This window comes from Cyprinus carpio, chromosome B1, assembly GCF_018340385.1.
Source record: "Cyprinus carpio isolate SPL01 chromosome B1, ASM1834038v1, whole genome shotgun sequence".
Classification (NCBI taxonomy): Eukaryota; Metazoa; Chordata; class Actinopteri; order Cypriniformes; family Cyprinidae; genus Cyprinus; species Cyprinus carpio.
In genome coordinates, this window is record NC_056597.1 from 18,604,264 (window position 1) to 18,738,210 (window position 133,947).

Below are 133,947 nucleotides of genomic sequence, written 5' to 3' on the forward strand. Positions count from 1 at the left end.
CTAATAAGTCAATTATGTTTTATTGTGTTGCTGAATGGTTTATAGCTTGTTGTATTGTTGTAATATTAAAATATGCTGCAGACCAAACGCTGAGATTTATTCACTTCCATCTGCCTGCTAATAAAGTGCTTGATTGAAACTGAAATGAGGGCAGATTTAGTCATCATACTCTCCCCTGTAGTTATTTGCTTTTTCTTTGCTTTCAGGGTGGCACACCAAGCAGTGTGTTAAATGTTTTCTTGACCTCATTTCACCCAGCTGTTTCTTGACATGCTTTTCTAGTTTCTTTTGTTGGTTTCCAGTATTTGATATTTGATCACAAACAGGAGCACAAATGGGCAACAGTGTTTGAACATAAACATTTTTTTTATTTTTTTATTTTCTGAAGAAACTGCTGCTTAATGGTCACCACCAGGATGCCCCAAGTACTGTTGTACTGTGTACTGTAAGTCTCAGAGGTGATATCATTTTTTCTTATTCTTTTTGGCACACTTGTTTTGTCCATTTTTAAGCAAAAATCTAATAATAAAAAATAAAAAGTCTTATTACAGGACACCTTTTTTGGAAAAGCAAAGGAGGGGTTGTATGTTTAAAAGACAGGTCTCTTTCTCATCATAACAGTGGAAACCAAAAAAATAAAAATAAAAACCTTCCAGTACATGTAGTTATTTTAACTATTATAGTTTGTATGTTACTATTTTAAATTACATTTTAGTTCTCAATTTTTACATTTTCTGTTTTATTTTTAGTTGAAGTTTTAGTAATCTATATATATATATATATACACATGCATGTATATATATGTGTGTGTGTGTGTTTGTGTGTATACAAATGTATGTGTAAATGCATATGTATTTACATTTATTTGAAAAGAAAGATAGCAGAAAGTCTTTAAAAATATTGCTGTGATGATCTTGTCCGTTCTCCTGTAAGTCTATAGGTATTTAATGGGAGATCTATTGCCCATCAGGTGAAAATCGCGAGCCAAATTGCTTAGAAAAGTAATATCACACCTTTCTTCAAGCTATCTTTCTCAGTCGTTGTACTGTCAGGAACACATTTTCTCTTTCCACTGACAGAGGCTGATCAGCCAAATAATACCCTCCAAGTTTCAGTTACTTAACAGTGGAATCCATTGCTAACCGATTCAGCTAAAGTTGTTTAAAATACACATTTTATCTTAATAACGCTGCCTTTGTGACTAAAACATCACATTATATAACATCTAGTTTTATTCAGCAGCTCCGATCAAATATAAAAGACAAGGTGGTGAATTATGAAGCTATACAAGACAGTTTTATAGAAAGTTAGAGCAAAAGATTGATAGAGAAATGTAAAAAAAAAAAAAAAAAAAAAAAAAAAGTGCTGTGCTATCAGTATTCATATAGCACAGGTATAGCAGTCTCATTTCACCTGATTAATGTCCAATAAAGCAATATGTCAAACCGTAAAGTAGCTGTGCATTATATTTTATAATGAAAGTATGACGCAAATGCACATGAATTGAAAATTATCCGCTGAGCGCAGAGAGCACAGAAAATCTAATATATAGAATCGGTGTCTCCTGTGTCAATATTCTAGCTCACAATGGCCAAAGGTCAAACTATATCATTGCAATGAGGCTAGACAGCTAGATTACAGTGCTCTTGTCCAGATGATTAAGGTCTGCTATAGAAGATGTGACTATAGCTCCCGCTGTTCAACAGATTGGCTTGTGCATGAGCACAGGGGTTGGGAAAGTCCGTCATCATCTGTCACAGGAGGTGGCCTATTTGACGTCTGGCTACATATTGACCTTTGGCGAACAGTATTTCACAGTCATGCAGCAGGTACAAAGTGCCGGTCAGAGCCAAGAACATAAAGCCAAAATGAGAGATACGTTCCCAGCATGCTTATGAAATTCCCAGAAAGGAGAATGGTTATAGGTTTCTCATGTGGCTTTTATAATTAGCCAGACTTATGTGTGGGCAGTTGACTTGCCATGTAATTTTAATCTAAAAGGGGGGGGGGGGGGGTCATCTTTGTTTGTCTTAAATTTTCATAATTTACCTGGAAAGCTTTGTCTATAAAAATATAACAATACATTCAAATTGTGTTTTGTTTTTAAGCAAATTGCTTGTGTCGTGGGAGGATTCATCACGAACTGTAATAAAAGAAAAACATAAGATTTCTGTGGAAATTGAAAGGCTAAATGTAAGCAACAATTTTTCAAAACAGCATAAAAGCTCAAAATGTCCTGCAGTGTGAGAGAAGTGTCTAAAAATGCAGTGTGAGAGAGTAAAATGCTATACTCCATCAAAAACTATATTTATTATGCTCTTTATATGACCTTGTCTTAACTGAAGGACTACACAGAACCTTTATCATTTTAAAGGGGAATGGAGAATCAAAATGTTATTGATATTCACACATGCATTTAACATTATTAAGACACCAAGCATATTGCTTGCGTGTTGCTAATAAAATTTGTACATACACAGATCAGAAACATTTCCTTGAGATAAATATTTAAAAATGGCATAAAATTACCTAAAAGGGATAATTCACCCAAAAATGAAAATTCTGTCATTAAAGGATAAGGTCACTTCCAGAATAAAAATTTCCTGATCATTTACTCACACCCATGTCATCTAAGATGTTCATGTCTTTCTTTCTTCAGTCGCAAAGAAATTAAGTTTTTTGAGCAAAACATTCCAAGATTTTCTGTCCATAGTGGACTTCAATGGTGGCTGACGATTTGAAAGTCCAAAGTGCAGTTTCAATGCAGCTTCAAAGGGCTCGTTTTCTAAACAAAAAATAACAACTTTATTCAACAATTCTTCTATGTCACCCTGGCACCATATTTGAGAGTATCACAACATATGCGCATTCTTGGATCTGCATGTGCGTGGTGCTGCTGATGCAGAACACGCATGCGCTGTGCCTTGTTTACATTCAGAGGAGAGCACCTACGTGCACCGTTATACTCTCCAAAGTGGTGCCAGGGTGGTGAGAAGAAATGTTAAATAAAATTGCCATTTTTGTTTTCTTTGAGCACAAAACATATTCTCATAGCTTCATAAAATTATGGTTGAACCACTGATGTCACATGGACTATTTTAACAATGTCCTTACTATGTTTCTGTGCCTTGATCGTGGTAGTACCCTTGCTGTCTATGGAGGGTCAGAAAGTTCTCAGATTTCATCAAAAATATCTTAATTTGTGTTCCGAAGATGAACGAAGGTCTTACAGGTTTGAAATGACATGAGGGTAATTAATGCGTAATTAATGACAGAATTGTAATTTTTGGGTGAACTATCTCTTTAATTGTGTTGGCTGTTATGTTATCAACAACAGTTTGTATGTCACTATACATTTTGCATCAGACCAGAATATGGAAAAGTGTTCAGCAATTAAGCAAGCAAAAGCAAATATCAGACTGAAACAGGCTGTTGGAATCCATGTGGTTAGTTGTTTCAATTTCTTCTGCCTGACTCAGGCTCAAACATGTACAGCTCTCATAGCCATCTCGAATATCAAAACACACAACATGCTTTACGGGAGACCATGGATACAGTCCAGTGAATTTAGCCAATGCCAGAAGTGGGCGTTTACTTCCGTTTGTGCAAACGGCTGGTTAATATTTGGTTAACATCTACTCTGTGTTTGCAATTTAACATCTTCATACCCCATATTTTACAATGATAATCTCAATATTCTAGAAGTTGCATGACCATATGTCCTCCTCTTTCCATATATGTCCTGGTCGGGATTTATAAATTGCCTAAAATATGCTTTGTTTGCTTTCTACAGTCCCCAAATATTAAATGCATGCATATTTGCATTGCTTTGGCTGCACTCTTCTTGCATGGCGCAATTGATCGATTAACTACAATACTTGAACGCTGTTGGTCAAACTACTTTTCAGTTGTTCTGCATGCCGTCAGTCACAATCCAGGCTTGGATATATTAAGGCTGAGAAAATCCATTCTGGGATCATTTTATCCTGTGGGGGCCACTATTTTATGATAGCCTCATAAGTAACAATGTGTCCCGTGTGTACAGCTTCTATGAGGTTACTTGGAAAAAAGTGGAATTTATTTCATTTTTCCTCTAGTCTTCCTTCTGACATATGGGCTCTGCCACATAAACCCATTCTCACAGCACCTTGAGACTGCTGCTTGACCTCATCTGTCTAACTTATCCATTTTTCATGCACGACAGTGCATGTTTGTGTGTATCTGCCTGTGCTTGTTTTATTGGACTGTATCTATAACACATAACCAAGCACTGAGAGGCCCTCGACTTTATTAATAAGATTTACTCTGAATTTAAACCACATGGAAATTGACTCCTAAAATGATGCATTGCTTTGGGCACTCTCATTCCACAAATAGCTTCATTCCTAACCAGAAAAAGAATCTTTAAAATGTAAGCACTAAGACGCTGCTGAAATATGAAGTGGATGCATATACATTTTTCTTGCATTTACTTGACTTGACAGTATAGAACAGATACCTGACAGACCTGCACAGATCATTTTGTAGGAGGCTAGTCTTTTCTGTTGTAATAGAGGCAGAGGGCAACACATGACCTCTGCCACTCACTTTATGATGAAACCACAAGAAGCAAAGACCTACACAAAGATGCATTCACTAGATAACTACCCAGCTTAACATTCATTCTTAATCACATAAAGTGCACTATGTAATTGGAATCAAAATTATACGATCATGGAGTAAAACATTATATATGTGAAGTACTAAAGAAGAGGGAGTATATTGAACAGATCTCCACATTCATGCACTCAGTGCCGATCCTGGACTTCTGGGGGCCCTGAGAGGGGTATGAGTGGTTATGAATGAATGAATGAATGAATGAATGAATGAATGAATGAATGAAACGCATTTGTCCGTGTTTCACTCCGTCTCAAATGACGCTCATGGAAAGCGTTTGAGAAACAGTGTCTCTTCAGCAGCTCTGGACGCTTTCAACTAATTTTTTTAGTCTCAATCAAGACTGTACAACATTCACGTTACATGATTTGACAGATTTTTACGTAGAAAGGGTGACAGCGCTCCGTATTAAAAGAAATTATCATTCATGTTTTTACAACCGCTGGCCACATTCAAAAACGAAACTAAAATTAAATCATCTTTGAGAGCAACAGGGGCCCCTCTGGTATTTTGGGGACCCTACGCAGCTTGTGCATTTTGCGTATAGGGAGGATCGGCTCTGTATGAACTGCATAAAACCTATTGAACTGAACTGTGGAATTGGACAATTTTGGAGCCACAGTGTTGCACTGCCCCCTAGTGATAAAGATAGTACTTTTATGGTCCCAAGATATGCAGGGAAATATTTCCAGCAAGTAATGTTTTTTTTTTTTTTTTTTTAAATCATGTTCTTTGGGACAAATGTCAATAATTCATTTAGAATGCTCATATTGGGGTTTGTAGCATCTAAGCACTATAAAGCAGTTCATCCTCAAGATTTACTTCAATAGGTCTTCGACAGACATCATATTAGCTAAACCATGATAAGTGGACATAAGTGTAACAGTTTTATCAGAAAAGTCAATACTTAAGAAATACTGAATATTTGTTCAAATAGCAAATGCAATACAATGATAATGTGCTTTTAAAGACATCACCTGCAAGTGACATTTGTATAAGAATATTTGCTGTATGTTTGTATAGGATATTTTTGGCAAAAGACCATTTTTAGTAGACCGTAATAAGTCTTATATACACCATAATTCTCAGTTAATCCTAAACATCTCCTCTCAAGTGCGGGCAAAAATTTCCTTCCAGTAAACTGGTTGCCCTCATCATTTGAGAAGGGATAAAATGGTTTGTTTCTCTAGCAACACAGCTTTTGGTTGTGGTTTCCAAGGTTACTGCAGGCATTCTGAAGACGTCATGTTAAAAAGTCCTCCTTCACTGTTCCCTTCAGTATTTTCAAAGCTGGAGTACTTCCTTTGAAACAAATGAAGTATATGTGATGGAAATGAGTGCCACAGTAATGCCAAACAGGTGAAGTGTCTCACAAAAGAGCTGAAAGCACTTTCCCCAGAGCGGACAGGTTAATTTGCAAAGACAACAGCTGCGAAAAAGTAATCACTAGACCTGGTGTATGACTGTCAGTTTTAGTGCATGTACTCTTGGCCTATTTAAATCACAACTTATGTGAAGCTTCATAATACTTACAGTCCCTGGCACCAGGAGAAAAAAGCACCTATTGCACTGTTACTGTACACCTGATGACAAGAATGATGGCCATCCGAAAAGAAGTAATGATGAAACCAGGTGCTATTTTTGTTAGACAAACCCTGTTCTGTCTTTCCTAAAAAGGAAATAACAAAAATGCTTTAATAAATCAATATTGTCCCAAGTGGACTGAATTTTTTTTTATTTATTTTTTTAAATTGGAAGAGTTGCAGCCACTTGCCTGATTTGAAGTCAAAGACGTCCTCTGAGCTTCTTCAAACATCTGCTTCTCTGGTGCACTTCATGGATGCCAGTCCCCGGCACTTTATGGTCATCAATAAATACATAGGCTGAGGACTCGAACTGTACAACACATTCTCTGTAAGACTAAAGTAAAATCCAATTATAATTAAATATTCCAAGAGCACACTCGACTCAATTCACAATTTCTGCTATGAAGGTTCAGGTTGAGTCCACGCTTCCAGATCCCACCACTCTCCTGTCTCTCTTCACTCTCCTGTATAGTAAATTGATAGAAAAACACACAAACAGTACACTAATGGCTATACTTTGTGAAGAAACATTTAATTTGGTATCCTAAAAACAAACCTTCAACAGCTCCTATTTTAAGAGCATTTTGTGTTTCTCCATATTATCCTCCATACTGGTTAAAATCTCTCACTGCTATGAACATAAACTGCTTTCAATACTTCAGAAATCTCATTAAAAATCACTGGAGTGGTCCTACTACATATGCTTCGGCTCATTCTGTTAACAGCAGCAAGACTGGAGAAAGGCCCAGCACAGCACAACAGACAGCATTTCCATAACCAACTTAAGCTACTTCTTTAAAATTCCTGACTAAGGTGATCTAAAATTGGCGCATAGCAGAGGCTATCCAATTACAAGAAGTGGACAGCACAGAGTCAAGCCAAGAGCTTGTTATACTACAATGTACACAACCTTTATAAGTTATTTACACACGTGGTCAGAATTGTTGGTACCATTGGTAAATATGATCAAAGAAGTCTGTGAAAATAAACCTGAATTATTAATCCTTTTGTTCTTTTATTTAAAAATAAAATCACAAAAATCTAACCTTTCATTGAACTAAAAAATCCCATTATTAAAATTAATACAAAACACAATTATTGGTACCCCTAGAAATTCTTATGAGTAAAATATCTGTGATGTATATTCCCATTCATATTTATAATTTTGAGCACACCAGGGTGATGAACATGAAATTATCCAGGCATGGCTTCCTGTTTCACAGGAATATAAATGGGGGGAAAACAAAGGCCAAATTCCCTTAATCATCCATCACAATGAGAAAAAACAAAGAATATATTTCTAAGGTGCAGCAAAGGATAATTGAGCTTCGCAAATTAGAAAGTGACTAATTTGTGAACAAAAGAGCTAGAGCAGTGAAAATTCCAGAAAAACAGAAAATGTTACAAATATGCCTGGAATAGGACGTGTCTATATCGTCCTAATGCACAGTGAGAAAGAGAGTTTGAGTGGCTAAAGACTCTCCAAGGACCACAGCTGGAGAATTGCAGAAAATAGTTGAGTCTCAGGGACAGAAGATCTTAAAAAATAAATAAATATATATATATATCAAACAGCACCTACACCACATGTTGTTTGGGAGGTTTCAAGAAGATGAAAAAAATCAAGAAAAGAAATTCTCTCATCCAAAAACAATCCCCAGCATATTCAGTTGTCAGACACGACTGGAACTTCAAATGGGACTGATTTAACTAAAAAATTAGCTTTTTAGCAGCTAACACTCAAGTTGAGTTCGGTGACCAGTCATATAAAGTACCCCTTGTGTACAATTAAATATATTGCTGTATTTTTAATGTTTTTAAATATACGGCCTATATTTCTGCTGAAGGTTCCTGGACATCTTGTTTAGATACATGACATCATGGATTCTATCAAATACCAACAGATAAAAAATCAAAAAGTGATTGACTCTGTTAGAAATCTTACAATGGGCCATGTTTGGATCTTCCAACCGGACAATAATCCAAAAAAAATTGTTTTTATAAAGTTTTAAATAAAAAGGGTACTGATAACTGTGTCCAATGTGTATTAAAGAAAATGTGTATTTAATTTGCCCCCATTTTAAATTTTTATTCTCCAATGAAAGGTTAGAATTTTGTTATTTTTTTTAATAAAAGATCAAAAGGATAAACAGTGCAGATTTATTTTCACAGCCTTCTTTGATCATATTTACCATGGGTACCAACACTACTGACCATGTGTGTATATAATTTGCACATTTTAATTTGACTTTTTTTTCCCCTAAATCATTGGATATACTTAGTTGAATGCAAAATATGCAAACACAGCCATATATTGATTTTGCCTGTATCCTAATGTAAGAAATTAATTTTGCATTCTCAAAACCTAATGGCCCTCACAGATTAATAAAGATGTACTTATTATTTTATACTGTTCGAATATTTACTTGGTTAAATTATCATAATTGAATAATATCTGTCATAAATAATTGTTAAATAAAATTAAAATGTCTTGCATAAAAGTGCCTAAAAGTATAACACAATGAAATGTTAAAAAGGTTAAAAATTATAAAAGCCTAATAAAAACTTATCTTACATGGAGGCTTTTGCCTGACACTGTATTCATGTTGCCATCTATCTCAAAATAAACAAATCAAGAGTGCAATTTTAATGTACTAACTTAATGTGATGTTTGACTAAGTGGTTGTGGTAACACTTTATTTTAAGATTTCCTTGTTACACGTTAAATGTATTTACTATAATAATAACAACAATAAATTATGCATAATAACATGCAAGTAACCCTAAAATAAACCCTAATCCTAACCCTAACCATATAAGTATCTGTAGTTAATTAATGTTACTTAAATGTATAACAATGACAATGACATCTTAAAATAAAGTGTAACCGTGGTTATAATATCTGAGCATTGTTACAGCATTACTCAAAATGTCCTTTTTAAATGCATAGAAAATAAACAATCAAACTGAAATTATGAGATTTAATCTGCCAGGGAAATGTAACACAAAGCAACATTACCTACCCACTATTGCATTATTAATTAAGAATATGTTTCCGTTTTAATATATCGTAACAGTTTATGTCTTTTGTTTCTATTCAAACACTGTGTATTTAACACAAGTAAATAACTTACTTCTTAAAAAGGGAAATAAACACCCAAACAGAATACACAAAATACTTAGGTAAAGAAACAACAATAGTAGCTTGAATGTTAAAGTATGTGAATGGAGAAAGAATCCTGCCACTGCTGCTAATCATTCAACTGAAATAGCACTAAACAAAAAGTCAGTGAAACAATAAAAAACTATTCATATGAACATTTAAGAAACACGTTGTAAGAAAAGAAAGTTCACAGATACTGAATGACTTGACTACAGGAAGGATGACTGGTTGGGGATGAAGAGTCTTTGGGCAGAAGAGCAGGAGATGGACAGGGGAGGTGAGATGGAGGACATGGGGTATGCTGGGTAAGGCAGAGACCTACATCCAAAGGACAGGAAACCAGAGCCAGAAGGTGCAGGGGGAGAAACATTCACAGGGGAGCCAGGGGAATTGATAGAGCAATCTGTTACAAGGAAACACACACACACACACACACACACACACACACACACACAGGAAAAAAAGGGTTTACAGTACAATCATACCCAAAGGTCTAAAAGCAGAAATGTGAAGCTTATACTTATATTTCAAGTAGTGATGCACAACATATTGCTATTGAACAATATTAGACTTTTTCAGTAAGACTGTTTAAAGGATGTTTTTAAAGGAAGCCCCTTACACTCACAAAGGCTTCATTTATTCATATTATTTTATACTGTAAAACAGTAATATTGTGAAATATTATTAGAATTTAAAATAATAGTTTTCTATTGTAAGAGAAAAGTGTTATTCCTGTGATTTTTTTTCAGCATCATTACACCAGTCTTTAGTGTCACATGACCTGTCAAACATCTTTATAATATGCTGATTTGGTGCTCAGGAAACATTTGTTATTATTATCATCAATGCTCACAACAGCTGTGCTGCTTAATATTTTCATGGTAACTGTGACATTTTTCAGCATTTATTTAAAATAGAAATCTTTTGTAACACTGAAAATGTCTTTATTGTCAGTTTTGAACAACTTTATTGTTAAATAAAAAAAAATCTGTCATGACAACTCTCTGAGAGATTAGCATGGTAATATACAAGGCAATGTTTAAGTATTAGGTCTTGGTGAACTGGTACAACTTGTCACTGCCAATACATCATCTAACAATCACAAAATTAAAACTTTAAAAGCACTAATTATTTAATAAGACAGTTAAATCCAAATCTTAAAGATTCCTAATTTCAAGTTGTATGTGACCCAATATTCATTTAAATGCTTTACAGAAATGAAAGCTACAGAAACCAGTGAGCAACTGAGATAAACTAACCCAGGTTCCAGAGCGCATTCTGAGCAGCAAGCTCCTTGGCGTCCTCCAGTATGGTGCAGGCTTTATCAGGCATGAAGCTGCTTCTGGTGCTGTTGATGACCACTTTGTAGATCAGCAGCATTTTTCCCTCTTGTCCGGCTAGGGAGTAGAGATGATACTCTGGCAGAGACCAGTCATTCTTGTGGCAGTAGTAATCAAGCAATGACACAGCTGAGCTCAACTGGCTGGGCTTCAGGGTGTTCAGGCTGACCGGGACCAAATGGGATCCGGGTAGGAACGGATACACACAGCGATCTAAGTCTACTGCATACGGGCTGCCCAAATGAGGTGGGAGGTTAACGGGGCGCACGCTAAAACCATCACTTATTGCTCCAGTTCCCAAGCCGATGGTCACATCATCTCTGCTCTGGAACAAGAAGTTGGAATCAACATAATTTCCAGCAGGTGCCACTCCACCATAGCTACTCCGCAACCCGGATCTTTTGTTCCCATCTTTGCTGACAGGCTTGGCAAGAGTCACCTCAATGGGCGAACCATCAATAACTTTTCCATTCATGGACTCAAGAGCATTTAGGGCATCCTCACGGTTATAGAAGTGGATGAAGGCATAATCTGTCAGCTTCTTAACACGTTCCACAGAGCCAAGCTTCAGGCGTGAGAACTCAGAGCGAAGTGTCTCCTCCGTGGTGCTCAGCATGAGATTACGAACATAGAGGACTCGCACTCGCTGCATGGTTTCCTCATCTAATTCCTTTTCTGGTTCGGCCCAGTCAACCTGAATGGTGTGACCCCACAGTTGAAATGTTCCTGAAACATTAAGATGACATTGACACACAGCAAGTCGCATATTTGTGAAAAAAGTTGTAACAAGTGTAATGTTCACAAGTCATTGTCAGGCCCTCGTAGATTTTCTCTTAAAAATAAGTATAAGCAGTGATGCTTGTTTGCTTTCTAGGGATTTCGGTAAATGTGTTATGTGTTCAAAAGAAAAAGGGGTAAAATTAGTGTACGTTAAGTTTAAAAAACCCAGAAAACACCAGGTCTACAATGGAAATGGGTAGCATGTCAAGAGATTAAACTGTCAGGGATTTCCCAGCAAAGATAACTTGTTTTACTTTTATAAACTAGTGTATCTTAAATCAGCTAAGATATGTTTAATAAGAAAAAATAAAGGATGGGCAGGGACTATCTATGTTTATTTAGGCTGACCATTTATTTAATCCAAAATGTAATACTACTAAAATTTAAAATATAGTTCTTTTTTAATATGTTTTAAATTTAATTTATTCCTGTGATGGCAAAGCTGAAATCAGCATCCATTACTCAAATCCTCAGTGTCACGTGATCTTTCTGAAATAATTCTAATATATGTCTATCTAATATAATATATTGATTTAGTGCTCAAAGAGCATTTCTTATCATCATCAATGTTGAAAACAGTTGTGCTGCTTAATATTTTTGTGGAAACTATGGTCCTTTTTTCAGTATGCTTTGATAAAACCCCCTTAAAATATGAGTAATGGAAATAGTGATGCATGGCATATCAAGAAACACAAATAAATCTTTTTAAATATGTATTTCTATCGTGCTTTTGCACCTGGTATGAGTTTTCTGCGAGCCATCGCAGCTGCTTTGTGGGATTCGTACTCAACAAAGGCAAAGCCACGATTCTTCATCCTGTCCACTGCACTGGGATACACGATCACATCCACGACCCCTTCAGTCACCTGTATTTAGAATTGCAATACAAAAACAACTAGACATTAGTTCATAACCGACAGTTTTATTATGGTTTCTGTATTAAAAAAAAAAATCTTGCAAATTTTTGTTAACTAGATGGTGTCACACAATGTCTTTTATATTGTTTTAGTTCTGTGTAATTTCTAATGTATGCAGTTGTGTCATATACTGACCTTCATCATCTCTTCTTGGATCTCCTCCTTTTTCTTGTCTTTTGGGATGGAGCCGATAAAAAGGCGACAGTTGTCCAGACTCACACATACCCCTATGAACTTCCCAGGGCGGATTTCGTAGTTGTCCAGGAGCTGGATAGCTCGTTGGGCTCCCTCTCGGGTGGTGTACATGACGAAGGCATAGCCACGGTTCTCCCCGCTAAACTCCATCATCAGACGGAACTCGTAGATATGACCGGCCCGCTCAAATACAGGGACCAGCTCGTCTTCATACATGTCTCTTGGGATTTTACCCACAAACACCTCACAACCTCTTGGAGGAGGAGGGCCCTCCCAACCTAAGAAATTAATTTAGTTAATTATTATGAACAACACTAACTTGCTTTGTAAAAAATAATGTTTGTACTATATTTAGCATGCTTGCACAAATTTTTATTACAGTATTGTTTTAAAGCTTTGCAAACTTTCAATACTTATAAATCATATACTTATGAATTAATCTAACAGTAAACTGTAAAGTCAACATGAAATGGCATTTGCAGGTCATTACTACCATAATGTAATTGCATTATGCAAGAAAAGGGGCTGAAGTTTGATTCTATCTATTCTATTCTATCTTAAATTGATTGGATTGTGAAAAGGGGGTAAGGCGAAAAAGCTCATTGTGAGTTTGTAGACAACTGTGAGCATTTTGGATTCAGAGATATTAGAAAGTCTAATTTATCTACAAAAGTAACCTAAAATAATGCCTAAATAGCTATGTAGCTACTGGTTGCAGGCAAAGTTTACCCAAAAATGAAAATTGTGTCATCATATCCTCTAATGTCTCAAACTGTCTGAGTAAATGATGACATTTTTTTTTATTTTATTTTATGGTGAACTATCCACTTAACTTTATTTTCCGTGCCCATGTCAGCCAAAATGAAAAACCTTTTTAAAAAACAGTTTATTAGATTTACATACGTGTGTGTACATTATGTTACTTTTATAGACATTTATCCTAGTGTGTGTGTGCGTGTTATTATATACATGTATACAGTTTACTTCACATTTGAACAATGTGATGAAATGTCCAGTAAGATTTCCTAGTTTACCTGGAGGAGGACCACCAAACTTTCTCTGCCCGTTTTCCTGAACCATGCTGTAGCCCGTCCTGTCCATCAGCGCCAGAAGAGCAGCTTCTTTAGAGCTGTCCATCTTATTATTATCAGACGGCTGACTGGTGCTGCCTTCGTCCATAACCACTTCAGAAAACACAGTGCTACCAAAGAAAGCCTTTGTGTCAGGTTCCTCTTAAATGTATCCCACTCGAGGCCTTTCATTTATATGAATACTCTATACGTTACGTTACTTGAAATGACGTAAGTGCAGCTCAGCTAGCAAACACAATTAACTAGCATCATAACTATCGAGCTGTCAAGTAACAAAATATACGGTCTTATGCGAATTTAATGTATATCTATCTGTAAAAATAACAATCATTATTTAAATTAATCACTATTTTTATAAAAACTTCGATAGTCTGACAAAAATCTAAGTCAATAATTTGAATAAAAAAAAAAAAAAAACGTTCGTCATATTCGACGACAACAGAACAGCCAAACCATTTAAAATAGCGGGAACCTGTAAAGTCGACCCAAACAAGGTTTTTTAGTCGAATATATTTTCTATACCAAGCTGCGTGAGACTAATAGTATAGTTTAAGTTATGTGTGAAACGCTTCTCTCAACTCAAAAAAAAAAAAACATTTACATTGGAACCAACGTTAACCTCCAAACTGATATGAATGCATTTAAACAGCTTCTCTTACCTTTTGGACACTCGGTAAAAGAATTAAGAAATGTAAAATATGGAAATAACTTTGTGTGACCCTCGATAATCGACGGTTCGATGTTGTTGACTAACTGTTAAGTCAAACACTATTTACCTGACAGTCGAGTTTCAACCAATGATCTGCGAGAGCGTTTCCGCTGAAGGGCTTCGTTTGATCTGCACTTCACGTTTGCATGTCATCAAAATTATGAGAAAAATCTGGGATTTTTTTTTTTTTCTTTTCTTTTCACTTTTAACTTGTGCATTGACCAGTGGAAAAAAAAAAGAGAACAAAAAAGTTATATGGCATTTTTATTTATTTTTAGACTGACTAACAAACCATGGTTTTACAAAATATACCATGGAATTCTTTAAAGAACCTTCGAGTATTGTATAAATATACACAGTACATGATAATCATTATGTTTCACTGATATACATTAATATTTATTATTTTGCTTCACAACAAACAGTAAGAAAATAAATTATCTGATGCATTTTAACATTACAGTACTGGAAAGATCACATTGTTATATGCGTTTAATCATTTTTTTTTCTTCAATGGCCCAATAGGTGCCCCAGGGTAATAAACCACTATTTTTAATTCATTGATGAACAATGGTAAAAAAATAAAATAAAATAAAATAAAAAAATAGAAATCTAACAAATATCCATTTCAGGATGCCATCCAAATAGTGAAGGGGATTATAAACGTGGGTAAAATTCCAAAGATGGACACAGACCCCGTATAAAGCATGATGAACAAGCATAACAAAAAGCTTAAAAGAGAGCTTGTTTTGCTGCACACAGTCTTGCGCACGACTTTGCAGAACTGTTGAGGAGAAAACAAGAAAGAAAGACAAAGTTAAGAATTCTGCATTTGGATTCCGAAGAATCATTCTAAAAAATTATAAAGATAAAAATGAGAAAGGTCCGTTGGGGAGCTTAAGCCTCTCTTAACAATAGGTGACAGTGAAGTTTCTTTGGTGCTGCATTGGTGGAATTTTCCCAAACGTATAAATGCACAGTTTTTCAAATGTGTACCACAGATTTCATGATTTCCATAGTTAATTTTCATTTAATGGAAAACAGATCATTTGGACACTCAAGAAAAACAAAAACAAAATAGTTGTCCTTTGATGGGCCTGTATTTTAGATTTTTGTGGCAAAATCATGTTTCCACCACAGCTGGAGAGTGGTTAGTTTTATCATGCTGTTGGAATATCATCATCTTTCTTTGGATTGAAAAAAAAGAAAGCAAGATGTGTGTGTGTGTGTGTGTGTGTGTGTGTGTGTGTATGTGTGTGTGTTTGTTGAAAGAGTTTTAAAGAGATTACAGCCTGTTCCCTGGAATCTGCAGATTAACATTCTTGCTCCAAACTAACTGGAGCAACTGAATAAAAATATAAATGAATAAAACACCACAAAGTTCAATGATCAGATAATTTAAACACGTTTGATGTCCTGCCTGTTCTCTTCCTCATGATGGTAATTATAGAGTGACTTTTCCCATATTTATTTCAAAACATTAAACAAACCAATAAACATTGTTTAATTAGCATATATTAACTTAACTACCGATACCAGCTCATAGATGTTTTTTTTTCCTGACCTGTTTGCAAACTGAGCCTTTTGTGGTTTAAATAGCCTTAATATGTCACTTACAGACCTGAGACCTGAGTCTACATTAATATATAAACAGATATATTTTATTTATCCAGACTAATTTATTCCAGTTCACTTTTATTGTACTTCAACCCTGCAGTCATTCACCAGCCTTACATAAAAGCGGTTTATTTCTCAATCGCAGTACATTTCTTAACCTGATTTTTGCGTGTAATCCCATTTGAAATGGAATTAGTGCTATTGCCTCACATCCTTATCCTTGTTCACCAACAATAGCTGGTAAACATTACAATGCAAATTAATATATTTTCATCCTAATATCAAGATAAGTAGTCAATGCAATGGTTGAAAAAGTATCCTTGGTCATGTCACGCATTAACTGATTGAAAGTAGCAAAGAACTATAGATGCTTAATGAATTCTATAAGACTCCTTAGCTCCCTAACTCCTTTAGGCTACTCTGATTACGCAAGTTCATGTTGACATGGACAAATACATCTACAAATGCATTCTTAGCTGTTTTTGTCTAACAAAAGCAACCTAAGAAAGTATAATTTAGTACGGAATATTAAAGTTGTTGATAATATTGAAAGATATTCACAAGTAGGCCTACTAAAAAGCTTCTGATTAATTATTTCAGGAAAATAATTCTGATAACCTCTTTGATTTATTTATTTATTTATTGTTTGTTAGCAGATTTATTTTGGATATAGATGATCACAGACTGCTGATTCTGCTCCCTTTCTCTGCTGAAATATCTCACCTGGTAGGTCTGAAAGCTCATGCAGGTGCCATATCTGCAGTACATGACGTAATGCTCGCAGTTGTACCAAAGCAGACTGTAAACCACGGTGCCCAAGAGCTTCTCGGCTCTCCGAGCCACCTCCTCACCCTCGAACGGAGACCGACTGCACACCTTGTCCATGTGGTTGACCAGAATTTCTGCTCCATATGCAAAGTCCTCCAAGGAGTCCACCCGGACACTTGCTTTTTTTGCTATCACACCCAAAATCAGTCGGTTGTTAGTCACCATTTTCTCAATGGCCTTCTCGTCGGTGGTCAAGACCGGCAGGATATCAGGAATGAGGTGAGCCACGCGGTTGTTCCCCAGATAGATTCCGAAATGTGTGAAGAGAGTTCGAGGGACCTCTAGGAGATCTCCTCTTTTGTACATGGAGGTGTCATGTTGGACCACTTTCTTCTTCTTTTCTTCAAAGTCTGTGACCACAGCGATGGAAAAGAAGTTGTAGAGGAACTGTAGAGGAAACATCCTGGAGATGCGGTGAGCTTCTAGATGGTCTGACACCTGCAGGTTTTATCCCACTGAGGCAGACTGGGGAGGAGCTTGAGGATTACAAACCCAGAGCTATTTTCAGAAAAAACTCCATAATAAGTACATCACATGCCTAATGAAACAAACAATTCACAGTTGCTCAATGACTTTCCCACACTTTGCGGATTAAATTACCTAACGTTTTCTATTTATGTAACAAAGAAAGGCAATGCTCATTGTATAATGAACAAATGTTGCAGTTATGACGATATATAATTCCTTAAAATTAATTATAGAACTGTTCAAGATTCTCATTGGTTAGATAAAATCAACTCTTATGCATGATCATACAAACATTAATTAACATTTTTTTAAGTTAAACTGTACATTTTTAATAATTGAAACAATTGATGTTTGTTTTTGGTAAACAACTGACAACATAAACACAAATATAAATGTAATTTTTTTAATTAATTAATATTATTAAAAACTCTTATTTATGTTCATACTGTATACACTTAAAAATAAAGGTTCCAAATGTAGGTTTCACAGCGGTGCCATAGAAGAACCATTATGGGTTCCCCAAAGAACCTTTGGAGGAACATCAAGAAACTTTTTTTCTTATACCCTGAAGAACATTTTAATAATCTAAAGAACTTTTCCCCACTTCTTTATAAAAATAGGCTCCATTGGTTCTTCATGGAAAAGAAATGAAATTCTATTTTAGCCTGCATTTGTGCAATAATTAGGCCAAAGCATATAAAACGCCATTTTATTATTTGAATTTACATTTATTTACTTACTAAAACTGTACAGTATGTTTTCAAAAAAGGCTGTGATAAAAATTTACAACAAAGTAAAATGTTAATAGGCTATATGAAGGTAAAAACAATAAAAAAAAAGATTAAGTTAGCAATTCTATAATAAAGCCAAAAATACAAACTTTTAATAGGTTAAATAGTTCATAAGCGTTTAGACTTGAAGTGTCTGTTATCCAGCCATCCACAAGATGAAAGGAATGATAAAGGTTGGAAGTGCGGTGCACGGGGCTATTCCAAGAAAAAACATGGAAAGCATTCCGATGAAAGTGGTCAGAAGAACACTCCTCTGGTCCCGGATTACTGATTTTAAACTCTCACAGAACTGTTGAGGGAAAGAGATGGAATAGGTGAGATTCAGAGCGCTAAAACAAACCAAAAACAATCTGTCATTCGCATCTGAGACGGTGCTGCTATGTTTTTCTGGGCGCGCAACTCTCCAAACCCACTTGCCACTGAAAGAAGCCGTTGTTCCTTTCTGCGTTAAAATGACCCAGATTTTCCAAAAAGCTCTCGGTCAGCCAAATGACGTGAAAAAACACGTTGGAGATGGGAGCAAGAAATTAAAGAGAGGTGGAAAGGGGAACACCCAGCACTAAACGCCAGTCTGGCACTTTAAAAGAGCATCTTAGGGAGATTTCAACTTTTAACTTTTAGTAGCCTAATACTTTCTTTTAGTAGCACTTTATACCTATTTGTACAAATAATAGCTGAAAACATTAAAAAAAAAAAAAGTATTTATTATTTTTAATTAAGGTCATTTAGGCATTCTTTTGTACATTTTGTTTGTAAAGCAAACAAATAGTCTTGTGATAAATGTATGTATAATATTAAAAACAAAAATCGTGAAGAAATTTGGTGTCATGTGGCAAGAAACCCTTGGAGAAGACTCCCTTAGATCCTCGCGACTGCCTAAGTTATAGAAATGTAATAATAAAAAAAAAATAATAATAATAATTTAAAAAAGAAAACTTATTTTAACCTTTTACGAAAAGAAGTTTTTTTTATGTCAAATGGAAGATAATAAGAAACCTAATATTTGTAAAATAATAATAATAATAATACATTTAAATAAATAAATAATATAAAATAAGACAATAAGGATGACAATATTTTCGACATTTTTTATTATAATATTTTTTAAAGAGGACAATACATTTTATTTGTCACTAACTCGAGTTTTTAACATAATATACTTAATTGTTTAAACTATATGATCAGCCTATCAACTACATAAAATAATTTAGGCTGGTTACATATTAATCCGTTTAAGCCTTAAATTACGTTTCTGCTTACGTTTTTATTAAAACTTTTTCTAATCGTCCCTGTGCAAACTTCAACAGTATTTTATATCTATATCTATTTTTAAACGAATCTTGCTAGTGTATATCTGTGCGTTACATCCAAAGCAGAAATTCAATGAATTGGTATCATTTAATCATTAACTTCCAATCACACGCTGCTATCTGGAGTATGCGCGGGTCGATTCACGAGCCGACCGCGTTTACCTGCTCTGTCTGCAGACTGACCGCTGTCCCGTAGCGGCAGTACGTGACAAAATGTTCGCAGTTATTCCACAGAAGACTGTACGGAATATGACCGATAAGTTTCTCGGCTCTTCTGGCGACCTCCTCAGCGGCCAGCGGCTGTCTTCTCAGGGTTGTATCCATTGCGTTGAGCAAAACAGGAGATCCAAAGGCAAAATCTTCCACTGTGTCAACCCGGACCAAAGCGTACTTGTAGATCACACCGAGGAGCAATCTCTTGTTCGTCACAACTTTCTGGATTTGAGACTTGTTGCTCGTCAGAGCCGGCAGTATGTCCGGCATAAGGTGCGCGACTTTGTTGTCACCGAGATAAATGCCAAAATGCGTGAACAAAGTGCGAGGCACCTCCAGCAGATCCCCGCGCTGGAAGTGAGCGCTGTCCTCGCGGCGCTTTGCGCATCTTTCGTGCTTAGATGAAGCCGGGGTGAAAAAGTTAAAATGTGCGAGAAGAAATGTTTTCTCCAAGAGCAAAGCAAGGGAATCTAACATTTTGCAGTGCTGCTCGGGATTCACTTCCCCGCTTCTTTTTATTCTAAGGAGCAGCAGCGGGCCGCCGTGACGTCACTGCGCTAGCGGAAAGACTATTGGCCGCTGTTGATGCGCGTTTGAAGAGCCGTAAAAATGTGAACAGGGAACAAAAAGAGCATTATAATGCTACAATAACAGTGTAAGTTACCTAATCATACACAATACAGTGTAACCTATAATTTGGGCACATATAAAAATGTTGTCTTAACTAAGTGTGTTTTGTTTTTTTGTACAGATTACATTTAGGAGTGAAAGTGATGCTTATTATGAAAAAAATGGTAGGTAGAAGGCTCCAGTCTACAGCTTTTCCATCTGATATGTAAATAAAATGTATAGTATTTTTATTTTAAACATATTTTACTTTTATTTAAGAATGTATGAGGACCCAAATAAATCTATGAAATAAATAAAAATACATAGCATTAATTTTCATTTTAATAAGCCATGTAATATGCCATCCTGTAATGCTCATACTGTTTTGATTTTTACACAAAAGCTCTGGTAAATATAGCAGTGGTAGAAAAAAAATAGTAGACGAAACAACTACTACTCCAACAAAATAATTAATACAAACAATATTTTTAAAATATAAATATTTGTCTATTGATTTATCTTTTAATAATATATTTATGAACTCATACTTTGTTCTGTAAATCTATTTATTTTATTCATAGGGCTATTGCTGGAAAACGAACAAATAAACTAGTTAAACCGAAGGTCTCAGAGCTCCAGGGGTGTCTGGACTTTCTCTGATGTAGGTACATGCAGAGTAGATGAATGTGGAAAAAGTGAGAGCAGAACGTTTGGCTAACGGTGGTTTGAGGTTGAGAGCTGGTTCATGGCATGTGGCAATAATCAAAGTCCTCAATACGTTCACCCAAACCGCACCAAACAAGAGCTCCCTTTACAAACAGACCAGTTTGCAGGACGTGCAGACACAGCACATGTCAGCACTTTATTAAAAGTCCCCAGGAATACAGCCATCACGTTTCCAAAACAGAAAAGGATTGAATTCACCACGAGTTCAGCAGCACTACTAATGAATACCAATAGCACTAATGGTCTAAACAAAGAGTGTTCAATGGAATGAAAACAACTGATTGTCTTGTAAATAGTCCAGCTCCATACAATCCTTAATGCAAAGTTTATAAAAACCCACATTTAGCTTTAAAGGACTTTTAAATGGTAAAGTACTAGTGTAATGATGCAAAACAGTCTTAACTCAGAGATAAAGGAAAGGATTAAAGCTGCCCCCAAAAGCCGCCCTCCCTCTGAGGTTCAGTTTAGTTGGAGAGCGATGATGGACAGGAGGAAAAATCAGTGTCACAGTGGTAACAAATGTGTCCAAGTGAGGGCAAAAGCTGAATGTTGAGTGATTAGTGATTCGGTTCTCTCTCGAGGCTGTTGCTTGTTTGAACAGCAGTGGAGCGCTGAAAGATAGTGGGTGATAAATGACAAGCCATTTATCTTCCTTCCCTGTTTTGTCCCCCAGCATCCCAGCGTTTGTATGTGACAGCTGAATGCGCTTGTGATAAATGTGCGAGTTTTGAGAGAGAAAGTGATTTCGGTTTATGTGAGCGTGTATGTGTTTGTTGTGAATGACACTCTGTTGCATTGAGATGAAGCCAAGAAGCTGCGCACAATGAGGAACTGCTGGATCTGTCTGTCGGCCGTTGACAAATGAACTCTTCACATGTCTCGCCTTCCACTTGCCATTGATCACTCTGCGCCACTGAGGTCATGCTGTTAGCGCATGTTAATGCAGGTCAAAACATCCCAGTATGAACGATTTCCCATAAAACCTGATAAAAGAATGTGTTAATGTCATGGTGAATAAAAATGCATGAGGTAGTTGAGTTTGGAACATTTACGACCATCATTCAAAACATTACTTCACTGATCATGAAGTAGTACTTTTGTTCCCTGTAGCATTAAAGCTAATTCTTCTTCTTTCTTAGAATACACACATGTATCCTCAACAGTAAACAGTCATCAGAAGAGGAAAAACCTTTTGCTCTCTGACTTCCTGTGTCGATAGGGGTCAGAGGTAATGAGAGGACGCTGTGCCTCTGGACTTCAAGGGTTTATTGTTTTGCCGTCGCCTGTTAGACGTGGCCAACTCAACACAACTAGTAAAGGATGTCGTTCTCTAATGTCCTCACTGCATATCAAAGTGCATGCATGTTCAACAACAACCCACCAAAACTGACATTCAGCTTCAATTAGCTCTTTATTTTGTTTTCTCTGATAAAATTCTATTTTTTAATGTGCATTCATACTACTAATCTTTCATATGAGTATTAATTGCATAATAAAATGTAAAACTGATAAAAGGCACCATAATATGTTACAAAAGTTCACATTTTGATTCACTGCAATAGCTTGAACAGTTGTAGATGCAAACTGAAATGGAAGACACTGTTTACATCATGCAAAGTTCATAATATTATCCATCTGGGCATTTTCAAACATTACTGACATTATCCATTTATAGCACTTTTTACATCTGAAAAGTCTAGGCACGCACCCTGACATCATTCAGTCCTTGTCCTTTTTAATCGACCAGCGATTTCAAATCAGGTAGGCCTCTCAGTTTGTAGTCAAGCAGCATTTGCCCGTAGGCTTTTCCCTGGAGAAACACACAGTAACACGTTTTTAGTAATACTAGTTAAAACATGAAGTAATATGATATATATAACTGGTAGATTTCAAAGGTCTTTTTCTAAATGTTGATTATAATGCTATCGTTCAAAAGTTTGAGGTTGGTAAAATTTGTAAATGTTTTGTAAGAAGTCTCTTTTACTCACTTCTGCATTTATTTAATCAAAAATACAGAAAAAAAACTTAATAATTTGAAATATTATTACAATTTAAAATATCTTGTTTCTATTTTAATGTTTTAAAATGTCATTCATTTGTGTGATGGCAAAGCTGAATTTTTCATCATTCTTCAGAAATCATTTTAATATTCTGATTTGGTGTTCAAGAAACATTTCTTATTATTAATGTCGTAAGCTAATATGTTGTTTCTGTGGAAAAAAAAATATTTCTGTGGAAACTGTTGTGTCTTTTTTTTTTTTTTTTTTTTTTTTTTTTTTGAATGGTGAATAGAAAGTTTATTTAATAAGAAATCTTTTGTAACATTATAAACTTCTTTACTCTTACCTTTGACCAGTTTAATGCATCCTTGCTGAATAAAATTTTTGAAATTGAATTTTTGGAACCATTTCTTTAAGGAAGTTAATAGCTAGATATTTAAGTAATCTCATACCAAGTGTGAATGGTTTTCATCCTTTAAGTTACCTTTTCCCCAGAGTTTTTTTTAATTGTTTTTTTAACCTTCAAAAAGACCCACAGTGTGTCTGCATCCATTTTGCGAGTTTGTATGAATGAATGTGTGTGTATGTGTGTATTACCTGGGGGTCGCTGCGCAGTGACGCCACCCCTCCCCCTCCAAGTGAGTTTGGAAGAATGAAGTTCAGACCATGAATGCCGGGCAGTTCGTACCTGGAAGCCACCGCAAACATGTGAAATACATTATTTTAATTGAGATCCCCTCCCGGTTTTCACACATCTGTGCATTAGCTCACACCACACTCTCCTAGACATGTCAGTCCTCAGCATGAGGTGGTCCTCATTAGAGTTCTCCCCAACCCATAAAACAAGAGGCTTGCATGCATGGACTCTCTCTCTCTCCCTCAAACACACACGCAGGACTTTAAAAAGCCACACAGGCTACAGATGTGGAGTAGCTCGATATAAAGGTATTACAATGTTTATTTTGTGCGACGTTAACTTCCTTAAAGCTTCAGACTTTCACTAGCAATGATTTTCTTAAAAGTAAGCTACAGTACATGGTATTACATTGTTTTATGATGAAACTTTATTTTTAAGATTGGACATCTTTGCTTTTTTTCATTAAACCATTAACATCTTTCACCACTGTCTACTTGTAAATTTTTAGTTCTTCTTACCGTATGACGCAGGGTAGATCAGTCTGATCCTTTCTGATCAAATGCTGGAAATACTGCTCCACAACTTCAGCAGTTAAACACTTTTTCAGGTAGGGGAAATACAATGGATGTCTTGCAATGACCCCTAAAAACATAAGTTACACATATAGATTTAAAAATATATGGAACAATCGATTTGACCTACTGATACTTCAGTAGTTTAATTTGAAAAACACACAGACTCCCTGTCTACTGTGGACAACACATAACCACCCATCACATCTAAGATGAAGTTAAGACTAGGGCAGGTTGCCACATCACAAGAGAGTGTTGCCTTTTGGGCTGCAGACAGTAGGCTGTGATTTGTGGTTTGTGGTCAGAGAACATGGTCTAGTCCCAGTTTTTTCCAGCATTTATTGCCAGAATGGCTTTTTTGGTATGACACTGACATGCAGTAAGCAAATTGTCTCATCGTTGAAATATTATTCACTGCGTGCGAAAGCACACGGGGAGACGCTTACCGATGTTTGAGGAGTCCCCTTTGTCTCCACTGCGCGTATATGCCAACTCGTCCAGTCTGAAGGTATGCGGGCCGGAGGGCAGATCTGAGAGAGAGAGACAATTTGTGTTCTCAGTGTAATTAAATTCAGCAGTTGGCAGGTAGAACTAACAGTGAACATCTGAACCTATTCAAAGACAGTTTTGCTCTCAGTCAATTTACAGACTGCTTGATCTAACTGATCATTTAAATTGGAATAAGCAAATAAAAATAAGCATTTTCACTATCGTTCAAAGGTTTAGGGTCAGTAAGATTTTTGTTTAATATATAGAAATGTATGCTTTTATTCAGCAAGGATGCATTAAAATGATAAAAAATAAAAATGACAGTAAAAACATTTATAATTAACAAAATAATTTTTTATTTAAAATAAATGCTGTTCTTCAGAACTTTCTATGCATCAAAGAATTCTGAAAAAAAAAATAATTTTGGCATCACAGGAATAAATTACATTTTAAATAAATATATTAAAATAGAAAAAAAGTTTTTTTTTAATTGGAGTGATATTGTGCAACACTGCTATTTTACTGTATTTTTGATCAAATAAATGCAGTCTTGGTGAACATAAGAGACCTCTTTCAAAAACATTAAAAAGTCTTACTGACCCCAAAGTTTTAAACAGTGATTAATGTTTTACTGAAGAAAAAGAAAGATGCTACCATGACACTAGTGTTTTAGGAGTCACCAGGGTGTTGCAATGCAGTTCTTAGGGTGTGTTGAAGGTTGCTAATTTAATCTAATCAATAATAACAGTCTAATTTTTATCTGGTTATCCTTAGCTACATCGCATATAATCAGTTTTTGGGTCTCAGAAAAAGCCCCTGGGCTGTGGAAACATTAGAAGCCTCTCTTACAATCAGCCCTCTGTGATGCTCTAATGACCGTGGCTCCAGGTTCTTCTCTCTGTTTGTGTCTGTGCAGATTTGAGAGGGAAGGAAAGCGAAACAGAGTGTGAAAAGAAAAAGTGCACAGACTATGTTGCTTTGTATTGTGTTCATTTGTATTTAAGACCTCCTGTGTTTGCATGCATGGCCCTTGAATATTTGTGAATGAATGTGAGTGTGTGCGTAACAGTCCACACTTGCATGCGTTCAAACACCAGATCCTATGAAAGGATGTCCCTGATTATTTAAAGGGTTTAGCTGCTTGTTTAGTGCAACGGAGAAGTGGCAGATAGATAAAAAAGACTTGAGAAAACACTGCCAGTACACTACAAAGGTTGTGCCTTTCAGAGAACCTAAAGCAAAGGACTCTGGGAAAACAAGCAGCCCTGGATTCCAATGCAAGGGATCTTATAAAACCACCTCTTGGTAGAACAAGCACATTGGCCCTTAAAACAAGGCTTAAGCCCAGTTCTTTCAGCTGAGTTTGTTGCTCAAACATTCCATCCACCTCCACCTTAAAGTAGGTCATATCAAACACTGAATGATTGTCTCCATGTGGAAAAAATGTTTTGATACACAAAAGCATCTGTCATTCATAAAATCATATTACGTTCTGATCTGGAAAAAATTTAGGAGACAGAAATATTATCCTCATCATATTCTGACTGTTTTTGAATGAATTACTATAGAATTAAGTAAGAAATGTAGGTTACACTTTATTTCAAGGTTCACTTCTCACCATTATCAAACCATTAATTACGAGTTTTGCCTCAAACTCCTAATTTGCTGCTTATTAATAGTTAGTAAGGTATAGTAAGGTAAATTTAGGCATTGGGTAGAACTAGTGATGTAGAATATGGTCATGCAGAATATGTGCTTTATAAGTGCTAATAAACAGCCAATATGTTAATAATAGGCATGCTAATAAGCAAGTTAACAGTGAGAATTGTGACCCTGGACCACAACCAATCTTAAGTGTAATTTTTTTATTTATACATCATCTGAAAGCTGAATAAATAAGCTTTCTATTGATGCTTGGTTTGTTAGGATAGAACAATATTTGGCCGAGATACAACTATTTGAATATCTGGAATCTGAGGGTACATAAGAATCAATCACCTTTAAAGTTGTCCAAATGAAGTTCTTAGCAATGCATATTACTAATCAAAAATTGAGTTTTAATATATTTATGGTAGGAAAGTTACAAAATATCTTCATGGAACATGATCTTTACTTAATATCCTAATGATTTTTGGGATAAAAGAAAAATCGATAATTTTGACCCATACAATGTTTTTTTGGCAATTGCTAAAAATATACCCCAGTGACTTAAGACTGGTTTTGTGGTCCAGGGGCACAACTGGCCCCTGTACTAAAGTGTAAGTTTAATGCATCTTTGCTGAATAAAAGTATTCATTTCTTACCCTACTAAGTTTTCTATTTATGTATTCCATGAACACTTTTTGTACATTCTGTATTTCACATACAGTCGTCAGGGTACCTGTGGGTGCTGGGCTGTTTTCCTCTGAGAGGAGGGAGGGGTCGTGTCCTTCAGTGAATGAAGGCTTTAATACTGCCTCTCTGTGTGTCTCCACAAGCTCCCCATTCACATGAATGTGCACCTGAAATCACCAATTAAGGCTCATTCATTCAACAATCCATGTGAATACTTTAATTGATCCATTTCCATATTCTGTCCAATTCACTTAGAGTGTGACCTGTTAAGCTAATGAACTTTTAGATTTTGTTGTATACAGTGATGGACTTTGATAAAGCGTGAATTCAGGATAATCAGGCCAAAGATGAGATGTCTGCATCAAATTAAATTTATAAAAGTGGCATAGAAAGCATATTAAAAGCAAGTAAAGTATCTTAATCTTAAGTAAAGTATAAATATGTTAATATTTATAAATTATTTAAAACTTGCCGATGATAAATAGGTAAAACCTAGTAGTTTGAAGTATAGTGGCATAGATCTGTAAAGATTTAAAATTACAATTAATTTGATTTTGTGGGCTGATTCTTGAATACTATGATTCTTAAATACAGACTTTTAATGTCGCCATCAATGATTCATGTTCTAAATATGCCTGCCATGTTTTTTGGGGTATATAAACTACTGTTACTGTTACACGAGAAGTCATGGTTAAAATTTATGATCATCATTATTTTTTCCTCAGGAAAAAAAAATTAAACAGGACATATTCTAAAGCATGAAGAAAAAAACAAATCTTTTATTGTTTTGATGCTTGAAAACCCCTTTTCACCTTTGACCGGCATGCATCATTTGTTGGTACACTGTTATGTGAAGTTCTAAACAGTTTTTGTACTTAAAGAACTGCTAACTTACACTTACATTCTTGGTCACCCTCCCACAATAGCTGTGAGTCCTGGAGCTGAAGAAAGAAAGAAATTACATATTGGCCTTTGGCTTTAAATGAATGGGGAGCTTAACTTGAGTGGTTTGGAAACAGAGTAGGACAAAACCGGGTTGAGGTTTTTGCTCACCCATGCCTGTTCCCGCTGGTGCCACCTCTCTGGAGAAAAACTCCAGCGCTTTCTTCTGCTTGTGATGGACAGCCATCCAAACCACAGCCTCACGAGGACACTGCACAGTAAAGGACAGCCTCAAAAAGCTGCAGGATATTTGTTTACTAATTATTAAACACAATTTTCAACATAAAACAGAAACAGACAGCCTACTGTATCGACCGCATGTGGTCCATATGTGTCCTCAGCACCCAGAACTTGAATGTTGACTTCAGCATAGTCCTCCAGACCCAGCTGTTTGAAAATTCGCTGGGTCCTACAGATACAGTATTTCTTAATGTAATTTCCCAATACAGCACAATTTATTAGCCATTAAAGCTCTAGTGGGGTTTAAAAACTTTTTAAACACTGTATTTAACAACCTTTATTTAGGATATTTAATCTTAGTTTAAACTTGTATTGTTGATTCCTAAGGCAAACTACAAATTACATATCAACTATTTTACCTATAAAATCACTCAGAATAAACTCCCAACCTTTTAATAATGCTTTCTGCTGTTCTTCTGGCTTTTTCCACAGCTCTCGGCCCACCAACAGGACAAACCGCCGTCGCCCTGAACCCATCCATATATGTGGCACAAACCTTAAGAAGACAAAATCTAAACAATAACCATTTTCAAAAGCAGCTAATTTATTAATTTTCAATTACTGCATAAAAAAGACAATTAAACTTAAATTGAAATTATTGACTTAAACCAAACAAAGAAAAATGTTGAACCAACCTTGTAGTCAGCTGACGGAGGTGATCCTTTAGCACCCTTTACTTTCACTGCTCCTCCATCCACATCTAAATACATTTAAAGCCCAGTCAGAGAATTTATGAGGTATTAGCTTTGCCTTTTAAATGTTCAACTGTTTTACTTCAGATCAAATCAAGCTAGTGTTCATACATTAACTCACTGATTACACAGACAATGAGATTGAAGTTTTGTGACAAAGAAAATAACATTAGTTAAATCAAAGAGATTGCAAAGGTTTATAGCAGATTATAGCAGATAGCTGGAACCGGCTCTAGGTAGCCAGTCTAGACAACTGGTGTAAAGTCAATGGGCTGTGTCTCTGTGTCAGACATTTAGAGATAATAAACAAGCAACCATCTGATCACTGCATGAGGATTTTCTAGTGGATCAACTAGATATACCACGTGCTGCATGAATATCAGAAACAATCATGCATGTACCATCCAGTAAAAGTCGACTGACCTGGTATCGCAGTAATGGTGACACTGAAAAGTCACATGTGACATCAGGCAGGAGGTAACGCTGTGGGTCTCCGATTTCATACACTAATTGCTCTGCCACTGTACCAAATGAAACCAGCCCACCGGTTTTTGGAGGTTTAGACAGTGTAAATGAACCGTCAGCAGAACATTCCACCACTGGGAAGCCCATGTTATCCCTGAAAATCAAATAAAATAAGGTGAGAACTTATTTTAAGTCAGTTAAGTTTAAATAAATAATAATAAAAGAAGTGATCTTAGACTCAAGGATACAAGACATCTCAAGTGTCAAGGAGTCAAGAACATGTCTGTCATATTTCACCCAAAAATCAAATTAATCAGATGGCTTCAACACAACATTTCAAGAAGGAAGCTTATTTTCAGGACCATTAGGATTTTTTTTTTTTACATTATTTTCATGACAATTAAGCACAGAAGCACAATAATAAATATTGTAATGTATTGTAATGTAAAACAACAAAATATTTTAAAGTATTTATATTTAATGATAGTATGTATAAAAAAAAAAAAAAAAAATTCATCAAAGAAACCTGAAAAAACATCACAATTTAGGCCAAAATATTAAGCAGCACAACTGTATTCAGCATTGATAATAATAAGAAAAGTTTCTTTAGCAGCAAATGATCATAATAGAATGATTTCTGAAGGATCATGTGGCACTGAAGACTGAAGTAATGATGATAATAATTTCAGTTTTGCATCACAGGAATTGTTAAACATTAAAATATCAAAAGACTATATATATATATATATATATATATATATATATATATATATATACAGACACACACACACACACACGCATATATATATATATATATATATATATATATATATATATATATATATATATATATATATATATATATATATATATATATATATATATGTTAGCGGTTGCATGACTTTTGATTAAACCCCTAACTGACTTCAGATTTTTTAAAGTCAACTTTTCTGTGATGAAATGTCATTAATGAACAAATAAGTCTGGAGCTGTGACAAACACCTTGTGCACATCTATGGCATTAGACACAGCGCTGCCCACAGGGCTATTGCTCCTATAACAGCTCATTTTTATCAGTTCTTTTGTCTTTGGGTCATTATATTTCTCAGAGATTTTTGCTCGTCCTAAATCAGATACAGATAAAGCACCACAGTAAAGATTACATTCACAATAATGCACTGGCGTGACTGCAGTATGAATGCATTAGTGACAGCGACTGCGTGTGTGAATTAATTCTACCTGGCATCGTCTCTCTACTAGTAGTGAAGCTGTGGGATTTAATTATTAAGAAATATATGCTTGAACTTTTCAGTTTCTAGGCTATTTTATTGAGAAATCACAGAACAGGTTTGACAATACATTTCCGCACTGAATGATTCTGTGCCGTGATGTAGCCTACGAGCTAACTTACTGTCTGTAGCCTATGTGTGTGTGTTACAGTGCGGCAGCACATAGATTAGAACGGCGATTAATTTACCTGTACAATAAGCTGTTTAAGACGTGCATTCTCCCGTTCAATTTCGAGCATCCAGTAATATAATCACACGTCATATGTTCCTGTGGCTCAGTGGTAGAGCATTGCGTTAGCAGCGCAAAAGGTTGGGGGTTCAATTCCCAGGGAACACATGTTAGGTAAAAAATGTTAGCTTGAATGCACTGTAAGTCGCTTTTAAGCGTCTGCTAAATACAGAAATGTAAATGTCTTGTGGAGCGCTTTCGGAGTATGCATTTATTTGTCATTTAACTGTTTGGAAATGGAGCGTAAATGTGGAAATCCTTAAAAAGATTTATTATCCTGTTGCGCCCTCTATAGGACCAGCGACTAGTCAACCTAAAACCAAAATCGCAAAGCCATAGCAGTGAAGTCGATTAGTTGGTGCAACCCCTAATGCATGTGTGTGTGTGTGTGTGTGTGTGTGAAATGTGCCATGAATATATCAGATTTTAAGTGTTTACCAGTCAGGAACCATATGCCAGTCTGTGAAAATCCCTCCTGTGGCCTGTGCACCACACTGAATCAGATGACCAGCAAGGCTGCAACAACAACAACAAAAAATCAGTTTAATGAAATTTCACAGCAATCAAAACAGAAACAGAACTTGAATAACAACATAAATGTGGTTAACCACAAATATTTTTACGATGAATGGTCTTTCACACCATGTGACAAAAACAAATGAATCATGCATAGCTGTCTGCCCTTAAGTTCACATCAGAGTATAGTGTACATATCTTTGTCCAGCCTCTGCTGATCTGTGTTTTCAGCAGACAAACTTGTCTGATACATTGCAGCTGTGTGTGTGTGCGTGTGTGTGTGTGTGTGTGTGTGTACATACATTTCAAGAGCTCAGAGTTTACAGTACCTTCCAGCGGCCAATAGGCCATAGTTTTTGCAGTCCCATGCAAACTGTCCAAAAAAAGCAAACAAGAATGTTACAATACTTTTTTTCACACTGATTAACATTATATAAATGATTTATACATTCATTATGGGGAAGTCGTGGTCTAGTGGTTAGAGAGTTTGACTCCTAACCCTGAGGTTGTGGGTTCGAGTCTCAAGCCGGCAATACCACGACTGAGGTGCCCTTGAGCAAGACAACCCCCAACTGCTCCCCGGGCGCCGCAGCATAAATGGCATCCCACTGCTCCGGGTGTGTGTTCACAGTGTGTGTGTGTTCACTACTGTGTGTGTGCACCTTGGATGGGTTAAATGCAGAGCACGAATTCTGAGTATGGGTCACCATACTTGGCTGTATGTCACGTCACTTCACTTCATTACGGATTTATTTTGTAAGCAATAAAATGTGTGTAATTTTGTTTACATTTATAAACATACATTTTGCCATTCATTTTAATAATCCAGTGAGATTTTTGTTTGCACAAGGAGTCTGACAACAGCCAGTGCTCCACAGAGATCTGCTCTAATCCGGTCTGTCTGAAATCACATGAAGAAATAACTGAGACAGACTCAATCCAGAAGAACTAGCAATGTCTCCAAGATGTTTCAAGACACCTACCTGCAAAGCTCCAGTACTGTTAAAAGTTTAAGGCACTTGTGTAAAAATGCTGTAAAATGAGGATGCTGTCAAAAATAATGTCATAAATAGATTTTCTTTATCAATGAACTTCTATTAACTAAATTAAATCAACATTTGGTGTGACCATTCTTTGCATTTAAAGCAGCTTTAGCCCTCGGTGCACTTGCGCATAGTTTTTCTGGTAGCTTTGCGGGTAGATCTCTTGAAGCGTCTTGGAGACGTGGCCACCACTGTACACACACACACTTTTTTTTTGAGATATATATATATATATATATATATATATATATATATATATATATATATATATATATATTAGGGCTGGTAATTTAACATGTTAATTAGATTAATTAATTGCGGCGAAAAATAACACGTTCAAATTATTAACACATTTAATACACTTGCCCCGCCCCAGACCTATGTGGGTCATCTGACATTTCATAAAGTTGACTGATGACAAATATAATATATATATATATATATACATATACATACATACATACATATATACATATATATATACATATACATACACACACACACACACACTCACACTCACACATATAAATCAAATATATATGCACAAATGTATACACACACACACACACACAAATATACAAACAGAAATACTATTAAAAACCATCGCAACAACAGAGACTTAACAAGAAAATGAAGGTAACTGATTTGAATTTGAATGTGAATTTCTTCATGGATTAAGTCTAAAAATCTCCCTTTAGATGCTTAAGTAAAATTGTCTCTTTCTTAAAAGACATGCTGCTGGTGTGTTACTTGCTTCTGTTTTTGTTTTGTGCTGATGAAGGAGGTTAAAATTACCAACACATCGTCACAGAGGAGGAATGAGGCACAACAGCTGTTGCACAAGAGAAAGAACGTTCTTGCATGACAAACCGTACCGAATGCATCAGCGGTCCAAGAACCACAGCGCTGTCCACGCAACGTCCCGTCACTACAATATCCGCCCCGAGGTCCAGGCACCGTTTAATAGGGAGGGCGCTGTGACATAAAGACACAAGGAAGCTGAATCTCATATGCACAAACCACAAGTCTGGCTCCAGGCATGAATAACAGACAGAACCAATGACACGCTGTAATTAACTTGTAGTTCATACCCCAAATACGCATTCATGCTTTGGACGGTCTTTGGAAGTGGTTTCTTTCCCTCTGAATCAGTCATCCTGAGTTCAGTCAAAGAGTCTTTCTAGGATACACACCAAACCAGAAGATCACAGGGAAGATTTCAACACTGTCTGAACGTTTCTCAGTAAGGATATACTATAATGAGTACTGTGGCAGTGTATAGAGCTGAATAAGCATAGTAGTACTAATACTTTGTAAAACTCTAGTAACTATCAGTCAATGTACGCTGAATTCAAATGCTAATACAATAAATATACAAAACTTTTTTGTTTGTTGTGCTGTATGTATCTGATAGGATTTTCATCTTGGATAACACTGAGACCTAGTGGCCTAAGATAGCATCATGCAAAATCATCTTACTGAGTAAAAGTGTCCATTGGTGGTTACTGAGATAAAAAGAGTAGTATTCGCCTGGTCATGTGATGTTGACATATCAGCTCCCATGAGACAAATACATGCCTATAATAACATAACATATGCATTAATTAAGTTCAATTACCTGTGGTATCAGGTCATCACCAGTCACCACAGCTACCTTCAAGTCAAGTCCCTCCTTTTGAACTACTTCCTGTAGAGCTTCTCCACAGGCGAGAGGATTGACACCTCCAGCATTACTGACCACACGAATACCTGCAGGACACAAAAGCTCATCTTCAACGTGTCTGAAATGACTGAAGATCAGCATTATTCTAGATATATAAAAAACAAATCTAAATCTAGTTAGTATTTCCATAAAATATAGTGATTAAAAATTAAACGTTTTTGTTTATATTATATTATATTATATTGCAGGATTTCCAAATATACCTAAAATGCTTAGATAAACATTAACAATAGTACTAAGAATGCGATATATAAAGTGTATCTCCATAAAATACTGTAATATGTTATATTATATTAATTATATTATATTATATAGGTTAGGTTAGCTTAGCTTAGATTAGTTCAGACTAGATTCTAACATAAAACAGCCTAGAAAAAACATGACTTAATCTCAATAAAATGCATAAAGGAGTCACAGTCTTATCATAACTTTAAGATTGACCTTTTTTGCTGATATCCTTAATAAATGGAGAAAGGGAAAGAACAAAATCAGGAGCATATCCCATATTCTGAAAGAAAAGAACATTCTTAGAGTCAGTACAAGTGTATATTAAAATAAGCATACAACAAAAGTCAAAAATAGTATTGAATAGCACAGAATCAGGGTTGGCAGGTTTTCACAACAAAGCCCCAATTGCAACTCAAAACTAGCCCAATTGCGTTCCCTTGTATAAAAAATTGCATCACAGGGGCTAAATATCATGTTAAAGTGTTAAAGAAGCCAGATTCCGCGGGAAAACCACATACTTGGCAACAATGCACATAATCACACTGAATTTATTATCATTACAAATATTTATTATTATTACAAAAGCAGTTTTATGGGTCAGATCAGGTATGAATAACACTTTAAGGTAATGTTTATGATGAGGAATAACTTACAGCTGCTTTGGCTTAGGCTGCTGAGAGCAGTGACATTGTGATTTCAGACAGATAATCAAACACAAGGAAATCCAATTTCCCACCATATATGAGCTGAGGAACTGCATGGAAGAGATTTGGCAAGCTTTGATTGTTATTTTTCCATCATTTCATCAAGATATATACTGGGCCAAACAATTGGTCACGCACGCCACACTTAGAAACGTATGACTGAATAAAAAACTAATCATCGAATCAAGTGGCATTTATTGTTGATGAATATCTCATTAGCATACTTTCCCAAGCAAAATATTTCACAATCGGCTTGTTAGGATAAAACAGGGACGTTTAAAAGAAAAATGTTTGGACACTGTGCATGTTAGATAAACATATTTTATGAACATATGTTCACTAAAATGAGCTTGAGAGCAGTTGGGAGAAAATCTTTAGTGTACTTTGTTTATAGATACACAGTTATTTTGAAAGGGTTTTTTTTTTATGTTGTGACCTTCACACAATAAATGTGGTTTTGACGTCAGGGAGGTTAGAAAGAGTGAAAAGGCGTGATATTATGACATCTAGTGGTCACTCAAGGAACTACACACTGAAAGAATTGTAGTTCGCTTGTTCTGTGTCCGTCCTTGTCAAGAACTGTCTATTACGCATAGGAATAATAACTTTTAGAGTCAAAATCATATAAAGTAATTCTATTCAAATACCTGACGTTGAAGTATCACCCCAAAACCCTGACGCGCACCCGATACGAACAGTTTTTATGTGCTGATGAGGCGTAATGTCTGTTACTGCTTCTGTAACATCTGACAGCAGTTGGAGATTCACTGAAACTGTGCGAGTATAAAACACTGTTCCTGCAGAAAGGCAGCGGTGACGCTGAACAAACTCTCTCTGTCAACCGACGCAAACTCCCGGATGTGCGCGCGAGATTCGTCATGCTCGCCAAACGCATTTCTCGTTGAATTTACTTATTTATAGTTTTGTCTTTCTGTGTACATAGAGTTGTGCACTACACTAAGCTACTACAAAACTTGACAGTCAAAAAGTAAGTACAATCTCGTATCACAAACATTTTCATCCGTGTAGGACAAAATCATGTAACCGTGGTTCCTTCCTACTACTAAACTAGGACATCTGCTGCCCCAGCATTTAATGCACCGCAGACCATTCTGTTAAAATAGGCTAATTAAGGGGGATTGGGACATAAGGTCAAATGGCACAGTGAAAATGACATGAGCTTTTGCTAGTTTTCATAATAAGATCCTAAAAATGTCATAGCTACTATATTATACAAACTTTTGATCATAGCATAAACATGATGCACTACTTCTGGAAAATCAGTAAAAAATGTGTTAAGATCATGTTTCTATTTTCAGAATTAGGTTGTTTTATTTTTGTAATAATTTTGGGTGATTGGACAGTCATTAAAGGCATTGCTAAATTAAGAAAATTATTGACCTTTTAATACAGAACCTTTGTATTTGCTCTGTATGCCCTAAATCAGTGGTTTCCATATTATTCCAGATATCCATGAAGTAGCTAGATTTTGCTAAAATAAAAATTCTGAAATAGAAGCATTCTGAAAATAGAAGCATTATAGATTTTTTTATTTTATTTTTGTTTTATTTATTTATTTAACTGATTTTGTTGCAGTAACAAACCATATTAATGTGTCTTTTAAAGGTTTGTGGAGGTTAAAAGTGTTTGTCAAACAGGTAATTGGTGATGGGGCCACCCAACATATTTTATTTTATTTTATTTTATTTTATTTAGGACCTATATCTCTTTTTTACATGTCTATTTGATTATTAAATGTTTTCAATGACTTCTGGACTTCAAGCCTTCTTTTGCCTCAGTTACATGTGTTGTAAGACTTGTGAATGGATTTACAAACTGAGAAATGAAGTTGAACAGAAATAAACAATGACTCTTAATGATGAGAAAAGAAAATATTGCATATAAGATTATATCAAAGTATGAACTATCCTGTGCAATACAGTAAATATTCTTACTCTACCCTAAATCAATGAAAAAAAAAGTACTGTCCCAATCACCTAAACGTTGTGTCCCAATCACCCAAATGTTACCAAAAAAACTTTTGGGCTCAATTTACAGAAAAATGTACTACACACATCCTTTCATTATAATATATATATATATATATATATATATATATATATATATATATATATATATATATATATATATATATATATTTTTTTTTTTTTTTCCTTTCCTTTTCAAATTGGTAATTAACATCTTCAGTATTACAGAATGTATCATGTGTTGGGCTGATGTTTTTAAATTATGGCAATTATTTAAATTATTAAAAAAAACTGTCCCAAGCAGATTTATTTTACTAGCTGAAATAGTTTATTTGAAAAAGAAAAAGAAAAAAGAAACTATATATATATATATATATATATATATATATATATATATATATATATATATATGTGTATGTGTGTGTGTGTGTGTGTGTATGTGTGTGTGTATGGGTAGGTGAAATTTGTAATTTCTACTAAATGAAACTTGTCACCATATTTACCACGTTAAAAGGTTTAATTAGAGATGTTTGCCTGTATTACAAGTGACAGACCAATATCTGAAAAGTATTCATAAGGGTTTGGGACTATAGTTTATAAGGCTAACAAAAAGGAAAATGTCACTATTGCTAAGTAATATGTGTGTGTGTGTGTGTGTGTGTGTGTGTGTGTGTGTGTGTGTGTGTGTGTGTGTGTGTGTAATTTATTAATATTAATTCTATTGGTGGTTTGGATTAAAGTTTGGTGGCCAAAATTGTTATTTTTCCAAAATCATAATTTCTTCATAGTAACCTTGTACACAATGTACACAAAGCATAGTGATGAAAACCATCAGTGCTCAGCTTTCTTTCAAACTTTGCAGGATGTTTTTGTTCACTTAGATCTATGTTACACACTACATGAAAGGTAAATTTCAAAATTCCATTATAGGTGCTCTTTAACAGAAGAGATGTGATCTGATCTGTATTGTGCAATGTGAGTTAAGTGCACATCAAAACAACTTAAAACAAACACTGGTTGTGTAACTGAAAAGACAGTCCCAGAAATGATCTTCATGTGCACAAACTCCCACCTTTTGTTGATCTGAATTTGCAAATCATAGACTATAATGATGATTCAACCTGTTTGCAAAAATGCAATGTAATGAACACAGTCAAATCTATCTGTAAGCAATGATTTATTCACAGGCCTATATGGGCAAAATAAAGTTCAAATGTTAAGCAATCTACTTCGTAAAATGTTTTTGAAAGACATCTCTAATGCTCACCAAGGCTATATTTACCTATTTATTAAACAGAAATACAGTAAAATAAGTAATATTATGAAACATTTTTACAATTTAAAATAGCTATATTCTATTTTCATGTATTTAAAAAACTAATTTACTGAATTTCCAGCATGATCCTTGAATGTCATATGATCCTTCAGAAATCATTTTAACTCGCTCATTTGCTGCTCAAGAAACATTTCTTTTTATTAATAATGTTGAAAACTGTTGTGCTTCTTAATATTTATGTGGAACCCATGATACATTTTAGCATTCTTTGATTAATTTAAAGTTTAAAAGAACCGCATTTATTTAAATATATTGTTTTACTGTTACTTTTAAACAGTTTTAATGCACCCAGAAGTATTAGTTAAAAAAAATCTTTCTCCAATCACCAAACTCCCCAAATATTTTTTTCAATGATACAATAATAAGCTAAGAAAAAATATATTCCACTATTATTTTCTTAGCTTCCTAAGGTTCTTGTACAAGTACATAGTTTGTCATTCCCGTAAACCAGCTGATAACGGTTGAAAATTGTGTAATTTGTATCTCTCTTTCTCCATCTCTGAATTTTTTTTTTTTTTTTTGGTCCAATCACTATACTGTGTTCCAGACTGCGGGGGCTGGGGACTGAGTGTCCATGGTCAATAATGAGTCAGTTTGCTGATCAATAAGAAGGGTTCATATGGGATGTGTGAGCACTGAGAGTCTGTATTCTGCACAGAGAGGCCAGAGATGAAGCTCACACATTCGCTCCTCTGCCTTTTCGTGGTCGTGTCCTCTGCTTTGGTGAGTCTCTTATCACTAATCACTAACAAACAGTCGATAAATTTCCTTTATTCAATCTTTATTTGAACCCATTTAAATTCTTAAATAATTACCACTATTTAAATATTTGTTTATTTAATTTTTCAGTCAGATGACACAGTTGTGAACCCTAGAGGTGCTCGTCCTATTGAACACGGCTACAAGGCACAAGACACCTGTAAGACAAAAGAATGGCAAATGTGTACAGATGACGACTGGGTATGCATTATCATTTCTTTATTAAGTCATAAATACTGAGTCGAGGTTTTCATTAAGTACTGAAAATGTAACAAGTATAAATGTAACCAACCAGTTGGCTAAAGATAGCAAATTTAAATTCTTCAGGGAAACAAATGTCCATCTGGCTGCCGAGTTCAAGGCCTCATGGACAAAGCTGACCATGATATCATCAAGAAGATTGAGAATATTCGTCGTCTTCTGGACGAGGGCCGGAAACTGTATCGCTCCGCCGATCAAGTGTCCAAAAACACTTACAGTTACCTGAGAGAGCGCCTGACCTCTAGCGCTGGTAAGAATTTGCGTCGATCCAATCTTTGATTTTTGGAAATTTTGATCGTTCATGCCAAGCATGAAGTTAATTAGAGGAAGTTCACAGACGCATTTGTAGAAGACACCATAGAAAATCTTTCCTCCTTTCTCTCAGGTAATGATAACAGGTACACCACTTTGGCCGAACAGCTGAGACAGAGGATTACTGATATCAAGATTAAAATTGACCGTCAACTCCGGTTACTGGACGCTCTGAAGTCGCAGGTCAAAGATCAAGTTATTGTAATTCAGCGACTTGAGGTGAGCAAAATATTTAAATAAAAGAATTCAATTTATTAAGATTCAGAAATTTATGATAGCTCTTTCAAAATTAAAATAAAAAAGATAATTATAAGGGAAAGCTGAAAATACTTATCTATTTAAATTATATAAGACTTAATTGCAAAAGTCACAATTATTTTTTTACTACATTGATTTCGTGACATAACTTACTATTGAAGCACATTCTCCCAATATTATCTCTTGGCACAGGTCGACATTGACATCAAACTACGCACATGCAAGGGCTCTTGCGCCAGCTACACTGAGTTCTCGGTGGACAGGGAGAGCTATGCGGCTCTGGACAAGCAAATGGACCATCTCAACACTTTGCGTGTCCAGAACGTGGAGACCGTTAGTTCTCTGGGAATCATGAAGAGCAGGCCGTTGAAGGACTTGGTGTTACCCTCCATATATAAAAGCGGAACAGGCAAAGCCGAGCAGAAGCAGCTCCTCTTCGGAGACGTGGGTCAGATGAAGCTTACTCTGGAGGCGGAGGGTTCCACTGCCGAATCTGCCGCCACTGTTAGCAAGTTCCCCACATCAGGTACGAGCTCAGGTTCTTCCTCTACATCACATTCCTCCTCCTCCACCTCCTCCTCCACCTCCACCGTCAAGCAGTGCACCAAGTCAGTGCGCAAGGTGGTAACACACACCAAAGACGGCCCCATTGAGAGGATTGAGGTTACGACTAGCGGGCCCGGGTGTGAAGATTTAGAAAAAATGGGAATTTCAGATACAGAGTTTATGACGGCAGCCAAAGAAGGGAAAGATCTGAACCGTGACGGAGTCAGAATAACCATGAGCGGTGGCAATGAGAGGTCCACTACTTCTCTCACTCACAGCACAGATGGCCTAGGTGACTTCGGTGACGGTTTCTTCACGGGTCTTGGCACTGATAAGCAAAGGTTCTCCTCATCTTCATCCTCATCCTCATCGTCATCCTCGAAAACAGTCGTGTCAGATGGAAGCAAGAGTTATTCAAAGACCACCCTCTCTAGTGACCCAGCTTTTGGGGATGACCTTGGGGCGTTCATGCGTGGCGACGTGGAAGAGGATCTACCCGACATCCATGCACGAAGCGTGAAATCGCGTGACGAACGCAAGGCTGGCTATGTTGGTGGAGGTACACTTGAGTGAAACTCTTAACTCAAGCAGCATATACAAGTGAACCATTAGCAAATGTAATTCTCTTGATAACACTAGCAAGAGTTTGTTAGATCTTCTTGGAAACATGTGGTGTAATGGACTAAACTAATATCCAAGTAATTTCCAATAACATGTCACGTTTAATTGCTCATCCTGAAACAAATCCAAATAATTAGTCCCGAAATGAATGATATGGATCTCTGGAACGAATGCAGCTTTGCTCTAATCAGCAGGTGTGTAATCTTCTTTCAGATTGCGCTGAAATCCTGCAGAAGCATGCGAATGGCGGTCAGAGCGGCCTGTTCAAAATAAAGCCGGCTGGGTCGGAGGAGATAGTAGAGGTTTACTGTGACCAGGGTACTGGGTTGGGAGGCTGGACTCTGGTTCAGCAGAGGGAGGATGGGTCTGTTAACTTCAATCGCACTTGGAAGGAGTATCGAAATGGTTTTGGCCGGTTAGACCAACAGGGTAAGGGCGAGATCTGGATCGGCAACAAATTCTTACACCTTCTCACTCAGAAAGAGAGTCTTCTAAGAGTGGAGCTGCAGGACTGGGATGGGAATGAGGCCTATGCCGAGTACAGCATTAGAGTTGGCTCGGAGGCCGAGGGCTTTCCGCTGACCGTGTCGGATTACGTGGGTGATGCGGGTGATGCGTTAGTGCAAGGTCAGCCTAACCTCAGATCCTTCCTTTCACACGCTGGCATGAAGTTTAGCACCTCTGATAGGGACAGCGATAAGTGGGAGGAGAACTGTGCAGAGATGTATGGTGGAGGGTGGTGGTACAATAACTGCCAGTCGGCCAACCTTAATGGGATTTACTATAAAGGAGGCCAGTACGACCCTGGCACCAAAGTCCCTTATGAGATTGAGAATGGTGTTGTGTGGCTGCCTTTCAAACCAGCTGATTACTCCCTCAAAGTAGTGAAAATGAAGATCAGACCTGTCCAAAATTAAAAAGAGGGGATGGGGAAAAGGACAGATAGCCATAGTTTTGATTGATCTGCTTGTCATAATGTGAAGATGTCATGTTGCCATGTACACTTTCATACAACCAGCTTACCTCATGTTTCCAATAAAAATGTGTTCACTTCAAGTTTTCGAATGTGTGTTTTTATTTCAAAGTATCTGCTTTCAGAATCATTTTCTGGAAATAGACATCCTACAGCTAATTCATAACCACAAAAAAAGCACAATGTGCTTTTAAATGTGCTTAGATCATTTTGCTTTCTTTAACTTTTCAATAAATAAAACTTATTTTAGTCTGTCTCTGAAAAAAAGTGCAAAATCATACATTTAGGGGTACAACAGCTTGTTTTACCTTATTTAACCCCAAAAGGTTCACCGTTGTACCTTAAGAGTACATATCACTAGACTGAAGTACAAATATGCACCTTTAGAGTAAATAGTATATTGTCCCAATGACAAGCTGTTATGCCTCTAAAAGCACAAATTTCACACATTTTCTTTCTGATAGTGTATCCTAAAGATCATATCATCATTTTGACCATTGGTTAATGATAAAGGCATTTACTTATCCACTAGGTTCAATATGAAACCATAGTCAAGACCTACTCATTTAGATATACAACTCCAGATTGTATATTTATTACTTTATAAAATGATTTCACATTAAGGTTGAGAATAAACAATGAGCCTACAACATTACCACTATATCATTCACAATCATATAATATAACCCTCTCAATATGAATACAGTTTTCAACATTAGCCATCTATGAAGCATAACCATTATTATAAAGTTTAATGTAAGTGTGTGGTTTGTTGCAGTGTGTACGGCCTTGAAATCCAGTCTTAAACAACATAATCACCATGGTTACACCAGATTTGGACACTGTCCAGCACGGCCAACATACCCTTTGTGCTCTGATGAGGAGAGGGTGAGTTATTTTGGAGAATCAGATCACTTGTCTTCCAAAAAGTGGTTTTAAATGAACTAGTAAATTAATAATACAAAATACATTCACTGATAAATATAATCATTATAAGTTATATAAGAAAAGATAATGATTCATTCTAGCACAGGAAAATAAATAAATTATTAAACTTATTCCGCAGTTGTTGGAATCAATTTATTTATTTATTTATTTTTTTGTAGGAGGATAAATGTCCATCTGGGTGTCATCTGGAGGGTCTTATTAATCTTGCAGATGAAGACATTCGGAAACGTCTGAGAAATATTTGTGAAAGGATTCAAGAAAATCAGGACGTCACTTCATCTGTAATGCAAAAGAGTGTACAGTTTTATGGATCACAAAGAAAAGCTATCATCCAGACATATAGTATGTTAAAAGTTATGGTTCATTATTTTATGTGCTTTTATGTCTAATTCTCTATTTATGTGTTTTATAAACAAGGTAAAAATTTAAAGATACCTGAAGCACCTTAGATTAGGTTATTTACAATATTCATTTCAAGAACCTAGTTTTACCTTCATAAATTACTTTATTTACTTGACATTTATAGGAACAAAAGGCTTTTTAGATAAACTACATGAGGTGGCATCATTATATTTTCTCTGTGCAGTGCAGGAGATCAGATATGCTAAGTTTGCTGAAGACCTTCACAGAAACTTAACATTCCTGCACAAGAGGTCTGCAGAGCTTGCAAAAGACTTAAAGAAGCATCATCACTTGATCTGGGATCAAATCAATGAAATCCGTCGAACTGAGGCAAGTGAAATCAGTGCACGTGCCAGAATACTTTTTATTATTAGTTCTTAACCTTCTTTAAAGTCAGTATTCGAAGCCCCCTAAATAACATGAATAAATATCTCTGAAAACTGTATTTTCTTCCTCATTAGAAATTTATTAAAGCCCCTTGGTCGAGTTGGTCCCACTGCTGTTTATTTTGTTGACTGGAAGTTCAGGCTCACATAATCAATATATTTGATCAGATGTTCTGCCAAAACGTTTGAGTCAGGGATTTCATTATTTGCTTGAAAGTTGAAATGTAACTTTTGTCCTGACTCAGACTTGTTTTTGTTTAATTTTTGGAGTGAAGTGGACATTGACATCAAAATCCGTGCGTGCAAAGGATCATGCAAGCAAACCTTTGACCATGCTGTTGATAATGATGCCTTCAAAGCTATGGAGAACAAAATGGAGCAGTTCAACATTATCTCAAAGAGGCGAAAATCATTCTCCAAAAACAAAAAACTAAAACTTCAGTCTGTTGATCGGCCTAGTGTGTCCCCCTCTTACCGGAAAATTCCCATTGTTCGCACTGAGCTGCTTACAAAGTTTGAAGACATTGAGCAGCATCAGGTGATTTTAGATGAACTCTTAGAAGATATTTAATCAGATTTATGCCAAGAGTAATAATATGTGGATTATTTTGTCTGACATTGTGTGTGGTTTATTAATATATGAGTAATATACTGACAAATACTGTACTTATTTCTTGTGATTTTGTTATCTATTTACTACATATTTATTTGACAACTGTGCCATTTATTTTGCCAATATCATGTTTACATTTTCAGTTTCTTTCTTTTTGTTTTTACAGTAGGCTATACATCTAACTTGTGTGCAATATTCCGTGTATAGTGTTAGAAGATACAAATATCACTATTTTTTATATCTACTATGGCTCTGCCTTAGTTGCAATGCAGAATCAAGTTCAGGGGGCAGTCATGGCCTAATGGATAGAGAGTCGGACTTGTAACCCGAAGGTTGCAGGTTCGAGTCTCAGGTGGATAGGTTGTAGGTGGGGGGCAGTGAATAACCAGCTCTCTCTCCACCTTCAATCCCACGACTGAGGTGAGACCCTTGAGCAAGGCACCAAACCCCCAACTGCTCCCCGGACGCTGCAACATTGGCTGCCCACTGCTCTTGGTGTGTGTTCACTACTGTGTGTGTGCACTTGGATGGGTTAAATGCAGAGCACAAATTCCAAATATAGGATGCCACACTCATGTTCTTTTTTTTTTTTCTTCCAAATGTGTATGAGAGACTGTACAAAATCACACAAGCATCAGCCGGTCAAACACAATGTATCAAATACCTCAATAAAATAACTCAAAACTGTGAAAACTTTTACATTTTTGTAAAATTATGTAGTGAGTGTCAAATAAATATGAATCTGAATTTTGGACTGAATATGAATATTTTTTATTTATGTTTAGGTGTATCTTTGGCTACTGTCATGGGATGTTGTTTTGTTTTGTTTTTTAGTTAAAAACTGCATTGTTTCTGCCCCAACAAACTATTTTGCCCTTTTTTTGTCAGTGTACTTGTTTAACAAGAATAATCAAGATAAATATCACCTGTGAGCAGAATATTTTTAATGGTTTCAATTCCAACCAAGATATAATTTTGTAAAATTAAATTATTTAATGTTCTCTGTTTAGGATACATACAATGCTAGCTACAAAAGCCTTATCAACATAAATTAGTTTTATTTATTTATTTTTACAAATGTCATTTTCATGGAAAATGGAAATGTGGTGAAAATTTCCATGACAAAGATGACAGAATTTTTTGGGATGCATGGGGAGTCGTTGCTTCAATTTATAACAATGTTTTCAGGATTTCTCAGAGGGCAGGCTTCAAGTATAACTCATTTGAAGTATTGGTCCTTCATATAACATTATCCAGAGAAACAAATGTTAATGATAAATCCCCTGTGATGTTTGTACAGGCTACTGTATACCGGCCACCAGGGCACCATACAGACTTTATTAAAGAGTTTGCTGATTTTACATCTGAGTTAGTGCTGGCTGCAGATAAAGTTTTAATTGTTGGTGATTTTAATATCCATGTTGATAATGAAAAAGATGCATTGGGATCAGCAATTTATAGACATTTTGAACTCTATTGGGATTAGACAACACATCTCATGACCTACTCATTGTCGAAATCATACTCTAGATTTAATACTGTCACATGGAATTGATGTTGATGGTGTTGAAATTATGCAGCCAAGCGATGATATCTCAGATCATTATTTAGTTTTGTGCAAACTTCATATAGCTAAACCGGAAAATTCTACTTCTTGTTACAAGTATGGTAGAACCATCACTTCTACCACAAAAGACTGCTTTGTAAGTAATCTTCCTGATGTATCCCAATTCCTTAGCATATGCAAAACCTCAGAACAACTTGATGATGTAACAGAAACTGTGGACTCTCTCTTTTCTAACATTTTAAATACAGTTGCTCCTTTACGCTTAAGGAAGGTTAAGGAAAACAGTCTGACACCGTGGTATAATGAGCACACTCGCACCCTAAAGAGAGCAGCCCGGAAAATGGAGTGCAACTGGAGGAAAACAAAACTAGAGGTATTTCGTATTGCTTGGAGGGAAAGTAACCTGTCCTACAGAAAAGCAATAAAACTGCTAGATCTGATTACTTTTAGTCTCTTTTAGAAGAAAACAAACATAACCCCAGGTATTTATTCAATACAGTGGCTAAATTAACGAAAAATAAAGCATCAACAAGTGTTGACATTTCCCAACATCACAGCAGTAATAACTTTATGAACTACTTTACTTCTAAAATCGATACTATTAGAGATAAAATTGTAACCATGCAGCCGTCAGCTACAGTATCACATCAGACTCATTCTCTACTATAAGAGAGGAAGAATTGTATAAACTTGTTAAATCATCTAAACTAACAACATGTATGTTAGACCCTATTCCATCTTAGCTCCTAAAAGAGGTGCTTCCAGAAGTCATAGATCCTCTTCTGACTATTATTAATCCCTCATTGTTATTAGGATATGTCCCCAAAACCTTCAAACTGGCTGTTGTTAAGCCTCTCATCAAAAAACCACAACTTGACCCCAGAGAACTAGTTAATTATAGGTCGATCTTGAATCTCCCTTTTCTTTCCAAGATACTAGAAAAGGTAGTTTCCTCACAATTATATTCCTTCTTAGAGAAAAATGGCATCTGTGAGGATTTCCAAGTCAGGATTTAGACCGTATCATAGTACTGAGACTGCTCTCCTTAGAGTTACAAATGACCTGGTCTTATCATCTGATCGTGGTTGTATCTCTCTATTAGTGCTATTGGATCTTAGTGCTGCGTTCGACACTATTGACCACACCATTCTTTTGCATAGGCTAGAACACTTTGTTGGCATTAATGGAAGTGCATTAGCATGGTTTAAATCATACTTATATGACCGCCAACAATTCGTAGCAGTGAATGAAGAGTTATCATATCGATCACAAGTGCAGTATGGAGTACCTCAAAGCTCAGTACTAGGGCCGTTACTTTTCACGCTTTACATGTTACCCTTGGGAAATATCATCAGGAAACACGGTGTTAGCTTTCACTGTTATGCTGATGATACTCAGCTCTATATTTCTTTGCGGCCCAGCGAAACATGCCAATTTGAAAAACGGAATGCATAGTCGATATAAAAAACTGTACGAGTAATGACGAGTAATTTCTTACTGCTAAATTCTGAAAAAACAGAGGTGTAAATTATAGGACCTAAAAGCTCTGCATGTAATAACCTAGAACGCTGTCTAAGACTTGATGGCTGCTCTGTCAATTCTTCGTCATCAGTTAGGAACCTAGGTGTGCTATTTGATAGCAACCTTTCCTTAGAAAGCCACGTTTCTAGCATTTGTAAAACTGCATTTTTTCCTCTCAAAAATATATCTAAATTATGGCCTATGCTCTCAATGTCAAATGCAGAAATGTTAATCCATGCGTTTATGACCTCAAGGTTAGATTATTGTAATGCTTTATTGGGTGGTTGTTCTGCACACTTAGTAAACAAACTACACTCACCCCAAAATGCAGCAGGCTAGAGTTCTTACTAAAACCAGGAAGTATGAACATATTAGCCCGGTTCTGTTAACTCTACACTCGCTCCCTATCAAACATCATATAGATTTTAAAATCTTGTTTATTACTTATAAAGCCCTGAATGGTTTAGCACCGCAGTATTTGAACGAGCTCTTGTTACATTATAGTCCTCCACGTCCGCTCCGTTCTCAAAACTCTGGCAATTTGATAATACCTAGAATATCAAAGTCAACTGCGGGCAGCAGATCCTTTTCCTATTTAGTGCCAAAACTCTGGAATAACCTACCTAACATTGTTCGAGAGGCAGACACACTCTTGCAGTTTAAATCTAGATTAAAGACCCATCTCTTTAACACACTGCTTTCTTAATTAATGTGGTTCAGTTGCTTTGACGCAATCGTTTTTGTTTAAAGCGCTATATAAATAAAGGTGACATGTAATAAACTTGTGAGAGATGTCAAAAGTGTTTTAAGAAAGTTTATTTACTAGAAGTTGACAAAGTTAAACACAATAACGATGCCCCCAAAAGTGCCAAAATGCTCTAAAATAAGAAAACATTACATAAATACAAAGACACATCATTTTTTATAGGTAAGCTTTAATGAGAATTAGGCAGATTGTGTTACATTCCTTACAATCCTTGTTACAGTCCTTGTGTTACATCTTGTTTTACATTTTATCCTTATGTAAGTCTCAAACTTTTCAAGTTAATTCACTCTTTTTTATACATATATGAACTGTCTCATGGAATGTTTAGGCTCAGGTTTTATTATTCTCCTATTCTCAAAAAAGCCTAAATGAAATGAGTGCTATTGAATGGGAATTTGCTCAAGAATGGACACATCTACTGCATCTCATTTCAATTTACTTATAAGTTTTATTATTGTTTGAAGAAAGGTCTGATCTTCATGCTGATAGATTTGAGCGAATACCATGAGCCCTTCCAGTTCATCCACACGATGCCATCATCTGTCCCATGCTTGGCCATATATTTTGTATAAGATCCTCCCCAGTAGTATCGCCCATTAGGATTACAAGAGTGGCATCGGTTGTACCACCATCCTCCTCCATCTTCTCTTGAACACTGCTTAGAAGAATCTCCAGGTATCCTGTTTGAGATGCAGACAATTGGAAAGAGAAAGAACAAATTAGATACTGCACAGCTTATCCATGCAGATTTCAATTTGGCCACCATTAGGACAGACTCTTAGGACCATACGCACCATTTGTCATTATCTCTGTCGTAGGTGCTGAACATCATGCCGTTATGAATGGTCATGGTACGATTCTCTCCAAACAGTTCTGTTGCACCATCCAAGAATGTGTTTCCAGCTGTTCCTGAGTAACGACCAGCTGCTAGAATGTAGTTGGTAGCTTCGCCCTGCACAGTGAACTGCTCATACTGAGCGTAGACCTTTGAACCGGACCAGTCTTCCATTTCAACCAGAAGCTCAGTGGGACCCATCTTTGTAAGCTGACTAATACGGTCGTTACCCAACCAGTACTCGCCTAAAACAGTCCACAACAAGTACATTAGAGAATGAAATTATATGAAGAGTCAGTAAATGTGACTTAGAAAACCCTGCTGAAAAGACCAGTTTCTATGCTGGTCGAGATTGGATTGTGCTGGTTTGTTTCTAATGGGCTTTTATATATAAGCTGTTCACCAGTTTTTTTTTTTTTTTTTGGTAATACTGGGTTGACCATGGAAGCTTGTTGGTTTAGCTTGTTAAGAAGCTTGGTTGAGGAAATCAGCACACCAGCATCCAAAACACAACATATATTTGTCTTTTCTGCAGGGTTTAACTACATCATTAGCACTGCTGGGCTACATTTGAAGTTCTTGGCTAGATACTTCAGGTACACCCCTAAAACTCCCACATGCAGAATCACAACACATTATTTATTATCCGTAGCTCACCAGGAGTCTGGCAGTGGCCTTTGCCCACATCAGATGCAATGTTTCCAAAGCCTCTTCGGTAGTCATCCCAACGTCTGCCAAAATCAACACTGCCATCCATACGGTTCTGGATGAGCACCCAACCTTTGGAATAGTAGAGAAGTTTATAATGGTGGTTGCGTCATTGGTAAAATATGCTTCTAACACACATTTTTACTCCAAAATTCGAAAAACGTACCTATTAACTGCAGTTTCTGACTGAAGTAAACCCTACTGGCAGTAAAACACCAATAACTTCTATTGCTTTTCACACAAATTATGATTACAAGGCAGATTATCGATTAACAGAGAGTTATTTTCGCAAAGTTCCTTGCATAATACTATGTTATGGCCTCAAAACTCTTGACCTCAAAGCATGACTGATGATTTGTTAGTTAGTTTGCATCACATATGGGTTTTCAGACAAGAAAACTTTCTGTTTACATCAGTAAACTTGCTTGGTAGCTCACCCGGTACACCACTGCACTTGTGGATGTGGAGCACTTGGGTATAAGTCTTGTGAAACATGAGGTACAATAAAAGAGCTCATAGACTTGTAGAATCTAGCTAAAATGGCAATGTTGCTTCGGCAAATTAGCTTTTTATCTTACATTAGTTTTTGATGCCATTTTTGGTTAGGTTTAGGGTAGGTTTTTTGTAGTTGCTCTCTTATTTTTCACTGGACATTTTATGTGTGAACTGCCACACTACATACAACAACTAATGACATAAAATGCTGCCAGATTCACATTAATCTTTTTTGGATACAACTGAATGCACTTTCAGTGACACTCACTAGACATTTCAATTTGAAGGTATTACAAAACGTAATATCACTTTGCAGAAAAGCCTGAATCGGATGTTTCTCATAACTTTCCTCAGCAGGCCTCATGATTTTGAGATCCTGAGTTACATTGGGGTTATGGGTTTGTATGAAGCTGGACATACCTCCTTTTTTACTTGTCTGATCGCAGAAGACCTTGTAAGGCATGCTGAGTGGATCAGGCCGTATGAGGTACATCTGAGATTCCTCTCCTCCTTTGCGAATGATGTCTTCACACTCCTTGCCGGAAACCACAGGAATCGGGCAGCTGACTTTACAAGGCACTTGGCACTTGGCCCTCTGAGAAGTGATGGCTTTCTCTAAACGCTGAATCTTCTCACGGACCTTGTCAAGCACACCCTGTAAGATTTTGATGTTCTGGGGGAAGGTGATGTCCACAGCATCCTTAATAAAAGCATGCTGGGTCTCTAGGCTGTCTGTGTACTGACCAACCACCAAACCATTGCCTATGAATGAACACAAACAGTGTTTTATAAACCAATTCATTTGGCAGATTATGTAGTCCCTGGGAATCAAACCCATGTCCTCAGCATTACCAGTTGAGCTACAGGAACACTAATCTTAATAATTTAACTTATTCTTTTCTGATCACAATAGACTATCACCTGCAGATCTGCAAAAGTTTCTATGCTCTCTTAGGAAGTATAGTTACCCTCGCTGACTCTTTGTCTTTGTGTTACTTCTGCAGTCATATCCAAGACGTAGCCATAGACAGAGTTGGTGGACTGGGTCAGCTCATCCACAGATCTTTTGAGCTGTTCTACAGTTGGCCTCACGTTACGTTCTTGCTTCTGGAGGGTTTTCTTTAGATCACAACCTGTGGGACACAACACACCCTGAATAGAGAGAGAGGAAAAAACAAAAAAAAACAAATTTGAATTGTGTTTTGTTTGTGCGGTATTAACTTGAATTAGGATCTTTAACCACCATAAACACCAATATTCAGATTAATGGTTGACAAAATGGGTTTTCAGTGTGAGGTTATTAATGCTGTACATTTGGTCTCCCCAGTATTGAACATTTAGTTGTCATTGATTTAAAGTTCTATATAGTTATTTAGATCTCCTGCAATACTTGTCATCTTATTCTAAAATATCATACATTTTATGTTGCCCATCTAAACACATATTGCACAAGTATAATCAAAACACTTTGGCACTCTGACCATTTTTTCAGACATGTGGGTACATCCACCAGAATCTGGCTGCTCTTCCTTCTCCTGCATAAGTTTTCCCACAGGTGCTACAGTTGGTCTTCCCCGGTAACGGCTTCCCCCGCTGATGGGAGGTGGGGCAGCCGGGCCTGCGGAGTATGTCTCACGACCTCTACTGACGGGACGATGACCTCTGGGATCTAGGGCTTCTTTAAGCTAAAATCAATACAAAATCCAATTAAAAATGTTACGTTACTGCATTTTTTAAATGTAATTGTTTGCAAATGTTCATATATATATAAAAAGACTTACATCTTTTTTGTCTTCCTAAAGTAAAAAAGTGGGATAGAAAGCAAAGAATAATCACTATATTATCAAAAAGTAACAATATAATTCTAGGCAATATTATAATAAATAATATTTACCGCTCCATCCTCTTCATCGTAGTCGCTCTGTGCAAGAGCTCCTACAATACACAGGCAAAGTAAAAAGCGAAGCTTCATTTTTGTGGAGCTCACACTACAGTTCCAGTGAAAGTGTGAGGTTTTCAGCTGTAGATAATTCAGTGGTGCTCTCCCAGAATTTATACCAGATGAGCCCCCCGCACTAGAACAGGAGGGACTGCAGTGCTGGTTAATCTTTAATTTTTAAGATGTGGCTTTTGGTAATCAGTACAGGGACGGCATCATTTTTGGGAAATGAAGAAATGACATGAGCAAAGCAATGATAAATAATCATGAAGCAATCAATGTATATGTCTATTAAAATGCATATTTCAATATAACAAACAAATTACAGCAATAAACGGTTCTGTATATTATATATCCTATGGCTGTTAATACGGAATGTAATTTTTTTTTTTTTTTATGATGGCAGATTTTGGAATAGAGATCCTGACTTCAGGCAGCATTTACATTGAATTGCCACTGCTGCTGCTTACAGAAGAATAAATAAATGTATGAATAAATAAAGAATTCCAGTGTTCTGGTGCAAACTGTTTAAAAACAAAATAGCATTTTTAGTATAATGATTAATACCCAGTTCTATGAAAACACAGTTAAGGTTTTGATGTGGCGAAAAACATTAAGCACAAAAGGTGTTCAGTTGAGAAACACTCTGTCGATGTGCGTTCTGTTAAATTTGCATTACTCAGCAAGTAAACTATTGCTGTTTGTTTGTCCAGTGTGATCTGTTGTGCCATATCTTCAACCACCCACATCTCTGACTTTGACTCAGAGTTAACAGTCATGACTATGACAAACAGACACTTTGTACTCAGTGTGTAGTGAAATATTTATATTAAAAACACTAATGCTCTCGATGACCTATCATTGTAAAATTATAGCTTTGTATTTACCCTGTAAAACCTACCGTATCATATTTAATATATAAAATTCTAAAGCCTCTAAATTATCAACATTATCAAAATGGTCATAAAAACCCTGTTACATAATCTACTACATGCATTTTGTTATCTGACTGATTTGTTTTTTTAACCCCTTCATGTCATAGTGCACGTATTTTCGCTGTGAAATCTTTACATATTTTTAAAAAGCAAATATAAGAATAACTTTTATATTGTTAGTAATATTTCACGATGAACACTTAGTGATTTCATCTAAATTTTTTGGCCAAATAAACATCAACAATTGCACCAAAAATTGCATTTGCTAAGTTCCTAAGTAACGTTTTTTGTTTGTTTGTTTGTTTGTTTGTTTGTTTTCCGCCCACAGGAGGAGATGTTAGCCACACGTCTTAGACTGGGTCACACTGGTTTAAATACAACATTGCACAGAATAGGAAAACATCCCACTGGATTATGCACTTACTGTAATACACAAGAGACAGTGAAGCATATACTCTTAGACTCCAACAAATATGAAGAAGATAGGGCAGAATCAAAGACACAAATGTATGAACAAAGCATGACACTTGAGCATTTATTAGGGAAAGCATCTGGGAGAACACACAATTTATTCATTTTATCAGTGCTCGAATTGAATCAAGTCTTATGGGGGGCCCCGGATCCCCCCAGCCCCCCTTCAATTCGAGCACTGAATTTTATTTTTGAAAAACACTGGGTTAAGAGAAAGAATTTAATAGGTTTTTTTATTCTTCTTCTTTTTTTTCTCTCCACCTCTCCTTTGATGTCATTCTAATACCCACACTCCAGTCTAGTAGGTGGCGGTAATGCACCTTTGAGATGAGTTACCAACTCTATTAAACCTGAAAGAAGAAGAAGAAGAAGAAAAAGAAGAAGGATGTCTGCCGGTAGAAACGGAGCCATTAATAGATGACTGGAATCTAGACCGATATTAATAATGGCTGGCTTGCAACACCAGGTACTCGATTCAGTATTTTATCGATAGACAGTCCCGAGACAATTAGACCATTTGGTGTTTGGCCCTCATTTTGTGGTCTGTGTAATAGCTGTCGTTCTACACTACCAGCTAACATTACGCAGCTAGCGTCAATGAACTAATTAGTGTGTTTACACCGCTCTTTAATCGACACGCTCGCGTGCGCTGGTGATGGTAACGTTAGATCCGTTGATTATAATGGGTTCGGTTTGTTTAGTTTAGTTTTTTTGGTCGGTTGTTTGTTGGGAAAACTGGCTACAGGTAAAACGCATGTTAACGTGGCAGGAACATCTGATTGTCAATACATGTATTTGTAGATTACTGTGGGGTGATCTGGATGATACAGTAATTAGAAATGCACAGCCTGCCTGTTTTATTAAATGTGAATCATTGGGCAGTCAGAAAAGGGACTGGAATGAACAATCACGACCTGCAAGTGTATGTGCATATTTATTTATAAATAAATGCACATCTGTTGACCCTCATAATATATACTGTGTTATAAAGACTCTGAAGTTTAAAAGATACTCATGTATAAAGGGCCAGCTGACTGCTAGAGCCACACAAGCGCTCTTCTAGTCAGCTGAAGCTTCATAGAGAGGTGTGCACAAGCATGGCCATGTTTATCTCAGACTCTTGTGACATATGGAAGAAGATGCCTGCATCAGTATGTGCTTTAGATTAGGGTTATAGGTTCAGATGTGCAAGGGATTCCCCCCTTGTCTAATCACCCCTGTCTTTTCGTAGTTCACTTAAATAGTCTTGTAGTAATAAGAAAAATACATCTCCTGAACTATTTCTCCCATTCATAAGGGTTTTACACAAGGCCTTCTTTTAGGAGTTAGGCTATAGGCTGTGAACCAAACCAACCAGCTGCGAGGTAAATCGCAACGTAACAAAATTAGATTTTATGTAAAAACATTTAAAAATCAAGACAAAAAGGGAAATCTAGAAGGCCCATAAAATATTGCATATAGCATAATTAAAAGATGGATAAATATAAAAAGGCCTCTCTTACACTAGCTTGCTCTATTCTTTTTCTATTCTATCTGTTTTCTCTTTATGTATTAATAAAAAAAAAACTTGCCACATGTATAGCGTTAGGCTGAGACTTGTCATAGCACTTGCATTTTGCTCTTTTGTTGATTCTGATTGCTTCCATTGTCCTCATTTGTAAGCTGTTTTGTATAAAAACATCTGCTAAATGACTAAATGTAATATAAAATGTTTGATTTAAAGATATAAAGGTATTTAAAGATTCAAAGTTATATATTATTTTATTGCAAACAAACTTTTATTGCAAAAACTGTCTTGATTCTCTGGTTTCCCTGCAGGATTATGGGTAATGTAGTTTATCACCTGGAGTACTGTTAAAAATAAATACATTCTTGAAATAACATGTTGAAGGCAATGAAACTAATTTTGATAAACAAAATTATGAAAAGAATGTATTTTGTGTTCTACAGCATAAACAACCTCGTAGCTCAAAGTAGATCTGTTTTTAATGTTTTATGAGTTATCATTAAAATCTGCTCTTCAATGGAGAAAATAAATAGATTTTTTACTTGTGGGACCCAGCTGCACTCAATTATGTGGCTCACTGGAAAACTGGATTCTGACTGGTCAGTAGTGGTCAATAATGACCGTTGTCCATGGAAAATCAATATGTGTTGGGATGGCACAATAAATCCAGATCAGAAGTCTTGTAAAAGCCTGAAGGGTGATACCTTTATATGTGACCCTGGACCACAAAACCAGTCATAAGTAGCATGAGTATATTTGTAGCAATAGCCAACAATACATTGTATAGGTCAAAATGATACATTTTTCTTTTATACCAAAAATCATTAGGATATTAAAAATTATGTTCCATTAAGATATTTTGTAAATATTCTACAGTAAATATATCAAAACCTAATTTTTGATTCGTAATATGCATTGCTAAGGACTTCATTTGGACAACTTTAGAGGCGATTTTCTCAGTATTTAGATTTTTTTGCACCCTCAGATTCCAGATTTTCAAAAGTTGTATCTCAGCCAAATATTGTCCTATCCTAACAAACCACACATCAATGGAAAGCTTATTTAATCACAGTTTAAAAAAAAAATATTAAAAATTTACCCTTATGACTGTTTTTTTGGTCCATGGTCACATAAGGTCATAAAACTACAAGCATAATACCTGTAAAATAATTAAACATGCAGATCCTGCAAATATAAAGATTAAATATTGCATGTGGATTGTTCATTTTCTTTCTTTCTTTCTTCACAGGACGATCCTTTAAAAATGTCCCACGGAGAAACTTGGAAGTAAGTGCTCTCATGATCAAACATTTTATGTGATTGTTGCATAGAATACTGTTTTTTTCCAAACTGTCACAACCTGTCTTTTTAGTACCTTATGATTGTCACCTTCTGTATAAAAATAGTTTCTAGAGCATATGTGTGTCATTTATTATAAATGAACATCGTCAGTGTCATGCGGGTGTCCTCAGTAGGTCTAGCCTCATGTGTGATCCTGCAAAATGAACAGCTTTTCCACAAACTCCTGGCCTATTTTTCTGTATCATTAGCTTCTCGTTTTGTGCATTTGGGATGGTGATCTCTGTTTTAGCTTTGATTTCATGGCAGAAACATTCTCTGACTGTTTCTGAATTACGTGTGTGTAACTCCAGGATGCAGCATGAGAGGTTGCATGTGAAGCACAGAGGTCATGAGGCCATGCATGCCGAGATGGTTCTGATCCTCATTGCCACGCTGGTGGTCGCTCAGATTGTCCTGGTTCAGTGGAAACAAAGACATTGCAGATCCTACAATGTGAGTGTCATGTTATACATTGTAGGACTCTTAACATCACTATGCTTTAATATAAAGCAGTTAATGAATATTGTTTCTCTTGTAGATGGTCACGCTATTGCAGATGTGGGTGGTTCCTCTTTACTTCACCATTAAGCTTTACTGGTGGCGTTTCCTGTCCACATGGGGCATGTTCTCCGTCATCACCAGCTATGTTATATTCAGAGCCACACGCAAGCCTCTCTCCTGCAGAACGCCACGGTAATGCACAGAAATGCTTTGTTTTTTGAGAGAAAATTGCATTTCTGTCAGCATTTACTCATCTAGATGTTGTTCTAAAACTTTCCTTAGCTTTTTATCTTCTGTTGGACACAAAGAGACATTTTGAGGAACAGTCACACTATACAAAGAAAGTATATTGTGATCAAATGTTAAGAAGCAAAAAAGGGCAAATGTCCACCATTAAAGGCATCTTTGGTTTACTGTAACATTCCTAGAAATGTCTTTTTTTTATGTTCTACACTATAAAAAAAGTTTTGATTTTGACCGAACTTAATGACTTTTTCATTATTGAATTTTAATTTTTGGATGATCGTTTCCTTTAAAGCAGGGGGCCTCAGAAAACTTTCAAGGGGCCATAGGATGACTTGTATAATAAATTAAATATATAAATGAATAAATAACTTTAAATAGCTTAGTATTTAAATGAATAGATTATGTTAATACATTAAAATAATCTAACTTTGATCTAAACCAAATATATAAATTAAAATCTAAAAACAAAACTCAAAAACTGTTTTTTTTTTCTTCTTCTTCAATATTTTAATGGAAGAAAATGCAGTTCCAGAATTAACAATTTTAATTAAATATATCAACTAGAAGTTTGAAAACAAACTGCTTTGTAATTATTAGCAGAAATACCAAAATATCTTTAATAGGCTTTATATACTATAATGTGTTCAGAAGTTTTAAATATAACTAACAGCACCTCTGTAAGTTAGTTTTATGACTGCATTATAGTTGTGTTGCTGAATGTGTTGCTTTAGCTGTGTTTTAAAGAATGCATATTTCACTTCTGCAGGATGGTGTATAAGTGGTTCCTCCTCATTTACAAGCTGAGCTACGCTGTGGGTGTGATTGGATATCTCGCCATCATGTTTACCATGTTTGGATTCAACATTTTTTTCAGGTGTGTGAACTTGATTGACATCAGAAGTTAGTGAGTCAGTAGTTTCTATGTTAATGCTGACACAATGGCATGCTAATTGGAAGGAATTACTCCCTTGGTGACATTGTAAGTCTGTAAAGAAATGGATTTATACTTCTGGGGTGACATATGTTTCAGAGGATGTGCATTGATTGTCTAATTGCCATTCTGAGAACAATTGTACAGACCCCAGGTCTTCAACCCTGTTCCTGGGGACTCACTGTCCTGCAAAGTTTAGCTACATTGTTATTATATTATTATATATCTTTGTGTTTTCTCTTTTCAGGATTAAAGCAGAGGATTCAATGGATGTGGGTGTGATTATGCTTTTCTATGGTCTGTACTATGGGGTAATGGGACGTGACTTTGCTGAAATCTGCTCAGACTATATGGCATCCACAATAGGGGTAACTATATGCATCACTTTATATGACAACATCCAAACATGCTCATATAAATGTAATTCTTAAAGGTGCTGTATGTTAGTTTTTAACTGTACTAAAGCATAAAAATACCATAATATGTTTGCAGATATTTAAGAAACGTGCTAAGTTAACATACTTGTTTATCTGAAAAACAATGCTACAGTCATTCTCCTTTGAAAATGTGCGTTCCGGGCCGGAATGACGGTCTCTGTTTTGGTTTTTGGATCCCGCCCATTGCCAGTTGCCAATTGGAAGAAAACACAGCTTATTTCATTTCATTCATCGTCAAGTGCACTTGTTCCTGTTGGTGACGTCAATCTGGCAACCTGCATGTGTCAAGTCTAAGGAGGAGGGGCCGGGTGAAAAAAAAACTCCAATATTTTGAATTTGGACTGCAATACCTAGTTCAACCACTCGGTGTCAATCCTACACACATCACCTTTAAGCCTTAAATCAATTCATTCTCAGATATCCAGTGATATTTAAAGGAACAGTTCACCCAAAAATGAAAATTTCTTGAAAATGTACTCACCCTCAGACCATCCAATATGTAGACCAGTTTGTTTGTTCATGGTAACAGATTTGGAGAAATTCAGCATCCTTTAAATTTTCATTCTGATGGTGTAATGCTAAATATCATCTGTTCTGATGTACAAAAACATTCTACATAGCCTTATAGGACAGCTTTTTTGGGTGAACCACTTCTTAAGAATGTTTCCGTTTCAAAAGCAGAAATGTTTCGGTCATTGTTTGTTTCTTTTCTGTCTGCCTTCTTCAGTATTATAACATGGGTGGTATGCCGTCCAGAAACCTCAGTAATGATATGTGTGCCGTGTGTGGTCAGAAGATTTTTGTGGATGTAGATGAGGAAGGCATCATTGAGGACACCTACCAGCTCTCCTGTAACCACACGTATCCTTCATTTCCCCTAAACCTCATCTGTTACGGTTTAACAAGGTCTATTCAACAAGGGGAAGTCGTGGCCTAGTGGTTAGAGAGTTTGACTCCTAACCCTAAGGTTGTGGGTTTGACTCTCGGGCCGGCAATACCACGACTGAGGTGCCCTCGAGCAAGGCACCGAACCCCCAACTGCTCCCCGGGTGCCGCAGCATAAATGGTAGACCACTGCTCCGGGTGTGTGTTCATGGTGTGTGTGTGTGTGTTCAATGCTGTGTGTGTGCACGTGTTTTAATTTGATGTTTATTGTATGAGGAAGCAAGTATCAATTTCTGTAATCAGTTGTTAGTTTGTAAAATTATTCTGTTTATCCTTAACTATCTTTGATCAACAGATTTCACGAATTCTGTATTCGTGGCTGGTGCATTGTGGGAAAAAAGCAGACATGTCCTTACTGCAATGAGAAGGTGGACCTCAAAAGGATGATGAATAACCCGTATCCTTGAATTTAGTTAAATTGGTCATAATTTACAAGCAAGACATTCAGTTATTTAATCACTGGGTTTCCAGAACACCTACACTGCCATCCAAACATTTGGAGTCAGTAAGATTTTTTGAAAATTGATTTTTTTTTTTTTAATGTTCACCAAGGCTGCATTTATTTGGTCAAAAATATATTTAAAACAGTAATATTATGAAATATTATTACAATTTAAGATAAACTAATTCATATCTAATTTATTACATTAATTTTGAAAACACTTGTTCTGCTTAATACTTTTATGGAAAGTGTGATACATGTTTTCAATATTTTTTTTTTGAGTCTTTTGATCAGTTGATCCAAAAAAAGCATGCTTGCTGAATAAAATAATTTATTTTAATCATTAGTAACTTATGAATGATATATGTATATCGTGGGTTTTAAACATTTTAATGTGTAGGACCCCATAATGTGATGATTGTCTTGCAAGTTACTCCGTTTCTAAAATTTTAAGAAAAAAAAAAAAATTTTAATATCTGGGGGGAACACAAACACACACACACACACACACACACACACATATAGATATATTCTGAGAATGTTTTTGAAATGTTATCATGTTTTCTGATTGCCATTTGTAATATTTATGCCTTGAATCTGAACATCAGCTGGGAGAGAACACATGTTTTATATGGACAACTTCTGGATTGGTTGCGGTACTTGGTCGCCTGGCAACCCATCATAATTGGAGTCGTGCACGGAATAAATTTTTCACTTGGACTGGAATAAACACCTACAGTATTTGATTCCATTTAAAACTGTGCATGTGTTGACCTTTTGAATATTTATTTGTACATTTGACAAACTGTTCACTTTATAATATAAATCAAACAGCATTTGCATTTAAATTTATTAGATATTTAGAAACAGACTCATTCAGACACACAAGTCTTTCAGAAGTGACCTATGCTGATACATCAAAGACATACAGAAGCCCCTCTAAAGCTGCTGTCTATCACACCTAATCAAAACTGTGCCTCAATGTCTGTCTGTTTAATAGTTTAGCATTGTTATGGTGTATTTTATGTAAGTGTGGATATTGACTGGTTATGTTTTCATCAGGGTAAAATGGTGGAGTTTTCGCCAAATCAGTATTTTATTATTTTTTTTTTTTGAGCTGGCCAAATTCTCAAAACCCAGGAAGTGACCCGCTCTGTGGAAAATAAAACCATGGCTACTAATGTGACTGGAGTCTAGAAGAGGAAGCCTAATGAATTGGAAAAAAATTAGGAACTCTGGGTTTGTGTTATTAGTTTATTCTCAAAATTTAGGCTGAATTTAGATTTGACTTGATAGCAAACTGAAATGTCTCACTGTTTCTACAAACATATTAAACATCACAACTATTTTCTACAATGATGATAAAATGAAATGTTTCCTCAGCAGCAAGTCAGCATTTTGGAATGATTTCTGAAGAATCATGTGACACTGAAGACTGGAGTAATGATGCTGAAAATTCAGCTTTGCATCACAGGAATAAATGACATTTTAAAGGTGCTGTATGTAGGATTGACACTGAGTGGTTGAACTAGGTATTGCAGTTCAAATTCAAAATATTGGAGAGGGTTTTTTCACCCGGCACCACCTCCTCAGACTTGATGCACAAGCAGGTTGCCAGATTGACGACACAAACAGGAACGAGCGCACTTGATGATGAACGAAATGAAATACGCCATGTTTTCCGCCAATTGGCAACCTGGGGTGCAGAAATACAATTTGGTAAACTGGCAGTGGGGGGGTTTCACAAACCAAAACAAAGACCGACATTCCGGCCCTGACAATATAAAATTGTTGCAAATAAAAAATAGCATTTACATTTTTACTAATTAATACAATACATGACAACAAGCTTTTCCAAAGCCACTTTTTAATGCGCTGTATGTTAGCATGATAATGATATGACGTGATAGAGATTTTAATAAAAAGAAAAACAACACGGTCCAAGCAGGATTATTGTCTTAAGTCGTAAACAGGCACACATCAACTAGATAAACTGAACTAAACTAAAATAAAATATTCCACTGAAACCATTTCCATCAATAAAGTGAAAACAATGATAAATGTTAAGGCTGATCTTTTTTTGTACAGACATAAAACAGTAACATTCAAGTAAAATTCTTTTCTGATGAACATACAAAACATTCTTTACATACAATCCTTATATACAGAAAAAGAAGCAAATCAGCACATTATGCATATGCAAACAATTTACAGTACAGACTCACTGTACCAAAAACAAAATAAACACATTCTGGAATTTGAATATAAAAGCAAGAACAAAAAATGACCTTTGCTTTATAATGATGATGAAATACTATTGCCATTCAGTTATGATTAAATTTGTATGACATCATTATGTGAATCATACCTCTAAGAATCCTGGGATACACAAGAGAATGATCGACAAATCAAAATCAATTCTTTGAAAATGTTTGGCTTTTAACTACATTTGCATTTGAAACCCAAACATCTTTTCTTTGAAACATTATTTACGATAAATACACAAATATATAGATATTTCCAGTTTTTAATAGTATTTGTAAGGAAAATAGAAAGTCCTAATATTTTCTAAATAAAGAGCCATATGCTGCGAGTTTTATTCTATGCAAGGCAACAGTGCGTTGTGTAATCTACTGTTAGTCTCTTACACGCGTACACACAGTATGTCATTACACACGACAAATAATTCAGATGTTATTGGTGACGTTTCAATACCACACTGTTATTTTGCTTTTTGCAGTTGCACTGATTGGACTGAAAATGATGAATTAAACAGACACAAGTGGAATATGATCAGAGTTTGTGAAACAATAATCACGCCAACACTACCAGTCAAAAATTTTGAATAATTTGCTTTTTTTTTTTATGTTATTGAGTGTTAAGTCTCTTATGCTCACCAATGTTGCGTATATTTGATTAAAAAAATATACAGTAAAATACTGTTAAATGATTAAAATTTAAAATAACTTTTCCATTTAAATATTTTCAAATGTCATTTATTACTGTAATGGCAAAGCTGAATTTTCAGCAGCCATTACTCCAGTCTTCAGTGTCACATCAAGAAATCATTTTATTTTTTAATCACTTTCTGAAATCATTCTAATATGCTGATTTGGTGCTCAATTATTAATAATGGTTCTTATTATTATCAGTGTTGAAAACAATTATTGCTGTTGTGGAATTATTGTATGTTTGTGGAAACTTTGATACACTTATTTCAGGATTCCTTGATTAATAGAATTTAATTGAAATATAAATCTTTTGTAATATTATAAAAGTCTTTAATGTCTTTTTTTTTTGAATAACTGAATGCATCCTTGCTGAATAAAAAGTATTAATTTCTTTTCTTTTAATCTCCCTTATCTCAAAGTTTTGATTAGTAGTGTATCTTGATTGCCACAAAATTAATTAGTAAGCAGCACAAATGTTCAACCTCATTAATGTTAAGAAATGTTTCTTGAGCAGCAAATCAGAATGATTTCTGAAGGATCATGTGACACTGAAGACTGGAGTAATGATGCTGAAAATTCAGTTTTACCATCACAGGAATAAATTACGTTTTAAAATAGAAAACAGTTATTACCTGTAATAATATTTCACAATCTTACTGTTTTTACTGTATTTTTGTTTAAATAAATGCAGCCTTGATGAGCATAATAGACTTTATTACATAGTTATTCCAAACATTTGATAAATAGTTTATTAGTCAACTGTAAGATACGAACAGGTTGAGGAGGGAATGCTAAAGCTTGGAGACATGAGATATCGCCGTCTGTTCTCTTGTCTGCATCTCTATAACATATCCCTATCGAAAGGTTCATTAAAGTGAAATTAGTGTTCTAATAGCATCCTAGAAGTCAGATGGGGCTCGGATGTGTCCAAAAGTTGGCGGCGCATGCATGGTCCACACATGCAGCACACAGGAGCAGAGTTTCAGCTTAGGTAGCAGTTCACTCACCAATGCATTCTGACGTCTCAGTATTTCCACAGTGTAGAGTGTGGAGGTTTGGCAAAGGCATTCCGAGGCATCCCATAAACAGTGTTTATAAGCTGTAGTCTTCTTAGAAGGTCATCCGACAATAGTAACAAATACAAAAAGACGTGGAAACCAAGGAGGAAGAATACCATTACATTACATTAAGTGCAAGATTTGGACACATACAGTATGACTTTGATTCTCTCTCCGTCTTAGATCATAGTCTGTCTGATATCATTGCAGGTAGCGGTACACTTTAAAGCAGTGGTTCCCGGAATCAGCCACCACAACATGGCCATCTGAGGTCAGAGCGAGACCCTGCGGCCCGTAGAGAGGGTCTGCCGCCGTATTGATGTAGGACAGGAACGATCCACTTCCGTCAAACACCTGAGAATGAGAATGATTCTATTACATTTTAGAATTTGTCAAAGTTAACACCAGACTTCACAAGGACTCATTACCTGTATCCGACTGTTTCCCCAGTCTGCCACAATAATGTTCCCATTGACATCCACAGCAACCCCTGTGGGAGCATTGAACTGCCCGTTCCCTTCACCATTTGAGCCAAATTTCAGCAAGAATTCTCCATCTGCATTAAACACCTATTAGAGAGTTTAGAGTAATAATATATAGGAACATTAGAAAGATTACAGAATATTATACATTAGGAATAAAAGATAAAAAATACACTCTATAGGTCATGTAACACCATGGAAATATTTGTGATGACGTTGTAAGCTTACCTTAACAGAGTGGTTATGAAAGTCTGTGATGATTATTTCATTGTTGTTGTTGACTGCTGCAAAGTGTGGCCCTACACGGAAAGGAAGGGCTAGGTTAAATTAATTCAGAACCAATGAATGATTAGATCACATAACTGTATCAACTCATGTATTTAATATCATTGGCATCTGTATGTTACAATGCAGTCTGCAGCTCTTCGTCAGATGCTATAGACCTGTACCTACTGTACCTGCAAACTGTCTGTCACCATTTCCTCTGCTGCCGAACTTAGTGACGAGTTTCCCGCTGGGCTGGAAGATGAAAACCGTACAGGCCTTGTTGTCCACAACGATAACATGACCGTTCTGATCCACAGATACGCCTTTTGGACCCATCAGCCTTCCTGAGCCAAGCTTAGCCTTCGGAAAAAATCAGAATGTTGTCAATAAAACCAGAGAGAATTTGTAATGAAGCAGCTGCGCACTAATTCTAAAATTTGCTTGTGAGTAGCCTACTAGCTAAACATAACTGACCTTGTATTTGCCCTCACTGGAGAAGATGCTAACCCACTTATTGTCATAGTCAGCAATGATGATGTCCCCGTTTGGATGCACAGCTACTCCAGTGGGCCGCTGCAGCTGCCCCGGTAAACGGCCACGCACGCCGAAGCGGCTCTGAAACTCTCCCGTATTTGAAAATATCTGATCAACAAAGGATTGTGTTCAGTTATCAGATTCTGCATGAAGATATTCCATACCCACATGACGGGGGTTACTTACCTGCACGCACTGATTGTTACTGTCTGCAATTAAGATTTTTCCTTCAGAACATGCTGCTACTCCTTGGAGGTTAGTGAACTCTCCTTTATTCCTCCCTTTTGTTCCTAGAAAACAAACAGATGTTGTGTAAGAGATGACGACATCAGAACATCCGAAGTACTTTGTTAAGTTGCAAAGTTTATTTTTCTTTTTTTATTTTAGGTCATGTAACCTAAAGATGTTCTTCTGGGTTATTTATACATTTTAGTGGAGGTACAAATGCTATTGGAAATGCATGTTAACATGCATTTCCATGTTGGTCTAGGCTGGTTTATGGTAGTTGTACAACTGTTCAAAAGTCTGGGTCAGTAAGATTTTTGTTTAATGTTAAATATATTTCTAGTTGTTCATTAAACTTTCTACAAATTAGAATGATTTCTGGAGGATCATGTGACACTGAAGACTGAAGTAATTATGCTCAAAATTCAGTTTTGCATCACAAGAATAAATGACATTTAAAATATATGCAAATAGAAAACTGTTACTGTATATTGTAATAATATTTTGCAATAATATTATTTTTGACCAAATAACTGCATCCTTGGTGAGCATGAGAGACTTATTTAAAAAAAACATTTAAAAAGGGTTATAATTGTTAAAAAAAAGAAGCTACATGACACAAACTTTAATATTAACCTTTCAATATTTCAGTTAGTTGCAACATTTCTCATTTTCATTTAGTTTTAAATAGTTCTAAAACAAATCAACTAAAACTGATACATTTAAAAGGACACATTTAGAAACAAAACAAAGTGAAAAAAATAAAAAATAAACTATTACCAAAACCTATATCAATGATAGTAATATGCCAGTGATTTGGTGCTAGTCTAGACAGAAGTGAGGCTGTTGGCATTTTCAACAGGGAGAGAGCAGCTCATGATTTATTAAAGCACATCCATTAGTCTCTCGCTGCATGTACCTATTCTAAAAATTAGGTCATCCTCGATCGGATTCACTCTCTTTTTTGGTGTGCCGAGCAAGCTTCCTCCCCGTCTGACTCCCTTCTGCCGGCTTCTGCTCCCCGGGGACTTTGCGCTCCGTTTCCGCGCCCCACCATCGCTGGAACCCGTGGATGCAGCATTGGCTGCGGTGGTGGTGGGTGGAGAATCATCCGGAGAGCTGGTGACCTTTAACTGGAAGGGGCTTCCTTTAATATGCTGATCGTAAAGTCTAAGCGCCAGACTAAAATTTCCCTCTTTCTTCACCGTGTATTGGAATTCATACGTTCCATTTTTATGGTCCACGATTTCGCCGTCTGCGACGCTGCCATCCGGCGTGCAGACTTCAGCTGAGATGATGGCGTTACCCGTCTTACACAGTCCTCCAGACTTGTCTCTTGTGGTTATGATGACAGTTGCCGGCTGGCCCACGACGCACTGTTCCAGACCCTCCCCAGACGCCTCGGTCTGACTGGCCACAGCATTGGTGGTGACGATAGTCCCCAGGTTGTGGATGGACTTGCGAAGTCCTTCGATCTCCATCATGAGATCCAGCTGGTCGTTCTCCTCAGGCTGAAGAGGAAGGCCCTGGCTGGCCAGGTCACTGAGTCTCTCTCCCACGTCTTTATGGGTCTGCAGGATGACAGCCTTGTTTTCCCCGTCCAGGGCTTCACCGGTCTGACTGCAGTTATAGTTGATGGCAGCTTCCTCCTGCAGAAGAGTGTCCAACTGACCCTGCAAAACCTTTAGGATACACGAAAGTAAGCATGAGCAATGTTTCAAAAGATAAGCAGCTTAATTAAAATTCCTAAGTTTGATCTCTTTTTTATTTATTTTCTTTCAGTTAACATGCTAATATATTTTTAGAAATGTTAATTTAATAAATATATATGACTGTAAACATTTGGGTTTAAAAGAAATGTAAACTTTTATCATCAAAGAAACCAAAAAAAAAAAAAGTTTTTTCTCACAAAATGTTTTCAATATAATAATAATAAATGTTTAAAAAAGAAAATCAGCATATAAAAACACATTCCAATAGAAAACATAATATATCACAATATTACACCTTTTACGGTATTTTTGATCAAATAAATGCAGCCTTGTCGGGGTTATTATCATTAACTGAAACTAAAACCAAAACAAATTCATTATTTCAGATTCATTGTTTCAATTTAATTTGATTACTGGAAAATAAGCACTAACTGACGTAAAAATAATATATAAAAAACTTATTTTATTACAGCTAGTTGCCAAAACAACAGCTTTGATTTTTGTTTAGTTTAGGTTGTACAAAAGTACTAAAATAACTAAAAATAAAAATAAACTAATTAAATAAAAACTATATCGACATATAAAAAAAAACTGATAAAAATAGAAAAAAAACCTAATTAAACTAATTAAAATGAAGTTCAAAATATTAACAAAAGCTATAATATATATCAATGATACTATAATAACTCTGAGCCTTAATGAGCATAAAAGACATATTTCAAAACATTTAAAAAAATTACCCCAAACTTTTATGTAGTATACACTAAATACATGTAAATATATTTAGTAAATTTATTAAATACCAAAAAGTATGCATATTTAATCTAAATAAAAACAGACTGATTTGTGCTTGCCAATATTTTTGTGAAGCATGTATTTTATAGTATCATGCTGTTAGTTTAGCAACATGCAAATAATTGTGAGTTGAACCTTCTGTGCACATACTGTACCTTCTGCTTGAGTCCAGAAGTGACTTCCAGCTCCATGAGCAGGACGCTCTTGCGTGTATCGAGGGTTTTGTGCAGCTCGCTGAAGGAGGAGTGGATGTCTTCCTCTATGGAGCTCCGCTGAGAGCTCAACTGCTGCAGAATGTCTCTCAAACTCTGAACTGCCTCTCTTATCTGAGGAAGCCTGTGAGTTAGTTAAATAGATCCATTAAACATCTGTCTATTCATCCATCTACCATGATTGAAGACATAAACACTAAATCATTAAGCAATTAGGAGATCTAGAGACTTATTCATTTTTCTGTACTGACGGTCAGGCATAATTTGTGGAATTAATTTAAATATGGTAAAATGTGTGGCAAAATTGATGTTGAAAGGGATGAAAGTGTCACAAGAGCTACCTGTGTATATTCAGTGTGTAAGCCTATTTGGTATTGTACAGTACTGAGAGTGACATGATGGGCACCATGGGAGCACCTGTTCTGGGCTGAATCCACTCTGTCCTGTAATGCCGCTAGCTGTTGGTCCACAATATTTTCCAGTGAATCAGTGGGGTGCCCAGCATGTTCTCCATTCATACAGTCCTCGCATACGGAATTCTCACAGGACAAACAGTACAACACAGACACCTGAATACAGCGCAGAAAAATAACAGAGAAATTTAAAACCATTTTCAAAAATGTACTAAAACATGTCAATAGATTTTGTCAAATTGATTTTTTAGAATATTTGCCATTTCATTTTTAAATTTGTTTATATTAAAATCATTCTGAAAACATTCAAATAGTTTCTGAAAATTTTTACAAACATTTTTATAAGCACATTTCTTTCTCTCTCTCTCTCTTCTGTTCCATTTAAATTTTATCTAAAATGTCTATCTATCTATCTATCTATCTATCTATCTATCTATCTATATATATATATATATATATATATATATATATATATATATATACACAACTTATGATATTTATAGAGGAACCAGCTGAGATCAGGGTACACTTGTTTTTCTGGGACAGAAAGCTTATGCTCATGGGAAAACACTGCCTGTGAGAGATATTTCACCCATCTGTGCAATCATTTTATGGTGTGTGTGTGTGTGTGTGTGTGTGTGTGTGTGTGTGTGTGTGTGTGTGTGTGTGTGTGTGTGTGCATGTGTGTGTGTGTGTGTGTGTGTGTGTGTGTTTAGGTGAATTTGTGAACTAAAATAGGTCTCACTTTTCCTTTGTGTTGAGAGCAAATTAGCGCTGTTCCCTTGCCAGGCAGAGCCTCTAGTACAGTACATTCCTCACTGCTGCTGTCAGGAGAAGCCTGCTGCGCCTCCATGCGGTTGGAAGATGTAACTGCACCCACAATACAAGGATGTAGAAAGCACAAACCTGAAACAGGATTAAACGATATGGGACATCCTTAACTAAGAGTTTTAATAGTACATTATTTGTGAGGAAAGTAGTTTGACGATTATTCATTTAAACTTTAAAAGCAACTGTATGTTGTTTTCTGTGTTTTTGCGACTTTGAAGCCCCTATAGCTAAGTGAGTGGAATTATGTAATTAGTCATAATTACATGGATAGCTGTACGCATGCATTTGTTGCAATCATCCCTTTCTGTGGAATTTCATACCCATTTGCCAAACTTACATACTCCCAGAACAGACAGTTTCTCCTTAGAGGTCAGTGTAGAATTAAAATGATTTTGAAATTGATATTTAAAGGCAAAAACATACATACAGTTGCTTTAGCTTTCATAAGTGTGATTTTATTTCATATTTTAAGCTATATTTCACAATTACCTTTCATATTTTTTACTCTGTGGTGGAAACGGGCTTCCATAGTGAAGCCTATGCCAAAAAAGGTGGAGAAACAGTACTGAACATCTAAGACTGATGTTAATTTCTAAAAATCATGCCAAAATATGTTCCATTAGTTTCCTAGTGGCTCTATACCAATATAGACATTAAAAAAATATATAATATTAATATCTGCAAAGGCACAGGAAAATGTTGCTAATATTAAGTACAGACACCACAAGAGAAAAAGGGGAAACCAATGTGCCATTCTGCAGTACTGGAAATATTTTCCATAAAAAATACAGCATAAAAGTCAGGTTAAGTATTTAACATAAGAATATAACAGATGAAAGACTTCATAAAAAGAAGTGTTTCTCACCTTAGAGAGATGAAGCTCAGGAGCTGTGCATATAAATGTGTGTACTCTTATATAATGCAGGGATATTAAGGAAAGAAGGTGTATTTGATCCACTGGAGACACAAACAGACCACAGGCTGCAGGGGCCAGTTGCAGTCTCCCCTCATTTGACACTGGGCCCTACGGAAAAAAAGTGGGATCAGAGATGAAAACACACACAAATAAACCCTGTAGAATGTAAAATGAAAAATAGATGCACAACCATGTATCAGTATGTGTCCAAAAGCACATGGTATTGACATGATACCATGGTAAATGAATTTATATGGAACATGAATGAGAGTTAAAAATAATCTCCCTGGGTTACACCAAATTCACAGAGACCTACAGGTTACTATGGTAACCCAAGTTGGCAATTCACAAGTGCTGCAGTCACATGAATATTTTCTCATTCTGCAATTTATGTTTGAAAGCACGTTAAATGAGCACAGTCTCATAGCTGAAGTATTTCTGGACACATTTCAACAGGATGCTTTATCATGTCTTCATCTAATAAGAAATGTTTCTTGAGCATCAATTCAGAATATTAGAATGATTTCTGAATGATCGTGGGACACTGACGACTGGAGTAATGATGTTGAAAATTGAGCTTTGACATCACAGGAATAAATAAGATTTCAAAATATATTTAAACAAAAAAACGGATATTTTAAATTGTAATCATTTTTCACAATATTAATGTTTTACTGTATTTTCGATCAAATAAATACAGACTTGGTAAGCATAAGAAACTAATATCAAAAGCATAACAAATCTTACCGACCCAGCACAGTGTTAAAAAGGTGTGTGAAGTTCACTTCGTTCACTGCCACTTTGTTGTTATCAAGTCGAAAAGAAATAAGGGTTTTTGAGGAAAACATTCCAGGATTTTTCTCCGTATAAAGGACTTCAATGGGAATCAGCGGGTTGAAGGTCTAAATTGCAGTTTCAGTGCAGCTTCAAAGGGCTCTACACGATCCCAGCCCAGGAATAAGGGTTTTATCTAGCGAAACAATCAGTCATTTTCTAAGAAAAATACAATTTATATACTTTTTAACCACAAATGCTCATCTTGCACTGGCTCTACATCACGCATTACTTAGTCATGTTTGAAAGGTCACACGTTGCGTAGGTGGAAATACCGTTTATTAAGTGAACGAGCAAAGAAAGGCAAACGCCCTTTAAAAAAAAAGGTAAAACAACAATGTCGGATGATTTTGAAGCTGGAGGTGAAAATGAGATGGAGTTTTTCGCTCTACCCTCCTTTTTGAAACGAAGTACACAGACGAAGAACTAACCACGTGATTACGCAATGCGTGAAGATGCACACACGCATCGAAGAGATGAGCATTTGTGGTAAAAAAAAAAAGTATATTATCTTTTTTTTTTTTTTAAATGTACTATGGTTTTGCTAGATAAGACCCTTGTTCCTCGGCTGGGATCATGTAGAGCCCTTTGAAGCTGCACTGAAACTGCAATTTAGACCTTCAACCCGCTGATCCCCACTGAAGTCCTTTATATGGAGAAAAATCCCAGAATGTTTTCCTCAAAAAAAATTTATTTCTTTGTGACTGAAGAAAGAAAGACATGAACATCTTGTCACGACTTGGGGGTGAGTAAATTATCAGGACATTTTCATTCTGAAAGTAAACTAATCCTTTAACAGCTTCTATTCATGCCCACTGTAAAACCAGACAGTGAATTTTGGATGAAATGATGTTTCCCATTGTGGCGAGGGGGGCGTGGTTCATCGAGGTCTGCAGCGGGAGAGAGAGTTGGAAGATGAGCGGTGAGTAAGTGGGTCAAGTGCAAATGACAAACACCTGTGTCTTTTTCCAGTAATTGGCGTGGAGAGACCGCATAAAGAGGCCTGGGAATAAGTAAGGCAGAGAGGGACAGACTGCGGACTGGTATGTGTGTGCATATTGCTTATGCAACTGTGTTATATTGAGCACTGGTAGCCTGACTTTCTGTTTGTTTACTGAAACCTGAATAAAATCACCAGAAGCAGTCAAGCCGACCCCGTCCTCTTCATTCTCGATCATTGACTTTGTTACACTGATGCCGAAACCCAGGAAGGAAGCAGGAGTGCTGCATCATCATGCAGACCTTGCTGACCCACGCCCCCTCGCTACACCCATGTTATCATGCAAATGGATTAAATGCACTCAGACTAATAAAAATTTAGGCAGAACATGATTAAACGACTAAACATTACAATAATGACTCTATTTGCTTTGGATTACAGCTGGTTCAGTCATTTATTTCCCACAGCATTTTTAGTTTTCATTGAAAAGGTAACTGAAATGGGGTTACAACTTTTTTTTCTGAGCTTTGAATCTGTAACTACAAGCACTCATTCAAAGTAATATGTTGTGATAGAACCCCACATAATCACTATAAAATGATTAAAAATGCACAACTACTCATGAATACTGATAAAGTAAGTTACTTGGGAATTTAAACTTGAATGGGAATGAGATCACAGGGGAACTGAATCGGATGAAAAGATGATGTAATACAAGGAAATGGAATATTGAGCTGCCATATATCATTACTCTTCAGACAATGCCATTTCTATCACAAAAAGCTCTCAGTGTTAGAACCAGAGCCCCTCTTTCCATCTCAGAGATCATAATGACAAAGGACAAGGAACGTTAACCATAAGGATCCTGGCAAAGGCAAGCAAGCGATTTTGTGAAGGACTATTTAGAGTTACTGAAGCAGAATCTCCCCAGGGTAAAACCATTCATGCATTCTGGAAAGAAGATCCAAAAGCACCCGATAGTTTTCCTGTGCGCATGCAGAACGAAAAGGACATGTCATTCTCATGACGGCACAAGCACTAACCTGTCATAACCATGAGCTCTCACAGCCAGTGTTACATGTCACAAATCTATAAATTAAAAAAAAAGAGAAAAGATAAAGAAAAATTTGGAATAAGATTGGGTCTCAGAAATAGTGGTCAGTGAATATAGGTGCTAAACTTTCAGAAAACATAGACAGTCAACCTCACAATCCTTTAAAAATACTATCAAGCTGACCAGTAAGCAAACTAGCTATTTAGTCTACTAACCATTTATCTTGTTATCTTAACTTTGATTAGTCAGCTAGCTTGGCATACTGCTAACCTAATAACTTGCAAGCTTAAAATACCGCTAGCCAATTAGCCTGGTAGCTTTGCTGCCATTGCTAGAAAACAATAAGCAAAACTGCTATTTTGATTATAACAGGGAAACTTTTTGTCAGCAATACAACTAAAAATATTTCTTTTTTAGTACGTATGTTTTTTTAATTATTTATTTTATTCTTTTTTCCAGTTTAATGATTGAGTAACTATTAGCTTTTCATCAACTCTTTTCATAACTCTAATTATAGTTATGAAAATCTTGGCCTGGATGAAAATTAATTTGACAAACAACAAACTTTTAATTGAAGTCAGGATGAAATAATAAATTGAAATTGACTGGATTGTTTGCTTGTGCCAGTGTACGCGTCATCATAGAAGAGATGTTGTCATGAGGGGGAGGGTAAATTTATGTTTTTAATTACATTTAATTTAATTAAGAGTAAAAGATTAGGATTAAAGATTATGAATGAAAAAAAAAAAAAAAAAAAGTAACAAGGTTCTGAGATGGTATTTAAATACAATTCAAATACTGCAGCCTGGTCTGGAAACACTTAAATGTGAAAACAAATGACCTAGGATTAGGAAAACGCCTGGAAGTATAATTAAGAAACATCCAATTCACTCTCAGTTTGCTTTCATCTGAAGATGGTAAAGGTAGGAAGAGATCCGCCACTATACTTTTGTATTGATTTGCTGGTGGGTTGATTCACTTAGATGAAACATCCTGAAAAAGGAGGATAATTTACATGAAGTACTGTGGTGGGCAGCAGGAAACTGGTTCACTGCAGTAAGTCTTAAAGAACAATGTAGGAAAGCCATCAGTTTTTATGTGGCCATGTTAAAAAAAAGGAATGCCAGATGCCTTCAGACAGATACAGCGTTCAATGCTGAAGGTGCCCAAATGTCGAAACACGTGTTCTCTGATCCATGCTTTGTGTCCTGGTTCTGCCAAACAGCACTGAGGCTGCCAAAGAAAACTATGGACAAGAACCAGTCTCTGACAAGGAGACTGTAAATTTTAAGAAATGGTTCCTACTCTTGGAAAAGAGAGAAGTGATGCAATCAGCCTGGCTGACATGAAGAGCATGCCCTTCCATCACACAGTTTAAAACCCTGGTATGCGTTTCCACAATAACATTAAACAATAAATTAAAATATCTATCTATCTGTATCTAACAGTTTATCTAAAATTCTATATACAAATTAGATGTGTGCCTGTATTGCTTTAAAAAAATCCTCAGTGTTCCCTAATTATGTAAAGTGCTTCCAACTTCAATCACTTATTGGTACTTTACTTTTCTAAGAGACAGAAGAATTTTATTTTATTTTTTACACATAAAACTAATTCATTTGTATACACATTTCACAGCATATCAATATTTTTATATTTTAAATAAATATATTTTACTATATATTTATGGCATATTCATAATGCATATTTCTATATATTTACTGTATTTTTCTAAGCAAGTATGCTTTTACAAAATACTATGTATTACAGTTTTTGAAGCAAATTTCAGTGCAAAGACAAACGTCTGATTTCCTTTTTTTTAATGTGAAATTGATTGCATTTAGGCCAAGGAGCACAGAATATTGACATCATGCTAAATCAGTACATTAGAAGCTGCCAGCAATATACATATACATATATATATATATATATATATATATATATATATATATTATATATATATATATATATATATATAAAAGAGTATGTGAAAGCCTGACAAATGAAATCAACAGAATATTAGATTAGTTGCAGGCCTGAAGAAATAAACAGCAGATTTGCTACACGAGGCCTATCAGAAAGATGCAACATCATTCTAAAACATACCTGATACTGTATGATTGCATGAGTCATATGCAGTCTTCAATAGAACAGTGAAGGTTACGTTCAGGCTTCATGCATCACATGCACCAAAACCACTTGATCTAAAGAAACAAGTCTGCGAACGCAACAGTAGCCTACTATCTTCCATCGCAGTGTATATGTGAGCATCCATCTCCTCTCCTCCTCCTCCTCTTCCACCCCACCCCCGTTCTTGCTTCCCATGGAAACATGGTGCGTTGGTGTATCGCAGATGTTGCTGCATAATTCCCCGACTGCAAAACAACCAGCCTCCCTTTCTGTGCTGTTCTCTATGTATCTGTCTGTAATTTGGGTCTTACCTTTCCTCCATAGCGGCGTAGCTTCAGATGCACCAGCGCTACAGGAGCTTCTTGCCTTACTCATCAGCCTGAGACCCATTTCCCGTAGAGGAGGGGTGGGGGGCTGTTTTGCACAGTCTCTCTCTGCACTACAGCGACATAAGCAACTCACACCAGCATGTCCTGGGGGAGGAGCCAGGCGCGGGCTGCCGCTCAGTAGCCAATCACAGGACAGAAAGCATAGACTGACTCAAGCAAATAATCTCAGTGCTCTCCCTCTACCTTGATTTCTCTCTCTGTGTGTGTCTGCCTCCTCTCACACCAAAAACAAGATTAACCCTCTGGTATTCAAAGCAGACAACAAGGTTTATTATTATTATTATTATTATTATTATTATTATTTTATTTATTATTTAATGCAAAGAATGTATTATAATGTGTTTCAATTAAATGTATTCTTTAACATTTTGTATCTTTAGGGAATTTGATGGTACTAGACAATATTCACATATAAATTATTATACCATTTATTTCTATATTTTTATATAAAATATTTGAAAAAAATTAACATTTTATTTTATTTAAGTTAAATGTAGAGCACATGTATTTAAAATCCAATGCATGGATGACAGAAAAATCATACTATATGTAATGCCTGTTTGCATGACTGATACTGTAAGTAGATTTGATTTAGTTAATGGGTTAATTTAATTACATTGAATTAATGTAGATTTAATTAGATTTAAGTAGAAATCATAATTGTAATTCACACACACACACACACACACATTACATGTAGTTTAATTTTATTTATTTATTTATTTTTTGACAGAACATGTTTTGGCAGTTGCCTACTTGTTGCCAATGTCTTGGATGAATACATTTGATTTTTTTCCAGTCAAACCAAAGAGAGCACTGAGGGACTTTTGAATGTTGTCCAAGTTGGAAAATATGAGTGGGACAGCCTGGTACTCTCACTGAACACATCTCAGTGTCATAACAACTGCTGGACAATGCACAATGCAGATATACATACTTACACAGAAACACACACCCAAGTGAATAAAACTAAACAAAAGCCTCTGAGATCACAAAAAACACACACAATGTGCAAAACAGTGTATTGGTGCATAATCTTAAAGGGATACTCCACCCCAAAATGAAAATTTTGTCATTAATCACTTACCCCCATGTCATTCCAAACCTCTAAAAGCTCTGTTCGTCTTTGGAACAGAATTTAAGATATTTTGGATGAAAACCTGGAGGCCTGTGACTGTCCCATATTGCCAAGTTTATAACAGTGTCAAGGTCCATAAAAGGTATGAAAGTCGTCATCAGAATACTCCATCTGCCACCAGATGTGCAATCTGGGTTATATGAAGTGACGGGAACACTTTTTGTAAGCGAAGAAAACAAAAATAACAACTTTATTCAACAATTCCTTTGTCAACAGTCTCCTCTGTGTCTCTCCATATCACTGTATGCTGCGTGTGCTTTTCTGTTTCATCGGCGCCACAAGGATGCACTGTTTCTACTTGTATTTAGTTTTGATTTGGAAGAAAACAGCGCATCCTTGTGGTGCGGATGATACAGAAGAGCATACGGTGCATTATTTGAATGCTTGGCCAAAGAGGTGTGTTTTTAATCTAGATTTAAACAGAGAAAGTGTGACTGAACCCCCGAACATTATCAGGAAGGCTATTCCAGAGTTTGGGAGCCAAACGCGAAAAACCTCTACCTCCTTTAGTGGACTTTGCTATCCTAGGTACTACCAAAAGTCCAGCGTTTTGTGACCTTAGGGAGCGTGATGGATTGTAGCATGGTGGAAGACTAGTTAGGTACGCAGGAGCTAAGCCATTAAGGGCCTTGTAAGTAATAATATTTTGTAACTGATATGGAAATGAATAGGTAGCCAATGCAGAGACTGTAAAATTGGGGTAATATGATCATATTTTCTTGACCTGGTAAGGACTCTAGCTGCTGCATTTTGGACTACCTGTAGCTTGTTTATTGAAGATGAAGGACAACCACCTAGCAGTGCATTACAATAATCCAGTCTAGAGGTCATGAAAGCATGAACTAGCTAAAACAGGTAACGTGTTTTGTAGGTTGGCAGTGTTTCTAAGATGGAAGAATGCTGTTTTTGTAACATGGGAAATATGATTTTCAAAAGACAAGTTAATGTCTAATATAACACCCAGATTTTTGACAGTAGAGGAAGTAACAGTGCATCTGTCTAGCTGCAAATTGTAATCTACGAGATTCTGTGTAATGTTTTTTGGTCCAATAAGTAATCCGTCTTATCTGAATTTAATAGGAGGAAATTATTTGTCATCCAATCTTTTACATTTTTTAACACACTGTTATCTTAGATAATTTAGAAGTTTCATATGGTCTCATTGAGATATATAGTTGAGTATCATCAGCATAACAGTGGAAACTAATCCTGTATTTTCTAATAATATTACCAAGGGGCAACATGTATATTGAAAATAGCAGAGGACCTAGGACAGATCCTTGTGCCACTCCATATTTTACTAGTGATAAATGAGATGACTCCCCATTTAAATAAAGTGGTAGCGATCAGACAGGTAGGATCTAAACCATCTTAAAGCCTGCCCTTGGATACCTGTATAGTTTTGTAATCAATCTATGAGTATGTCGTGATGGTGTCGAACGCAGCACTAAGATAAAGTAAAACTAGCAATGAGATGCAGCCTTGGTCTGACGCAAGAAGCAAGTCATTAATAAGATACTTTCATGATCATTTTATTTAATGTTTGTGCATGACAGCATACTAATAAAAATGATGTGCCCCCACTCTCTATTATAGATCAGTGTGTGTCCCATGGTACGCCAAATAAATATTACATGATAATGGTTAAATGATCTCTCTCTCTCCATGTAAGTGTGACCTTAGAGAACTTTAACCAGATCTAGGCTTAAAGGTTCTTAACTACGCCACCTGGTGCCTCTCACACAAAGATATACTTTGCATATTAACCGCTGAATACCTAACCTAAGGCAAGCAGGTTCATAGAAATACACCAAAGATGAACTAAACAGAGACGTGCTTTCAGTAAAAAAAAAACTGACTTTATTAGTAAATAGTATAATTAAAAGAGCCACACCGTCATGGTAAAGGCACAGTAGTTGCAACCAAAAAGACTTGGCCTACAGAGAGAGACCAGGACTGGTATTGGCTGCTACCAGAGACACTATGATTAGCAGTGTAACAGGACCATATCAATTCGCTGTCAAGGTAGGTTACCTGTCCGGGATAAACGTGAAGTTCACCAACCGTGCTCTAAACTCTGGTGCCTACAGTCAAAAGCATACACACACCACGCACACACATAGGCACAACCACTACAAACAAGTGATTCAATCAATATTGTGAGGTGCAGTTTACCACTACAATACGAGGTGCAGTGCACGAAGACGGGCCCAGGAACCTCTCCTATGAACAGCTGCTTTAATACTCTGGAGAAAGAGGGAAGAAGGCAAGGAGGTCGTTATCACTAGCAGGATGGATAAGGTATACGGCTGAACAGAATCTTAACAGGACTATGTATACTACTGGAACAGCCAATACCACATTGGTCCGACAGGGGCACTAGACAGAGGCCACAGCAAAATAACTAAAAACACAGAAAAGAAAATACAAAAGAAAGGCACAGCTATCAATACACTTAGCTTAGGCAAGGCAAAGCAGCAGGAGCAATCTGCCTCCATGTGACATACAAGATGACCAGTGGAAAAAAAGCCCCTGCACCAGTCCTCACACTCCTACATCGACATAAGTTGTTACACCACAATATATTCATTAAATACATTTCTATTAAGGGTTGACAATTAACACAACCATGCATTACATCAGGACAACACAATCAGACTCATTTTGCATGTGTTCAAGACTATCAATCCTAACACACTGGTTCTACCTGTAACACAAACATTTACCTTTTAGATATTGCGTCTTAATTCTGGTACAGCTACCCGGCGGGTGCCTTGCCCGAGACCTATGTGCAAATATGCTCATTAAACTGAAAGGCATGTCCCACAATGACACTCACATTGTAACGCAGTAAGATGCACAAAAATACCTTCGGAAAGAGGAGCCACACATCCAAAGGTTACACAGAGAATCAACACAACAAAAATTTTCCAATGACCCAGTATTAAACAAACAATGCTAAATGCTTAGCCTGCTACATTGTATAAACATCTACCTTGGTTACACAGAGGAGCCACACATCCAAACAGCAACAAGACTGTAGACCAGGAAATCTCTCTTAGCCCGACAGTGAAGACTTATATAGCACCTGGCCCCATTGTTAACCACTCAGCAGCCAGCTGGACACCGTGACATCAGAGGGATACCGTAGCTGCAGAGGGACAAACTTCACCCAGACAGTGACTACTCTGCCGGTTACATAAGGATTCTAAGATTATTGGTACCAAGAATAATAATATAAAATTTAATAAAATTATAATTAAGTACAGTTTTATGCAGTTGACTGATTTGCTTAATTTTGAAATGATAATGTTTCATTCTGTTTTGACTTGCCATTTCAAAGACTACATTTTAACAATACTACACTTCGTTAAAATGTATGTGATCATTTAACCATTATCATGCAATATTGTATTTATCTTGTTTATCATGGGTCACATAATATGCTGCCAGATCATAGACTGATTTGGGCGTCATATCACTGGACTGATCTGGGCCACACTCCTCCCACCAACTATCGGCCCTCATATTGTTTGCCGTGATCCACGCTGTGCCATCATTGCTACACATGGCCCAGCTCTGGCTGAAAGGGTACATGCCTTTGCCGACAGGAGGCCAGCAGTGCCAGCTTGAGGCCACATTTGGGCCAAGTCCTTTTGCTATGTGGGTGTATGTCATACCACACCTTGTTTATTAAACCTTTCGGGTTGCCAGGGTCAAATGCAGCAGATCGCTTCAGTATTTGCTGGTCTGCCGATGAAATCGGAGGGTAGTGTGATGTTCTGTCTGTACCGGATCGTCGGATCTGTTTGACAACTCCTTTAAAAATGTTGTTGGCGGACGTAAACTTAGGCTCTTGCATTAAATTCATGCACAGCTAAAAGGATGTTCATTAATGTGGCGATTCTGCGCCTATCGAAGACTCAAGTAACTGCTGATACCTTACAGTTTTCCTTTACTGGTCCTAATGGAGCCATAGAAATTGCGGGGGCCAGGTCAAAATAGGTTAAATTTAAAATAAGCAGAGATACACATACACAATAGAACAAACTGAATTCAACAACACTATCAATGGCAGTTTACGCAACTTGCTGGACATAATGTGACTTTCTTTAGCCACTACTTTGATTGAAAATTATGGAAAACCAAACGGTTAAACTACTTGCATCCACATTTCTTGTTTGCAGCACAAGATGCAAAACCATAACGCTGTGGTTATCACTGTGGATCGCTGAGCATTTTCCAGTATTTGTCACTCCCGAAACCTTGCAGTGTTACACTACTGGGAGAGTGGGATGGTTGCAACACTTTTTGCATTTCCTTCAGTGTTTTAGAGACCGTTTGTAATGGAAAGCCAAAATTCTAATACAATAAAGCCGGCCTAAGCCTTTATGGAGCCCTAAAAAAAAATTAATTTGGGGCTTGCAACTGTCCCTACACTGACAACTGTAATAACACTTGGTACCTCGACAGAATATATTTGACACATTCTAGCTATGCCTATACCTATGCTCAGAAAACACTGATTAAAGTGATATGACTTTACAATGAATTATGCAAAGAGCTTAGATGGTATTACAAAAATCTGATCATAAAAAAAATATTTTCTACCATGAAAATGGTAGAAAGAATGTTCACATGTGGCTGATTTCTTCTAGGAAGAATAATGGGCTAATTGAGCATGTGCAGTACAAATATCATCACTGTAGCTCATTCCTGATTGAAGAAATAAGCCATGTTGCAGCTGCCTCTTGTTTCAATTGTCCCCACTCTCCCCTTTTCAGTTTAACTGATGTTGACTACTTTTAATTGATTTGGGAGGAATGTTTGAGTTTTTAAGAATTATTTTCATTAGTAATCAGATTTTTTGCAAATGTAAACATTTTCATGAATTGTATTTTCTAATTTTCTAGCATACTGTAGAAAATATTGCATACAATCTAACCATCTCAGAGAAATCTTATTACTGAGCTTTTTCTTCAAATAGGCTACCTACAGTATCATATCATTAAAGGCTGTTCCTGTTGGATTTTCCTTGGAGCATTAACATCAGAGAAGTGAGCAGATGAAATCAAACTTAAATTATTTACTCTCTTTAGTCACTATAATGAGAAACGTCTGAGGACGTTACTACACAGAGCCATAGTTCTCTAACAAGCTACGCGAAGTGGTGTTCATAATCGCAGATGATTTAATCACGAGATTATAAAATCGAAGAAATCGTTCTGCGATTATGAAAGCTGTTAGCGTAGCTTGTCGAAGTACGGCTCTGTGTCGTAAATGCTGCTCCATCTGAAAGCATGTGAAAATATTACATTTAATAATGTTTTTACTCCAAACCTACTTAATAACGTCAGTCGAGTGTTTGAAATAAATCCTTCTGTGAGAGGATGTGGCATCTTAAACAGAATAAGGCAAAACATATTTCATAGTATTTTAAGCAGTGATGAAGGCTATGTCAATTAGCATTGCATTATTATATACCGCATAAACTATAATATACTAATACTAATAAAAATTATAAGACAAACGCAGTAAACCATATATTTTCATGGTCTTGTGTTTATTAGTTGAGTTAAAATTAATGAAAGCAGTTAAATCTGTTTATTCAGCAACCACTATAGGGATTTCCTGGGTTTCAGCGCGAGAGCGCCCTCTGGTTTTCGGATGGTGATTTACTGCTGATCACAGAACCGTGCTTTCACTAAAGCTTCTGCATAATCTCGATTTATTGCCATTTCCGAATTAATCTTGATTAATCGTGCAGCCCTACTACCTCATCCTGAACATCCTCATTTATGTTGTTACATTGTGTTGCACTTGAATTTCAGTGCTATATTCTTAGTTAGCTAGGCTATTGGAATTAAAAGCAAACTAAAAAAAAAAACTAATGTGACTAACTGAAGCTGTAGGATTTCATTTTAACAGACGTTAATCCCAATTTATCTGATCAGATATTTTACAAGATGGTCACCAGTTTAATGGCAAATAAAACAGTGAGGTCTGTTTGCTTCCATTTTACCTGCTGAAATGTGATGCGGAAAGTTAATGTGCAACATTTATTTGAAAAAAATCTTTATTGAAATATGATCAGCTCATTTCTGATCAACTAGATATTTAACTAAATTTTTAATATTGTGTATTTTAAAGATTCAAATGTTCAGTCATAGTGTGTTACAGATGGCTCAGGATCTCACAGCCATAATGTTTTATTGTATTGGTAGTAACCAAAACAGCCCAAAAAAAACATGGATATTAATTTGAATTCAGAGGCATTAAACTATTAGATAACAGTAGAAATATAATAGCTTTTACATTTTTGCATACTAGTGTCACTCTAGTTAGTGACTGAAGAAATTTAGTGTTAGAATAAATCTCATTCTCCACCCCTAATATAAATTTTTATAAAGAAAGTCTAAGTTATATGGACGAATGATTGAAATGTAGCACACATTGAGTACATTACAGAAACTGCAAGAAGAGGAAGTTATAAAATTTGGAAAGTTTGTTAAAATTGATTTTGCTATTATTTTTACAAGACACTAGGAGGACTAAGAGCTTGAAACATGTTTGCAAAGTTGTTTATTACAGGTTAAGAGGGTGTTGAAAGACCTTAGAAGTCTGAAACAAAGCCACATTAATGCCTCCCCAATATAAACTAAATCTACCCAAATATGGGAAACTCTTCCAGAAATAACATGGAGGGCATTTATGTTTAAAAGTCCAAATAGGTTAATGTTCTCATCCTCAAGTATAAATTGCTTGCTTAAATAACTCTACAAAGCTTATTAAAAACCAAGTCCCTGCTGGGAAAAAATAAAATAAAAATTACTCAGGGAAACAAACCATTTGCAGTTTAGTCCATTTCACTTTATTTTTTTTTGCAAAGATTGATTTAGAATTAATGTCAAAGCATGTCTGTTATAGTCAAATTTGGAGACTTTGCAAATCCATGATGGACAGACAAGATTAGCATTCAAGTCGAGAAATCAAACAGATGAAACTGAGAGGAGTGTCACAGCTTGCATCATTCCAGCGTTGCTCAGCTGTGGAAATTCAGTTACGTTATTCAGGAAATTTACTGTCAGATAGGCTTTAGTGCAAACAGGAAGCCATGAGTTTATATAAAAGAGCAAGGTTTAAAACCTTGTCATGTTTAATACTTAATGGTTGTTAAATAGTACATGCATACGTTACCTCCAAAGGCCAGCTCTACACAATTTTCATGTCCTCCCAGATTATTTGGCTCACCAGTAAGCCAGTCACAGTAGTCAAACTGTGATCCATCACTCCAAAACCAGACACCATTCTAAGAACATTAACATTACTGAACTAGTGATTTCCACCTGTTGATGCTTCTCATTTTAGTTTCCTTTATCTTAAATGGGAACTGATACATTTAAACCAGAAACTCCATTGTGTGAAACTTCTGGTGTTTGTTGGGGCAGTGCAAACCAGCTTTTACAAAATATGAACGAGCTCAAGCAATATATCTGACAAGACAATTTACCATTCATTTTCAATTAGATTTTACATCAATCTGACACTGGTTAGATTGATTTGAAAAAAAAAAAAAACCAACAACCTTACCTTAGTTGCATCATGACCACCAATCCAGGTTCGGGGGACAGCATTAGCACATTTTTTCAGAAAGCTCTTTAGGAAACTGTTAGTGCGTTGATCGTGGATAGATGCAAGGTTTCCTCCGAGGTCAAGACAGTGTTTCTGTCAGGATAGAGTTATTTAGGTGCAATGCAACTAATTTGTAATGAAGTCTGGGGGGGGGGGGGCGGGGGGGGGGGGCACACAAAAAGGACAGAATATTCTTTAATTTTTATAACGATTGCAAATCTATATTCATGTAATACAGCCGGTTGTTCTTATATGGCTTGCTTGCATTTTGAACGCGGCGCTTGCGCAGTCTGGGCGGAGTCTCATACCTGTGCTCGTGAGTGCTGTCCGCCATGTTTGTGCAGTTGGGATGCAAACAAAACAATGGATTTACCAAGATATGGACGTATGGGCTCATTTCGATGAAACACTTCTGGTAAGCATCGATTATTTTTAGTATTTTACTAGGGCAGGCTCTATAAACACATAAAGGAACTTGCAAAGTTCACTTCACTTGTGAGACTGCAGCGAACACGGCTTTGTGCAAAACGAAAGTTAAAAATAAACCATATACTTTTCATTGAAGTGTTGTGTGGGTCTAGAGTGTTTACATTGCAGAAAACACAAGCAACACGGGTGCTTGCTCCTAATCATGCATCATCTATAGAGAACACAAACTTGCCTCTGCATCAGCCCATGGTTTTAAGTCACTGAAAAATTTAAAACATTGAGGTCCCAGTTTTTCCCAGCCAGTGGGACATTTTCGACCTGTGTTGAAAAAAAAAAAAAAAAAAAAAAAAAAAATTCTTACTGATTGATGAACATTCATGAAAGAAAGCCAAAAATGCAACCCATCAGCTGCAATTTAAAGGGTTACCAAAAAAGATAAATTCAGTCCATTTACCATGAGACTTGACTCCATTTACAGCCAATGCAAAAAGGAGAAATGCTGCAGAAATCCACATGCTGACAAAGTCCTATTAAAAATCAACATTCAGAATAACGTAACAAATATGCACTAACAAGCTTGAAAACAGTACAAAAATGCCATACCAAACGCCTCAAAGTTCAACAACACAAACTGTAAAAACACTGTGGTGTAGTTCTCTGATCATTGCTTGAAATCAGCTTAATTTATACCCAGTTGCTCAGTCACAAAAGCTGGTTCAACACCAATGAAAACGTCTGTTAATCAATCAGTCCTTATTTGATAAACAAGACCCTAGGGCTGCACGATTAATCGAATGAGATTGTCATGCGCATCTCGTCAGTAAAGCCGGTTCTGTGATTAGTAAGTCTTCAGCACGTGTTTTCAGATTGGGCAGCATTAATTACAAAGAGCCATAGTTCTCCAAGAAGTGGTGATCATTTATAATCGCAGACGATTTAATCGCGCGATTATAAAATCAAAGAAATCGTTCTGCGATTATGAAAGCTGTTAACGTCTCTGTGTAGTAAATGCTGCTCCATCTGAAAGCATGTGAAAATACCACATTTAATAACGTTTTTACACCAAACCTTCTTAATAACGTCAGTCGAGTGTTTGAAATAAATCCTTCTGTGAGAGGATGTGGCATCTTAAACAGAATAAGGCACAACATATTTCATATTTAAAGATGGGTACTTTTACTTAAGTACATTTTTAGTGAAAAAAAAAAAAGTACTCTTCGTTACTGTGGGCCACGCTCCTCTCGTTACTTTATCTTAATGCAATACAAGTTCATTCCAAACGCGTGTATTTGTTTTCTCTTGGCAATGAGCGATGCACATTTGCGAATGATTCATTATTTTGAGTCAACTCTGTTCAAAAGCTTGATCAAACCAGTTGGCAAACCAGTGAATTGATTCGTGAATCAGTTTGAATGATTCGTTCAGTTTCATGCCGCGCGCGCTGAGCGTCTGAAGCGGATCATTCAAAGTTGTAACAGAAAGTTTAAAAACATCAAGAGCGTTGAACACGTGGCTTTGGATCTACAGTCAATTGAAAACAAATCTGCAAAGTCCACAATTTACTAGCGATGAAGCTCTCAAAAAGATGAAAACAGCTATATCTCAGTGGCGCAAAAAGTGGGTATGCGCTATATGCGGCGCATAGGGGCGCCGCACCATGGGGGCGCCAAAGCGATGGTTAAATTTTTTTTAAAATAACAAAAGTTATATAAATTTATATAAAAGTTATATATAAAAAAGTTATATAAATTTTAGAGGACTAACAGGCTAGGCGCCGGTGCCCTCATAAGATTCCATCATAGAATTTAGACATAAAAGGGTAATATCGCGAGTGGGCGGGGCGCCGTGAGCAGCAGTAAAGTTAGTGAGTTGTCGTTGAAACTCGAAAAAGATGGATAAAGCAAAAAAGCTATCGGGGACTAAAAATAGAAAAAGAAAGAGGGAAAAGGAGATGGCATGTCAGGGGATGCAACAGCAGCTAAATAAGTGGATGGTAAAAGGCAACAGGTAGGATTTAAAATGTGACGTCTATGCTTGGTGGCTTGCAAATACAGTTAACAGACTAACATTAGCTAGATAAGACAGAATATGTATCTAGCTTAGAATATGCAAAACCCAGGTTGCTGAGCTGAAAACTGAAAAATATAAGGTAGCATTTACAATAAATGACAAGAATCTGGAAAACAACTTTAATATCTCTGGTTTACCATGGAATCATGCATAGATTTGCTACCAAACTTGGAGACTTGCAAATATTAATGTTGACTGGCAAGTGTTTACTAACTTAATGCAAAATAATGTTACTGATATCTACATTTAGATTTTGGTTAAACCCTATGGTACCAATCCCATGCATGACATATCTCAATTTTATTAAAGTAAAATAACAACTGGTAAATATAAGGTAGCATGCACAAAACATGACTAGAAGCTGGAAAACATTACTTTTTTTAATATTTTTTTTACCATTAGCTGTTCATGTTAGCTCAGCTGTGCTGTCAGACATACAGGCTACAGTTACATCTGCTGGGTGACATGTAATTAGGGTCACATCTCTCTCTCTATCTTTAAAGATTTGTGCTATATATATTTTTTAATGTTTTTGAAAGAAGTTTCTTCTGCCCATCAAGCCTGCATTTATTTTATCAAAAATACAGAAAAAACAGTAATATTGTGAAATATTATTACAACTTAAAATAATAGTTTTCTATTTGAATATACTTAAAAATAATAATTTATTCCTGTGATGCAAAGCTGAATTTTCAGCATCATTACTCCAGCCTTCAGTGTCACATGTACCATCCAGTCTATCACATGATCATTTAGAAATCATTCTAATATTCTGATTTATTATGAGTGTTGGAAACAGTTCTGCTGTCTAATATATTTGATGAATAAAAGGTTAAAAAAGAACTGCATTTATTAAAAAAAAAAAGGAAAATCCTAATAATATATATATTCTAATAATATATTTTCTTTACTATCACTTTTTATCAATTTAACACATCCTTGCTGAATAAAAGTATTGATTTTATTTAAAAAAAAGTAAGAAAATAAATTACTGACCCCAAATTACTGACCAGTAGTGTATATTGTTATTACAAAATATTTATATTTTAAAAACATAGCTTCTTTTTTTTTTTTTTTTTTTTTTTTTTTTTTTTTTTATTCATCAAAGTATCCCAAAAAAGTATCACATGCTCTGAAAAAATATTAAGCAGCAGAACTGTTTCCAACTTTGATAATGAATCATCATATTAGAATGATTTCTAAAGGATCATGTGATAATGATCCTAAAAATTCAGCTTTGCATCACAGAAATAAATGATAATTTAAAGTATAATAAATTTAAAAACAAATTATTTTAAATTGTAATAATATATCACAATATTACTTTTTTTTTCTGTATTTTTTGATCAAATAAATGCAGGCTTGATGAGCAGAAGAAACTTCTTTCAAAAACATTAAAAATAGTAATGTTTCCAAACTTTTGGTCTGTACTGTATATATACAGTAACCCTAACCCTAATATATATATATGTGTGTGTGTGTGTGTGTATATATATGTATATACATATACATGATGATGTCCGGCACACTTATTTATTTAAGGGGGGGGGGCAATTTTTTCTTTTGCTGCATACCCCCCTAACACTGGATAGTTGCACCCCTGCGTGTGCTGTCTACGGTTCAGCAGGTTTACTAAGGATAGCCTACATTCTATTACAGTACATGATACCACCATTACATTACTAGTTTGTTGTACGTTAAACTTATAAATTGAATACATTGTATAATTTTTACAATGAATACGCTGTCACAGAGCATGAAATTAATACCCTTCAAACCCGCATTAGATCTGTTCCAGGAGGAATGCCTTTGCCTAGACCCAGTTAATATTGATATTTCCACAATATTTACGCTTGCAGAAATATACATTTGTTTACATCTTGCAGAACAGATGGAAGAAGATCCGTCAATGTGCATTTCGTTATGTTCAGATGTTCGGTAACTTAGCTGTCGTGTGAGGAGTTTTCACTCTTCTCTGTGTCAGATGTTATTTATAATACACAATTAATATACTTTAAAATATAATTCAGTTCAGTGATGCAAATCAGAATTTTCATCAGCTGTTACTCCAGTTTTCAGAGTCATTTGATCCTTCAGAAATCATTTTAATATATTGATTTATTACCAGCGCTGGAAACTAGAAACAGCGCTGTTTTGATGCTTAAAGGGTTAGTTCACCCAAAAATGAAAATTATGTCATTAATTACTCACCCTCATGTCGTTCCAAACCCGTAAGACCTCCGTTCATCTTCGGAACACAGTTTAAAATATTTTAGATTTAGTCCAAGAGCTTTCTGTTCCTCCATTAAAAATGTATGTACAGTATACTGTCCATGTCCAGAAAGGTAATAAAAACATCTTTAAAGTAGTCCATGTGACATCAGAGGGTCCGTTAGAATTTGTTGAAACATCAAAAATACATTGTGGTCCAAAAATAGCAAAAACTACGACTTTATTCAACATTGTCTTCTCTTCCGTGTCTGTTTTGAGCGTGTTCACAACACTGCAGTTTAGTGATATCCGGTTCGCGAACGAATCACTCGATGTAACCGGATCTTCTTGAACCAGTTCACCAAATCGAACTGAATCGTTTGAAACGGCTCGCGTCTCCAATAAGCATTAATCCACAAATGACTTAAGCTGTTAATTTTTTTAATGTGGCTGACACTCCCTCTGAGTAGGGCTGTCGCGATAACCGCAATATTGTAATACCGCGCTATTGACAAGCAAACCGCAGAGGATATATAGCAACCGCAGAAACCGCACCAACCTCAGTGTTCAGGTTTTTTTTTTTTTAAATAAATTAATGATACAATATGGTTACGACTGTAATTTTCTCGCGAGCCGTTGTAGGTTTGTGGTGTTTCGTTTGTTTTGAATAGGCCGGCTGAAACTATGTCACGTCGCCAGTTTGGGAACATTTTGGCTTTCAACCCATTGAAAAGGGCGAGCCAGCGAATTTAGATGAGCCGATATGCAAAATTTGCGGCAAAAATAAGGTTCCTGTTACACGCGGCAATACATCTAATTTGAGGTGTCATCTCGCTAACTGTCATCCAGCTATTGAATCGCAGCTGCCCCCTCAAGCATCAGGTCGCGGAGCAACATCAAAAAGAACAGCTGAGACTGGTACCGGCCGACAGTTAGGAATCGCTGAAGCCTTCGCGAAATCTGTAAAATACTGTCAAATCCTCGATATAGGGGCGATCATATCAATATCACGGAGACAAAATCCGCACTCATCGAAGAGATGGTGGGAGTGGAGGACGAAGAGACCGCTGCCAGTGCGTCAGTGGTTGGAGACGATGGGCAAGCGGTGGTGCCACCTGCAGCAAAGAAAAAGACTGTTGGAGAGTGAGACCCGCTGAAGTCACAGACAACCTCCGCGTCAGCGCCCATACCCAAGAGAGCGCAAGCAGGTAACGAGCTCACACGCTATCTGCATGAGGAGTGCATCGACTCCAACGCGAATCCACTGTCCTGGTGGCGCGATAATCAGTCTAGATTTCCGTTGCTGTCCAAAGTCGCGCGCAAATACATGTGTATTTGTGCAACGAGCACACCGTCAGAAAGGGTTTTCAGTGCCGCGGGGAATATTGTTACCCCCGTCCGATCCTCCCTGAAACCACATAAGGTTAATTTGTTGGTTTTCCAAGCACGCAACAAGGACATGGTAACCCAGGTCTAAATCACATTGCCTACGTTACCGATTAAGTAATATTTAGTTTATTCTCTGTATTTTCACTTATGTTGTTCATGTGATAGCCTACTTAAGAATTCTTTCGTTTTTCAAATTAGAAAAAGCCATTTTCTTATTGCTTGTTTTCATGTGATACTTTAGAACTCTTTGATTTCTTTTATTTTTTTTTAATTGGAAAAGGCATGTCCTTGTTGCTGTTTGGCATTTAACAATAAACAAAAATGTTTTAAAACGTGTCTCTCTGTCGGTTAAAAAGCAACAATATATGCTACATAACTCAACGATAGAGCTTTGTATGCAGTAAAATCAGGATAAATAAGGTTTGTAAAAAAAAAAAACCTGCGGTAAAACCGCATATCGCGCTATTGAGCCACCCAAAATAACCGCAGGGGATATTTCTTAACCGCGACAGCCCTACCTCTGAGTCAAAATAAACCAATATCCCGGAGTAATTCATTTACTCAATCAGTTCACTGACTGGACTGCTGTGAAGAGAGAACTGAAGATGAACACCGAGCCGAGCCAGATAACGAACGAAAGATTGACTCGTTCTCGAGTCAAGAACCGGTTGCATCGGTTTTCGGATCACCAGTAGTGATGGAAAGTTCGGTTCTTTTCCGCGAACTGGTTCTTTCGGACAGTTCGATTCAATAATCCGGTTGAAGAAAACGGTTCACCAGTTCTTTTGCTCTCAACGTAATGACTTCATTGGCGATGATGGCCTTGATTCAAGCCTTCGGTTTACCCGCGCTCATAACATTAGCACAGAATCACTTCAGAATCAATCACCAAAAGAACCAGCTCGGTTCAGACGCGCTGTGTGTCAGTCTGCTTCACGCTGAATCACGCATGCGCAGTATCATCAGCTCCTCGGTCTCGAACCGGACGCGTCATCTTTATTTATATAGCGCTTTAAACAAAAAAGATTGCGTCAAAGCAACTGAACAACATTAATTAGGAAAACAGTCTCAATAATGCAAAATGACAGTTAAAGGCAGTTCATCATTGAATTCAGTGATGTCATCATGCAGCTCAGTTCAGTTTAAATAGTATCTGTGCAACAATTTGCAATCAAGTCAACGATATCGCTGTAAATGAAGTGTCCCCAACTAAGCAAGCCAGAGGCGACAGCGGCAAGGAACGCGTCCGAGAGAAACGGTTCTCGGTTCAGTGTACTGCTGATCCGAAAACCGATGCAACCGGTTCTTGACTCGAAAACGAGTCAATGTTTCGTTCGTTATCTGGCTCGGCTCGTGTTCATCTTCAGTTATCTCTTCACAGCAGTTCAGTCAGTGTACTGTTTGAGTAAATGAATTACTCCGTGATATTGGTTTATTTTGACTCAGAGGGAGTGTCAGCCACGTTAAAAAAGTTAACAGCTTAAGTCATTTGTGGATTAATGCTTGGAGACGCGAACTCGGAATAGTTTTTGCTATTTTTGGACCAAAATGTATTTTCGATGCTTCAAAAAAATAATAATTATTTGATGTCACATGGACTACTTTGAAGATGTTTTTATTACCTTTCTGGACATGAACAGTATACTGTACATACATTTTCAATGGAGGGACAGAAAGCTCTCGGACTAAATCTAAAGTATCTTAAACTGTGTTCCGAAGATGAATGGAGGTCTTACGGGTTTGGAACGACATGAGGGTGAGTCATTAATGACATAATTTAAATTTTTGGGTGAACTAACCGTTTAATATTTTTGGGAACCAGTGACAGTTTTAGGATTTTTGATTAATAAAAAGCTAAAAAGAACATCATTGATAGTAAATCAATATTAGGCTATTGGAATGATTTCTGAAGGATTATGTGACATTGAAGACTGGCATAAAATAAATATATATATATATATATATATATATATATATATATATATATACACACACACACACATTACATAAATTGTATCTATATCTAAATAAAAATAGACTGTAGATATACAGTATATGATCCAAAGTAACTGGTAACTTTTTTTATCCAATAATTTTTTACTCTTACTCAAGTAACTATTCAGACTACTACTTTTAGTTTTACTTGAGTAAATATTTCTATAAGTACTTTTACTTTTACTTGAGTACAGTTTTTGGGTACTCTACCCACCTCTGCGCCCCTTTTTTTCCTGTCGACCTCCGGTGGGTTTTTGTGTTTTTTCGTTTCCTCATTAAATGTCAACGTAAAATATTTTGTACCATTTTCGTGTCTTTATTTCAAACAAGTCTGGCATAAGTTGTCGATTGCCCTCCTTCCCTCTTCATGCATTTCAAGTGTAACTGCCCACATAGCAAATGTTTTCTGGCCCAGATCCAGGCCAAACAATCACTTTTCCCTCAGCCCAAGTGCCGCAAAGAATGACGGGCCAGAACTGGATTAAAGACAAGGGCCACACATGGGCCATAACCAGCCCGAATCTCAGCCAGTTAATCACCCTTAACTGGCCCTGAACTGGGCCAAAACAGGTTTTATTATTGGTACCAATTCTCAGCCTTAAGTAAACCAGAATCCCCAAATCTGAGCCACACCTGAGCCTTATATAGCCCAGACCCACAGAATCTTAATATTTCATATTATTGATTGTGTATTACTATAATCGCTATTATTCATTTTGTGACATGCTTTGGTACACACAAATTATGCCAATAAAGTACATTAAACTGAATAGAAAATGAGACTTAAAACCCACACATCATGTAACTGTGCAATAAAAAAAAGTTTTGCATTGAATTTTTGTAAAAAAAAAAAAAAAAAATCAACCATTAAAGAGTGAGTGTATAAAGTATACTGTCTATAAAAGAAACGTAACAGATAGACACATAACTTAATCATAATAATTATTGCAGATGTGTCTAGGGATCGACCGATATGCATTTTTCAGGGCCGATACCGATACCGATTATTACAGATACCGATAACCGATATTTTGAACCGATATGTGTCTTGTGTAAAAATGAAAATTAATGTCAAAATTAAGAATAAAAAGGCCTCTGACAAAGACTCTCTTTAAATTATTTTAACATCTTTAATTCTGAGAACTGTTCATAATAACAACATTAATATTAATAATAACAACAAACATAAAAAGTGCTGGGAGCATCCATCAGCAGCATTCTGTAAACTAAGTAAAACTTGCATCCATCAGCAGCATCCTATAAACAAAGTAAAACTTAAAGCAAATTTAAACAGCAACAAATGAACAAATAATGGAAAATAAATGTAATCTATCTCTCTCTCTCTCTCTCTCTCTCTCTCTAAATAAATATAAATATATATATGTGTGTGTGTGTGTGTGTGTGTGTGTGTGTTTTATATTTAGCATTTTATTTGCAACCCAGAATTGCATTAAAATCACACACAACCCATATTGTAATATTGTTTTTTTTTTTTTTTTGATGTGTAAAATGTTTGTTTGACTGTTTATCACGGCGATACAAACTAGGAAGTATACAGGACAGCGTCATCCAGAAACGTGCAATGTGAGATTATTGACAATTTACGTTATTAGCATAGGGTTATTACCAGGGTGCGATTTGTGAAATAAACAAAGGGGGGGATGCTTTTAAAAAATTTTATGAAATGTTTTTAATACGACGGAAATTGTATTTAGTGTGATCTCAGTTTAATAAAAACATTGTAAGCCTACGTTAGGCTTGCAATGTCCACGGTTATTCAAACAACAAATTACATCGAGAAAGCGAGCAAAGAACACAACGGAGCTTTTTGAAACTCCGAATCAGTTAAACCATTGCATCGCAAAATGATTCACTGTTTCGATGCGCTTCAATCGGATCGCATATCGCGAATAATTTGATTCAGATCTGGACGTCAGAGCGGGTTTGCATGATGTTTTTATCCCCACTGGGGATAAAAGTTATTCAGTAGAGGCAGGGATGCATAGACCAGAAGGGGGGAAATCCCCCCCCCCCCGGCAAATCGCACCCTGGTTATTAGTCAAATGAGAGAGCGCAGCCGCGGAGATAACTAAATCAGGAATAGGGAGCTCGCGTCGCGTCAGGGCGTCAGAGCTCGCGCTTGATGCCCTTTCAGCTCTTCAAAATTGCATAATGGTAATTCTGAAGCTGTATGATAAATTATTTTGCAATCATGTTAGAATAAAGCAACATTTCTTCAAATATGCGCAATTTATTTGACTAAGAGAGCCCTAACGGAACGGACGCTGTTCAGTGAAGCTATGTGAACAACACAAAAAAAAACCCGCAGCAGACGTGAGTGAATTCATTCGTGTTGATAATCTATTCACAATATAACGTTAAGTTGGCCGAATGGTGAGAGAAGTAGGCTTTAGTTTCACTATCTCAGCACTGATGTGATGATCCGTTAAAGCATATCACTGCAATGACGGACATTGACCGGGAATTCACGGTATAATAACTGAACGGGGCTTGTCATCATAAATCGATTATATTTAGGTGTTTTGCAACTTCAGTGTAGTGATTTATTGCAACTTAAGGAACGTTTACTGCATTCTTACCTTCGAGAGATAACTTATTGATGTGTGATGATGATCACTGAAGCAGCTCCTGTGCTTTCGGTGTGAGAGCGGAACATTTTCCAGCCGCGCCAGCCGTATTGATTGGCCAGGATCGTGACTCCCAACAAATCAGATGGACGATGGGCGGGGCTTAGTCTAGGCCACAGAGCTGTGCGCTCTGACTGAGGTGGTTGGATCAGTGCCAGATCGCGCATTTCAAAATAAAATGGTTTTATCGGCAAATTGGTTTTGAAAATGGCCGATGCCGATAACAATAAAAATGCTTAATATCGGCGCCGATAATCGGTCGACCCCTAGATGTGTCAAAGAGCAGTACCACAGTAATCTAAATGACGATGCATTGTAGTTGCAGTCCTTTCTGGCAGAATATAATAGTAGTGCGAGGAGCAGGGCATAATTTAAGTTGTTAAACGCTGAAAATACTATCCCGATCCAATTCGTACATATTTTATGAGGTGGCTAATTTGTATGAATTCGGATGACCACACTTGTACAAATTCATACGATTTTTGCCAAATCGTATGTATTTTACGAGTTGCACAATTCGTATGAATTTGTACGAATGACCTACACCTAACCCCGCCCCTAAACCTAACCGACACTGGGGTTTAGAGAAATCGTATAAAATCATGTGATTGAGGTCGTACAAATTCTTACGAATTGGTCATGAGATAGCGTTGGCGTATCTCATTCAATACACGCATCACCGGAAACACGGCATGTCGCAATCTATGACGAAACCGGCGAGAGCCAATGAGCGTTTGATATCGCTGCCGTGAAACTTGTTGTAAAACTACTTAACAGCAAATTTTTTAATTGTTACTATTAGGGATATGCCGGTATGAAATTTTCCTGTTGCGATTAATTGATAATGCTTTTGTCACGGTATACGGTATTATCACGGTATTGAAATTTAGTTTCAAAAAAGTGGTCATAATACAGTATAATAGGTTAAATAACTTTTTTCTTATAAAAAAAAAAAACTGATCATTTAAATACAATAAAGCAATACAGAAAAAAATATATATAAAGTTAAAAGTTTTACACATTAAAGTGCAAAAGAACTATAAAGACCAATAGGTATCACTTTACAAGAAGACCTCATTAGTTAACCTTAGTTAATGCATTAACATTCAAGGCAAGCAAGTTTATTTATATAGCACATTTTGTACACAATGGTAATTCAAAGTGCTTTACATAAAAGAAAGTAAAAAAAAAAATCATGAAGAATAATAACCACAAAAAAAACTAATTTAAGATTAAACTTGAATTGACTTGAAAAATAATTTAAGACAGTTTAAAAATAATTGACTTGAAAAATAATTTAAGACAGTTTAAAAATAGAAAATGATTTTACATAAAATACAGTGCAATACATAAAATATAGTGTAATCAGTTTGTACATCGCATAGTGCTCATTCAATAAATGCACAGCTAAAAAATGAGCAAAAGCTACATTTGCTATAGAAGTTATTAATCTTTTTTAAAAAATATAAGTCTTAGTTCATGTTAGCTCATTAAATAACACAGATGCAACCTCAGATTAATGAATGTTCAGAAGAATTTTTCATTGGCAGTTTGTTAACTAAAGAAGCCCTAATGTAAAGTGTGAATGAACAATAAAGAATCAAAACACTTTCAACCAATATCTAGGGCATGTTGTAGTCCAGATTAAAAAAAAAAGTTTGAAAATAAATATAAGCCTATTAAGTCTAAATATTTAAATATTTGGCTCTGTGATGAACACCATAGCAAATCCACAAATCTGAATGGCTATTTAAATTATTTAAATGTGGTTTAGAAATTAGCATCTGATTTATTTATGGGGTTTACAGAGTGAGGGCTGGATTTTAGCGCCATCTGCTGTCAGAGAGTAAATGTGCTTTCATTCAGCGCGTCTCTCACGTGTTCCCACATGTGCTCCTCTTACGTGCTTGTTTACATCAGAGCGCACGCTTCTTTCAAGCAGCATACAGCGGTGTTGTGCATTTGAGCAGTTGATGGGAAAAATATTCTTAAAATGCATTCCAAATTCTGAATCATTTGTAATATATAATTATTCACGGTATTTAGAAGTGCCCACGATAACAATATCGTGCATATTCGTTACCGCGATATATTGCATTACCGAATACCGGCACAAGTCTAGTTACTATAGCTACAGAGGAAGGTGATACATATCGCCAATGAATGGTTTGAATTTGGATCTGTTCCTCACACCAAGCATCACATGGATACAGAGGATTTAAATAAAAATAAGATACTTTCATGATCATTTTATTTAATGTTTGTGCATAACAGCATACTAATAAAAATGATGTGCCCCCACTCTCTATTATAGATCAATGTGTGCCCCATGTTAAACCAAATAAATATTACATGATAATGGTTAAATGATCTCTCTCTCTCTCTCTCTCTCTCTCTCTCTTCCGGTGCACGCTGGGGGCGTTTGGGGTATGTGTGAGGGTTTCATGAGGAGTACAGGAGTTTTTTTTTTTTTTTTTCGTATTTCTATTTTCTACTGCACATAAATTAAAATGTATTAGAAGAAGGAATACCTTTTGACCAAGGAAACAAAGACTTTGTTTATTTGGAAACATTTCGCGGCACTGAGATGGCGTCTCACCCCGCGGCCGCGGAGGTGGTGGTGTCACCTGTTTCGCTCCGTCACGGCATCAGGTGTGTGCCTGCTCAAGGCGTGACGGTGGAGGATGTGTTACTGGCGGTTGGAGAACTAATCGGATATGAAAACATTTCTTCGGCGTCGAGGATGAACAAGGCGGTAGTGGTGTTTGTAAAGGAGGAAGAACTAGCAAATCGGCTGATAAGTGAAGGAATTGTGGTAGGTGGAGATTTTCTTACCATTTCACCGCTGGTAACGCCAAAGACCCGTGTAACCGTATCTAACGTTCCCCCTTTCATTCCTAATGCTGAAATTGAAAGAGCGTTAGCGAGATAATGAAAGTTTGCGAGTGGGATTAGAACTATTCCACTGAGATGTAGAAACGAAGCTTTGAAGCACGTTATGTCTTTTAGGAGGCAAGTGTTTATGTTTTTGAATCAGCCAGAGTTGGATGTGTCATTTAGAGTTGGGCACGAGGGAAAAACGTATATGGTTTATGCTAATACTGGCAGCATGAAATGCTTTGAGTGTGGGGATATAAGTCATAAGCGGATGGCGTGCCCACATAAGGCCCAGGATAGGCAGGAAGAGGTGGCTGAACATAGTGCTGCTGCTGAGGACGTGCAGGAACAAAATGAAGATGTCCAGATTAATGCTGATGAAACAAATCCAGAGAAAGTGTTAACTCAGATTATAGAGGAAAGGAACGGTGTTAATGCTGAGTTGATTGACAGTAATGATCAGAAAGATGATATTGAGGAAAAGGAGATTTCTATTGGACAAAACGATGTATCTAAAATGGGGAAGAGTAGTGTGATGACTGATGATGTCACCAAAGGAAGAATAAATGTTGAAATGGTTCAAACTGATGATTCTGAAGTATTTAACAGTGTTGAAGTGCGTACTGGTTCTGAAATGGGAGATGATGATAATGTCTCTGAAATTTCAGATATTGGTTCACAAATCATGGAGGACACATATACACTGCAAGAAATAAATGACTTTCTAGATGCAACCTTTGGAAAGACTGTGGAAGTCAAAGATTTCTTCCCAGACATAAGGAAATTTATAGTGTCAGTGACTTTGTTACAAAGAAACGTTAGTCATGAGGTTCTTAGTAAGCAGAAAAGATTTCGGTTAAGGAAGATCCTAACGAAGTTAAGAAAGAGTAAGACGAACGCTTCACACAATGATTAAAACACACAGGGTGTCAACTTTTCCTTGTCTTTTCACTCTTTTTCTGTCCTGTTTATTTTTTTCCCTTTTTATGGAGTTTTTGAGAGCAGGCTCCTTAAATATAAATGGGGGTAGGGATGGAAGTAAGTTGGCAATGGTGTCAGAATTATTTAGAATTAAAAAGGTGGATATTGTTTTTTTGCAAGAGACACATTCTAATACAGAAAATGATTCGGAATGGGATAGATGGTGGGAAGGAAAGTGTGTGCTAAGCCATGGGACAAATTTGAGTTCTGGCGTAGCCATATTATTCTCAAAAAATATAAATGTAAATATTTTAGTTGTAGAAGAAGTTGTAAAGGGAAGAGTATTATTAGTGCATATAGAATATAAGGGAACTGTGTTTGTGCTTATAAATGTTTATGCACCAAATATTGGGCTTGAGCGGCTGGAGGTTTTTATGAAACTAAAAAATGCTATTCAGAAAATTGGAGATCAGGTGTGTGTTATTATTGGAGGGGACTGGAATTGTACTGTTGATTTTATAATTGATAGGAATGGGGAGGAACCTCATAATGAGTCAAGTGTGGTATTATTAAAAATGATAAAAGAGCTTAATTTGATTGATATTTGGAGGAAAAGAAATATAGGGATTAGACAATATACATGGGTTAAAGCATCTGAGAATAGGGTTAGTGGGGCAAGACTAGATAGATTTTATATTGATAAAACATGGAATAATAAGGTGATGAATGCTGTTATTTTACCTGTTGGGTTTTCGGATCACCATTTGGTTTTATTTGATTTAAATATGAAAACGATTACAAAGCCAAATTATTTTTGGCATTTTAATGTTAAATTATTACAAGATGCTTTTTTTTGTGATAGTTTTAAACTATTCTGGAATAAATGGAAAATGCAGAAAGATTCTTTTGAGAACATGTGTCAGTGGTGGGATGTCGGTAAAGTAAATATAAGAATATTTTGTCAAAATTACAGTTCATATAATACATCAAGGGTGAAGTTTGCAGTAGAAAGCTTGGAGAAAGATATTCAAAAAATGGAAAGTACTATTTTTAATAATAATGGAACTGGACAGAGTGAGCTGTTGAACAAAAAAAAGAAAGAACTTGGCTCGTTTTTACAGGAGCAAGTGAAAGGAGCAATTGTAAGGGCGAGAATCTGTTCTATTAAAGACATGGATGCTCCTACATCATTCTTTTTCAACCTTGAAAAGAAAAGATCCCAACAAAAACAAATATATCATCTTCAACGGCTTGATGGGACTATAACATTAGACCCGGTGGAAATCAAGAAGCTGGCAGTTAACTATTACAAAAACTTGTATGATGCTGAGAGCTGTGACATTGAGAGTGCTTCTGATTTGCTGAGTGATTTACCTCAGGTGGAAGAAGAGGGGAGAAAATCATTAGACAGTCAAATAACTTTTCAGGAGATTACAGAAGCAATGAAACAGCTATCAAGAGGACGTTCTCCGGGAATTGATGGACTGCCAGTTGAGTTTTACCAAGCATTTTGGAATATATTAGGACAAGATTTGTATGAAGTACTCATTCAAAGCATCAAAAGTGGAATCCTTCCTATAAGTTGTCGAAGAGCTGTACTGTCTTTGCTTCCAAAAAAAGGAAATCTAGGTCTTCTAAAGAATTGGAGACCAGTTTCTCTATTATGTTTGGACTACAAAATACTGTCAAAGTGTTTAGCAAATAGGTTAAAGTGTTATTTAGAGTTATTGGTTCAAAATGATCAGACGTATTGCATTCCCAAAAGGTCAATCATGGATAATCTTTTTTTATTAAGGGATGTAATTGATTTTAACCAATTTAATCACTTAAACCTGGGTATTCTTTGTTTAGACCAAGAGAAAGCATTCGATCGGGTTGACCATGTGTATCTTCTTAAGGTTTTAAAACAATTTGGGTTTGGAGATAATTTTATATCTTATATTAAGTTGTTGTATTCAAATGTTTTTGTGATGGTTAAAGCAGGCGGAGGATTAAGTGCACCAATACCGGTCTCAAGGGGTATTAGGCAGGGATGCCCACTTTCTGGACAATTGTATAGTCTGGCTATTGAGCCATTGTTGTGTAGGATAAGGAGAGATCTGAATGGAATTTTACTTCCTGGTATAAATAGTAATAGTAGGGTGTCATTATCTGCCTATGCGGACGATATCACAGTCTTTATCACGAGTCAAAATGATGTTGACATTTTAACGGGAATTATTAGAAAATATGAGAGGGCATCTTCCGGAAAATTGAACTGGGGGAAAAGTGAAGGGCTTATTATTGGGCAGTGGGGAGGGTCAGGACCTCCAAAATTACCGGGTGGATTGATGTGGGTAAGAGAAGGGTTAAAAATTTTAGGAGTTTTTTTAGGAAATACAGCATTTAAAGGAAAAAATTGGGAGAGAATGCTGGAAAAGGTGAATGCTCGATTGTCTAAATGGAAATGTCTATTACCACAATTGTCGTACAGAGGAAGAGTTCTGGTGGTAAACAACCTGGCTGCCTCTATCTTGTGGCATAGACTCGTGGTACTGGAGCCTCCTGATGAGCTGATCCGCAGGATACAAAGGACTTTTGTGAATTTCTTCTGGAGTGGAGAACACTGGATTCGCGCAGCAGCGCTGTATCTTCCAGTTGAAGAAGGAGGCCAAGGTCTAGTGGATGTGAGGAGCAGAATCTGTGCTTTCAGAATCCAAGCAGCACAGAGACTTCTCTACCATAAGAACTTGTTTTGGTCTCAGACTGCAAAGGCAATTCTTCAAAAAACTGGGGGTCTTGGATTGGATAAACATTTATTTTTAATGAACCTGGAGAAGATAGACATGTCTGAGCTTTCGCATTTTTACAGGACAATGTTGCATTCATGGAGAACTGTTTTTAAAGTTGAAAAAGAGGTTGATGAAGATGGGAGCTGGGTTCTAGAGGAACCATTGTTTTTTAATTCAATGATTCAAACAAGACTTTTGTCTTCTGTAAGTGTAAGTGCATGCTTACAGAGAAAGGGCATTGTCAAGCTGGGACACCTCTTGAATAGAGATGGATGGAAGTCGTTGGAGGAGCTTAAAGAAATGACTGGCTTAAGATCTTCACGCTTGACAGAAAAGTTGATGGAGGGGATTGTCAATACCTTACCAAGTAGTTACAGAAAGTACATTGGGAGAGGAACTTTGATGGACATGACGAATGAACAGGAGCTCCCAGGAATTAAAATCTCTTATCTTATAAAGACAGAAAATGAAGATGAAGACGTGGGGTCAATTCTATCTTTTAAAACCCCGCAGCTAGAATATTTTGAGTCGGCATCAAAAAAAGCAATATATCACTCTACAGTCAAAGTTTTACACCAGGACTCTCTTAAAGGACAGAAAGCCTCCAGGTGGCCAGGTTTGTTGAAGCCAGACTTCCTTGTGAGGGACAGGTGGAGAGCCCTGTATAAGCCTCCCATAGAGAAGCGCACTGCTGATCTGCAGTGGAGGCTTATTCACGGGGCGATAGCTACGGACAGACATGTGGCGCACCTGAATCCGGCAGTGAGTGAACAGTGTAGGTTTTGTGGAATGGTAGAAGATTTGGAGCATTTGTTTTTAAGATGTAATAGGTTGAAAGGTCTTTTTAATCTTCTTGATAGATGGTTTCGAGCATTTGATGAGAAATTCTTAGAAGAAGTGTTTATTGGGGGTGTGATGTACAGATTCTCAATCAAAAGGAAAGCGTGTTTGTTAAACTATTTGATCGGAACTGCAAAATTAGCAATTTGGAAGACGAGAAAGAATAAAGGGCTGAATCTTCTTACTATTGATGCTGAATTAATGTTCAAGAACCTTGTAGCTGGAAGGTTGAAGATAGAGTTTTTATATTATAATCTTATAAAAAATGAGGGGTGTTTTGATGATATTTGGTGTCTTAAAAATGTTTTGTGTGAAATTCTTGAGGGCCAGTTGGTTCTGAATTTTTAATTTATTTTAATTTGATCAAGGAGTATTTGATGTTGTAAATAATGATTGTATTATGTAAATAATAAAGTCTTGTTAAACCTCTCTCTCTCGCTCTCTTTTCATGTAAGGATTCTAAGATTATTTGTACCAAGAATAATAATATAAAATGTAATAAAATTATAATTAAGTGCAGTTTTATGCAGTTGACTGATTTGCTTAATTTTGAAATGATAATGTTTCATTCTGTTTTGACTTGCCATTTCAAATACTACATTTTAACAACACTACACTACATTAAAATGTATGTGATCATTTAACCATTATCATGCAATTTTGTATTTATCTTGTTTATCATGAGTCACATAATATGCTGCCAGATCATAGACTGATTTGGGCCTCATATCACTGGACTGATCTAGGCCACACTCCTCCCACCAACTATCGGCCCTCATATTGTTTGCCGTGATCCACGCTGTGCCATCATTGCCACACATGGCCCAGCTCTGGCTGAAAGGGTACATGCCTTTGCCGACAGGAGGCCAGCAGTGCCAGCTTGAGGCCACATTTGGGCCAAGTCCGTTTGCTATGTGGGTGTATGTCATACCACACATTTTTTATTAAACCTTTCGGGTTGCCAGGGTCAAGTGCAGCAGATTGCTTCAGTATTTGCTGGTCTGCCGATGAAATCGGAGGGTAGTGTGATGTTCTGTCTGTACCGGATCGTCGGATCTGTTTGACAACTCCTTTAAAAATGTTGTTGGCGGACGTAAACTCAGGCTCTTGCATTAAATTCATGCACGGCTAAAAGGAGGTTCATTAATGTGGCGATTCTGCGCCTATCGAAGACTCAAGTAACTGCTGATACCTTACAGTTTTCCTTTACTGGTCCTAATGGAGCCATAGAAATTGCGGGGGCCAGGTCAAAATAGGTTACATTTAAAATAAGCAGAGATACACATACACAATATAGCAAACTGAATTCAACAACACTATCAATGGCAGTTTACGCAACTTGCTGGACATAATGTGACTTTCTTTAGCCGCTACTTTGATTGAAAATTATGGAAAACCAAACGGTTAAACTACTTGCATCCACATTTCTTGTTTGCAGCACAAGATGCAAAACCATAACGCTGTGGTTATCACTGTGGATCGCTGAGCATTTTCCAGTATTTGTCATTCCCGAAACCTTGCAGTGTTACACTACTGGGAGAGTGGGGATGGTTGCAACACTTTTTGCATTTCCTTCAGTGTTTTAGAGACCGTTTGTAATGGAAAGCCAAAATTCTAATACAATAAAGCCACTCAGGGCCGACCTAAGCCTTTATGGAGCCCTAAAAAGAATTTAATTTGGGGCTTGCAACTGTCCCTACACTGACAACGGTAATAACACTTGGTACCTCGACAGAATATATTTGACACATTCTAGCTATGCCTATACCTATGCTCAGAAAACACTGATTAAAGTGATATGACTTTACAATGAATTACGCTTAGATGGTATGACAAAAATCTGATCATAAAAAAATGAATTTTCTACCATGAAAATGGTAGAAAGAATGTTCACATGTGGCTGATTTCTTTTAGGAAGAATAATGGGCTAATTGAGCATGTGCAGTACAAATATCATCATTGTAGCTCATTCCTGATTGAAGAAATAAGCCATGTTGCAACTGCCTCTTGTTTCAATCGTCCCCACTCTCCCCTGTTCAGTTTAACTGATGTTGACTACTTTTAATTGATTTGGGAAGAATGTTTTGGTTTTTAAGAATTATTTTCATTAGTAATCAGATTTTTTGCAAATGTAAACATTTTCATGAATTTTATTTTTTTATTTTCTAGCATACTGTAGAAAATATTGCATACAATCTAACCATCTCAGAGAACTCTTATTACTGAACTTTTTCCTCAAATAGGCTACCTACAGTATCATATCATTAAAGGCTGTTCCTGTTGGGTTTTCCTTGGAGCATTAACATCAGAGAAGTGAGCAGATGACATCAAACTTAAATTATTTACTCTGTTTAGTCACTATAGTGAGAAACATATGAGGAAATGTTTTAAACAAATTTGAGACTGATTTCCAAATAGATCTATTTATATTTCTTTATGCAGTTATTATGTAAAACAAGGTACGTTTTGTAGAAACAGAAAGCAAAGTGCTCACACGGATTCAGACTGATGTAGTCTGTATAAGACAGGACTGACCAAGCACAGTAAAAGACAAACAGGCTCCTGTTTTCTAAAACAAGTAAGTTAAATTAAACTTTTACTTTTGAAATTAAAATTCTTTCTTCTTTTTTGGCTTTTTATTCATAGTTTTTGTGTGATAAAATGATTAAACTGATGTATGAATTTAAATATTTGACACCAGTATTTGGTATATATTTGGCATTTGGAATTTAAGTATTTGACATTTCCATTTTTTATAATATTGTTAATATTAGGAGATTGTGTATCCTAATTCTTGATTTTAGTAGTACCAAACATTACTAGGATGGCATTTTTACTTCGAAAATATTGGCCTTCATCTCAGGGTATGTCATTTTCTCATTATTATGACAGAAACTGTCCACATATAAAAGGAATTGAAATTGCATTTCATGCTGGAAAATAATTTATATCCATATATATTTACATATTTGAGAAATAGATTTAAAATATCAAGTTGTGAATTAAAATGCGTGGTTGATGCATGCTATTAATTAAAAAACAAATAGCTGACCTTAAGACATCATATTCAAAGTTTTATTTTATCCATTAATGTAGCTAGTAGAAGTGAGTGAATATCAACATCTAAATGACAATTCATGAAAAGCAGTGTTGCCTAAGGACTTCATGCAAAAAAAAAAAAATATATATATATATATATACACCACCAGAGCCCTGGCAGATTCATTAAGCGGTAGAAGTTTCACTATGGAGGTAAAAGCATTTCATAGAAAAGTTAGTTTGGGTCATAGAATGTTATTTATTCCAACAGCACTGGGGCTTTTTGCAGGTTACATCAGTAAACCAATAGGTGTGACAAGCAAATATTTTTGTTTCAGTAACTAAAAATTGACAATCTTTGCAAGAGAGCCACTGAATCATTAATTTGTTCAAAAGTCTGAATGATTCAAGAGCAAAAAATTCTGGTTCATATAGAGTCCAGTTATCTGAAGAACTTTAAGAATCTAATGTAAGTGTGTTTAAGGACAGTATGTAAGCAGTCGGAGAGTCGGACTTGTAACTTGAAGGTTGCGGGTTTGAGTGTCAGGTCCAGCAGGAATTGTCAGTGGGGGGGAGTGAATAACCAGCTCTCTCTCCACCTTCAATACCATGACTGAGGTGAGACCCTTGATCGAGGCACCAAACCCCCAACTGTTCCCTGGGTGCCATAGCATTGGCTGCCCACTGCTCTGGAGTGTTTGTTCATGGTGTGTGTGTGTGTGTGTGTGTGTGTGTGTGTGTGTGTGCGCACTTGGATTAGTTAAATGCAGAGCACAACTTCTGAGTATGGGTCACCATACTGGGTGACACTTCACTTTAAGTGTACGTTTGTTTTTTGTTTCCAGTGCAAACATTTTAAACTGAGAAAGAATGCAGGATCTTACTTTCCTTTCACATTTACTGACATCAGGGGAATGGAACAAGAAGAAGGAAATGGTGTGCATCCCAAAGACATTTCCAAAATATTACTGGGCCACGTCCAAAATGGATACATAGTAAGTTAATACACAACACTAAACAGCACAGCACATAATCTTAAAAAATACAGGTCAAAATATTTCAAAGCCTTTCAGTAGTACTTTTGATATGATTAATGTATGCTTTATATCAGAAGTTACTATAGTAGTATAATGTCTTCATGTTAATTCATAATGAAAATGAAAAAGCTCCTCCATTTTAATAAAGTGAACACATCAGAACTTTGTTTAGGTCAATGGTATACAGTTTTGCCTGTGTAAGAGACTGGCATGTACTTTTACAGTTTTTTTTTTCAATTGCTAACAAGTATTTACCAATACTTAAAGCACTTTTTCTAGACTAAATAATTAATTGTCTGGCCAAAACCAAATTTGGTTAAATAAATACAAACTCTTCATTTCAAAATGCTGAATACCCTTTTCTACATGTACTAACTCTATCAAAACACAGCAAACCCGATTCAAAATTGAGTCACTCGGTCAAAACATTAGCACTAGTTTCTACCCAACAGAAGCATAGTCAATCATAGCATGGCGACTGTCAAAATACTAACAGTTGATAGCTTTACAAAAACTGCATTACTTGTCATGTTTCAGTTCTACCTTCATTTAATAGACAATATAAACATCTGTAGATTTTTTGTAATTTAGCCTTCAGTTTACCTTCAACTGAAACCCATTCTACATTTTTAAGTGTTGAATGTGTTTATTCTTGGCAACATACTATCTAAAACTGAATGAGTCATTACTTTATAGAGGGTCCACTATAGGGTCCACTATGCAGAAATTCAGCTGGAACCTTGATTATATTGCTTTCTAGTGGGTGGGGGTTGGATGTGGATGGTGCCCCCATGAAAGCTGATGCCAGTCATCAACAAAAATTCTATATAGAGATATCTTTTTCAATACATTTGAGCTGCTGTTGTTCCAGAAGTAGAAGCTTTTTGGAACATTAGGTCTTCATTTCTGACTCAAATAAGACTGAAATGATCCATGATTTTGGTTTTGGGTAAGCTTGTATGAAAAGTAAATGTAAGCATTTTAGAAACGTGGTAGTTGACTGCATATTGTGTGAAAACAACACAAATTGTGTTACAGTTTTTCTCAGTTGCTTTGGTGCATTTCTCAAATCAGAAATGAAATTCTCAAAACTACTTGTACAAACTCCACATCATCTAATCATTTATACACATCATAAAACCAGTTTCTCATTCTTTTGAACAAGTTGCGATTGCTTTTGTACATTCATCCAATTGATTATGCACATTTAATCTGTGGTTTCCTACATTATCAGTTGCTAATGTCATGTTGCTCAAAATGTATTATATAGTTCTCTTTGCAATAGTCTTACCCCCTCAAAACATCTAGGCATTAGTTCCTTGCATAAGCCATTACATGCAAAATTGTTGAACTATTTGTCATAAACTGCCAAGCATAGTTTTACCACATTTCTATTATTAGACCTTTTGTACAAAAACGTGAATTAATGAATCGTGCAGGTGAAATTGACCCTCACTCAAGGAATGTAAAGTGCTAGTTCAACCAACAATCAACCAGTTGTCAAAGGTGCATCTCATGAACAATCAACTGGGAATCATATATAGACAGACCACAACACAGAGTTGCAATTTACCAGTAATGGATGGACCAGGAAACGAACAGGGTCAACAGCCAAGAGGAGGAAGAAGAGGAGCAAGGATGCGTGGTGGAAGGCAAAACAGAGGAAGAGGCAGAAGAGGACATAGGCGCATATCTGATGACATTAGAGCCACTATTGTAGACCATGTTGTCAATCATGGCCTTACTATGGCTGAAGCGGGTCAAAGGGTGCAGCTGAATATTGGGAGATCAACCATGTCCTCAATTGTTCAAACGTTTCGAAGAGAGATCAGGTATGTCCACCAATGTACAGTGCACTGTTACTGTATATAAGCAGTATACTGTTTACTTCCTATAATGCTTCATATTACAGTAGTCCACTTGTATTTCACAGCATACAGAAATATACTCTATGCAGATACATACTGCACCTTACATGCACCCACCTGTATGTTTTACAGTAAAATGTGTATTTGCATAATTTTTGTCTATGTGAAAGTGTGCGATGCATCACTGCATTTGTCCCCACATAGGACCGCAAGATTACCTCAAACCGGTGGCAGAGGACGCCTTTTCACCACCTCAAAAGGAGGAGGCTATTTGCACCATGGTCCGAGCAAAACAATGCTATGAGACTCAGGGAAATACAAAGGACCATTATAGAAGACAACGATGTCTTTGAAAACATCCATACGGTTAGCATCTCAACCATCGACAGGGTGCTGCACAGAAACCAGGGCCCGGTTCCCCAAAACGTTCTTATCGCTAAGTAGTTCTTAACCTATTCCTTAACCTCTCTCTTAATGTTATGGCATGATTCCCGACACATTCGTACGCTAAGTATATCTTCTGTAAGTCACACTTTCGTAAGGTTGGTCTGGGCCCGGTTCCCCAAAACGTTCTTATCGCTAAGTAGTTTTTAACCTATTCCTTAACCTCTCTCTTAATGTTATGGCACGATTCCCGACACATTCGTACGCTAAGTATATCTTCTGTAAGTCACACTTTCGTAAGGTTGGTCTGGACCATTCGTAAGCTCTCTCTTAGCGTTGTTTGAGCTCGAGACGCCAGTCGCCGCCACTTTGCAGCAGTCTTTAAAAATCTGCGCAGCGCAGTACAAGTCCAACTATGGTATGTTGACAATGTTGTGGCTCAAAAATGATTTTATGTTATGGATATTTTAAGACTAATAATAAAATATGTTCACAATGGATACAGGCCCAGGGGCGTGTCTAGAGCATTTTAAATGGTGTGGCCAGTCTGGGGCACTGGCTCAAAAGAGGTTGGCGGGGGGGACATCTGCATATTTATGTGGGATTCACTCTCGAAGTAGCAGTGATTGACACAATGATGACCAAAGCAATAGACGGGAGAAAAAATGTGAAAATGGGCATTAAGACTAGAGCACCCTCATTAATTTTAGAAGCACCATCAGTAATTATTTCTGGAACCTGGTTAATACGCTTTTATTGCAAAACTATATACAAAAACAACAAAATACAAATGCACTTAATAAAACAATTGAATAAATGCATATTTATAAGTTAAGCACTTAACTAAAATAAGAAGGCTATTAATAAAATAAATAACTAAGGCTGACTATAATCAGCTTGCTTCCATTTAATGAGATAAGCCTACTCCTCATCTGAATTAGAAAAAAGGCGCTTCTAGTCTTCAGTGATGCAAGAACGTTTGAGCATACACGTAATCTTTGAGCACAAGCAGAGCCAATTCATAAAAGAACAATGTATATTTAAAAGCACACATCCAGTTTTGTGTGAGTGAAGGAAATTCACTTGCGAGTGGAGATTCATGCTCGCGCATTACGGATCACGTAACATTATGCACTCTCGATATGTCAAATATCACGCTATAGAAACCGCCTAAAATTAAGTATAAAGAGGAGAAGAAAGCGGCCGTAGCCAGCTACACATGCCAGGATCCGCCACTGCCAAATGCAGTTAGAAATTTACTTAAAACAAGTCTACCTATTCAGCCAGGTCTCACCAGACATCGCAGACCAACTGGCCTTTTCCGTGAACGTCGTTCACAGACTGGGACCCCGCTCGGGAGAGGCATGCTCCAACCGCCGTATCATTGTGCCACCCCTGGCCACCACGTAGACACGCCTCTGTACAGGTATTTATGAAGTTGACTTTATTTGGTATCAGAACTAATATGGTGGTAATTAGCCTAGGCTATTTCGTAATGTCACTAAAGCGTTTAAATTGGCAATCACTTTTGATAATTAAAATCTGGCAAACAATTTGGCTCTAAATGGCTAAGATCTATAAATGGGTAAGCATGCAGTGTCCAGTAAGCGACCAACTATGGCAGCGATCCAACGTGTCCTTGTATTGAATCAAAGACGGCGCCGGCCGCGGAGCTGTTTAGTCCATGTCAATTTTTTTATTCGGCAAAACTTAAGCACTTTTGACATTTTGCCTGACGTGTTATATTAAAAAAAAATCACCTCCCAACACAACTCATTATGGAGCTGCTGGACCTTCTCAGACCTGCGCTTGCCAGGGTAACGCGGCGGAATTTTGCTTTAAGCTCTGAAGTCCAGCTGCTTACAGCGCTAAGGTTTTTTGCTACAGGGAGCTTCATCGAGGTCGTGGGAGAGGGCTACGGCCTAAGCAAGACCTCGGTGTGGTGCGTCCACACTGTCACCAACGCCCTTCTGCGCCACGCAGGGGAATTCAGATTGTAAAGTACCTTACCATTAATATAAAAGTGTATTACATATTTTTTAGAAGTCGTTAAAGCCATGTCAAGAAGCGGCACAAGTGGCACAATGGGATAAGGAGGGTGGATGATTAGCGAGGGAGACCCGGTTCGTCTACCCATCACAACATATCGTGTGAACATATTACTGACAATTTGATAATTTAATTAATAGTCTATATTTTACGGAAAACTATGTTAAAATAAATGTTACTGGAATAATTTGAGGAATGTTTCATTTGCATAGAACGTGTTGTCTTTCTTAACGCTGTAATGCACCTTCGCGTGAAGTTGAAAATCGATTCCTGAGCAATCGATGGCAACTTATTCAGCACCTTTACTTGGGACAGCGCCTTTGTAACGTCGGACGTAAGTGGCAGCGTGTTAAGAAGCTTCCTAAGGGACACTTCGGGGAACACACTTAGGAACATAAACAACTTTGGTAAGATATATCTTTCGAGTCTTCTTACCGCGCTAAGAGTGAGCGTTATCGGGAAACCGGGCCCAGATGAGTATGAAACAGCTGTACCGTGTACCATTCCAAAGGAATGAGGACAGAGTTAAGGAGCTACGGTACCAGTATGTACAGGTTAAACATATATCTATGTAACTAATTTACAGCAACATTTTATATATGATACATAGTACAGTAAGCATAAACTGCACACATTTCCATTGCTGTGGAAGGAACATGCAATATATGTACAGTACATTTTATGTCACTCTTCCTTACCAAAACAAATTCAACTGTGTGTTCTGGGATATAGCTTATAATGGAGTTGGAATCAAGTGAACCCTCTCACAACTTTGTATACGTGAATGAACCTGACCAAATGCAGAAGGCGGGGTCGGAATGTCATCGGTCACAGAGCTACTGTGGATTTGCCAGGCCAAAGGGGAGGAAATATCACCATGTGTGCTGCTATTTCGGAGCATGGCGTCCTAACCCATATCCCCCTTATAGGGCCATACAAAACCCAGCATCTACTCAACTTTTTAGAGACTCTCTACAGGGCTCTCATCCCTGATGATGAGAGGGGTCTATTTAGAGAGGATTTGCCAAAGTATGTGGTCATTTGTGATAAGGTGAGTTTCAATCGATCAAACATCATAAGGCAATGGTTTGTGACCCACCCGAGGATGCTCATAGAATTCCTCCCACCTTATTCACCATTCCTTAACCCAATTGAGGAGTTCTTTTCAGCATGAAGGTGGAAGGTGTACAATCATCAGCCACACACACAGATGACCCTGCTGGCTGCAATGGATGCAGCATGTGAGGACATCACAGTAGACGCCTGCAGAGGATGGATAAGGCATTCCAAAAGATTCTTTCCACGTTGCATTGGAAGGGAAAATATCCGGTGTGATGTGGATGAGAATATGTGGGCCGACAGACAGGAACGTCTGGATGAACAGTGCTGCGGGCAAAGTTGTGTCTTAGGGGTGTTTCCTGTGTTTCTTTCTAATTTAGTTTTTATTTTCCTTTGTGCCCCTTGTCTTTTTCTTACTCTAAATTATTTTGTTGTTTTCTTACATAAAGTAGTACTAGTAAAAGCTGTGAAAAACAAAATCTCTTTTGTCTCTTTCAATCAATAACCACATACAGTAATATGTAAATGGTACTGTTGAAATTGATATATGCCATAGAAGTTTAGCCTTGTGCATTTTCAATACAGTAACTGTCATCCAAACTGTAGCCTAAGTTTTCATCTGGTAATACTGTCAAAGTACACAGTTACATTGACAACATGCCTAAACATTTTGACGAGCTTGTTCGTGAACAGTGACTCAATGACTTATCATTCTGATGGCACTGACATGATCGTTGGCATGAATATTTACTTTTGAGAGATGTACTGTACTAAGGATTTTTAGTGACTGACTAGCTTTAGAAACATATCTATTGTATATTGCAGTTTGTACAAATTGTTCTGAGAAATGCACTTATTATTTTGCACATGTTAGGGATGATGTGAAAAACGCACCAAAGCGACTGAGAAAAACTGTAATCACAACAGACGGATGTTGTGCTAAGAGTTTTGAAAATATGACTACAGCTTGGACAAAAGGATGTTAGCAACTGAAAAAAAACAACAACTGTAAAATGATTTAAATTTATAGCAAACCTATTATAGTTCAAAGCTGTTTTTAATTGCATATTCTTGTAATATATTTAGTGCTTATGTCCCTTCAGTGTAACGCAGAAAGTCCCATTTCTGAAGGAAACCCAAAGTATAATGAAAACCCCAGTTTAAATGACAGGATTCACTGTCTGGTGGCTGTTATTCCAGCTAACTCGATATCTCTAATGGAACAGACTGTAATTGACCAACTGAGAAAAGTTCGTCACAAAGCAAGAGACTTGGGTGAGTCATGTAAAACACAGTGAATATATTATTCTGAATTGTATACCTTTATTTATTTCATTATATAGAAAAGAGTAGTGTGGAGATTATTAAAACAATCATGTTTTCATGTTTATCTAAATGTAAAGACATAAAATATTTTCATTTTTGGGGTGATTAAATACAGTGAACTGTAAAGAATAAAAGGAATGTATAGGTACAAAGCGGAAAAAAATAATACTTAAAGTAGGTTCCTTTTTCATTGCCATGGGTGCAGTTATGTTTATGCAAAACCCACCAAGTTAACAATACAAAGACTCTAACATAGCTCTGTTTTTGATGCCTGAACCTAAAAATATAGTTTGACTGCTCTGAGACAAAAACAGCTCTTTATAATACATGCTTGTTTTATGCACTTTAGACCGTTCTCATAATGCTCATAATAAAATATTTTACTCTATATAAATAAGTAGTTATTGTTAATGTACCGCAGGGATTCCTCAAGTCATTATCATGACCAAGGTGGATGAAGTGTGTCCACTCGTTCAAAGCAACCTTGAGAAGGTCTACACAAGCAAAAAAATAAAAAAGAAGGTAAGTCTGAATGAAAAATGATAGCTTTTTAGCTCTGTTTGCTGAAATAAATATGCCGATACACGTTACTGTGCATTCACAGATGAAGGAGTGCTCTATTAAACTGGGGGTTCCTGTGAATTGCATCTTCCCGGTAAAGAACTACTATGATGAGGGTCCCGGCAATACAGAAATGGATATTCTGATTTTAAAGGCATTATTAAACATTGTTAACTTTGCCAGTGACTATGTACAGGACCAGACAGACAATGAATTTATGAATGAATGATGAATGAAGTTGTTTTACCTTTATTATTTGGCAGAAATTAAATGGTGTGTGATTATGACAAAGAAAAGTCTGGGGTATTGTTTGATGTTTATTGCTAAATAAATACAAACTCTAGATTAAGTCTTTGCTTGTGTGATTCATATTTATTATGACTCTATATTTAACAGAGTAGGGTTTTTTATTAATACCTTTTAGTAATTTGTCTGTCACACATGAATTATTGGAAATCATTTTGAACTATTGCTTTTCGGACTACAATTACACTCAAGGTATTACTTGAAGTATTGTTCTTGTGACAATAACCTGGTCTACTATACATGCTCAGAATATTGTAGCATGTTTACTTCAGCATTATAATTGTAGTTTTAATTCCATGATTCTCTGGTGAGGGTATTCTGTCAAACCTGCCAATACCTAAATTAATACATTCGTATTAAGAAAATATTATAGCTGTCAGTCCTGATTGTTTAATCGCTTTACAACCTTACCGTTTCTTACTGTTCTGACTATTAATAAACCACTTTCTTAATAAAACAATTATGATAATGTGTGGTGTCTTTCTTAATAAACCACTTTTTTAATAAAAATAATTATGATAACATTCGGTTACAACACAAAGGCACTAAAAAAAAAAAAAAAAAAAACCAACAATACAACAACATAATATCCTCAACAACAAAAAAAATAAAATGTGCAGTCACAAATGATATTTGTAAAATTACAGCCTAATTTATATTGAAGGAATATTTTTATGTAAAGATATTTAGCTTTTGTTTAAAGTAAATCATAAGCAAATATGTTTTGCATTATAATTGTTTTAATACATTATGGCAGTTTATAGACCTTTAAAATATGAGTATTGATCATAATGTTGAATATGTGTGTGAGAGTTTGCGTCTAAAGTCATTTGCGGGTGTATATTCCTAAGTGCTTATGGCAGTAAGGACAGGAGTGATGGGCATCTTTAAAACCACTGACAAAGAATGGGATGAGGCAAAATCCACAAATGAGCCTGTAAAACAAAGTAATGAAGACAGAGACACAATAAGAAATAATAATATTTAGATGTATCTTCCACAGTTACAATACAATTTTGTCAATATTTCTTACCCAAGTACAGTCAATAAACAGCACATGCCCCATGCAGCAGAACCAGATTTATATTTCACATTAGTGATGATGCTCTTATTGCAGTACTTGCACACAGTCATTGTCGGTGTGTCATCCAAAAGAACAAGCATCTGCTGTGGCTGGACCATGACCACCTGAGGAGCTACAGGCTGCACTATCTGCTGTATGAATGCTAAACAGTGGGAAAAAAAATGGTTATGGCCAGGCCATCCAAGTGCAGATGAATTTGTTTCCTCATTGGAACAGATTTGGAGAAATTTTAGCATTGCATCACTTGTTTACCAATGGATCCTCTGTTTTGAATGGGTGCCGTGAGAATGAGAGTTCATACAGCTGATTAAAGCATCACAATAATCCTCAAGTAATCCACACAACTCCAGCCCATCAATTAACACCTTATGAAGTGATAAGCTGTGTGTTTGTAAGAAACAAATGCATCTGCTTTTGTCCTCTCACATCAAAATCCACCAATATATTTGTGTAGAACTTATTTTCGCTTGAAGACAGTGATTGACCTGTGCATATTTCTCTGCTGATTTAGACAAGATGATTTTTTCACTGGAGAAAGCAATATTATGGATCTTATGGACTAGTATTTTAGCCCGAAGCAACGGTGTGACGTTAAAATGCCTTAATTTGTTTCCATTAACTTTTCGAGTCATGTGGATTTGTTGTGGATTATTGTGATTGTTTATTGTGGTTATTGTTTTTTATCAGCTGTTTGGACTCTTATTCTGATGGCACCCATTCACTGCAGAGGATCCATTGTTGAGCAAGTGATTTAATGCTAAATTTCTCCAAATCTGTTCTGATAAAGTACATTTTCTATATATATATATATATTTGGATGAACTATTCCTTAAATAGCACTTACTTTGTTCTCTGTGTTCGACTATTTGGATTCGAGGCACATTGAGGACAGGATATGGGTTTGCACTCCTTCTATTAGGGTTTTGAGAAATCTCTTGAAAATTGACTGTAAACAAAAAAAAATCTATTAATTTATACTGTTCATACTAATATATATATTTATATATTTATACAATTTATATGCTGCCCTCAGCAGCTGCAGCTCTTACCTCTCTCCCTGTCAGCAGGTGGCGCTATGGCGATGGTATAATCGGGTGGCGGTGAATCTGGAATTATTTCCTCATAAAGGGGAAACTTATTAAAGTCATTGTAAGCGGGAGGTGATGATGTGGAGCCAGCTGTTGCTGAAGCACATGCGGGAATATCCATCTATTACTGGATATAATGAGATAGTATACTAAATTCACTGAGCTTTTGAAGAACATGAAAATACGACGTACTAAACCTGTGTACATTACCTTCTGATAGAAATACTCTTACTAGTCAGTTAGGTGCCGATTCAGTCATTGCAAAAACAGTCTGAATAAATCTAATTAAAGTAGAAAATAAAACATACTTTCTTTCTAACCAGCAGTGATTTAAAGCATCATATGAGAGGAAAGTTGTACCCTAGTTATCTAAGATGCCACACTGAAGCGTTCAGAGGTAAAGACAAAGTCATGATGAGAATAAATTGTCGGTAGTAGACCTTTTACTAAACCATGTGAGTTGTTTTGTATCAGCAAAGAAAATTGTATAATTAGAGAATATATTTTAAGAGCATTGTTATAAAATTGTATAATCAAATTTACAAACCCGATTCCAAAAAAGTTGGGACACTGTACAAATTGTGAGTAAAAAAGGAATGGAATAATTTACAAATCTCATAAACTTATATTTTATTCACAATAGAATATAGATAACATATCAAATGTTGAAAGTGAGACATTTTGAAATGTCATGCCAAATATTGGCTCATTTTGAATTTCATAAGAGCTACACATTCCAAAAAAGTTGGGACAGGTAGCAATAAGAGGCCGGAAATGTTAAATGTACATATAAAGAACCACTGGAGGAACAATTTGCATCTTATTAGGTCAATTGGCAACATGATTGGGTATAAAAAGAGCCTCTCAGAGTGGCAGTGTCTCTCAGAAGTCAAGATGGGCAGAGGATCACCAATTCCCCCAATGCTGCAGCGGAAAATAGTGGAGCAATATAAGAAAGGAGTTTCTCAGAGAATAATTGCAAAGAGTTTGAAGTTATCATCATCTACAGTACATAATATCATCCAAAGATTCAGAGAATGCTACTGTAATGGAAATCACAACATGGGCTCAGGAATACTTCCAGAAAACATTGTCGGTGAACACAATCCACCGTGTTATTCGCCGCTGCCGGCTAAAACTCTATAGGTCAAAAAAGAAGCCATATCTAAAAATGATCCATAAGCGCAGGTGTTTTCTCTGGGCCAAGGCTCATTTAAAATGGACTGTGGCAAAGTGGAAAACTGTTCTGTGGTCAGACGATTCAAAATTGTAAGTTCTTTTTGGAAAAATGGGATGCCATGTCATCCGGACTAAAGAGGACAAGGACAACCCAAGTTGTTATCAGTGCTCAGTTCAGAAGCCTGCATCTCTGATGGTATGGGGTTGCATCGGTGCGTGTGGCATGGGCAGCTTACACATCTGGAAAGGCACCATCAATGCTGAAAGGTATATCCAAGTTCTAGAACAACATATGCTCCCATCCAGACGTCATCTCTTTCAGGGAAGACCTTACATTTTCCAACATGACAATGCCAGACCACATACTGCATCAATTACAACATCATGGCTGCGTAGAAGAAGGATACGGGTACTGAAATGGCCAGCCTGCAGTCCAGATCTTTCACCCATAGAAAACATTTGGCGCATAATAAAAAGGAAGATGCGACAAAGAAGACCTAAGACAGTTGAGCAACTAGAAGCCTGTATTAGACAAGAATGGGACAACATTCCTATTCCTAAACTTGAGCAACTTGTCTCCTCAGTCCCCAGACGTTTGCAGACTGTTATAAAAAGAAGAGAGGATGACACACAGTGGTAAACATGGCCTTGTCCCAACTTTTTTGAGATGTGTTGATGCCATGAAATTTAAAATCAACTTATTTTTCCCTTAAAATGATACATTTTCTCAATTTAAACATTTGATATGTCATCTATGTTATATTCTGAATAAAATATTGAAATTTGAAACTTCCATATCATTGCATTCTGTTTTTATTCACAATTTGTACAGTGTCCCAACTTTTTTGGAATCGGGTTTGTATTTGAAAATAAATAAATAAAATCATATGAGTATTTTAATCTGCACTCTCAGAAAAAAAGGTACAGAAGCTGTCACTGGGGCAGTACCTTTTCAAAAGGACTGTTTAGGTACAAAGGTGTGCCTTTTGAAAAGGTACTGCCCCAGTGACAGCTTCTGTACCTTTTTGTCTGATAGTGTGGTCATAGGCCAATCGGTCTACTTCAGACCCATGACCAATTATGTAAGAAAGACACTTAAATAAAATAATTAATTCCACATTATAAAACATCCATATTAATTTCCAAAAAGTGCTTAAAACTTGTGTTTATGGCTACATGACCAATTGTAGCCTCATTTCAGTCTTTCAGCTTTTTCATTCTGGATTAAACCTAAAAGGTTTGTGTTACCAGCCAAGATCCTGAACAAGAATGATAGGAATGAAAAGAGCACAAGGGGAAAAATAGGTGGAATTTCCTTACATGAACCTAATTCTTCTTTTACAAATCCAAATCTATACGACATATCACTCCACATATTCGATACTATGCCTGAAGTTGTGATAACACAGGGCACCGCATGCCATACTTTGTGTTTCTCCTTCCTTCAAAATGCTTTTTGTCATAAATAATGTACATTTTAAAGTTTACATTTAAACAGGCGGATATAGCTGAATTATTCTTACCTGCGTGTTGATCCTTCACAGAAAAGTTTTCTTATGACATCACATCACATGCCTGACCCACTCTACCTGTTTACCTGTTCATCTTTGCTGTCAGTGCATTCCACTGCATGAGGAGGAATGTGCAGCTACATAGTGAACGTGTCTTAGGGTGAGTAAAAATAAATGCTTCACACAGATATGTTAAACGTATTCTGTTGTGATTTGGTTGAATGCTTTGTGCCAGTTGTTATTAACATTAGTACTCCTTTCCTTCAACTACTATATCGTGGCAAGAGAAGAATATATCTTGCTGTAGCTTTGTTGTTTATGAAATATTTAGAGTACAAACATGGATGTTGTATCATAAATGTGGCCAAAGGACTTTAATGAATGAATTCATCATCAGTTGTTTACTGTGTAAATAAAGGCCATGGCATCAACAAATCATAAGGATAAAACTTGCAAAAATGTCCATGTTACACTTCACTCCAAAATCAAAGTATAAAAAAGAAATGTAATGCAGTAGTGATATTGGTTATTATTAGATTCTTTGACAGTAATACATTTATTTTTTTGTTATATTACAGTAAAACCCGAAATAAATATACACTGTAATACAGTTATATTGTGTATGCTGTAAACACAGTAAAACACTACCATGAAGTAGATATACCTTATATTTATTTTTTTATTTTCTTGGCATAACATTAATGAAAATATGGACAAAAATGTGATTAACTGTAACGTAATGATCATAAAAATAGGCTTCATGTTCATGTTAGCCATGTTCTTGACAGTTTTCTGAGACTCTTTTGAAGCCAAATACTGATACTGATAGTGTCAAAATGATCTCACACCACAGATATAAATTAAAGACCAGGGCAATGAATAAAAACCTTAATGTGTTCAGTTGTTTTTATTCAATTTAGTAAGGTATGTAGTTTGAAATGGTCCAGTGTAAAAAAAAAAAGGCATTTACCTGACAAAACACAGTTTGGCTCATTGGCACATACAGTAAGTCTCACACTGATCTTATTCAACACAAATGAGTTTATTTATGCCTTGTTTTTAAAGCTCATCCTTGCTAGTTCCATTGGTAGATTTTGGTGACTCTTCTGTTGGTTCATCTGACACCTGAAAAGCAAAAAGAAACTCACCAACTATATTATTCAAATTAAAAAAGTTTTTGCCTCTGATAGCAGGCTAAATAATCAAGCAATCTGTTGGCTTTTTACTGACCTCGTCTTCATCATCATCATCATCATCATCTTCGTCATCTTTGTCCTCCTCATCATCTTTACTCTCTTCTTCTGGTATCACTCCTCCATTATCCAGAAACTTTGAGAAAGTCTCCAAATCTCTGTTTCCATTATAATCAACAATCTGTTTTCACAAAGTATTGTTATATATATATATACAGTATACATCACTGTATGCAAGTTTACAAGTGGATAAAGTTGGACATTCTTATCAAACTTTTTATTACGACCTTTGAAGTAATAAAATAAAAAAATTCAGCTCTTAAGATGTGCTATTTCTTTTATTTACAGCAACTTTGAAAATGTAAAAATAATTTTGAATAACCAAAGAAATAAACAACATACTATTTAATATCCTTTTACAATATAAGAGAATTTAAGAGTGTATGTTGTTGCAAACCTTCTTTTCAGCCCCAGCTGGAAAGTATTTAATGGTGGGAAATCCCTGTATAGTGACATCTTCCGCATCATTTTCTGTAGCGTCCATTTTCGCGATGATTATATTCTCATGGTCTTTGTACTTCTCTCCCAACTCATCCCATATAGGAGCCAGTTGCTGACAGTGACCACACCATGGAGCATCTGAAAGGAAGAACAAAATATGTTAAAGCCACTATTTAATACTTTTATTTGAACTTGAAAATATAAAGTGCTAACTTACAAAACTCCACAAAGACGTTCTTAGTCTCATCAAAAGCCACTTCGTTGAAGTTCTTCCCTACAAGGACTTTAACTGGATTCTTGTCCCAATCCTCTGGAATTTCTTGAGTCTTCAAAAAGGGCTAGATTGAAGTGCGATATTTAAATATATTACATTTACAGCTACACATATGTTGCAAATGAAGATGATTGGTTACAGAAACCCACCGACCTTCATGGTACCATCCAGAACACCCTGGCAAAATGTTCTCAGTGCGTCTTTGTTGATGGTTGATCCTTCCATTGCATATGTCAAAACTTTGTCAATGTTGATTAGGCGAATAATAGGAGCATCATTTGCAGAGATGCTGAAATACTTCAGCACATGATCCGATTTGTCAGACGTGACATCTAATGTGATGAAAAGCACCTGTGCACATACACACAGACTGTGAGCAGGACAAGACTGGAAACAGCTCTCTATCCCAATATGAGTTGATTTAACTTATTTAATTATAATTTAGCTATTAAGTTAAAACACTTACTTTTTCCTTAAACTCACTGGCAACATCTCTGAAATCTTCTAGCAATGCATTTTGGGATTCCACAGTTGTGTTAATGAATAGAATCATGTGATTACGGACCTTAGACCTAAATATTTGGTCAGCATTCTGCAGAAAGATAATATAAATAAAGAATATATGAAATTAAAAAGATGTTACTCACCAAATATCGTGATTAATTTCATTAGCATACATTTTATTTTATTCAGAATTTAATTTTTTAAGACAATTTTTAATTATTTTAACACTTGGTTTCATTGGTTAGTGAAGTTAATTTAAAAGTGTTACCTCTTCATTAAATGGAATGACAAGTTTCATGCTGTTGGCATGGATGAATGAAATCATCTCTCCTTTGTCTAGCTTGCTGTCCTCAGAGAGTGGCATGTCTGCCCGCTTTTCATCAAACTGGAATGTATACAAAGAGAAGAATCTTTGGGTTTCTAATAGGAAAAAATTGTAGAGTGAACTACGGATTATTTTTTATTTACATTTTTAAATAAAATGTAGGGATTTTTGGGGCGTGAACAATTTGTTTTAAATGAAACTTCAAAGTGAATGAATATTCCATTTCAGGCACACACTAGATATTTTGTTTATGTGTATGGCTTTCACTGTCCTCAAAGACTGACGATAGCATAAACTAATAGCTGTCAAGTGTGGGAGAGGACACACATTTTATTGGTTGACAGAACTGACTGAATACATCCCGTTTGCTGAGCGAGTCATTATATCACTGAACTAGACCGTAGGTGTTGTCCTCAATTCATCATGTAGATCTATCTTGTTTACATTAAGAAGAGAAAGGGGAATGTGGAAAATGAGCATAAACATTTAAAACGAGGTAAGGATGTTATTGATTAAAAAACAAAATCTTCCTGAAGTCTATTTCAAGTAGCCTAATAACTTAAATTTTAACAAAGAACAGTAAGACTACTTTCAGTCACAAGTCAGTTGAATGAATGATTTAGTGACTCACTATTTGCATCTAAATATATTAGATGTAAAACAGTGCTAGGGGTACTGGAATTACCTTCTTGAAAAGCACCAATGAGTCACTTTTTACATCATACTTCTTGAAGAGCTCTGGGTTGCTTGTGATGCCGAAGTCAAAGTCCACTGCTATCAAAGTAACATCATAAAATGTCTTTGCCTTATCTCCTTCCAAATCCTGGGACATAGAGAACAAATTTAAATAAATAAAAATAATAACTTTTCAATTACAGTATAAATCTTTTGTTATTAATAGAGAGAGCAATGATATGCTTTACTAGAACTCTTGGGCTATAAGGCAATGTCATATCTTAAAAAGTCAGTTACTTTATGCAAATAATGGGTAATTTACCTGGAAGAATCCAACCACAACCACATCATGTGCATCCAGTAGAACTTCTGCACTCTTCACATCATTGAGAACAGTAGCGCTGGGCCCTGTGTGCCTCTCCAGCCACCTCGTGATTCCTTTTACCGTTCGCTTTCCTGTTCAAATCACAGAATAATGCTTATGAGCTTGTGTTTATAGAACACACTGTATCAAAATAACATCATGCATGCAAATGCACCGAATAAATAAATGCATTACCAGAAAAATCAGTGGCATTTTGCCTATTGCCATCTTTGAAGAATTTAAGAGTGGGAAAACTGCCCACGTGGAACTCTGTGGCAAGGTCTTTCTCTTCGTTGGCGTCTACTTTGGCCAGTCGAACTTCAGATGACCCATTTTTCAGTAATCCAGCCACTTCTGCATAAATGGGCTCCAAATTGCGACAGTGACCACACCATGGAGCATCTTTTTATGTTTTAAAAGACAAGAACAAGTTTCATACCAGCATGTTGTCACAAAGGCTAGATTTCAGTAACTACAAGGTTTTGAGTCACATATAGTTTTAGGAATTGTTCAAATGCTTTGGAACTTTCTATTCAACAGATCCTGAAAAACACTGATAGTAAAAAGAAATGTTCAGCATATTATTCTACTGATCACGTGGCACTAAAGAGTGCAGTAGCTATCCCATGAATGAATTATATATATATTTTTTTTAAATATTAAAACATAAAACAGCTATTTATAATAATTTTTCATACAAAAACCTTTGTGATCCCTAACTTCACTCTGAAATTGTTTAAGAAATATTACAAGAGTATTCACTATATTTTAGTTCAGAATTAAATGCCAGTAAAGTTTCAAAATGCATCTGCATCAATGTTGACATTAATAATATCAGTATTTTTTCACCATTGTTCTAAAATTTTACTGCAATGACAATAGCATTATACACAACTGTATCATTTGCATAACTGTCCCTCCTTACAAGCGTGGGAGAAATAACAGGTGTGCTACTAATGGATGATGTGTCCAACAAACGCTAGTAATCTTTGAACGTGTGCTGCTTTTGATAGGATAGTTTAAATGCGTGCAGCTGAATATAAAACATTCTAAATTATTGCAGTAAAGAGATACTGTAGTGTAGTGTTTTCTTGCATTATTAAGACAAAGATCAGAATGACCATTTGAAAGTCATAGAGTACTTACAAAATTCCACAAGCAGGTATTTGTTCTCACTAAGAGCTCTATCAAAGTTGACGCTATGAAGGACCAAAACGTCTTTCTCTTCTGTAATTTCTTCTGTCTTCTCTGGTTTCTCTGGTTCTGTGTCTTCTTCAGAGCTGTCCTCTACTTTTTCCTCTACTTTGTCCTCAGCTGATTCCTCCTCTGCCCTCACACACAGGCTGCAGAGCAAGAGGGTGAAACCCAGGATGTGTAGAAGCCTCATGATCGATCAGTTCAGGGGCCTACAGAGGAAGTGACCGAGCTGAAATGAGCTGTAACATGCTGTGGTGTGGTCTTGTGGTGCTGATAAGAGAGCACTGACGCTGACCAATCATTGAAAAGCCTGCGTGGTGCAAATCTACTGGTCTTACTTTCCCCTTCACATGAGGTCTGAAAGTGAGCCGTTGGAGAGTGGAAAATTAACATCAGATTACAAGCAAATATAATAACGTAGGAAATTCACATCACTTAGTATCCTGAGAATATACTGTGGCTTCATTGCATGCTTCCAGTTATCTATAGAATAGTGTCCAGTAGATATCACTGAAAAAACAAGTAGTGTTGTGGGTGTGCACGTGTGTGTGTGAATTAGCCATGACCAAACCACATGTCCATATCTGGCCTTTCTGCCCATGTGCCACTAGTGAGTTCACCCTGCTCAGACACGTAAGCATTCAGAGGACCGAAATGAAGATCTGCACACATGCACTATTTAAACAAGTTATGAAATTATAGAGAGGGACATGCACTCATTTTCCCACACACTCACTACATAGACAGAAGTGGGATTCTGTGCTACCAAAACTTGTATGTCCTGTACCTGTGAATTATTCAGTGTAACGGTGGTTATGTGGACAAATATAGACATCTAGTTCAGTAAATTTTGTGCATGTAGTATGACAAGGCAGATTCAGATCATTATTACCAGGAAATGTGTTGAAACCAGTTTACCAAGTACTTCTCATTCTGTTTTCTGTCATTGTTCTATGGTTTCAAAGTCTATAATGAACATAAATGTAAGTGTTATTCCACTTCTTTCTGGAATACTTGATTCTGTATAAAGCAGTGTTATTTTAAGTATCATTGACATACTATTATAGTTTTTGTTAATATTTATATTTTTTTTATATTTTCTGATTTCACAAGATTTTTTCTTAGTTAAAGTTACAGAATTTTCTGTGCATTTTTGTGATTTTTATTTATATTTTTTTTTATAATGTCTATATAGTTTTTATTACTTTTTATTTATTAGTTCATTATTTTACTACTTATATAATATAATATATATATATATATTGTTTTACAGTTATTTTGTTTTTAATAAATGTGTTTTTCCCTTCATGATTTTTGATTTAGTTGACGATAATAACCCTAAGTGAAGGTAGGCAATTTCATTCATTGGAAGTTTCTTTGGTTTCACATATGGTCACATTGGGGTTCAGTTGTTGCAATTTATTTTGTGACCTAACTATACATCATTTTTTACTTATTTCTGCCTTGTAATTGGTCATCTCTGTGTGAGGAGTTAGAAGCATTATTGATTGCAAACAGAGTGTTTAAATATAGCACTTAGTTGCATACATTTTTTAGCAAAATAATTCTGTCTGTTTATTCATGAAAACCACTTGAGAGTAAGAATGATCAAGAAAATGTTGTAGAAGTAGTATTTTAAATTGAAAAACTGAATACTGAATGCAATGACAAAAAAAAAAAAAAAAAAAAAAAAAAAAAAAAAAAAAAGTTAATTAATAAAATAACATAAAAATATTAAAATTAAAACAAATGAAAACAGAACATGATGAAATGCACTTTTGTCTTGTGCAGATATTTTACTGAAAAACAAGACAGACATTAAGAACAAGAAGAAAATCAGAACAAATTAACAACATGATATTTTGCAGTGTAGAAGACAGACTGATTAATTATGAAAGTGGATAGTCACAGTTGAATTCATTGGGATTTTCTCTGTCCATGGCCCAGTGAGCAAGTAAATCACTGAAGTCTGGTGTGCTTGAGCTACTGAGAGTCCCTGAAATACTGGAGCTGGTCATGGTGCAAACGCTCGTGTTACTGAACATACTCAATGACGTGTTGATGTTACTGGAGCCCTCTGATGTGTTAATTATACTGAGCGAGTTCTCTTGTGTGTTTGCATCACCCAACACATCAAGCTGATGTGCAAAAGGCTCCGTCCAGAAGCTGATTGGCAGGCGACGTTGGTTCATGGGTAAACTCCGTCCTTTCCTTTGAGCGTCTTGAAAGAGCTCGGCAAGGGGCCCGAGCAACTCAGGCTCCTCCACATGCCCTGATGATGCTACTTTGATGAAGTCAGCGTAGTACCGCTGACGGCCCCCAACTTTTGGACACGACCTCTCTGCATAGATGTCACAGGCATCAGGGTCCTGGCTTCGGCCGAAGTAGCGCTGGACATCGCTGCTGATGAGTTCAGCAAACCGAAGGAGCTGATTGGTCATCTCAGCATTATTGGGGGATGAATCAAAACTCCATGGATCTTCCTCTTGAGACTCACTGGCTACTGCATCCTCGTCCTCCTCCAAACTGTCCTCTCTCAGCTCCTCTTCATATTCTTCTTCAGTCTCCTCCTCATCCTCAGCCGGAAAGAAGCAGGGAGGGAAGGGTTTCGCCAAACCCAGGTTACTCAGCGTCTTGATAACACTTGCTGCCATCCTACCAAGAAAATTATATATATATATACACCAGATTGGGGACAGTTATCAAGAAGAAAAGGGCTATATCTGGGTAATACTATGGTTGATACAGAAATGTTATTGTTTTCTCATAACAAGAGTATTTTTTAGTTTAATAAATGTATATTAAACACACACACACACATATACCTGTATACAGGGGTGCCGTGAGGGTATGGGGGGGGGGGGGGGGTATGGGTTGGGTTAGGAAGATTCTAAGGGCCCGGCGATGGAGGGGGGCCCCCAAGGGGGAACTGCGATTTCTACCGAGGGGGACCATACCATGTTTTTATTTTTTAATGTATTATTAGAATTACATTTTCTGTAAAAAAAAAATTGCAGCTTTACAATTAATAAATTGTGTAAGATCACCGATATAAATATGACAAAGAAAGAGTGAAGGAAAGATACACATTTAACATTTTAATTACTTCAATTATTATTTTAATTTGAATTATTGTTGTTGTTGTTTTCTATAAAAATGTTTTGTAAAATAACATTTTTATTACTTTTAAAAGATTATAAATGTGACAACTTACCACATTTTTTTATATACTGTAGCTAACAGAAAAATAAGAAAGAAATATTTTTTTATTATTATTTTTATTTTAATCTGTTGATTGTAGAAAGAAAAATGTTATAACTTGTGTAAGATTAAAATGTGACAACTTTTTTATATAGCTAAAAAATAAAAATAAAAATAAAGAAAGAAAGAAAGAAAGAAAGAAAAAGAAAGGAAGAAAGAAAGAAAGAAAGAAAGAAAGAAAGAAAGAAAGAAAAAGAAAACAGAAAGAAAGAAAGAAAGAAAGAAAGAAAGAAAGAAAGAAAGAAAGAAAGAAAGAAAGAAAGAAAGAAAAATAATTTAGTATTAGCTACTTTAGAAAATGTTAAAATGTGAGTTTCTCTCACCGTGTAATGCTCGATGGATGTCGCTCGTGAAGTCGTGCTGTCCGTTTCGCGTTATGGATAATTAGCGGTTTGCTCATTTATACCCATCGCTCGTGGGGAGTCTGTTTTCTGAGCAAATATTTAGGCGCGCGTCTGTAATGGTGTTCTGCTCAAACAGAGCGTGAGTTTGTCTGGGCTCCCAGCAACGGGAGAGACGAACGGAAACTGGTCCGCGCGGCGGCCGCTTCGTTTGCCGGGGGACACTCAAGTGTCCGTTCACCTCAGCGCGTCTGACTCACAGCTGTTATCGTGCTGTTGGCCACTTAAGGATGAACCTAAAAAGGCGTGAAATCGCATCTTACGCCGTTTTGACTTTTGAATGAGCCCCTTTATAAAACCCCATTAAAAAGACAAGCAAGACAAATGACGCGCATTAGGGTCCTTTGATCTGTCTGAGGTGCGTTTGACCTTATGTGTAACGTTTATATAGGCCACAGCAAATAAAAAGTTTATTAATTAAGTGCACAACACGCAACTGTAGCTGAAGTGTTGTTTCTGCAAACTACAAAGAAAGAAAAGAGACTGAATCATAAAAAAAGCAAGGTGTAAATTAAATTTAAAATCTGGGACATGGGGCTCGTTGTCACACAGTGTATCTCATTGTCACAAAGGCTAGCCTATATCAAAGTTATAGGCTACATTAGACAAATGTGTGCTCTCACTAGCAGTTTTTTAATGTATTTCAAAACAAGTTTAATTAATATTCGTTATCTGACAAAATTTCTAAATAAACCTACACTGGAAACTAACCCTGGTCTTAAATGGGAATTATAACAAACTACAAAATTTTTAAACTAGAAAAATAAATAAAACAACATAAAAATATAATTTAAATGTAGTTACTAGTCCTAAATTATAAAGTATTAAAAAAAATAAAATAAATAAGGTCCTAAAAAAACACTTCATTCAAGGTTTTTCTTTTATTTATTTTTTTTACATGTTGTGTGATATAAATAAGTACATAAAAGTGCATTTATAAATTGAGTGTAAAATGTCAGACTTTCCAAAAATAAATATGCCACATTCAAAATGCTTTGTACAGTTCCAGGTAAACAGTCTAAGAGGTGGCAGGAGAATATAGTAGATGCAGCTTAACATGTATGTGTGTGTAACATTGATTGAAGACCAGAAGAAAAGCAAGAAAGTGTGTGTGTGTGTGTGTGTGTGTGTGTACTCAGCATGAGTGAATATGAGCTGGATTCAGGGCAATAGAAGAGCTAATGACCAGCAGTGGAGAGCACAGCATCTGGACTAACATATGTTAGAGAACAAGAACACTTAACTGCAGCTTCAGGTTGGTCAGACAGCATGTAATGGCTAAACCATCCATCAGCCACAGGTGGACATTACACATGATTACAAGATTTAGAACTGTCCTTCTGTTTTTTACTAAAAAATAAAGTGCTACATTATGGTATATATATATATATATATATATATATATATATATATATATATATATATATATATATATATATATATATATATATATATATATATATGGAAAACTGTGTTCATTTAGAACACTAAATGTATGCACAAAAACACTTACACTTACAGTGCAGTCAGGCTATACATTGTATTTATTTATTTTTTTTTTTTTTTACCAGCATGTGTGTTCCCTGGGAATTGAACCCACAACCTTTTGCGCTGCTAACACAATGCTCTACCACTGAGCACAAGACAACTACTGAGACATGTTCTTTTTCACTTATAATTGTAGTTATATCCTAAAAAATTAGATCCACAAGGGTTGTTAATCATAATCATGCAAAGAAAGTTTGCCCGAAGGGGAATTTAGTATGATCTGACAATTATTCAACAATAAAAACAAGATGATGGATTTTATGAAAAGTTTGTGTATGAGGGTTTTTTATTGATTTATAAAAAGGGAAATTATATATATATATATATATATATATATATATATATATATATATATATATATATATATATATATACAGAGAGAGAGAGAGAAAATTGGTGTACAAGGTTTTATTGTATAAAAAGGGATAATACATACTGTACATACATGCATTGCATTTTCGAAAATGTTATATATATGTACAATGGTAATCTAATTAAGGTTTTTTTTTTTTTTTTGTCTTTCAAGATAACAGTATGAGGTCTTGACCAGCAGATAGCACTGTTGCTGTTTTCCATAAATCTGGAGGATGATAGTCACAGTAATAATAATAATAATAATAATAATAATAATAATAATAATAATAATAATAATAATAATAATAACAACAACAACAACAACAAACGAACCAGCAGTTGCTGCATATGGCTGAAATCTTAAATATCTTGACTCATTTATCAATATTTTTGATTTGTTTTATTGTTTTTTATGGGGAGACACTGCAGGCAAAAACATTGTTTTTTCATGCACCTGTCAGTTTTGAGATTTTAGTCTTTTTGGCTTTTCATAAAGTGTTTCTTTTATAGCACTTTATCTATTGTGTAAATACATTTCAATTACAATACATATTTTTAAAGGCCTTTTTCTCAAAATGAGTTTTTTTCTCCAATACTCAGCCATAAATCTCCACTTCAGTAGCACTTACACACACCAAACTTTAAATTTTTATTCCTGTCTATATTCTGAAGTTTTTTACAGAGGGATTTGTTCATATATATATTTTCCTTGATTATATACAACATTTTATTCCCCCCCAAATTGTGAAAATATTTTGTTTTCTGGCTGTTCAAAGTATTTTCTGAATTATGGAGTGACAAAAAGAGATACCCAGAATTCCCTCTGTAAAAACTTTTGATTCTAATATGTCAAAAAAATTAAACAAGAATTTTGAAACTGACTTCATCCAGTTTCAGATTTTTGTACTAGAAATTTATGCAAATTAGCCCATATTTCATTAAATAATACATTATTTGCATATTTAAACATAACATTTTAGAAAACTTGTAATACAAAAAAAATGTTTGTAATTATCAGTGTAATAATCAATCAACTGGGTAAGTAAGGTGATAACTATTACCGTAGTTATTTTTTTTACCCTATTCACCTGCAGTTTCTCGCCTTAAATTCCAAACACTTTTGAATGATCAAAAAGTAAATAAATAAAATAGTAAGTAAATACAATTGAAATCTTTTGTGTGTGTGTGTGAATTGAATCCCACTATGGCTAAGGCCTGGCTCATGAATATTAATCAGGTCCCGATGACGTTGCTTGGCAACCATTCTGAATGCTTCTGCTGCGCAGACTTACCTTATGAATATTACGGCCTTAGGAATTAATGAATATTAATTAGCAGGAACTACCACCCGATTGGCCCTTTGCAAGAACGACACGAACCTTAAGTAGTATTTATGAGCAGCGAAGAAGATATTATGCATACGTATGAGGCCGACGTCCAGTATTTCAGTTCTGAATCAGGAAGTAACGTGTTACAACTTAAGTCCTCAGACATCTGAAGAACACTACAATGGGCTGACTGACGATAATATAGACTACATTATGGAGAAATATTTTGCACCGTGCCTTCTACTGTATGTTATCGCTGGCTGTTTTGCTGACGGTGAGTTTTTGGGAGCGCTTAAGTCCTTAAGATATCATAGATATACGTTATTTGCGGTATTTAACCGCCGTTTTATCAGTTTTTATTTATCAGTTTTAGTCGTTTAGGTAATCTAGTATGTTTATGCATAAATAAGTCTTTACATAAACATGTTTGAAACGAATAAAAGGTTCTCGCTTATTGTGATTGTTTACGTCTGACGCCATCGTGACGTCATGCTCTGCCCCCCAGATCTGACTTACTTGAACGGGTTCTACTCTAAAACGCCCCAGAGACTGTCCAAATACAGCTGGTTCGGCAATGTTCGGCTCCATCACTTCAGAGTACCGGAAGATGCGGTGCTCCTGCGGTGGCTGCTCACCGTCTCACGGGGATCCGGACTGAACTGTGAAAACCAAAACATCACTGTGTATGTATGGTGAAATTATGACAGTAAACAGGCACGTTTGAATAATCAATGAATTCGAAGTGCTTTCAATATTGGAATAATCTTTTGAAAGCTTTACCACGAGAGCAATGTTTCCCTCCAAAAATCATGCTTCTAGGTAAAAGTTTGAGTAAATTTAATGGAGAGTTTGCTATTATGTGACACTGTGATGAAATGAAATGTGATAAAATCCTGAAAACCTCTCTGAAGGAGATTTACATGGTTTTATAGTTGTAATAATAGCTGTAGTTGCTATGGTATTGTGGCAGAAATTATGTTACTGTGGTTACCCATTTGAAAACATGTTCAATATCAAGTGTGGGTTTTAATGTTTCTGTTGGTTTATAAATATTTCAAGTTAATATGAAATGAAAATGTACCCTTTCTATTTTCTAAATGCATGTTATAAATCTTATTGTGAAGAATGCATGTTTCTTTCTCTCTTATTTTAATGTTTTGAACCTTATAATATTCAATCAAAATATTACAACTGGTCTTTGGGTTCAGACCGGTGATGTATGCAGGACTTGCTTACATCTGTGTCCACTTTTGTGTGCAATATCCACATCTCAAAATCCAAACAGACAGATACATAGAACCAAGTCCTCACTCTACTTTTTTTTCTGATTTTGATTTATGTCACAATACGGAAGAAAACATCTGTTTGTACTTCCATTTCAGTATGTGTTGATGCATCTAAGAATTATCTCCTCGGAGGTCTTTCTTAGAGATCGCTTCTTGGAGACTGTATACAGAAGACAAATTCTCATGAGAACTCTTGAACTAAGAAGCCCAAGATTATTGTATACAGCATCAATACCAGGAGACCTGCTTGAAAATGCTTGGAAACATGCAAACTATTAAAGAGCACATACAGATGTCAAATCATTTCATTTATATACTAATGTACTCCTAAAAGATAACAAAATAAACTTTTAGCAGCTAAAATGCACCAACAAATTGAGGAAAATAGTTTATCAAACCATTTCATGGGGTCTTTAACCCTAAGTTGCACCAGAGACTCTTGCTGAAAGAAGAACTGTACACTATAATAGTTGGTTATAAAAGTATTCAAAAGCAACTAAATGACAAAGTAGTAATATGTTTTCTAATTATGTCGCTTAACATTGACTTTTGTCCATCTAATGCACATCAACAGGCACTTTAGGGCAGGAGCGCCCCCAGTCATCAACCCTATAGAAACAGCCTTTCCAAACTCCACTTCTGTGTCTCTTGCTCACAATTTGACGCTGACCATTCCCAGTGGACACAGCAGCAATGTGACACTGTTCAATGTGACCCATCCCAAACCTGGAGACTGGTTCCTTGCTGCTCACCTGCCCAAGGATGAAGGGAAGATAGAGCAGCAGGTGTGTGTGTGCGTGTGTGTGTGTGTGTGTGTGTATGTATGTATATATATATGTGTGTATATATATATATATATATATATATATATGGAAGTATTACCTATATGAATGTGACAACTTTCTAAATCAATACATTAGCTTGTATTTAGTTAAAAATGCCAAAAAACAAAAAAGTAATATTGTGAAATATTATTACAATTTAAAATAACTAATTTTCTGTTTGTTGCTTTCTGTTTTAGGGACTGCCGTCTTGCTCATACCTATTTCAGGCACAGATGTTTTTAAGGAGAGCTGCTGACCTGCCAATCCTGCAGCACAACATTCCACTCTATCAAACACTAACTACAACTCCAGCTCTGTTTAAGTATGATCTATGTTCATGTGTTTATATTAAATAGAATATGTTGTTTGTTGTTATATAAACCACCAGTTGAAAGTTTTTGAACTGTAAGATTTTATGTTTTTTAAAGAATTCTCTTCTGCTCACCAAGCCTGCATTTATTTGATTGATAATATAGAAATTAATACTTTTATTTAGCAATGATGCTTTAAATTGATGATAAAGACATTTATAATGTTACAAAAGATTTCTATGTCAGATAAATGCTGTTCTTCTGAACTTTCTGTTCATCAAAGTAACCTGAAAAAAATCTACTCATCTATTTTCAACAATAATAATAACAAATGTTTTTTGAGCAGCAAATCAG

The 133,947-nt window shown here is 36.2% G+C and overlaps 16 protein-coding genes and 1 long non-coding RNA gene across 26 annotated transcripts in view; 5 read left to right on the top strand and 12 right to left on the bottom strand.

Annotated features, from left to right (window-relative positions):
* Window positions 1–3,904: 3,904 nt before the first annotated feature.
* On the bottom strand, window positions 3,905–7,226 carry LOC122135885. The gene is made up of 2 exons (XR_006153744.1): window positions 6,799–7,226; window positions 3,905–6,706 (listed from the first exon to the last, which is right to left on the bottom strand). It is a non-coding gene; the product is annotated as an uncharacterized LOC122135885 (long non-coding RNA).
* Window positions 7,227–9,209: 1,983 nt separating this feature from the next.
* On the bottom strand, window positions 9,210–14,600 carry rbm46 (RNA binding motif protein 46). Of its 3 annotated transcripts, none has more exons than XM_019120307.2 (6): window positions 14,505–14,597; window positions 13,672–13,838; window positions 12,578–12,915; window positions 12,262–12,391; window positions 10,665–11,471; window positions 9,210–9,808 (listed from the first exon to the last, which is right to left on the bottom strand). In XM_019120307.2, exons 2-6 carry the CDS (start codon window positions 13,814–13,816, stop codon window positions 9,615–9,617), a joined length of 1,614 nt encoding a protein of 537 aa, XP_018975852.1. In that variant the 5' UTR covers window positions 13,817–13,838; window positions 14,505–14,597; the 3' UTR covers window positions 9,210–9,614. The 3 variants fall into 3 exon arrangements, with proteins under 3 accessions (XP_018975852.1, XP_042572812.1, XP_042572813.1); XM_042716878.1 differs by having other exon boundaries at window positions 14,388–14,523; XM_042716879.1 differs by lacking the exon at window positions 9,210–9,808 and having other exon boundaries at window positions 10,660–11,471; window positions 14,505–14,600.
* Window positions 14,601–14,955: 355 nt separating this feature from the next.
* lratb.2 (lecithin retinol acyltransferase b, tandem duplicate 2) lies at window positions 14,956–17,743 on the bottom strand. The gene is made up of 2 exons (XM_042716880.1): window positions 16,778–17,743; window positions 14,956–15,221 (listed from the first exon to the last, which is right to left on the bottom strand). The coding sequence occupies exons 1-2, from the start codon at window positions 17,282–17,284 to the stop codon at window positions 15,066–15,068; spliced, it is 663 nt and encodes a 220-aa protein (XP_042572814.1). The 5' UTR covers window positions 17,285–17,743; the 3' UTR covers window positions 14,956–15,065.
* An 87-nt stretch (window positions 17,744–17,830) lies between these two features.
* On the bottom strand, window positions 17,831–20,215 carry LOC109107035 (lecithin retinol acyltransferase-like). The gene is made up of 2 exons (XM_019120310.2): window positions 19,614–20,215; window positions 17,831–18,430 (listed from the first exon to the last, which is right to left on the bottom strand). Exons 1-2 carry the CDS (start codon window positions 20,139–20,141, stop codon window positions 18,278–18,280), a joined length of 681 nt encoding a protein of 226 aa, XP_018975855.2. The 5' UTR covers window positions 20,142–20,215; the 3' UTR covers window positions 17,831–18,277.
* Window positions 20,216–20,819: 604 nt separating this feature from the next.
* On the bottom strand, window positions 20,820–28,694 carry LOC122135758. Its single transcript, XM_042715973.1, has 9 exons — window positions 28,603–28,694; window positions 28,273–28,382; window positions 28,085–28,172; window positions 27,927–27,972; window positions 27,078–27,198; window positions 24,655–24,738; window positions 24,155–24,278; window positions 23,597–23,687; window positions 20,820–22,809 (listed from the first exon to the last, which is right to left on the bottom strand). The coding sequence occupies exons 1-9, from the start codon at window positions 28,692–28,694 to the stop codon at window positions 22,735–22,737; spliced, it is 831 nt and encodes a 276-aa protein (XP_042571907.1). The 3' UTR covers window positions 20,820–22,734.
* Window positions 28,199–36,131, bottom strand: LOC109107044. 2 transcript variants are annotated; one of them, XM_042716882.1, is made up of 12 exons: window positions 35,750–36,131; window positions 35,052–35,152; window positions 34,612–34,678; window positions 34,066–34,196; window positions 33,539–33,627; window positions 33,323–33,422; window positions 31,734–31,777; window positions 31,327–31,404; window positions 29,329–29,524; window positions 28,849–28,913; window positions 28,603–28,709; window positions 28,199–28,382 (listed from the first exon to the last, which is right to left on the bottom strand). In XM_042716882.1, the coding sequence occupies exons 3-10, from the start codon at window positions 34,673–34,675 to the stop codon at window positions 28,893–28,895; spliced, it is 723 nt and encodes a 240-aa protein (XP_042572816.1). In that variant the 5' UTR covers window positions 34,676–34,678; window positions 35,052–35,152; window positions 35,750–36,131; the 3' UTR covers window positions 28,199–28,382; window positions 28,603–28,709; window positions 28,849–28,892. The 2 variants fall into 2 exon arrangements, with proteins under 2 accessions (XP_042572816.1, XP_042572817.1); XM_042716883.1 differs by lacking the exon at window positions 35,052–35,152.
* A 2,842-nt stretch (window positions 36,132–38,973) lies between these two features.
* On the top strand, window positions 38,974–42,239 carry fga (fibrinogen alpha chain). The gene is made up of 6 exons (XM_042716881.1): window positions 38,974–39,149; window positions 39,276–39,386; window positions 39,513–39,696; window positions 39,832–39,977; window positions 40,209–41,121; window positions 41,397–42,239. The coding sequence occupies exons 1-6, from the start codon at window positions 39,096–39,098 to the stop codon at window positions 42,098–42,100; spliced, it is 2,112 nt and encodes a 703-aa protein (XP_042572815.1). The 5' UTR covers window positions 38,974–39,095; the 3' UTR covers window positions 42,101–42,239.
* A 127-nt stretch (window positions 42,240–42,366) lies between these two features.
* LOC109078637 (fibrinogen alpha chain) lies at window positions 42,367–45,264 on the top strand. Its single transcript, XM_042716885.1, has 4 exons — window positions 42,367–43,044; window positions 43,263–43,446; window positions 43,691–43,836; window positions 44,167–45,264. Exons 2-4 carry the CDS (start codon window positions 43,389–43,391, stop codon window positions 44,461–44,463), a joined length of 501 nt encoding a protein of 166 aa, XP_042572819.1. The 5' UTR covers window positions 42,367–43,044; window positions 43,263–43,388; the 3' UTR covers window positions 44,464–45,264.
* A 3,130-nt stretch (window positions 45,265–48,394) lies between these two features.
* fgb (fibrinogen beta chain) lies at window positions 48,395–52,546 on the bottom strand. Its single transcript, XM_042716886.1, has 8 exons — window positions 52,292–52,546; window positions 52,179–52,193; window positions 51,879–52,082; window positions 51,366–51,549; window positions 50,818–51,159; window positions 49,852–49,974; window positions 49,154–49,439; window positions 48,395–49,039 (listed from the first exon to the last, which is right to left on the bottom strand). The coding sequence occupies exons 1-8, from the start codon at window positions 52,367–52,369 to the stop codon at window positions 48,811–48,813; spliced, it is 1,461 nt and encodes a 486-aa protein (XP_042572820.1). The 5' UTR covers window positions 52,370–52,546; the 3' UTR covers window positions 48,395–48,810.
* Window positions 52,547–54,061: 1,515 nt separating this feature from the next.
* Window positions 54,062–61,273, top strand: rnf175 (ring finger protein 175). The gene is made up of 9 exons (XM_019093707.2): window positions 54,062–54,208; window positions 56,499–56,536; window positions 56,902–57,043; window positions 57,129–57,283; window positions 58,104–58,211; window positions 58,516–58,636; window positions 59,433–59,566; window positions 59,946–60,047; window positions 60,701–61,273. The coding sequence occupies exons 1-9, from the start codon at window positions 54,188–54,190 to the stop codon at window positions 60,819–60,821; spliced, it is 942 nt and encodes a 313-aa protein (XP_018949252.1). The 5' UTR covers window positions 54,062–54,187; the 3' UTR covers window positions 60,822–61,273.
* A 2,467-nt stretch (window positions 61,274–63,740) lies between these two features.
* trim2b (tripartite motif containing 2b) lies at window positions 63,741–75,917 on the bottom strand. 7 transcript variants are annotated; one of them, XM_042716888.1, is made up of 14 exons: window positions 75,758–75,917; window positions 73,306–73,351; window positions 70,438–70,596; window positions 70,062–70,109; window positions 69,487–69,647; window positions 68,746–68,897; window positions 68,272–68,452; window positions 66,529–67,291; window positions 65,571–65,674; window positions 65,325–65,492; window positions 65,042–65,210; window positions 64,812–64,882; window positions 64,530–64,670; window positions 63,741–64,455 (listed from the first exon to the last, which is right to left on the bottom strand). In XM_042716888.1, the coding sequence occupies exons 4-14, from the start codon at window positions 70,099–70,101 to the stop codon at window positions 64,303–64,305; spliced, it is 2,103 nt and encodes a 700-aa protein (XP_042572822.1). In that variant the 5' UTR covers window positions 70,102–70,109; window positions 70,438–70,596; window positions 73,306–73,351; window positions 75,758–75,917; the 3' UTR covers window positions 63,741–64,302. The 7 variants fall into 7 exon arrangements, with proteins under 7 accessions (XP_042572822.1, XP_042572823.1, XP_042572821.1 ...); XM_042716889.1 differs by lacking the exon at window positions 75,758–75,917 and adding an exon at window positions 75,423–75,605; XM_042716887.1 differs by lacking the exon at window positions 73,306–73,351.
* Window positions 75,918–83,821: 7,904 nt separating this feature from the next.
* si:dkeyp-75b4.10 (ladderlectin) lies at window positions 83,822–85,714 on the bottom strand. The gene is made up of 6 exons (XM_042717603.1): window positions 85,638–85,714; window positions 85,489–85,561; window positions 85,267–85,352; window positions 84,564–84,698; window positions 84,171–84,282; window positions 83,822–84,019 (listed from the first exon to the last, which is right to left on the bottom strand). Exons 2-6 carry the CDS (start codon window positions 85,547–85,549, stop codon window positions 83,943–83,945), a joined length of 471 nt encoding a protein of 156 aa, XP_042573537.1. The 5' UTR covers window positions 85,550–85,561; window positions 85,638–85,714; the 3' UTR covers window positions 83,822–83,942.
* Window positions 85,715–105,961: 20,247 nt separating this feature from the next.
* On the top strand, window positions 105,962–114,413 carry ifi44b (interferon induced protein 44b). The gene is made up of 5 exons (XM_042716895.1): window positions 105,962–106,008; window positions 106,641–106,790; window positions 113,296–113,467; window positions 113,940–114,040; window positions 114,123–114,413. The coding sequence occupies exons 1-5, from the start codon at window positions 106,003–106,005 to the stop codon at window positions 114,306–114,308; spliced, it is 615 nt and encodes a 204-aa protein (XP_042572829.1). The 5' UTR covers window positions 105,962–106,002; the 3' UTR covers window positions 114,309–114,413.
* Window positions 114,414–114,987: 574 nt separating this feature from the next.
* Window positions 114,988–119,326, bottom strand: si:dkeyp-75b4.8 (lipopolysaccharide-induced tumor necrosis factor-alpha factor homolog). The gene is made up of 5 exons (XM_042717604.1): window positions 119,260–119,326; window positions 116,519–116,684; window positions 116,314–116,415; window positions 115,419–115,611; window positions 114,988–115,320 (listed from the first exon to the last, which is right to left on the bottom strand). Exons 2-5 carry the CDS (start codon window positions 116,676–116,678, stop codon window positions 115,212–115,214), a joined length of 564 nt encoding a protein of 187 aa, XP_042573538.1. The 5' UTR covers window positions 116,679–116,684; window positions 119,260–119,326; the 3' UTR covers window positions 114,988–115,211.
* An 813-nt stretch (window positions 119,327–120,139) lies between these two features.
* Window positions 120,140–124,537, bottom strand: pdia2 (protein disulfide isomerase family A, member 2). Its single transcript, XM_042716896.1, has 11 exons — window positions 124,230–124,537; window positions 123,279–123,485; window positions 123,042–123,175; window positions 122,730–122,867; window positions 121,988–122,104; window positions 121,682–121,807; window positions 121,369–121,566; window positions 121,159–121,279; window positions 120,898–121,079; window positions 120,478–120,621; window positions 120,140–120,372 (listed from the first exon to the last, which is right to left on the bottom strand). The coding sequence occupies exons 1-11, from the start codon at window positions 124,468–124,470 to the stop codon at window positions 120,307–120,309; spliced, it is 1,674 nt and encodes a 557-aa protein (XP_042572830.1). The 5' UTR covers window positions 124,471–124,537; the 3' UTR covers window positions 120,140–120,306.
* Window positions 124,538–126,036: 1,499 nt separating this feature from the next.
* Window positions 126,037–128,330, bottom strand: LOC122136072 (protein PERCC1). The gene is made up of 2 exons (XM_042717605.1): window positions 127,865–128,330; window positions 126,037–126,935 (listed from the first exon to the last, which is right to left on the bottom strand). Exons 1-2 carry the CDS (start codon window positions 127,939–127,941, stop codon window positions 126,170–126,172), a joined length of 843 nt encoding a protein of 280 aa, XP_042573539.1. The 5' UTR covers window positions 127,942–128,330; the 3' UTR covers window positions 126,037–126,169.
* Window positions 128,331–131,253: 2,923 nt separating this feature from the next.
* The window catches only part of pgap6 (post-glycosylphosphatidylinositol attachment to proteins 6), a 10,654-nt gene continuing 7,960 nt past the window's right edge, over window positions 131,254–133,947 (top strand). Inside the window, exons 1-4 of the mRNA XM_042716897.1 lie at window positions 131,254–131,446; window positions 131,678–131,855; window positions 133,033–133,243; window positions 133,480–133,604. Coding sequence (XP_042572831.1) covers window positions 131,269–131,446; window positions 131,678–131,855; window positions 133,033–133,243; window positions 133,480–133,604 — 692 coding nt within the window. The 5' untranslated portion in view covers window positions 131,254–131,268. The remainder of the gene's footprint in view (window positions 131,447–131,677; window positions 131,856–133,032; window positions 133,244–133,479; window positions 133,605–133,947) is intronic.

What these genes read in the sequence shown, in the direction of transcription:
- rnf175 (XM_019093707.2), top strand. Translation starts at nt 54,188, where the DNA reads ATGGCTGGCTTGCAACACCAG. An exon ending in GACATTGCAGATCCTACAAT is followed by an intron (nt 57,044 to 57,128) that starts GTGAGTGTCATG and finishes TTTCTCTTGTAG; the next exon opens with ATGGTCACGCTATTGCAGAT. An exon ending in AAAAGGATGATGAATAACCC is followed by an intron (nt 60,048 to 60,700) that starts GTATCCTTGAAT and finishes TCTGAACATCAG; the next exon opens with CTGGGAGAGAACACATGTTT.
- si:dkeyp-75b4.10 (XM_042717603.1), bottom strand. Translation starts at nt 85,549, where the DNA reads ATGTGGATTTCTGCAGCATTTCTCCTTTTTGCATTGGCTGTAAATGGA. An exon ending in AAATGGAGTCAAGTCTCATG is followed by an intron (nt 85,353 to 85,488) that starts GTAAATGGACTG and finishes TTTTCAACACAG; the next exon opens with GTCGAAAATGTCCCACTGGC. An exon ending in GTGGTCATGATGCAACTAAG is followed by an intron (nt 84,283 to 84,563) that starts GTAAGGTTGTTG and finishes TAATGTTCTTAG; the next exon opens with AATGGTGTCTGGTTTTGGAG.
- pdia2 (XM_042716896.1), bottom strand. Translation starts at nt 124,470, where the DNA reads ATGAGGCTTCTACACATCCTGGGTTTCACCCTCTTGCTCTGCAGCCTG. An exon ending in TTGTGGTTGGATTCTTCCAG is followed by an intron (nt 122,868 to 123,041) that starts GTAAATTACCCA and finishes TCTATGTCCCAG; the next exon opens with GATTTGGAAGGAGATAAGGC. An exon ending in TCATTCCATTTAATGAAGAG is followed by an intron (nt 121,808 to 121,987) that starts GTAACACTTTTA and finishes ATCTTTCTGCAG; the next exon opens with AATGCTGACCAAATATTTAG.
- si:dkeyp-75b4.8 (XM_042717604.1), bottom strand. Translation starts at nt 116,678, where the DNA reads ATGGATATTCCCGCATGTGCTTCAGCAACAGCTGGCTCCACATCATCA. An exon ending in ACCTGCTGACAGGGAGAGAG is followed by an intron (nt 116,416 to 116,518) that starts GTAAGAGCTGCA and finishes TTTTGTTTACAG; the next exon opens with TCAATTTTCAAGAGATTTCT. An exon ending in TGTTTATTGACTGTACTTGG is followed by an intron (nt 115,321 to 115,418) that starts GTAAGAAATATT and finishes TTTGTTTTACAG; the next exon opens with GCTCATTTGTGGATTTTGCC.
- rbm46 (XM_019120307.2), bottom strand. Translation starts at nt 13,816, where the DNA reads ATGGACGAAGGCAGCACCAGTCAGCCGTCTGATAATAATAAGATGGAC. An exon ending in TCGCAGAAAACTCATACCAG is followed by an intron (nt 11,472 to 12,261) that starts GTGCAAAAGCAC and finishes TTAATGTTTCAG; the next exon opens with GAACATTTCAACTGTGGGGT. An exon ending in GAATGCGCTCTGGAACCTGG is followed by an intron (nt 9,809 to 10,664) that starts GTTAGTTTATCT and finishes TCCTTGTAACAG; the next exon opens with ATTGCTCTATCAATTCCCCT.
- ifi44b (XM_042716895.1), top strand. An exon ending in ACGTCCAAAATGGATACATA is followed by an intron (nt 106,791 to 113,295) that starts GTAAGTTAATAC and finishes ATGTCCCTTCAG; the next exon opens with TGTAACGCAGAAAGTCCCAT. An exon ending in GCAAAAAAATAAAAAAGAAG is followed by an intron (nt 114,041 to 114,122) that starts GTAAGTCTGAAT and finishes GTGCATTCACAG; the next exon opens with ATGAAGGAGTGCTCTATTAA.
- lratb.2 (XM_042716880.1), bottom strand. Translation starts at nt 17,284, where the DNA reads ATGTTTCCTCTACAGTTCCTCTACAACTTCTTTTCCATCGCTGTGGTC. An exon ending in TGAGCTTTCAGACCTACCAG is followed by an intron (nt 15,222 to 16,777) that starts GTGAGATATTTC and finishes TCTCCTCAACAG; the next exon opens with TTCTGCAAAGTCGTGCGCAA.
- LOC109107035 (XM_019120310.2), bottom strand. Translation starts at nt 20,141, where the DNA reads ATGTTAGATTCCCTTGCTTTGCTCTTGGAGAAAACATTTCTTCTCGCA. An exon ending in TCAGTCTGCAGACAGAGCAG is followed by an intron (nt 18,431 to 19,613) that starts GTAAACGCGGTC and finishes TTCCCTCAACAG; the next exon opens with TTCTGTGAGAGTTTAAAATC.
- trim2b (XM_042716887.1), bottom strand. Translation starts at nt 70,101, where the DNA reads ATGGAAGCCCGTTTCCACCACAGAGTAAAAAATATGAAAG. An exon ending in CTTCTGGACTCAAGCAGAAG is followed by an intron (nt 67,292 to 68,271) that starts GTACAGTATGTG and finishes TGTATCCTAAAG; the next exon opens with GTTTTGCAGGGTCAGTTGGA. An exon ending in TTCATAACCACTCTGTTAAG is followed by an intron (nt 64,671 to 64,811) that starts GTAAGCTTACAA and finishes ACTCTCTAATAG; the next exon opens with GTGTTTAATGCAGATGGAGA.
- fgb (XM_042716886.1), bottom strand. Translation starts at nt 52,369, where the DNA reads ATGAAGCTTCGCTTTTTACTTTGCCTGTGTATTGTAGGAGCTCTTGCA. An exon ending in AGGCCACTGCCAGACTCCTG is followed by an intron (nt 49,440 to 49,851) that starts GTGAGCTACGGA and finishes GGACTGTTTTAG; the next exon opens with GCGAGTACTGGTTGGGTAAC. An exon ending in GACAGAGATAATGACAAATG is followed by an intron (nt 49,040 to 49,153) that starts GTGCGTATGGTC and finishes CATCTCAAACAG; the next exon opens with GATACCTGGAGATTCTTCTA.
- LOC122136072 (XM_042717605.1), bottom strand. Translation starts at nt 127,941, where the DNA reads ATGAGCAAACCGCTAATTATCCATAACGCGAAACGGACAGCACGACTT. An exon ending in CATCCATCGAGCATTACACG is followed by an intron (nt 126,936 to 127,864) that starts GTGAGAGAAACT and finishes TTTTCTTGGTAG; the next exon opens with GATGGCAGCAAGTGTTATCA.
- fga (XM_042716881.1), top strand. Translation starts at nt 39,096, where the DNA reads ATGAAGCTCACACATTCGCTCCTCTGCCTTTTCGTGGTCGTGTCCTCT. An exon ending in GCGCCTGACCTCTAGCGCTG is followed by an intron (nt 39,697 to 39,831) that starts GTAAGAATTTGC and finishes CCTTTCTCTCAG; the next exon opens with GTAATGATAACAGGTACACC. An exon ending in GGCTGGCTATGTTGGTGGAG is followed by an intron (nt 41,122 to 41,396) that starts GTACACTTGAGT and finishes ATCTTCTTTCAG; the next exon opens with ATTGCGCTGAAATCCTGCAG.
- LOC122135758 (XM_042715973.1), bottom strand. Translation starts at nt 28,694, where the DNA reads ATGGATGGGTTCAGGGCGACGGCGGTTTGTCCTGTTGGTGGGCCGAGA. An exon ending in TGCGGTCGATACAGTAGGCT is followed by an intron (nt 28,173 to 28,272) that starts GTCTGTTTCTGT and finishes TGTCCTCGTGAG; the next exon opens with GCTGTGGTTTGGATGGCTGT. An exon ending in ACCAGCGGGAACAGGCATGG is followed by an intron (nt 27,973 to 28,084) that starts GTGAGCAAAAAC and finishes TTCTTTCTTCAG; the next exon opens with CTCCAGGACTCACAGCTATT.
- LOC109078637 (XM_042716885.1), top strand. Translation starts at nt 43,389, where the DNA reads ATGCAAAAGAGTGTACAGTTTTATGGATCACAAAGAAAAGCTATCATC. An exon ending in AGCTATCATCCAGACATATA is followed by an intron (nt 43,447 to 43,690) that starts GTATGTTAAAAG and finishes TTCTCTGTGCAG; the next exon opens with TGCAGGAGATCAGATATGCT. An exon ending in ATGAAATCCGTCGAACTGAG is followed by an intron (nt 43,837 to 44,166) that starts GCAAGTGAAATC and finishes TTTTGGAGTGAA; the next exon opens with GTGGACATTGACATCAAAAT.
- LOC109107044 (XM_042716883.1), bottom strand. Translation starts at nt 34,675, where the DNA reads ATGGGATATGCTCCTGATTTTGTTCTTTCCCTTTCTCCATTTATTAAG. An exon ending in TAAGGATATCAGCAAAAAAG is followed by an intron (nt 34,197 to 34,611) that starts GTCAATCTTAAA and finishes TGTGTCCTGCAG; the next exon opens with GTATTCGTGTGGTCAGTAAT. An exon ending in GGCCTATTGGCCGCTGGAAG is followed by an intron (nt 31,405 to 31,733) that starts GTACTGTAAACT and finishes TTGTTGTTGCAG; the next exon opens with CCTTGCTGGTCATCTGATTC.